Genomic DNA, 120,301 nt, shown 5'->3' with positions numbered 1-120,301 from the left:
TATATACTTAGAAAAATAAAAATAAAAGGCTGGGCACAGTGGCTCATGCCTGTAATCCCAGCACTTTGGGAGGCCAAGGTGGGCGGATCACGAGGTCAGAAGATTGAGACCATCCTGGCTAACACGGTGAAACCTCGTCTCTACTAAATATACAAAAAATTAGCCAGGCATGGTGGCACGCGCCTGTAGTCCCAGCTACTTGGGAGGCTGAGGCTAGGAGAATCTCTGGAACTTGGGAGGTGGAGGTTGCAGTGAGCCAATATCACACCACTGAACTCTAGCCTGGGCAATGGAGCGAGACTCAGTCTCAAAAATAAATAAATAGGCCGGGCGCGGTGGCTCAAGCCTGTAATCCCAGCACTTTGGGAGGCCGAGACGGGCGGATCACGAGGTCAGGAGATCGAGACCATCCTGGCTAACACGGTGAAACCCCGTCTCTACTAAAAAATGCAAAAAAACTAGCTGGGCGAGGTGGCGGGCGCCTGTAGTTCCAGCTACTCGGGAGGCTGAGGCAGGAGAACAGACATGTGCTACCTTGCCCGGCTAAATTTTGTATTTTTAGTAGAGATGGAGTTTCATTACGTTGACCAAGCTGGTCTCGAACTCCTGACCTCAAGTGATCCGCTCACCTAGACCTCCCAAAGTGCTGGGCGTGAGCCACCGCACCCGACCAAAAGATTGGTTTTAAAAATTAATATTTTGAAGTGATGAGAAAACGAGAGGGTTTCTGCCAGATGTCCTTTCTCCCAGTGAAACAGGATTAGAGATTCCCTTTAAGGACAGTAAAATTTGGTGATTGTGACATTCCCAAGTTCTGTTGATTGATTCATCGTCTTCCCTCCATCATACACGTCGAAGGGCAGAGTGAACTTCCATCCTGAAGGCTCCGCGCTTAGTTTTCCCAGATCAACAGCTCGTCCGGAATTTATCATCTTTTCTTTCCACTAACTCGAAACCAATCTAAATTCTTTCCAAACATCTTCTCAACGTAGTCTCCTTTGAGGAAGTTTACTGTTTCGGCTTCCAGACTTGGCTCTTAAAAACTTAACTTTCGGCCGGGCGCGGTGGCTCAAGCCTGTAATCCCAGCACTTTGGGAGGCCGAGACGGGCGGATCACGAGGTCAGGAGATCGAGACCATCCTGGCTAACACCGTGAAACCCCGTCTCTACTAAAAAATACAAAAAACTAGCCGGGCGAGGTGGCGGGCGCCTGTAGTCCCAGCTACTCAGGAGGCTGAGGCAGGAGAATGGCGTAAACCTGGGAGGCGGAGCTTGCAGTGAGCTGAGATCCGGTCACTGCACTCCAGCCTGGGCGGTAGAGCGAGACTCCGTCTCAAAAAACAAAAACAAAAAAAAAAAAACTTAACTTTCGGCCAATAGCTTAATAACTCTGATTCAGGTTTTGCATTTGTCAACTACCATTGAATGACAATTTTAATGAGTTCGTTCTTATGAGGATCAAATGAAATGACATCTGTGAAAACCTCTTACAAAGTTTAAGCAAATAGTGCTATGCAATCACAAAGAGTTAACTACTAATTTTCAGTGTTAGGTAATTTTTAAAAGCTTTCCAGAGAATTGGCGTCCTGCACAACAGTCTCGTTCCAAAATAATGCAGGCGGGGACTGGGGTGGGGCAGCTCCTCTCGGACCGAGGCTACGTCTTTCGCTCCTTTTGTCTTTTCGGGGCATTAGAACTGTCATGGCGCCTTCAAGAAGAGGGAGGAGGCTTTCCCTGCGTCCAGCAGAACCATCTGGGGCACCTGGACCGGGCGGTGGGGTGGACAGAGAGACGAGCACCAGCTGGGACCGAAAACACCAACCCCTCTCAGAGGTCTCGGCCGGACCGGCGCAAGGGGAGGAGAGCGGGTGGAAGCCTACTTCAGCGAGCTCCCGGCGGCCGGGCCCCGCCCATCGAGAACGTCGCCCAATGGAAGCCTGCCGGCGGTGCGGCATCGCCCATCTGTTGGTCGGCCGCCGCGAGGGCGGGGCCCGCAGTTCGGTTGCGCTGCGGAGCGCAGCTGTGAGGGAGTCGCTGTGATCCGGGGCCCCGGAACCCGAGCTGGAGCTGAAGCGCAGACTGCGGGGCGCGGAGTCGGGAGGTGAGCGCCCAGGGAAAAGAGGGCCCCGGGAGGAGGCGGTTCGCGAGAGGACGGAAGGATCGGCCTCCGAGGCCCAGGACGGTGGGACCCGCCAGGCGGGTGCTGAAGGCGGCCCTGCTCACTCAGTAGCCCAGGCCCGATCGGGCCCTGCCTGCTGGAGCCGAGGGGCCGCTTCGGCCCCGCAGTCCCTGCCTGTCCCTCCCCGGCCTCTCTGGCTTGGCGGCGGCGCCCCGGAATTCTGCGGGCGCGGGTCGGGAGGCCCTGGCGTTCGCTTGGAACTCCGGCTGCGAGAGGCGGGGCCCGGCGGGCGGGGGCGGGGGCGGGGGCGGCGGTCGAGGCCCGGCGGTCTGCGGAAGCGCGGCGGCCTGGCCAGGCCTGCTCGCGGGGCGGTGCGCCGACTGCGCGGGGGCGTGGCCTGCGCCCCTGACTACGCTGCCTGGCCGGCCTTTGATGAGGTGGCCGCCACTGGCTCCCTGGGCCCCAGCCTGGTGCCTGCGCGGGCCGTCGCTGCCTTCCAGGCGCAGGGCATGCGACCTGTTGGAGTGTGAAATTCTAGGGGCCAGGTTCCTCTCCCGAGCGGTTTTATTTCCCACTGGACAGTGCTGCGGGTCTCAGAGGCCCTCTGGTCCGCTCAGGGTGAGGACAGCTGAGAGGCCCGGGCCCGTGAGCTCTTGCAGAGGAGCTGACACGCAGAGGGTCTGCTGTCCAATAAACGAAAGTCTCGGGGAAAAACTTTGCAGGGCGATCTGCATTACTCCAAAGTGAACACTGCATGTCTCAGGGTGGCTGGAGGCGGCAAGGAGAATCCCCTTATGGGCGCTTATGAGCTTTCCCATGTGTGATCTCTTTTAAACCTCTCAGCGGCTCCGAGGCAAAACTCCCAGTGTCGCAGAGGTTTCTTCATCAATAAGAGGAGTGCTGGAGGATCTCGGGCACTGCCCTCATTTTGCCTGCGGAGGAAAAATTAGGAAGGGACAAAAAGTCACAAAAATTAGGAAGGTCGTGGGGTGGGCGGTAAGCAAATTCCAAGGGCATATCTCTGATGAAGGGTTGGTGCCTCCTGTGGTGCCCTACTGTGGATTAGTTGTTTGTGTCCTGGGTCCAGAAGTTTCTTTGGACTCCATTGGCTACAGCTTTCCTGTATTAGAATTCTACTGTTATTTCCTATTGTAATCTGGCTGGGAATTTTACTTAGTTCAGATTCTAGATGCATTCAGTGAATGTAGCTGCTCAAGGAAGTAACTGATAGTGTCTTACCATTTTCTTAGCTGCTTTTCGGATGAAGGAACATGATCTCTAACAGAAGTTTTCTGGTAGATTACTAAAACAGGCAGATAGTAGCTTTCCTGGCTGGCTAAGTTAAATCCCTCTCCAGCGATCCTCCCACTTCAGCCTCCTAAGTAGCTGGGATTACAGGCATGAGCCAGCGCGCCTGGCAAATCTCTCTAGAATAAGCCAGGATCTAGAAAATAACATACGGAAAGAATATCTTGCCAGATTTCCTTTGTACTGCCTATTGCTCTTTGGTATTCACTAGACTGTCTTCTAATAAAAATCTCCTTAGTTGAGTTAAATGTAGTGTAGATTGGGGGCAGAGATGGGCACAAATGGGCATCAGAGAGTTCTAAAAATACATGTGGACTTTTTAAAAGATTGGTGTGTTGACGGGAGACTTCTGAACTTACAGGAGCACATTTACTTTCCAGGGTATCACTTTCTTTGTCTTTTTTTTTTTTTTTTTTTGAGTCATAGTCTCACTCTCTCACCCAGGCTGTGGTGCAGTGGCACCATTTGGGCTCACTGCAACCTCTGCCTCCTGAGTTCAAGTGATTCTCATGCTTCAGCCTCTTGAATAAGCTGGGATTACAGACATGTGCCAACACACCCTGCTAATTGTTGTATATTTTTGTTGCCCAGGCTGGTCTTGAACTCTTGAGCTCAAGCAGTCCGCCTCCACCATCTCCCAAAGTGCTGGGATTACAGGCATGGGCCAGCTTGCCCGGCCCAGGGTGTCTCTTTCATACTGTAGCGCACTCTCTTGAGCCAAGCACACACAGGTTCCACCTCCTTCAGTCTTTGTTCTTAGAGATACAGAATAACATTAAGTGGTTGTCTTGTGACTTTTTGTACAAGTTAATGGCATTCAGCTCTTGAGAATTCTTTTTCTTCAAGTACCCATGACCCTGAAAAAAATGTTATGCTGTATAATACTTTTTCCTATAAAAGTTGTACATTGAGTTATTTGTATTTGTAAGAAATAACCTAGGCCAGTGCGGTGGCTCATGCCTGTAATCCCAGCACTTTGGGAGGCTGAGGCGGGCGGATCATGAGGTCAGGAGATTGAGACCATCCTGGTTAACACGGTGAAACCCCATCTCTACTAAAAATACAAAAAATTAGCTAGGTGTGGTGGCGCATGCCTGTAGTCTCAGCTATTCGGGAGGCTGAGGCAGGAGAATCCCTTGAACCTGGGAGGCGGAGGTTGCAGTGAACCCAGATCACACCACTGCACTTCAGCCTGGGCAACAGAGTGAGATTCCATCCCCTCCGCCAAAAAAGAAATAACCTATATCAGATCTAGTGCCCCAGAGAGTGGAAACCAGAGCCTTTGAGCAATGTGAATGAAATGAAAGCTGGAAGCTTAAAGTCTTAGCTCTGACTTGAATTTGTGGCTGCTTGAATGTGGGTATTTATTTTGTTTGTTATTGTATCCCAAGGACTTAGCCCAATGGTTGGCCCACAATAAGTGCTTAAAAAAAAATCTGTCAAATGAGTGAATGAAAAAAAAATGTTGTTAACCAATACCCATTTGTCACACTCACATCACAGGAAAGGTGAGGTCATCAGGGTTGAAGTCACTAACAACTGCCAGTCACCTGCCCCAAGGGTAGCCTCACCATGGACTGGCGGGCTTGTTCTGTGTAGAGAAGGGATGGATAGTGAATGCCAAGGTTAGTTCTAGCTGGATAAATTAGCCAAAAGTTTCAGCTGGATAAGTTGGCTGAGGATGCCACAGGTCCAGCCTTAAGGCTGTCTCAGTGCAACATTTTGGAGTCTGGAGTCATCTGTTCTGAATAGCGCCCATATAGCTTTTTGTTTTTAATTTTTTTTTTTTTTTTTTTTTTTTTTTTGAGACAGAGTCTCGCTCTCGCCCGGGCTGGAGTGCAGTGGCCGGATCTCAGCTCACTGCAAGCTCTGCCTCCTGGGTTTACGCCATTCTCCTGCCTCAGCCTCCCAAGTAGCTGGGACTACAGGCGCCGCCACCTCGCCCGGCTAGTTTTTTGTATTTTTAGTAGAGACGGGGTTTCACGGTGTTAGCCAGGATGGTCTCGATCTCCTGACCTCGTGATCCGCCCGTCTCGGCCTCCCAAAGTGCTGGGATTACAGGCTTGAGCCACCGCACCCGGCCTAATTTTTTGAGACAGAGTCTCACTCTGTTGCCCAAGCTGGAGTGCAGTGGCACAATCTCAGCTCACTGAAACCTCTGCCTCCTGGGTTCAAGTGATTCCCCTGCTTCAGCCTCCTGAGTAGCTGGGACTACAGGTGTGTGCCACCACACCTGGCTAATTTTTTTATTTTTAGTAGAGACAGGGTTTTGCCATGTTGGTCAGGCTGGTCTTGAACTCCTGACTTAAGGTAATCTACCTACCTCAGTCTCCCAAAGTGTTGGGATTACAGGCGTGAGCCACACATAGCTTAATTCTTGAGCACAGTACAAATAGGGTGTACTTGGGGATTCAAAGGGAAGCATGTTGGATGAATATTTGCCAAGAAGGAATGGAGCACCTGATTTTGCTGTTGATTTGAACCTGACTCTAAGTGAGGTTAGACTGCCGTAAATCTTGTGTTTGTCATTCCTGGGTGGGTCATCTTCAACTATGATAGCTCACCTTCTCTAGACTTGAGTTAGGAGAATAGTTAATGTTGCAGTATTTAGGACTGATTCTGATTTTGGATTTAAAGGAAACAAAGGTGGTGTGTATTTCCTATTTTTAATTTTAAAAATTTTGTGTAGAGACTGGGGTCTTGTTATATTGTCCAGGCTGGTCTCAAGTGCCTGGCCTGTTTTCTTTTGAATTCGCATATGAAGTTATTAGGATTATTAAATCTTTTTATTTATTTCTTTTTTTGAGACAGAGTCTCCCCCTGTTGCCCAGCCAGTGGCATGATCATAGCTCACTGCAGCCTCAAACTCCTAGGCAATCAAGTGATTCTCCCTTCAGCCTCCCGGGTAGCTGGGACTATAGCTGTGTACCACCTCACCCTGCTAATTTTTAATTTTTTTTTGTAAAGATGGGCTCTCACTTTGTTGCCCAGGCTGGGTCTCAAACTCCTGGCCTCAAGTGAACCTCTTGCCTTGGCTTCTCGAATTGCTAGGATTACAGGGGTGAGCCACTGTGCTCAGCTGGATTACTAAATTTTTCTTTTTCTTTTTTTGAGATGGGGTCTTGCTGTCACCCAGGCTGGAGTGCAGTGGCACGATCTCGGCTTACTGCAACATCCACCTCCCTGGTTCAAAAAATTCTTGACCGGGCGCGCCTGTAATCCCAGCACTTTGGGAGGTCGAGGCGGGCGGATCACAAGGTCAGGAGATCGAGACTATCCTGGCTAACATGGTGAAACCCCGTCTCTACTAAAAATACACAAAATTAGCTGGGCGTGTGGTGGGCACCTGTAATCCCAGCTGCTCGGGAGGCTGAGGCGGGAGAATGGTGTGATCCCAGGAGGCGAAGCTTGCAGTGAGCCGAGATTGTGCCGCTGCACTCCAGCCTGGGCAACAGAGTGAGACTCCGTCTCAATAGAAAAAAAAAAAAAGAAAAAATTCTCCTGCCTCAGTCACCTGAGTAGCTGGGGCTACAGGCACATGCCACCACACCCAGCTAATTTTGTATTTTTAGTAGAGATGGGGTTTCGCCATGTTGAACTCCTGACCTCAGGTGATCTGCCCACTTCGGCCTCCCAAAGGGATTACGGGCGTGAGCCACCGCGTCCAGCCTGGATTACTAAATCTTTACAGATGTATCCTGACCCTCTCTGCCTTCTCCCTCTGTACTTGCCCCAACCAATGCAGATCTGAGTGTTCCTTCCAGCATGTCGGAGGGGGAGTCCCAGACAGTACTCAGCAGTGGCTCAGACCCAAAGGTAGAATCCTCATCTTCAGCTCCTGGCCTGACATCAGTGTCACCTCCTGTGACCTCCACAACCTCAGCTGCTTCCCCAGAGGAAGAAGAAGAAAGTGAAGATGAGTCTGAGATTTTGGAAGAGTCGCCCTGTGGCGCTGGCAGAAGAGGCGAGAAGAGGTAAGGTGATGGTACAGTCACTCTTGGGGGAGTGAATTCTGGAAAGGTGAGAACTGGAAGAGCGAAGTCTTTTTTTTTTTTTTTTTTTTTTTTTTTTTGAGGCAGAGTCTCGCTCTGTCGCCCAGACTGGAGTGCAGTGGCGCAATCTCGGCTCACTGCAAGCTCCGCCTCCCGGGTTCACGCCATTCTCCTGCCTCAGCCTCCCGAGTAGCTGGGACTACAGGCGCCCGCCACCTCGCCCGGCTAGTTTTTTGTATTTTTAGTAGAGACGGGGTTTCACCATGTTAGCCAGGATGGTCTCGATCTCCTGACCTCGTGATCCGCCCGTCTCGGCCTCCCAAAGTGCTGGATTACAGGCTTGAGCCACCGCGCCCGGCCAGAGCGAAGTCTTAAAAGAGGCCGACCAAACTTCAGTAGGTTGGGGGCTAGGAGGAGATGATCATATGGAGTATTAAAATGGAGGATTTGCGAGATAACTTTAATTCTTTCATATGAATTTCTTCTCAGGTGAATCAACGGAATGTACCAGGTATTGACAGTGCATACCTGGCCATGGATACAGAGGAAGGTGTAGAGGTTGTGTGGAATGAGGTACAGTTCTCTGAGCGCAAGAACTACAAGCTGCAGGAGGTAGGTAATGCTGAAAAGGTGAAGCCTGAGGAATGTTGGAACAGTGATTTAGAGAGGAATTGGTGTTGGGAAGCTGCCCATGAGGAGAGTATGTTGGGGTCAGTTCATTTCTGGGGAGGGACAGGAAATGGCTTCTCAGGATTATTACAGTGATTTATGAACTCTGTTATTCCACTGTCTCGCTTGCTCTCAGGAAAAGGTTCGTGCTGTGTTTGATAATCTGATTCAATTGGAGCATCTTAACATTGTTAAGTTTCACAAATATTGGGCTGACATTAAAGAGAACAAGGCCAGGGTAAGAATTTTTCCCCATATTTCCTGAACTTACTGCAAAGAGACTAGCTGCATTTATTATTGTTCATTTTATACTCAGAGATTAAAACAAGGTAGTTTTGAAACAGAACTGGAATCAGCTGCAGTGGCGATAAGAGTAGGGCTTCAGTTGTCACCTATGCCTTTTGTATGGCTATAGATTGGGCAGAAAATGAGTGAACTTTTGCTTCCTTCTTCCCATAACTTTTATTGCTTAGTAGTTTTCATTGCCCTATTTAGTCTAAATAAGTAAAGCTAAGAACAAAAGGAGAGAAATTTTAACAAACTTTCAAATTTAAAATCTGTTACAATGGAAGGGATCATTTCTACCATAAGACCTTTTAGTAAATGCTTTGCCTCCCCAGGTCATTTTTATCACAGAATACATGTCATCTGGGAGTCTGAAGCAATTTCTGAAGAAGACCAAAAAGAACCACAAGACCATGAATGAAAAGGTATAGAAGGAGAGCAGACAAAGTTTTAGGCTCGGGGTGGGGCGGGGCGGGGGGCTTAAAAATTACTGTGTTAATAATGAAGCTGATCAGGAAGGGATGGAAGTTGCTGGTGGGAGAGAGTTAAGAGAGGGAACTACTGCTGACCCTTGGATCAAACTTTGTTCCAGGCATGGAAGCGCTGGTGCACACAAATCCTGTCTGCCCTAAGGTAAGTAGTACCTGGTTAGTTTCTTACCCATATTTCCTGATTTAGTTCCTCCAAACAGATTTCAGGGCACTACTCTTCTGTTCTCTTCTGCCTTTCCCCACTTTCTTTGAATCATATACTGTCAAGATTAGGCCCCCTACGGGTCTTTTAAAGGGTGCATCCTAATGCCCTAACCACAACACTTACCTCCTACCTCTTTCTCCTAGTGCTTATCCAGCTTTTTAAATCATCAGGCATAATGGAGATTCAGAGTGTGGGGATTATCTTTATGGTGACCAGCAGGAGACCTGGCCCTTGCTCCTCTTAACCCTTGGGTTCCCCTTGCCCTTAATTTCCCAGTGGCCCCTCTAACAGCCCAGTGCCCCCACAGCTACCTGCACTCCTGTGACCCCCCCATCATCCATGGGAACCTGACCTGTGACACCATCTTCATCCAGCACAACGGACTCATCAAGATTGGCTCTGGTGAGGGGAGGGAGAGGTTCTGGGCAGGGGAGCCTCGGGAATTTGGGAACCATGGGGGTAAGATGAAAGGAATGGGGGATAACAGAGCAAAATTCTGAAGTGTGGGCCGGTGAGAAGAGAAAGGACCTTGCTAGGAGTAATTCATAGGAGAGGCCAGTTAATTAGTGGAGATGGGGTAGGATATGTAATCTTACACCTTTTTGAAAGGAAATTAGGGTCAATACAGAGATACTGATAGGAGGTTGGGAAAGGGCAAGAGATACGGGTTTGAGGTTTGATTTGAGTCCTGGGGCCAGACCCTGCCAAGGAGGTTCCAGGCTGTGCCTGCTGTGAGTGCTTTCATTTGCTGTGTATTTGTGTGCAGTGTACAACATTTCTGTGTGCTGTGTCTGTGTGGTATTTGTGTGTCCATTTGTCTGGGGCTTGGCTGCTCCATGGCTCACAACTTTTCTCTGTTTTCCTCCCTCCCGCTTACGGGCTGCTCTGTTCCCAACAGTCTTTCATAGGATTTTTGCTAATGGTGAGAGCTCCCTCTGCCCCACTCGGGGCTCTGTTTGTGCTCCCTCTGCTCCCTTGGCGGCTGCCCAGTGCATGCAGTCGTGGGAGCAAACCCTCTTCTCCTATCTTCCCTGCCTAATTATGCCTGCTTAGCTTCTGCCCTGCCAGCCCTCCGCCTGCTTGCCCCTCCATAACCTGCTTGTTTCCTGTGGATTCTGCCTGGCTGGCCACTTACCTCCTGGATTCATGTTCCCCCTCATCATCAGGCTAGTTTCCCAGCTCATACTGTGCTCCCAGATCCTCTGTGACTTGTGGTCATTGTTGATGATCTGAGTGAGTCCAAATTGGGCCTGGTCCTGTTTCCTCATTCAGCTCTGTGGCAGGCAGTGTTGAGGAATAAGGGGGTAGAATAGGAGTCTAAAAAGTTTTGGTGGATTAAAAGTGGAACTGATTCAAGGGTATTAGCTCAATTCTGAGCTCTTTTTGAGTTTCACTCAGCAAAGGTGGGTAAGAAGGAGGCTACCTCCTGAGTTGTATGTTAATACTTCTTATCCTTATTTATCCAAGTTCCTGAGGTCTCCAATTGTCCCAGATTAGGAAGGGCTGCCTGTGTTTTTATGTTATTTGCAGGGTGGATGAAAAAACTAAAACCAAATATTTTCATGTGAGTAGGGATTAGATGTACCTGGGATTTAGGGAAGGTGAATGGGGCACAAGTGAAAGTTTTTCCTTAAACTGCATTGCTTCTAGACTAGCCCAAAGTCCCTGTGTATCTGTTAATTTAGTCTGGTGCTTTTGTTGCTCCTGATTTAGGGACATTAGATAAGAAGCAGCAGGACTAAGAAAGGGGAGGTAGGTGGTGTCCATGTGTGGTCTGTAGTTCAGGACGGGAAAGGGGATATGTTTGTGCCTGTTGAGGGTCATCAGAAAGGAGACTTTAGGAGAGAATTTGGCTTTTGGGGCCTTTCTCTGGAGTGAGACTATTCTTCGTTGATGGTGGTCAGATTGTGTGTGTCTCCCCTACTCCCAGTGGCTCCTGACACTATCAACAATCATGTGAAGACTTGTCGAGAAGAGCAGAAGAATCTACACTTCTTTGCACCAGAGTATGGAGGTGAGCCTTCCTGCTTTCTCTGCCCTGTCCTCATCCCCTGCTTTTGCACCTTATAACTTGAGGTACAGAGGCAATATAACTGAAACTTCTAGGCCTTCTCTACCAGCATACAAAATATTTTTTTCTTTTCTTTTTTTTTTCCTAAGGCATTCCTGCCAACCCTAGCCCCCAATCCTCTGATTAACCAAAGCCTTCTCGGTTTTCCCTAGAAGTCACTAATGTGACAACAGCAGTGGACATCTACTCCTTTGGCATGTGTGCACTGGAGGTGAGGAGACTGGAGGGGGGCGGCAAATGAGAAGATGGAAGGGGTAATGGAGGGAGGACAAGTAAGGCGCTGGCTTGGAAGGAGTGATTGTGGGAGCACTGACGTTCTTAGGTGTCTCCTTTATTTTTATTCCTCCTCACTGAAGATGGCAGTGCTGGAGATTCAGGGCAATGGAGAGTCCTCATATGTGCCACAGGAAGCCATCAGCAGTGCCATCCAGCTTCTAGAAGACCCATTACAGAGGGTAAGGATCTTCAGGATCACTCCCTCCTCAACTGACCTTCAGATTTCTTCTGGTTTTTCTTCCTTTGTATCCACTGGGCATATGCTCCTAAGAGCTAGGGAACATAAAACAGAAAGGACACGCAAAATCTGTAAACATTTTCTTAGGAGGTGCCTACCCTGTTTTTGCATATATACACATAGGTTAGGGGGTTAAGATGGATGATACTGGGATTCAAAGTTGTGTGTTGGCTGGGCGCAGTGGCTCACACCTGTAATCCCAGCACTTTGAGAGGCTGAGGCGGGCGGATCACTTGAGGTTAGGAGTTTGAGACCAGCCTGGCCAACGTGGTGAAACCCTGTCTCTGCTGAAAATACAAAAACTAGCTGGGCGTGGTGGTGTGTGCTTGTAGTCCCAAATACATGGGAGGCTGAGGAAAGAGAAATGCTTGAACCTGGGAGGCAGAGGTTGCAGTAAGCTGAGATTGGGCTACTGCACTCCAATCTGGGCAACAGAGTGAGACTGTCTCTAAAAATAAAAAAGAAAAAAAATGTATGTGAATTTAAATGTGCCTACATGGAGGTAAATTAATTTGATGGTTACCTCAGGCAATTGCTGTATACTCTCAGCCAGCCATTTTTATATTTTTATTTTTTTATTTTTATTTTATTTTATTTTATTTTTTTTTTTGAGACAGAGTCTCGCTCTTCCCCCAGGCTGGAGTGCAGTGGCCGGATCTCAGCTCACTGCAAGCTCCGCCTCCCGGGTTCACGCCGTTCTCCTGCCTCAGCCTCCCGAGTAGCTGGGACTACAGGCGCCCGCCACCTCGCCCAGCTAATTTTTTTGTATTTTTAGTAGAGACGGGGTTTCACCGTGTTAGCCAGGATGGTTTCGATCTCCTGACCTCGTGATTCGCCCGTCTCGGCCTCCCAAAGTGCTGGGATTACAGGCTTGAGCCACCGCGCCCGGCCCATTTTTATATTTTTAAGCACATCAGTCAATTTAAATTAAACCAGTTGTTTGGGATTTTATATTTATACAGTTTTAGTTAGGGATGGTGCCCTGAAATAATGAGCCAAGATTTAAAAGACATAAGGTTATGCATCAGTTGATAGACTATAGTAAGTAGAGCTTGGACAGGAAAGTCCAAACAAGAACAGTTTGTAACTCATTAGATAAGTATAATAGGGAACAGGAGAGAAAAGAAGACTAGTGGGAAGTCAGGAGGATAGTGTGGAGTAAGTTTCTACTTCAACATTGAGGTGGAGTATTCAAGTGAAAGATGAGGTATGTGGCCTTGTTAGCTTTCAAGGTTAAAAGCAGGAAAGCAGGTTGTCATGGGATGTGCAGGAGGTAGAAAAGGAGGCGGTGGAGTACGGTGGCTCATACTTTTAATCCCAGCACTTTTGGAGGCTGAGGTGGGAGGATCACTTGAGCTCAGGAGCTCGAGACTAGCCTGGGCAACGTAGCAAAACCCTATCTCTGTGAAAAAAATATAAAAATTAGCTGGGTGTGGTGGCACATGCCTGTGGTCCCAGCTACTCTGGAAGCTGAAGTGGGAGGACTGCTTGAGCCCAGGAGGTTGAAGCAGCAGTGAGCTGTGATTGTGCTACTATACTCCAGCCTGGGTGATACAGCAAGACCCTGTCTCAGGAAAAAGAGAGAGAGAGAGAGAGAGAGAGAGAAAGAGAAAGAAAGAAGGCAGAAATGGGTAGAGGAATCCTGGGAAATTGAGTGAATTCAGTGATTGTGGGCAAAGGAAATTGTGATACTAGGCTTGTGAAATAAAAAAGATGGTGAATATTGATCACATTGCGTAAGTTTGGGAAGAGAGAAGCTAAATTTGGCAAGATTTAGAATAGAAGATAGGCAGTGAGTTGGCTAATAAAGCAGAGGTAGAAACTAAGGAAAAGAAAGTGTGAACATTAAAGAAAAAAGAAAGCTTGTGGTTGGAGAGCAGAAAAATAATTAAACCCAGAAAGGCAGTGGCTGGTGTCTTTCATATAATATTTTATAGTTTTTGAAGCCCTTTCAGGTGCATTTATCAATATATTGTTTTCTCAGTAAGTGCTGAGCCCCTACTATGTACAAAGCCTTGTGCTAAGTATAATGAGAGTTATAAAGATGAACGCATTGAGGGGCTTGCCAGATGCCTGCTCCAGTTCCTTCTTTTCTTTTCTTTTTTTTTTTTGAGACGGAGTCTGGCTCTGTGGCCCAGGCTGGAGTGCGGTGGCCGGATCTCAGCTCACTGCAAGCTCCGCCTCCCGGGTTTACGCCATTCTCCTGCCTCCGCCTCCCAAGTAGCTGGGACTACAGGCGCCCGCCTCGTCGCCCAGCTAGTTTTTTGTATTCTTTAGTAGAGACGGAGTTTCACCGTATTAGCCAGGGTGGTCTCGATCTCCTGACCTTGTGATCCGCCCGTCTCGGCCTCCCAAAGTGCTGGGATTACAGGCTTGAGCCACCGCGCCCGGCTCCTTCTTTTCTTTTCTAGGAATTCATTCAAAAGTGCCTGCAGTCTGAACCTGCTCGCAGACCAACGGCCAGAGAACTTCTGTTCCACCCAGCATTGTTTGAAGTGCCGTCGCTCAAACTCCTTGCTGCCCACTGCATTGTGGGACACCAGCGTGAGTCCTCTTGGCCCGGTGGGGAATAGTCTTCCAATCTGGAACCCTGTAACTATCACTGGCATGCTTGCTTTCCTCTTCTATATCCAAAGGGATTTTTTTTTTTTTTTTTTGGGACAGAGTGTCACTCTGTCTCCCAGGCTGGAGTGCAATGGCTTGATCTCAGCTCATTGCAACTTCCAGCTCCCGGGCTCAAGCGATTCTTGTGCCTCAGCCTCCCGAATAGCTGGGATTACAGGCATGTGCCACCATGCCTGGCTAATTTCTGTACTTTTAGTAGAGATGGAGTTTCGCCATGTTGGCCAGGCTGGTCTTGAACTCCTGGCGTCAAGTGATCTGTCCACCTCGGCTTCCCAAAGTGCTGGGATTACAGGCATGAGTCACTGTGCCAGGCCTCCAAAGGGATTCTTTACCCCTTTGCCTGCATGCCTTCTATGACATTTAATCTGATTGTCCCTTCATAACATCCCACTCCATCCAGACATGATTCCAGAGAACGCTCTGGAGGAGATCACCAAAAACATGGATACCAGTGCTGTACTGGCTGAAATCCCTGCAGGACCAGGAAGAGAACCAGTTCAGACTTTGTGAGTAACTGAGAGGGTCTGAAAGAGGCAAATTGGTCACTACCACTCTTGAGGCTCTGTAAACTGTCCATTCTCTGGGAATGGTTGAATTTGCTATTTTGCTTGTTTCCTTCCTTCCATCTCCTTTCTCTTTTCTCCTCCAGGTACTCTCAGTCACCAGCTCTGGAATTAGATAAATTCCTTGAAGATGTCAGGTGAGAGCAGAGTGAGAAGACAGGCTTTCTTGAGAAAGCAAGCAGGGTTGGGTATCCTAAGGCATTCACAGAACCCATGTGACCTGTCTTCATCTTCTTCCAGGAATGGGATCTATCCTCTGACAGCCTTTGGGCTGCCTCGGCCCCAGCAGCCACAGCAGGAGGAGGTGACATCACCTGTTGTGCCTCCCTCTGTCAAGACTCCGACACCTGAACCAGCTGAGGTGGAGACTCGCAAGGTGGGGGCTGTGTGGGTGTGGATTGTCTCCATGGCTGTGGTGGAAGGGAGAGAGGACATCTCAAATAAGGCTCTATCCTTTAGAGAAAATGCTCCCTAGCAGCCATGCCCTATGGGCTGGAAAGACGTCTAGGTATTGGGTTTTTTACGGACAGGTCTCTAGAGTGACCCTCTCTTCCTTCCCTAGGTGGTGCTGATGCAGTGCAACATTGAGTCTGTGGAGGAGGGAGTCAAACACCACGTAAGGCTCAGGGCTAGGGTTGCGCAGGGCTGGTGGCCAGAGGGTAGGGAAGAAGAGTCTCATTTTCTGACTGTCCTATTCTCCAGCTGACGCTTCTGCTGAAGCTGGAGGACAAGCTGAACCGGCACCTGAGCTGTGACCTGATGCCAAGTGAGTCTCTCCTTTCCCTCAGAGGATGGAGAGTCTATGAGCCTTATCTTTTAGGGGCATATTCAGGGGTGGGAAAGGTGACAAGGCAGTAACACATTAACTCACATAGAATGACTATCTTAGCCCCTAAAGCAGTGGGTGGATCTGACAATTTAGCCCCAGTGGGGCTGTCTGAAGGGCCCCAGGTCCCTCAGTCCCATACTGTACTCACCCCCTCCTGTTTCTCTGTCAGATGAGAACATCCCCGAGTTGGCAGCTGAGCTGGTACAGCTGGGCTTCATTAGTGAGGTGAGGTTTCTGCCTTCATCTGCCCTGGCTGCCCCCATGCCTTCTCTTCCTCAGCCCCCATGTCACTGAGCACTTCTCCCCTAGGCTGACCAGAGCCGGCTGACTTCTCTGCTAGAAGAGACCTTGAACAAGTTCAATTTTGCCAGGAACAGTACCCTCAACTCAGCCGCTGTCACCGTCTCCTCTTAGAGCTCACCAGAGCCAGGCCCTGATCTGCGCTGTGGCTGTCCCTGGACGTGCTGCAGCCCTCCCATCCCTTCCCCCCAGTCAGTATTACCCTGTGAAGCCCCTCCCTTCCTTTATTATTCAGGAGGGCTGGGGGGCCTCCCTGGTTCTGAGCATCATCCTCCCCCTCCCCTTTCTTCCTCCCCTCTGCACTTTGTTTACTTGTTTTGCACAGACGTGGGCCTGGGCCTTCTCAGCAGCCGCCTTCTAGTTGGGGGCTAGTCGCTGATCTGCCGGCTCCCGCCCAGCCTGTGTGGAAAGGAGGCCCACGGGCACTAGGGGAGCCGAATTCTACAATCCCGCTGGGGCGGCCGGGGCGGGAGAGAAAGGTGGTGCTGCAGTGGTGGCCCTGGGGGGCCATTCGATTCGCCTCAGTTGCTGCTGTAATAAAAGTCTACTTTTTGCTAAAAGCGTCGTGTGTTCGCGCCTTTCCTGCCGGGGGAGCGGGCCCGGGGCGGAGGCGGGGCCCGGGTGGGAGGGGAACCCGGGACGGAGGCGGGGCCCAGGTTGGGGCGGGGCCGGGCCCAGGTAGAGCGGACCTGCGGCTGGCGCGGCGGACGGGATGAGGCGCTGCAGTCTCTGCGCTTTCGGTAACTTCCGGGACCTGGCGTCTCGTCTCCTAACCCTGGGGCCACCGTTGGCCCGTCCTACGGCGCGCGGTTAACCCGCCAGGAGCCGTCTTTCCCCACCCCGACCGACTCAACCCTGCCCTCACCCGTGCTTTGCAGACGCCGCCCGGGGGCCCCGGCGGCTGATGCGCGTGGGCCTTGCGCTGATCCTGGTGGGCCACGTGAACCTGCTGCTGGGGGCCGTGCTGCACGGCACTGTCCTGCGGCACGTGGCCAATCCCCGCGGCGCTGTCACGCCAGAGTACACCGTGGCCAATGTCATCTCCGTCGGCTCGGGGCTGCTGGTGAGTGCGGCAGGCGGCCCGGGGCGGGGGTCGGGCGCCCAGAGAGCCCATCAAGCCAAAGGCTTTGTATCTTCCACAGAGCGTTTCCGTGGGACTTGTGGCTCTCCTGGCGTCCAGGAACCTTCTTCACCCTCCACTGGTGAGAAGGGACTTCCTGGAGCTTTTAACGAGTAGGCTTGAGTCAGGGAAATGGGGGCTGAGATTGGTCTTTCAATAGATTGGAGGAGCCTCAAATAGAGAAACTGGGTGTCTAGTCACTGGGAGTTAGCCAGGCCCAGGCTGCTCACCCTGATCTGTCCCTGCCAGCACTGGGCCCTGCTGGTACTAGCTCTGGTGAACCTGCTCTTGTCTGCTGCCTGCTCTCTGGGCCTCCTTCTTGCCGTGTCACTCACTGTGGCCAACGGTGGCCGCCACCTTATTGCTGACTGCCACCCAGGACTGCTGGATCCTCTGGTACCACTGGATGAGGGGCCGGGACACACCGACTGCCCCTTTGACCCCACAAGAATCTATGTGAGCACATTCTCTTCCCTCTTGTGGTCTACAAAGCCTTGGTCCTGCCCTTTTGATTTCCCTTCTTTGTTGCACTTGCCCTACTCCCTCCTACTCCCCATCCTTCTTGCTTTTCAGGATACAGCCTTGGCTCTCTGGATCCCTTCTTTGCTCATGTCTGCAGGGGAGGCTGCTCTATCTGGTTACTGCTGTGTGGCTGCACTCGCTCTACGTGGAGTTGGGCCCTGCAGGAAGGAGGGACTTCAGGGGCAGGTAAGGAAGGTGAACAGGAAGGGTTCATTCCACAGAGACTGGCTGTGTTGAAAAGATGCTGACCGGCCAGGTGCAGTGGCTCACACCTGTAATCCCAGCACTTTGGGAGCCTGAGGCAGGCAGATCACTTGAGGTCAGGAGTTTGAGACCAGCCTGGCCAACGTGGTGAAACCTCATCTCTACTAGAAATACAAAAAATTAGTCAGGTGGGGTGGCGGGCACCTGTAATCCCAGCTACTTGGAAGGCTGAGGCAGGAGAATTGCTTGAACCGGGGAGGTGGAGGTTGCAGTGAGCCGAGATCGTGCCACTGCACTCCAGCCTGGGCAACAGTGCCAGGCTCCATCTCAAAAAAATAAAAAAAAAAGAAAAGAAAAAGATGCTGACCTATCATTCAGGGCAAGGGTGTCAAACTCCACCTTCTTCTGCAGCTAGAGGAAATGACAGAGCTTGAATCTCCTAAGCATAAAAGGCAGGAAAATGAGCAGCTACTGGATGGAAGTCAAGAAATCCAAGCATCACAGAGAAGTTGGGTTTAGGACAGGTAATGGGCCTTGAAGGTGGTGGCCTGGGTAAGAGTGGGGGCAGGGAAGTGCTCTTAGAACTGGGTCTAGGTCTTGCCATGCTGCTTTCCCCCTCTGACCCGGGTTGGTTCTCCCCTCTGTCCAGCAGGTGCTGTTCCAAGACTCAGTCCTAAAGGGTTTTTTTTCCCACTAAACAAGGGGCCCTGACCTCGGGATGAGATAATAAATTATAATAAAGTAACTTCTCTTTTCTTCACTTGATTATGATTCCTTTTGGGGAAAAGGCACTGTGTGATGTTGGGAGTGACTTTGATCAAAGAATACAGTGGTCTCAGTTATTTATAAAACTTTAATGAGGGAGAGGCCCTAACTCTTCCTCAGCTCTACCGACTACTGAAAGGAAAAGCTGGTGCTGGGGAGTCCTCCACACCACTGACTGATGAATTTCAGCACGTCCTGGCACACTGGGCTGTGGGAGGTCTGTAAGCAAATGGAAGAACATGAGAGGAACTTGTTAATGCTGGAAATAGAAAATCAGCTCCATCGCAGGCTTCAGGGTCTGCACCTGCTTTCCTGCAATCCCACCCACCTTTCTAGTGTGTATGTGGGTTTTTTGTTTGTTTTGAGATGGAATCTTGCTTTGTCATCCAGGCTGGAGTGCAGTGGCGTGATCTCAGCTCACTGCAACCTCCACCTCCTGGGTTTAAGCGATTCTCCTGCCTCAGCCTCCTGAGTAGCTGGGATTACAGGTGCGTGCCACTACACCCGGCTAATTTTTGTATTTTTAGTAGAGACGAGGTTTATAACCATGTTGGCCAGGGTGGTCTCAAACTCCTGACCTCAGGTGATCCACCTGCCTTGGCCTCCCAAAGTGCTGGGATTACAGGCGTGAGCCACTGCGCCCGGACTTGTTTTTTTTTCTTTTTTAGTGCTGCCCTCTCTGCCTTCATTCTTCAGGTCCCCCTCTCTAACCTTGATGGCCATAAGGAATTTATTCCAGTTGTCCTTGTTAGCAGCCTTCCCTGGCCGCTTAAATTCAATTTTGTTCCTCAGAATGGGGTATCCTGTGGAGGAAGAAAAAAATGGTGAACTGGGGTTTGAGAGAGAATGAGGAGGGAAAAATGAGGAGCAGCCTGGGGGTAGAAAGCATGGTCCTGTCTTTTGTACCCTTTACTGAATCCTAGTAAAATTAAGTTTATTGATCCTGCTGCTTCCCACCCACCACAGGATCTGGGGTGCTGTAGGCTTCTATACCTGTAATAAGGCAGGGCAGGGCTTGAATCCCAGTGCTTGCTGCCACTAGGGAGGCCTCGTAGGCACCACGCTCATCCCGAGGCAGAACCTGCTCCAGCCGCTGGTCCATGGAGACTGTAAGCACCCAGTCTCGAACCTCTTCTCTCTCAGCCTCCTGGAAAGGACAAGAGGGAGTGGTAGCTTCACACAGGGCAGGGCAAGTTGGGGTAGATGGGTGAAGAGGGGGTTTGCTAAGCCCTCCTCCTGTATACTAGCTTTCAGCCACAAATCCTCCTTGGATTGGGGGATACAGTCACAGCTTTTTTTCTACTTTGCTTCTACTTTCAGTGAAAGAGTAGTGAGGGCTGAGGTCCTTCCAAAGATGGCAACACAAAGATGTTCTCCCTCAAGGCACTTACACTGGTGAGGCCTTCCCATTTTCCAACCCTGTGCCCTTACCGGTACATGCTGCTTGGCTGGGAGTGGCACCTCAAAGGGAATGTCTGTATCCTGAAAATCAGAGTGGTCAAGGCCATCCAGAGTCCCCTCCTCGATTGCCTGCAGTAGAGTGGGCAACCATGAGCTAGGCACAGCTTGCGACCAGCAAAAACCCCCACCCTCGGGGCACAGCTTCCCTACGCACGTCGGTCAGGTCCAAAAAGCGATTGAGGAAGATCAATGCCATGTTCTCCCAGCCAACTGCCTGCAGCAGAGAAGAGGTGCAAATGGGAGTGAACAAGCTGGGTTTGAATGCTACTTCTCTGGGATCCAGATGCAAATGGGAGTGAGCAAGCTGGGCTTGAATACTACTTCTCTGGGATCCAGGGAGAAAAATCCAGGAAGATATAGGAGGACTACATCCTCTGTAACATCAGCCCTACACTCAGCTTTCCTCTACCAGAGCAGAAAGGATATTCTATTTTCCAACTTTTGACTTCCTCCCATCTGCCCCACCCTTCCTTGTCCCAGCTCACCTTGGCAGCAATGCCTGCTTCATAGAAGGCTTTGTCTACAGGTAGTAGCTGGGTGTGACGCAAGAGTGAAACAGAAAGTCTGGCAGCCACAGTTTCCTGGGATTAAAGTCAAAGCATTATGAATATGGCACTAAAGTGACTGAGCTACCAGACCAATGATCCTGTAAGGCAGCCACAGAACTAAAAAACAACTATTAACTATTATTATTAAACTGCTCTGGATCTCAAGCTGTTCTGGTCTTAGGTTTTTTTTTTTTTTTTTTCTTTCCTTTTTTCTTTGAACAGACCTGGGCCTAAGTTCTATTCTTTTTTTTTTTTTTTTTTTTGAGACAGTGTCTCACTCTGTCACCCAGGCTGGAGTGCAGTGGTGCCATCTCAGCTCATTGCAACCTCTGCCTCCCGGATTCAAGCAATTCTTGTGCCTCAGCCTCCTGAGTAGCTACGACTACAAGCGCACACTAGCACACCTGGCTAACTTTTATATTTGTAGTAGAGATGGAGTTTCACCACGTTGGCCGGACTGGTCTCGAACTCCTGGCCACAAGTGATCCACCTGCCTCGGCCTCCCAAAGTGCTGGGATTACAGGGGTGAGCCACCGTGCCCGGCCACCTAGATTATTTCTAAGGTTCTTTCCACTTGTAGAATTCTGTTGTCCAAATACATTAAATAAATATACAGTGAACAGTCACAAATAAGCCCCAAATATGTGTACATTATAAGAGGTGAATAAATAAATCATGGGATTTGGATGTTTAAACATAATGAGGCTGAGGCTGTGTGGGCACAGAGCCCTAAGAAGGTCAGAAGAAGAAAACCTCAGCAAGGACTAGAGATTTGTTTAGACAGAAGAGAAGCTGAAAGAGGTGGGGAGATTCCAGAGCCCAAGCTGAAGAATCCAGAATGTGAATCAATTCAGCTTTATACATCTGCGGATGAGCCCTTCTGACAGAGTGCTCCTCTGCCCTCCTACATCTCACCAGCTGTTTGACACTCTGGGCCGCAGAGCGCGTGGCATAGTAATGAGCAATCAGCAGCATCGTCTTGAACTCCTCATGGGCTGGAGAGTTTGCCTCACTGGACTTCACCAGATTTTCACACTAGAGGAGGGAGACAGCACAGCCTGGCTCAGGGGTCAGAGGACTGCCAGGGCCATAGAGTGGTCTCTGATGGCCACCTGGCAGAGGAAGGTAAAATACATCTGAGAATAAAGGTTTATGTGCATGAAAGAAGAGATGAGGACAAGGACAGACAGAGCAGCCCCTTCACTCCTGTCAACCCAACTTCCTCACCAGGTTGAAGAGGACATCTCGAAGATCAGCCCAGCTATGATAGGCCTCGGCACAGTTGGTTCCAGGAGAGCTCACCATGTCAGTGAAGATCCTTTTGTAGATATTGAAGTTCTAGAGGTAGAGGGGAGAAGGGCATCTGAGAAGGGCACAGCTAGAAGAGAAAGTCAGTGGGAGTGGGGCCAAAGGGAGGAGAAACAGGCTCTGTGTGTAGAAATGGGTATGTGTATGTGTGCAAGAGCTGGGAGACAGTGGCAGATGATTAAGTGCTGATTATTTTTAATGAAATGAATTATTTTTAAGTGCTGATTATTTTTGATGAAAAGAGGAAGAAATAACTTTCTTAGCTGGTGCTGTGTGAGTGTGGGCAAGTGTACAAATGTAAATGCAGAGTCACAACATTAATGGGCTGTGACTCTCGGATCAGGCAGCAGTGTTCATTCTCTGGAGGAAGTCAGTAAAGGCCCTAGAGGTATGTGCAGGATTGAGCTCTGAAAGACAGGTGCCTGTGTATTTGCTAACAGCATGGGGAGCTCCATGGGTGTTTCTTCAAACAGAAGTTGGAAGTTTCTGCAAACTTCTCCCCATGCTCTTAGCAAATACACAGCCTCCAGAGAGGCTGTACCTTTCTGGAGATGCGTTGGGGGCTCTGGGCATGATGTTCTCTAAGGATAGAATCCTCTGAGAAAATAGTTCCTGAGAAGATAGATGGTTCTAGAAGAGAAAGAGTTTCCTTGTGGAAACATTCAATCCAAGGAGAAGGCTGGTACCTGTGGGTTAGCAGGGGCTCCGTGCTGTACATATAGGACCAATGCCTGGGCAGAGTTACCCTCCCGGATCAAGTGAGTTGCATACAAAGCCACATACTTGTGCAGAATCTTGTAGTTCTGTATAGGGGTGGAGGAAAAGCATGTGTGAAGTTGGGATCAGCAAGACCAAGCAGTGAGGTGACTTGAGGCCATGTATTTGTTGAGGAGACAAAGGGCATATGCAAACCTCTGACCCCAGTTTAAGATTGAGCTTATCTGATGCCCATTAGAAATCTTTGGGCTTTGGGTTTTTGTGGAGGTAGGAGAGATGCAGCTTTGAAGCAGGTGGGGAATCAAGGGAAAATGTAAAGAAAAACTGGGAATGGGAAGACAGCAGTACCTGCTTGGTAGCTGTTTCAATACACTTGTCCCACTGGCCCTGCTCCACATACAGGTCCAAAGCAGCTATCACATCCACACCCACCAGCTGGGTCAACGGAAGACAGAGTTACAAGAGAAAAGAGATGACATGAGGGAAAGAAGAGGGAGAGAATCTTGTGAGTCTCTCCCTGCATTCTGCCTCCTGCTAACTCTGCAAGTCTCACCGAGTCCACTTTGCCCTGGTTCTTGAGGAACTCTTTATAATGCTGGTCCACATAGTCTTCGTACCTGTGAAGATATTCAGAGAGCTCCATCTTCATATTCCAGAATACCAACCCTCCCCATAAGACTTTCTCCCAGTCTTTACAAAAGGAAGTAAAAGAGAATTTCCTGGTAAGAAGGGGTTACAAGCTTACCTGGGATCTAACTCCTTAGCTACACGCTTAGCCTTGTTCCACTCCTCACCCTCGATGAAAGCATCGATTGCTTCCTTGACAAGGTCCAGATTCAGATACAGCTCTGCAGCCTGCACAACGGGAAATCAGCATGGAGACTTTCTCCTCGCTCCTAGTCTTCCCGCTGTGAGCTCTCCCATCTGTTTCCTCAGGACTGCAAGCCTTGCCCACCAGGAGGCCCACTTCATATACCTTCCTGGGTGTAGATGTCACCCTTGCACCCATCTCTGTGCAATCTGTTTCTGTTCCATCCCAGCACCCTGCTTACTGCACTGTGCTTTCCAATTCCAATCAGCTGGGGTCCTACAGCCAGAACGACCTCCATATTACGTTGGGGAGGCAGAAACTTGATGGAGAGTTCGGCTGCCTGAGTGGTTGAAGAGAAGATGGAAATGGGTAGGAGAGACAAATACCGCTGAGTCCTCAGCCTGATCCATTTCATACATTTTTCTCCTCCAGATGCCAACTTTTTCTCTTACTCTCTCCTTCAACCTTGTACCCTCCTGGGCAGAGCCTGGCCCACGGTCCATTAAATCCTTTAATTAGCCATCAGTGGACCTATCTTTCCTCTCAGTTCATTAACTCTTTCAGACACTTCCTGTGCTGCCTGAGGTCACTGCATTTGAACCTTCTACCTTTGACAAAATCATTTTCAAGGTCTTTGTCATAAGTAAAATCTTCGTAGCAGAGTACAGAGAAAGGACTCCTAAAATGAGGAGTCCAGGGCATTCTGTAACTATTTGTGTTGGGCTTTTATGAGCTTTGGTTTCTTCATTCGTACACACTGGATTCTGAAGACTTAGTATAAAAAAAGAATGGAAAACATCTAAATAATGTGTGTGAGTACATGTTGAAATGGTAGTATTTTATTTAATTTTTTTGAGACAGAGTCTTGCTATGTCGCCTAGGCTGGAGTGAAGTGGCACAATCTCAGCTCACTGCAACCTCTGCCTCCCAGGTTCAAGCAATTCTCTTGCCTCAGCCTCCTGAGTAGCTCGGATTACAGGCCCTCCCGCCCCCACCGCCACCATGCCCAGCTAAATTTTGTATTTTTGGTAGAGACGGGGTTTCACCATGTTGGCCAGGCTGGTCTCAAACTCCTGACCTCAAGTGATCTGCCTGCCTTGGCCTCCCAAAGTTCTCGGATTACAGGCATGAACCACTGTGCCCAGACGAAATGGTGATATTTTAGATATACTGTGTTAAACAAAATATATTACAATGATTTTCACGTTTCTTTTTACTCTTTTTAAACGTGGCTACTAGAAAATTTAAATGACATATGTATGGCTTACATTTGTGGACTGCATTATATTTCTAGTGCCAGTGCTGGTACAGATGATCTTCATGATACCTTTCAACACTTAAAACTCAGAAATTCCACAAAAGCAAGTGTTCTATGAGAGCACAGTTTCCATTAGGACGCTGACATCTTCACCAGATTTCAATTTCCACACAATCCAATTTAGCTGTAGTTTATGCTAATCCCCTCTGGTCTTTCCCTCACCTGTTCTTGCCTCCCTTTCTTACTGCCAAGCCCTTCAAAGCTTAATCTGCCCTGTCCGCATCAGGAAGCCATCTTCTGACTAATCTGAAGAAGGTACAGTCATGCCGTGCTCCCGAGTTACACATATCAGATACTCAATACTGCCAATTAAAATCTGCTAGAACCTCAAAACCAATCATCAGCCCCTCTTTCTACTTCTCTCCCTCTAACTTCTAGGGGTTATTCAATTATAAGACCTCAAAAGGCCGGGCCCAGTGGCTCACGCCTGTAATCCCAGCACTTCGGGAGGCCGAGGAGGGTGGATCACGAGGTCAGGAGATTGAGACCATCCTGGCTAACACAGTGAAACCCCGTCTCTACTAAAAGAAACACAACAAAATCAGCTGGGTGTGGTGGCGGCGCCTGTAGTCCCAGCTACTCAGGAGGCTGTGGCATGAGTATGGCGTGAACCCGGGAGGCGGAGCTTGCAGTGAGCTGAGATCACACCATTGCACTACAGCCTGGGTGACAGAGCAAGACTCCGTCTCAAAAAACAAGCAAACAAACAGAAACTCAAAACCTAAGGGAAATTTTGCAGGGCCATCACCATACGAACATGTCATTTAGACGGCCAATTTCACCCTCTTCATGACCCCCACCCACCAGATTTCACTGTATCTAAGGTGCACTTAAACTATATGTGCATCCACCAACATGGCACATGTATACATATGTAACAAACCTGCATGTTGTGCACATGTACCCTAGAACTTAAAGTATAAAAAACTATACGTGCATCCCAATTTTAAAGATATTAAAATGTAATTATATATATATGCCACTGTTAACTTTATGTATCAATTTGACTGGGCTACAGGGTATCCAGGTATTTGGTCAGACATTATTCTGGGTGTTTCTGTAAGTGTTTTTGGATGAGGTTAACATTTAAATTGGTAGACTGAGTAAAGCAAATTGCCCTCTCTACTGTAGATAGACCTCATCTAATCATTTCAAGGCATGAACAGAACATAAAGGCTGGCTCCTTCCCAAGTTAGAGAGAATTCTTCCTGTTTGACTGCCTTTAAACTGGGACACTGGCTTCTTCCTGCCTTCAGATTTGAACCGAAACATTCAGCTCTTCCTGGGACTCAAGCTTGCTGGCCTTCAAACAGGAACTACACCATCAGTTCTCCTGGGTTTTCAGTTTGCCAGTTCACCTGCAGATCTTGGGCCTTGTCTATCTCCATAACTGCATGAGCCACTTCCTTTTAATAAATCTCTTTATATACATGTACACACATATACCTATAGTCATGCATTGTCTAATGATGGGTATGTTCTGAGAAATGTGTCCTTAGGGGATTTCATCGTTATGTAAACATCACAGCACAAACCTAGATGGTATAGTCTACTATACACCAAGGTAGAGGTTGCATAGAACTTATTGCTCCTAGGCTACAAACCTGTACAGCACATTTCTGTACTGACTACTGTAGGCAACCATAACACAATGGTAAGTATTTGTATACTGAACCTATCTAAGGCCAGGCGTGGGATCATCTCAAGTGATCCACCCACCCCAGCTTCCAAAGTGCTACAATTATAGGGGTGAGCCACCACGCCCACCCATGTGGTCTACTGTTGACTAAAACGCTGTTATATGGCATATGACTGTATATATCCTGTTGGTTTCTCCAATACAGTATGTCTTATTATTTGTGACACATACTGGCCTGGCTTAATTTGCTGGAGGCTTCTTTTCAGGAAATGTTGGGTGGGGGAGACGGAGCCCAAGCTTTTTTCATGTTCCCTGTCTGGCCAGTTCCTGTGCATGGAGTTGCCCTTCCAGCTCCTATCCAAGTCCTCCCTCCTTCTTCACATAGGCTTCCTGACCCCTCTAGCCCACAGAGATCTCACTGTTCTCTGAATTCTACTTTAAATCATGCACTTTAGTCTTTACTCAGATATGATATTGAGCCATGTGTTGGTCTAACTCCCCTAACTTTTGGCTGTCAGGGTCTGTCTTATATCCGCTTTTACAGCCTTCAGAGGTTCTGGCTCTATCACCCAGCAGGCACTCCACAGATTCCTGCTACCTGATTGAAAAGAAAAAGACACAAGAGGAAAGAGCTGCAGATGTGAGAAGTGGAGCTGAGTGTGAATAGAGGCCTAGGGAGAAGGAACACCAGAAAGGGCCTGCTGCCCTCACCTTCATCCAGCACTTCTCCGCCAGTCCACTGTTCTCAGAGTCTCGCACTTTGAGGTAGCAGTCCACAGCATGGCCGTACTCTCCAGCCTGCTCCCAGTGTCGAGCTTGTTCCACGAGTCCCTCCACACCCCTGTGGAGATGAGAACGCTGGGACTTGGCATGGGGATGGAGAGCAGCGTGCTCTATCCTGTGCACGCCTCATGACCCTCCCAGCCCTGCCAATGCTGCCTGGACCTCTGGCCTCATACCTGGCCCCCTTCTTAGTAGCTTCCCGCTCATACTCTTCCTGCAGAGCCTCCAGCTGGCTGGGCACATAGTCCTTGCAGATCCGCAGAGCGTCACTCCATAATCCAGCCTCCTGCTCAGATTTCCAGGTATCAAGAGGGCAGAGGCAGGCATGACACTTCCCACTGCCACACAGGTGCTCTGGCCCACAGACTCCTGGGTCCTTGGACCTCTCTTCTCCTTCCTCTTTCCTGTCTTTCCCACTCCCCAATACTAACCTCCCTGATCTTTCTTCATACCAGGGGTCAGTGTGGCTCTCTGTGGGCTCTCAGAACCTCTTCCCCTCCCCTCATGGCCCTGCATCCAGTGCCCCACCTTATAATAATTGAGGGCCAGGCCTGGTCTCTGGGCCCGGAGCAGCAGCCCTTCTGCTTTCTGAAAGTCCTTCTCCTCCAAGGCCCCCCGGGCCTGTCCTACAAGCACCTCGGCGACACTGTCAGGGTCGTGGGCCTCAGCCACACGCTGAGCTGCCTCCCAGTCCTGGTTATGGACAAACCTGCCTCCAGATGGGGACAAAGGAGAGACTGAGTATAGGACTGAGGCCCCAGTAGTGGGAGACAAACAGCCATGTCACTGAGGGGTGTAACATTGATTTGTTCTAGGTTTGAGTGAAGGTCAAGATAAACATGAAAGATCCTAGCTAGGACTGTGACTGGGGAAACAGGATTAAGGAATGTATGGGGTAACTCACATGAGGACTGCTTCCTTGGGTTTACCAGCTCTGATGAATTCAGCTTCAGCCTCTTCGAATTTCCCCTACAGGGAGAGCAAGTCAGCTGTGCATGGTGAGAAGGAGACTGGCATCACAGGCAGGCATGAGCCTGGGGGTATGCACACCCAGGAGCAGTGCACTAGGGGATGGAGTAAGAGGGCTCTGCGGTCAGGGTCCAAGTCACACCCATACCTCATCCTCCAGGAACATAGCGTATTTGAGATGAACCTCAGGGGTTTTGTGCTTGAGGGCCAGCCGAGAGAGTTCAAACGCAAATTCAAAGGAGCTGAAACAGAAAGTGCAGATAAGGTTTTCTTACTTCATGCTTCCATTCAAAAAAGGAACAAGACAAGACAAAACAGAAAGGACAGAGTTGAGGGGAGAAAAAGTGACAGATTTAAGGATAACGGATATGAAGTGACAGAAAAGCATAGAGAGATAAAAAGGAAGACAGGCAGGCAGCCCTGTGAAGACCACGTCACTGTCAGTGTGGATCAAGAGATGTCTGGAAAAGCCTATGCCTTCCCTGAGGCCAGCTGCTCCTGAGGAAGGAGTTTGGGCCTGCAAAGGGGAAGGGAGGAGTGAGCCTCGCAGCCCTATGCTGACAGGGCTAGGAGGGCTCCTGGTGCTCACCACCTCCTCCTGAGCTCCAGCTACATTAGCAGATATATAGTCTCTCCAAAAAATGAACAAGACCACCCTCAGCATCAGACTCCATGATTGGCATTGATAACAGTAGCTTAAGAAAAGTTCACTTTGCTCTTTCAGCTACCTTTCCGTGCCGCCACAATGGTGTGCATGAATGTCCTGGCTGATGTGCTCAAGAGCATCAATAACTCCGGAGAGAGGCAAACGCCAGGTCTTATTAGGCTGTGCTCCAGAGTCATCGTCTGGTTTCTTTTTTTTTTTTTTTTTTTTTTTTTTTTTTGAGACGGAGTCTCGCTCTGTCGCCCAGGCTGGAGTGCTGTGGCCGGATCTCGGCTCACTGCAAGCTCCGCCTCCCGGGTTCACGCCATTCTCCTGCCTCAGCCTCCCGAGCAGCTGGGACTACAGGCGCCCACCACCTCGCCCGGCTAGTTTTTTGTATTTTTTAGTAGAGACGGGGTTTCACCGTGTTAGCCAGGATGGTCTCGATCTCCTGACCTCGTGATCCACCCGACTCGGCCTCCCAAAGTGCTGGGATTACAGGCTTGAGCCACCGCGCCCGGCCTCATCGTCTGGTTTCTAATTGTGATGCTGAAGTATGGTAAATTGGTGATTTTGAAATCATTAATGATCACAGTTAGGAAAACTGCTGTGAACCTCACAGGCAGGCTAAACAAGTGCAGAGTGATCAGCCCCAGATTTGACGTGCAACTCAGAGATCTACAAAAATGGCAGAATAATCTGCTCCCATCCTGCCAGTTTGGTTTTATTGTACTGACAACCTCAGCTGGCATCATGGACCATGAAGAAGCAAGACAACACATACGAGGGAAAACCCTGGGATTCTTTTTCTAGAGATGTAATACATATTTACAAATAAAATGCCTCATGGACTCTGGTGCTTCCAAAAAAAAAAGTTCGGCCGGGTGCAGTGGCTCACGCCTGTAATCCCAGCAATTTGGGAGGCCAAGGTGGGCGGATCACGAGGTCAAGAGATCAAGACCATCCTGGCAAACATGGTGAAACCCCATCCCTACTAAAAATACAAAAATTAGCTGAGCGTGGTGGCGCGTGCCTGTAGTCCCAGCTACTTGGGAGGCTGAGGCAGGAGAATCATTTGAACCAGGAGGTGGAGGTTGCAGTGAGTCAATATCGTGCCACTGCACTCCAGCCTGGCAGCAGAGCAAGACCCTGTCTCAAAAAAAAAAAAAGTTCACTCTGCATTTGACAGAATCACACTTCCATTACCCAGGAGTAAGCTATTGGTTTAGTGCAGTCTGCAGTCCTAGCTTTACAATGTTTCCTCTCCACCCTTCTTACAACAGCCAAAGGTTAAACACTGTTCTGAGTCCCTAGGGAATAGGAGCAGTTAATTTATTCATGCCACTCTATCATGTCCTTCCAAGGATCTTTCAATTATACATCATTTTCTTTCTCTAGATAGTGGCTCTGCCTGCGATGGGGCCCGTGGAGAGAAAGCTTGGGGCCTCACCGATTGTCCGCAGCGTGGTCAACAGCAGCTTCCAGGAGTCCCAGCTTGTTAAGCAGTCTAACTGCAGCCTCTCCTCCCAGGCTCTTTGCCCACAGATAGGCCACGTGTTTCTGGGCATTAGCCCCTCCTTGAGTCCTGGCCACCTGTAAAGCAAAGTCACTCAATAGTCCTTCAATACAGAGCCGCTCCCTTCTTATCTCTGACTTCGGCTTTGACAAGGATCCAATAACTGTTCTAAATTGAAGAGGAAGAGGCTGGGCACGATGGCTCATACCTATAAGCCCAGCATTTTGGGAGGCCGAGGCAGGAGGATCACTTGAGGTCAGGAGTTCGAGACCAGCCTGGCCAACATAGTGAAACCCTATCTCTACTAAAAATATAAAAATTAGCTGGGCGCGGTGGTGAGTGCCTGTAATCCCAGCTACTCGGGAGGCTGAGGCAGAAAAATTGCTTGAACCCAAGAGGTGGAGGTTCCAATAAGCCAAGACTGTGCCACCACACTTCAGCCTGGGTGACAGAGCAAGACTGTGTCTCAAAAAATAAAATAAAATAAAAAGTTAACAGGAAAAGGGCTAAATTTCAGGGTTTCTTAACTTAGGTTGAAGTACTTAGGGTCCAAGGATAGGCTTCACCTGGTCCACAGACCCTTAAAATTTTAAGTGAAATTTTCTGTATACAGATGTGGACATGGTTCTGGCAAGAGAGACACTGATCTTCACTACATTTTCAAAGATGCTCTGACCAGTTGTGAATTAGTCACTTAAAGTGGAAAAGAAGGGCTGGGCATGGTGGCTCATAGCTGTAATCCCAACACTTTGGGAGGCCAAGGCAGGTGGATAGCTTGAGCCCAGGAGTTCAAGACCAGCTTGGGCAACATGGTGAAAACCTGTCTCTACAAAAAAATTAAAAAATTAGCCAGCCGTGGTGGTGCACACCTGTAGTCCCAGCTACTCAGGAGGTTGAGGTGGGAGGATCGATTGCTTAAGCCCAGGAGGTCAAGGCTGCAGTGAGCCATAATTGCACCACTGCACTCCAGCCTGGGTGACAGAGTGAGACCCTTTCTGAAAACAAAGGAAAAAACGTGGGAAAGAAGGATGGATGTATCTCTCAGCGTGGCCTGAACTCCTTACCCGGTAGGCCTCTTCCCAAAGCCCACTGGCCCGGTACATGTTCACTGTTGCCTTCCATTCCTGGGCCTTGAGGTAGTGGTACTCGGCCTCCTGTAGACGGCCTTCAGCCTCCAGCTCCTGCAGGAAGGTGAGTCAGGATGGAGAGATGGGGAGATGGAGCCTGGTTGGGGAAGAGATAGGTAGAGCCAGGAGAAGGGCTCACCTTGCCCAGATGTAGGTGTGTGTCACTGAGGAGATCTGGATGGTGCTTCCCTACCAAACGGATCACGTCATCATACAACTTGTGCTTTTTGTACATGATGATGGCAAGATCAGGCTCTTCTACTGTCACATATAGCCTGGGGAAGGGAGATACATCTGGGGCCTCCTAGACCCGATTCCTGCTGTCACTGCCTTCTGGGCAGAAGGTACACATCCTTAGGCCCCATCCCTCCTCCCAGCCTTGAAATCTCATCTCCCACTACACCTCCTCTGAGGCCACGGCTCACCTTTCAGCTTCACGGTACTTGCCCTGCTTCTCCATTTCCTGGGCCTGAGTGATGTATAGCACTGACACATCTTCTGGTCTCATGCATTTCATCGCCAGCTGTGGAGGCACAGAGGCAGGGCAGCCTCAGGTCCAATTCCCCAGGGAAGCAGGGCTTCAAGGAAACCTGCTTGTTCAGAAGCTCTGAACTCTCCCAACAATCACAGGAGTTTGGTTATTGCCACTCTACTAGTGAGGTCGGGGAATTCCAAGTCCATAAGAAGCAGAGGAAGAACTATATTCTGCTAAGGTGGGAGGGTCTGCGATGCCTTGTGCTGGGGCATACACTCCCATTACTGCTGTAACCACTGGGCTCTGAAGTGTAGGGATGAGAACAAAGACATCAATGTGACCAGAGGCGTCAGGAGTGGTAGTTCAGACTCCCCAGCTCCCAAGCCCATCTGCTCCTTCAGAATGATAGATAGGTCTGGAAACAAGGGCCTCTCTCTTCATCCCTTCCTTTCCCTATGGCGAGGGATCAAAGTGGCTCAGACTGTTTTCTGGTACTTTGTCAGCTTTCAGGGAGTCAAGCAAAGAGGAGAAACAGAGACTGAGGAATGAGGCCACACTTCCACTAACGCAGAGTTCTCTTACCGTGAACTCCACTCATCCCTACCTTGTGGGCTTGTTCCCAACGGCCAGCCTGGGTATACATGTCTATAGCATCTTTTGTCCGGTCTCCCTTAGTATAGAGCTCCTCAGCAATCTGCAGTTGATGGGAGGTAGATACAAAAGGTCAGAGCAACAGACTTAAAGCACCTTGAACCCTCAAAGAACAAACCTCGGCTGGGATGGTGGAGAGCCTGCAATACAACCTTGTAATGACAGAGAAGAAACGATGAGTATGGGTGTCTCGTATATTCTACCATTTAAACAGAAAGACCAGCCCCAAGCAGTATGAGGACAATACAGTGGAATTCAAAAGGGCCTCACATTTCTGCAATGCAAAGCGATTTTATATTGTAACTATGTTAGCGTTATTCACGAAGAATCACTCATGCTGGCTGGGACAGAGCTAGAGACTCACTTTTTTTTTTTTTTTTTGAGACGGAGTCTCGCTCTGTCGCCCAGGCTGGAGTGCAGTGGCCGGATCTCAGCTCACTGCAAGCTCTGCCTCCCGGGTTTACGCCATTCTCCTGCCTCAGCCTCCCGAGTAGCTGGGACTACAGGCGCTCGCCACCTTGCCCGGCTAATTTTTTGTATTCTTTAGTAGAGACGGGGTTTCACCGGGTTAGCCAGGATGGTCTTGATCTCCTGACCTCGTGATCTGCCCGTCTCGGCCTCCCAAAGTGCTGGGATTACAGGCTTGAGCCACCGAGCCCGGCGAGACTCACTTTATGTATCTGGGGTGAAGGGAGGTATCAGTGTCACACTGGAATGAAATTGGGAAAGTAAACTGTTCTCTTCCCATTCAAGGTTGTGATGCTGTTTGGGGCCCAGAAAGAAGCATCTGGTGAGCTTGCCTCCACTTCCTGTTTTGGGTTCTCTCATTGTTATCCTCTACTGCATCGCCTCGTGCTGTGAAAAGGGACTCTTCCTCACCTCATACTCCTGCAGGGATGCATAGTGTTGGGCCACAAGAGGATAGTATTTGGACGCGGTGTTCCGGTCCTGTAGATCTAATATATAAATTGCCTTCTTCCACTGGCGGGCACCCAGGGCGGCCTCAATTGCCTTAATGGAGCACCTGGCAAAGTTGAGAAAGATATAAATATGTGGGATGAAAGATGAAGATGAATGGAGGTAAAAGGACCCCTTAAGCACACACCAACCTACATTTTGAGATACCTTCTTTTAAGCCTTGGTGTCCTTACTTGCTCCACTGCCCCTCACTTCACACCTAAATCTCCTTTACATTCCCATACTCCCATACCTGGCTTCGATGTAGTGATTAATGGCTGCATCAAGCTGCTTCTGCTGTACCAGGTGGTCCCCCCATGCCTCCTCTAGTTTCACCACCTCCACTGGGAAGGCCAATCGAGCCAGCTCTACCGCTGCCAGGGAGAGAAAAGGTGCTCAGCCCAGATTTCCAGGAATGGGCCTCAGGAAAAAGGTAGGACAGGGAGATGAAGCATGGAGAATGGGTAAGAAGGGGAGGAATGGAGAACTGGAGCCAGGCAACCTGAACACACACACCAAGGGGTGCCGGGGAATCAGAAGGGCAAGAGTCCACAACAGTAAAGGATGGCTCATAGGTGGCTAGTACCTTTCATGAATGCGTTGCCTTTACGGTAGCACTCCAGGGCCTTCTGTGGATTGTGAATCTTCTCAAAGAGATCACCTGCCTGTTAACACATAGCACATTACTATGATACCCCTACAACACAAAGAACTAAGTATTAGCTCCAAAAACAAGGGAACACCAGCAGTCAGGAAGTGCTCTGCACCCCAAGACTCCTCTGGGTGAGGGAAGGGTTCTGAGCTCTGGACATAAGGGCTAGGAAAAGGAAGCCAGCATACCCTTTCGTAGAGTTCCCCCTTGATAAGGGCCGCAGTGATGTCTTCTACCAGCTCTGTGTTGGCTAGCAGTTCCTCTCGGGTCAGCACCAGCCGAGCAGCTTTGGCAGGGAGCCCAGCTTTGAGGTAGAGGCTGATGGCTGCTAGCCCATCCCCTTGGCTCTCCTGTAGTTCACCTGCTCGCTCCTCCTGCTGTGTGTCCATAAGCCACTGGTAGTAACTACGGCGTAGCTTCTCTAGGGCTGGGTGCCCCTGGACACACACAGAGGAGAACTAGAAGTCACATCCCCCTTCCTACCCTTCTGCCTCCCATGCTTCTCCAATCCCTCTATAACAAGGAGAATGCTCCTGGGTCAGTAGTATCCTAACTCCTCACCACTTCAAGTCCAAGCCCCAACCCTGTTCTGGTTTCTACGGCCTCCTTGACAAAAGAAAGTTTTTGAAATTGGCAGAACCAAATTCTCAACAACCGTGGAGAAGACAAAACAGGTACCTTGGCTTCAGCCACAGCGATACACTCTTCCCAACGGTGTAGCTCCTGGTACATGCCCATGGCCTCCTCTACAGCGTTCTAGGGGAAACAGGCAGAGCGGAGAGGGATGCCAGAAAGACATGAGGATCAGAAAGCCACAAGCTCTCCTCAGCCTGGCTATGATGCCAGCACATGAGGACCAAAAGCCTTACCTTTTAACTACTATACCAGCAGAAATATTGGGAAACTAAAAGAAGCTTAAGCTTCAGGCCTCCTTATTTGCACAGGCCCTTTCTAAGGCAACTGTTCTTTTTTTTTTGAGACGGAGTCTCACTCTGTTGCTGAGGCTGAAGTGCAGTGGTGTGATCTCGGCTCACTGCAACCTCCGCTTCCTTGGCTTAAGCGATTCTCCCGCCTCAGCCTCCCAAGTAGCTGGGATTACAGGCATGCGCCACCATGCCTGGCTAATTTTTTGTATTTTTAGTAGAGATGGGGTTTCACTATGTTGGCCAGTCTGGTCTTGAACTCATGACCTCACGTGATCCACCTGCCTCAGCATCCCAAAGTGCTGGGATTACTGGCGTGAGCCACCACACCCGGCCTAAGGCAAATGTTCTTAAAGAGAGCTCCTCCAATTGTATAAGCTTCCGGCCCACAAAACCTGGATCTACCCCTATGCATAAGAACTGCAAAGACAGGCTCTGGATTAGAGGGGAGGTAGTAGACTGCATATGGAAGAAAGTAGTAATCAAAGTCCAAATAAGGAAGTTTGTCTAGAAAAGTAAGGACTAACACAAGAGGAGGAAATTAAGGAAGGGGTGAAACTAACTATATAAACCTCTTTGAAAGTTTTCACCAAACCTTTGGAAGCCTAGCTCACCAGCACGCTTTCCTCCCTTGAGTTTGCATCCCCTCTTCCATCCTGTCTCTCTTTTCCTATTACCTGTTCCAAAAAGATCATTTCGGCCAGTTTGTAGTTCTTTTCCAGCATGGCTAGACGTGCTCGGACCTGATAAAAGTCTGTTCCTTCTCCGCCCTGTGGGGGAAAAAGGAGGTTCTGGTTTTTCTGTAGGTGCTGCTGTTCTGTCTGTGAGGGCTGAATTTGGAAGGCCAGAAGGATGGAGAAAACAAAAGACTTGGGAAGGTAAAACATTTCATGGAGCTTAAAGGTTTGAGGTTTAGCAAAAGCAATTCTGAAATGGTCTGACTTGAGGGTAGAGGTAGGGTGGGCAGGGTAAAGGAAACTAGGGATGGCTGGAAAGCTAGAAATCATGAGGCTGAATACTAAATCAGCTTGGGAGACAGACAGAATGAATCAGGAGCATAATACTTGCATATTCCCGGGACACTCGATCTGCAATCTCATTGGTCTCATGCAGGAATCGAGCTTTTGCCACTTGGCCCAAAGCACAAAAGCACCTATGGCATGGAAGCAATGACACTGATAGTAATATTATTATAGAATCATCATTAATTCATTGGTTCAGCAAATACAAATTGATGTGCATCTATGATGTGCCAGGCAATGTGCTTGTCACTAGAGACATACAGAGACTGAGGAAGATGAGGCTTTGCTGAGAACTTCCATTCTGGTGGAGACAAATAATTAGTAAAATTGGAGATAATAAAAAATAAAATAATGTAATATTATAGATCAAGCTTGTTCAACCCATGGCCCAAGATGGCTTTGAATGTGGCCCAACACAAATTCATAAACTTTCTTAAAACATTATGAGATTTTTTTGTGATTCTTTTTTTTGTTTTTTTTTTTTAAGCTCATCAGCTATCATTAGTGTTAGTATATTTTATGTGTGGCCCAAGATAATAATTCTTCCGATGTGGCTCAGGGAAGCCAAAAGATTGGACACCCCTGTTATAGATAGTGACTGAAGGGCCACTTAACTTGGTAGCTGGAGAAGGTCTCTCTGATGAATTGACATTTGAGCTGAGACCTGAATACAAGAAAAAGCCAGTCATGGCAGGATGGGGAAAAGTCATTCCTGGAGAGGGAACAGCTAGTGTAAAGGCCTATAGCAGGTGTGAGCTTGGCACGCTCACAGAACCAGAAGGATGCCAGTGTGGTTGGAGACTAATGGCCAAGTAGGAGACTGGCATGAGAAAGAAGCAGAGGTCAGAAAAATAAAAATAAAAATAAAAAGAAGGAAGCAGAGGTCAAAAAACTTCAGGGGTAAGGCCATGCAAGGAGTTTGGGTTTTATGGTAAGTAAAACAGTAAGCTAATGGAAGGTTCCAGTCGTGAAAATGACACAATCTATGTTTAAAAAATGACCTCAGCTGCTTTGGGATGAATAGATGGTAGGGGTACAAGAAATAGTATCAGTGAGACTAACTAAGAGGCTGTGCAATACTGCAGGTGGGAGATGGCAGTGGTCTGCACGAGGATGGAGACATCAGGATATGTTTTGAAGACAGAGTCGTTAGGACTTGCTGATAATCTACATGTGGGAAGTGTGGACAAAATGGGATCAAGGATGATTTCTAGCCAAAATGGCAGCAGGTGACATTTATTGAGCATTTTGCACAGATTCTCTCATCACTCCTTCACTACCAATATCCTTACCATCTTCTTTATCATCATATGAGACAAATACCATTATTATCCCTAGTCTACATGGAGAAAATCAAGAAGCCAAGGTTTGGGAAGGTCAAACAACCTCTCTATGGTTATACAAGTTGGTAATTGGAACCAAGATTTGAACTAAAGGAGTCTGGAGTCCCAAGTTTGTCCTGTGAACTACACTCCTATACCAAACCTGGATTATACACATATGCATGGACTGAAGGATAAGAATAGTAAAAAAATGTTAAGGGGAACCTAGTTACAAGAAGGGGCAGTAAAAATAATAACAGACATACTCTTGTTTATTCACTTTTTTTTGTTTTTTCGAGATACGGTCTCGCTCGTCAGCCAGGCTGGAGTGCAGTTGCATGATCTGCAACTTTGCCTCCCAGGTTTGAGTGATTCCTGTGCCTCAGCCTCCTGAATAGCTGGGACCACAGGTGTGCACCACCATGCCCGGCTAATTTTTGTATTTTTAGTAGAGCTGGGGTTTTGCCATGTTGGCCAGGCTGCTCTCAAACTCCTGGCTTCAAGTGATCTGCCTGCCTCACCCTCCCAAAGTGCTAGGATTATAGGCATGAGCCACTGTGCCCAGCCAAGACACACTCTTTTTTTTTTTTTGAGACAGAGTCTTGCTCTGTCACCCAGGCTGGAGTGCAGTGGCGCCATCTCAGCTCACTGCAACCTCTGCCTCCTGGGTTCAAGCAGTTCTCCTGCCTCAGCTTCCTCAGTAGCTGGGATTACAGATGCCCGCCAATACGCCTGGCTAATTTTTGTATTTTTAGTAGAGATGGGGTTTCACCATGTTGGCCAGGCTGGTCTCAACTCCCGACCTTGTGATTTGCCTGCCTCGGCCTCCCAAAGTGCTGGGATTACAGGCGTGAGCCACCACACCCGGTCAAGGCATACTCTTATAATCTAGGATGGGAGAGTGTTTGGAATATTGTACTGCAGAACGGCTCTATGTTATCTGCTGGCAGTGAGAAGGTAGGGAGTACCTTAACACTGGATTGGAGCAGCCCACAGAGAAAATACTCATGTGGTCATCCCTCCTAGCTACCTGGCACCTCTGTTCTACACGTCTATCTCACCTCTCTGCAATGTGTAGTTGCCTTGCCTCTAGTGCCAGTTTACTCAAGGTTTTCCACATTGCCTCTGTTTCTGGGGTCATTTCCAGAGTCTCTAAGAAGTCTGTTGCCCTGGAAAGGGAAGGAAGCAACGCATAATGAATAAGGAACGGGCTAGGAAGATACAGCAGAAGACTGGTGATGGGGCAAGGGGAGGGGGAAGAGCCATCTTTGTCTCATCGCCTCCCAGGATCACTGGATCCTTATCAGTGCTGGCCAGTTTTACACCCCACCCCAGGTCCTCCCCTCTCAGAACCAGACTCTCCCACCACCTCCCACGTTATTGGCCAGCCTCTCACCGGATGTAGTTGCCATCATCAATGGCTGTTCCAAACTCGATGAGGCCCTCATCCAGTGTGTAGGCAACAGTAGTCACACCTTCCATCACCATCACTTCGGTCTTTCCCCTGCCCCGCTCCAGACCTATAATATCACCCTGTAAAAGTTCACCCCACCCCAATTTCAGATTAGTTTCCACTGAATCAATTGTAGAAAAGACCCACCCTCATCCAACCCAATCAGTGGTCAAGAGAGTCACAGCAGCCCTGATTTTCCTAATATTTTAGTTTCTCTCAAGCATAAAAAAAACATTTTTTTTTTTTTTTGAGACGGAGTCTCGCTCTGTCGCCCGGGCTGGAGTGCAGTGGCCGGATCTCAGCTCACTGCAAGCTCCGCCTCCCGGGTTTACGCCATTCTCCTGCCTCAGCCTCCCGAGTAACTGGGACTACAGGCGCCCGCCACCTTGCCCGGCTAGTTTTTTGTATTTTTTAGTAGAGACGGGGTTTCACCGTGTTAGCCAGGATGGTCTCAATCTCCTGACCTCGTGATCCGCCCGTCTCGGCCTCCCAAAGTGCTGGGATTACAGGCTTGAGCCACCGCGCCCGGCCAAAAAAATACTTCATTTATAGCAATATCCTTGGGTTAAAGTATACTCCTAACTATGACAGCGCCAACTCCTGGAAGTACAAAGTGTGGCATTCACTTCTGCTTCGAGCAGTACCATAAGAGTAGATATTCTTAAGGGTTCTCTCGTTAAAATATGACTTGAACCTGGAACATACTTTTTAATGCATTGCTTAGGCTTACTTGAAGAAATCACTTTTAATGCATTGCTTTACTTACTTGAAGAATTTCCTACCCATATCCTACCTTTCTCTCTCAAAAAAAGACAGAAAGAAAAAGGTCAATAAGCTAAAATCCTGAGCAAGAAAAGAAGGAAAGTGAGCAAACGGAAAAGGTACAGTTGTCCTGAAAGCAAATGCAGTGTCAGGAGAATAAACCTTAGGCCCTCCAGCAGGATGGGGAGGCTGAATTTGAAAATCCTTAAACCTGGAATCCACTCTTTAGTAAAGGGAACAAAATAAATGGTTACAGATCATTAATATGCCTGATTCCTGCAGAAACAAGACCGAATCATCACTGGAGGAAAACATATCCATTTTAGGCCCTCAGGATTCCAAAAGAATACATTCAAAGCAACATGAGCTCACAATAAAAAAAAAAAAAAAAAAAAAATAACAAGGAAACCAACCACTATGAAACAGTAAATAATAACTACAAACAACAGTTTTAGACTTTCAAGAATTTCAGACATTAAAATATCTGGGTGTGGTTGCATGTGCCTGTAGTCCCAGCTATTCAGGAGGCTAAGGTGAGAGGATCACTTGAGCCCGGGAGTTTGCGCACGCAGTGAGCCATGATCATGCCACTGCACAGCCTGGGTGACAAAGTGAGACCCTGTTTTTTGTTTTGTTTTGTTTTGTTTTTGTTTTTAAGCCCAGTTATGGAATATAAAATGATTATTTATGAAGCACCTAAATACCTTAAAAGATGAAATGAAAAATTAAGCAAGGAATAAGAAATTATCAATATGACCAGGCAGACTAGTGAAATAATCAAATAAAACTTAAAGAAATATTTAATGTTTGAAGTAAAAAACTCAATGTATAGTTTAAATAGCAGATTAGACAATGATTAGTAGCAGATTAGCAAACTAATGAATCGAAACAGATCTAAAGAAATTATCCAGAGGCCAGATGCAGTGGCTCATGCCTGTAATCTCAGCACTTTTGGAGGCTGAGGCGGAAGGATTGCTTGAGACCAGGAGTCTGAGACCAGCCTGGGAAACACAATGAGAACTTGTCTTTACAGAAAATTGAAAAAAAACAAAAACAAAAACAAAAACAAAAAACCTGGGCATGGAGCATGGATCAGGAAGAAAGAAACTATGAAAGATAAATTAAAAATGCAAAAGAAGAAATCTAACATTTGCCTAACTAGAGTTCTGATGAAGAGACTAGAGAATGGTTGAGAAGAAGCAATGTTCGAAGAGATAATAACTAAGAAACTTCCAAGAGTGATGAAAATATGTGTATTCATAAATACAAGAAACACGATCTATACTAAACAGGATAAATTTTAAAAATTTATGGCTGGGTACAGTGGCTCATGCTTATAATCCCAGCACTTTGTGGGGCTAAGGCAGGTGGATCACAAGGTCAGGAGACTGAGACCACCCTGGCCAACACGGTGAAACTCCATCTCTACTAAAAATACAAAAGATTAGCCAGGTGTGGTGGCACACGCCTATAGTCCCAGCTACTTAGGAGGCTGAGGCAGGAGAATCGCTTGAACCCGGGAGGTAGAGGTTGCAGTAAACCAAGATCGTGCCACTGCACTCCAGCCTGGGTGACAAAGACTCCGTCTCAAAAAAAAAAAAAAAAAAATCTAGACACATTGTAGTGAAACTTCAAAACACCTAAGAAAAAGAGAAGATTTTTTTTTTCTGAGACAGTCTCACTCTGTCGTTCAGGCTAGAGAGCAGTGGTACAATCTCGGTTCACTGCAACCTTTGCCTCCCAGGTTCAAGCGATTCTCACGCCTCGCCTCTCAAGTAGGCAGGATTACAGGAAAGCGCCACCATGCCCGGCTAATTTTTATTCTTTTTAGTAGAGATAGGGTTTCGTCACATTGGCCAGGTTGGTCTTGAACTCCTGGCCTCAAGTGATCTGCCTATCTCAGCCTCCCAAAGTGCTAGAATTACAGGCGTGAGCCACTGTGCCCAGCCCTAAAAAAGAAGACTTGAAAAGAAACCAAAGAGAGGCCAGGCACAGTGGATCATGCCTGTAATCCCAGAACTTTAGGAGGCCGAGGCGGGCAGATCACGAGGTCAGGAGATCGAGACCATCCTGGCTAACACGGTGAAACCCCATCTCTATTAAAAATACAAAAAATTAGTCAGGCATGGTGGCAGGCACCTGTAGTCCCAGCTACTCGGGAGGCTGAGGCAGGAGAATGGCATGAACCCGGGAGGCGGAGCTTGCAGTGAGCCAAGATCACGCCACTGCACACCAGCGTGGGCGACAGATCGCGCCACTGCACTCCAGCCTGGGCAACAGATCGCACCACTGCTGGGTGACAGATCGCGCCACTGCACTCCAGCCTGGGCGAATCAGCAAGACTCCGTCTCAAAAAAAAAAAAAAAAAAAGGAAAAAAAAAAAAGAAACCAAAGAGAAAAGACAGATCATCTGTACAGAAATGGCTGCTGATAAATTTTTCAGAACAGCAATGGAAGTCAATCAATGAGACAACATTTATAAATTAAGAAAAATTAACTGTCAATCTAGAACTGGGTACTGAGTCCAAGCATCTTTTCAGAACAAAGGCTAAATAGAAACATGTTCAGATAATGAAAAACTGAAAAACTGAAAATTTATCATCTTTCACTAAAGAAATTTCTAAATAAGGCTGGGCACAGTGGTTCATGTCTGTAATCCCAGCACTTTGGGAGCCTGATGGAGGCAGATCACTTGAGGTCAGGAGTTTGAGACCAGCCTGGCCAACATGGTGAAACCCATCTCTACTAAAAGTACAAAAATTAGCTGGGTGAGGTGGCACATGCCTGTAATCCCAGCTACTCGGGAGGCTGAGGTGGGAGAATCACTTGAACCTGGGAGGTGGAGGTTGCAATGAGCCAAGATCATGCCACTGCACTCCAGCCTGGGCAACAGAGTGAGACCCTGTCTCAAAAAACAAAGAAACAGAAACAAAAAACTTCTAAATAATATTCTTCAGGAAGAAGAAAAGTCATTCCAGAGAGAAGACTGGCATTGTAAGAAAAGGTAAACAAAGGAACTGGTACTTTGATGGTAAATCTAAATGAATCCTGTCTGATAAAATAATCAGGCAGGGTGTGGTGGCTCATACCTGTAATCCCAGCACTTTGGGAGGCCGAGGCGGGTGGATCACCTAAGGTCAGGAGTTCGAGACCAGCCTGGCCAACATGGCAAAACCTCATCTCTACTAAAAGTACAAAAATCAGCTGGGCGTGATGATGGGTACCTGTAATCCCAGCTACTTGGGAGGCTGAGGCAGGAGACTCTCTTGAACCCAGGAGACGGAGGTTGCAGTGAGCCAAGATCGTGCCACTGCACCCCAGCCTGGGTGACAGAGAGACTCTGTCTCAAATAAAATAAAATAACCATGCCTATCTTTGGGGACAAAATAAGATTAGAACTAAAATACTGGACAAAAATGACAAAGGGGAGGAGATGAAAGTTAATGTCTTTTAAAGTCCTTGTATTGTTTGTAGGGGAGGGGGTGGTTAGATGCTTATTAACTTTAGACTTTGTTCATTTAAGTACACGTTAAAACTTTCAAGGTAGCCTCTATAGAAATAGGATATATAACTTTCAAACCCAAAATGTAAAAAAAAAAAAAAAAAGGTGTTTAAAGAAAGGACAAAATTAGCCAGACATGGTGGCATGCACCTGTAGTCCTAGCTAACCAGGAGGCTGAGGCAGGAGGATTGGTTGAGCCCAGGAGGTTGAGGTTGCAATGAGCTATGATTGTATCACTGCACTCCAGCCTGGGAGATAGTGTGAGACCCTGTCTCAGAAAGAAAGAATAGAGAGAGAGAGAAAAAAAAAAAAACAGAGAAGAGAGAGTAAAAGAGAGAAGGAGAGAAAGAGAGATAAAGTGGCCGGGCGCAGTGGCTCAAGCCTGTAATCCCAGCACTTTGGGAGGCCGAGACGGGCGGATCACGAGGTCAGGAGATCGAGACCATCCTGGCTAACACGGTGAAACCCCATCTCTACTAAAAATACAAAAAACTAGCCGGGCGAGGTGGCGGGCGCCTGTAGTCCCAGCTACTCGGGAGGCTGAGGCAGGAGAATGGCGGGAACCCGGGAGGCGGAGCTTGCAGTGAGCTGAGATCTGGCCACTGCACTCCAGCCCCGGCGACAGAGTGAGACTCCGTCTCAAAAAAAAAAAAAAAAAAAAAAAGAAAGAGAGATAAAGAAAAAGAAAGAACTAAACAAATAAATTTTAGACCCTAATCAGTTTAAAATGAGGCAAAAAGGAGATTAAAAAAACGTATGGAAAAGGACAGAAAGAAGCATCAAGCGCTCTACCCGTACACACACCAGTCATGCTAGCCTAGCACAGGAGCCTGCCTCTCTTGTTTTCTCTGGCTCCCCCCAGATTTTGGAAGACTACCGGCTATGTGTGATGTTGTGGTAGGATAGGAGAGAAGATCTGATCTGTAATTTAAGAAAAAAAGGCACTTTGAATGGCTTATAATGGAGAATCAGCACAGGAGATGACATTAGAACTGCCTCTCCTATCAGGGATTTCCAGCCTAGAGGGATCTCCATATTATGACCTGGTGACTTCCCAGGGCCACTGTAATGAACCCATACTCCAAGGGTCTAATATAATGTCAGGAATCTGAAAAAGCATGGTTCTGGGTGTTGGTCCATAAGTCTAGGCTTCATTTGCCAATTCTATCACAGAGATTAAGGGTGGTGGACACAGAAAACCAAGTAGCCTTCAGAGTCTCCTCATGGCTCTAATTAATCAGCTCAATACCACATCTGAGGGCCCCTAGTGTCCAACATACCCTAATAGTGAACATGGTGACTGTCTCAGGTGCCTCAATGTTGTACCACACACACAGGCTGTTTCGGTTCTGAGCTACCAGCACATCACTTCCTGGGACCCACTGCACGTAGGAGCAGAAGTTGAGGATCATCGTCTTAGAGCAGCTTTCAATATCATATAGATGCAACTGAAGAAAGAAGAGACAGATAACACAATTAGAAGGGGATGTGGGGTTGTCTCCTGCTTTTGACCATTTCCCTAATGGTGAGATGTGGTGAGCTAACCCACCACTCAGGTTCATGCTGCATTTCAAAGCTTACTAATCTGCTTTCTGCTGAGCTGGTATATCCTAACTCTGGTCAAGTAAGAGATGGCCCACAGAACAAAGATCTACATCCCAGGAATTTTAAGTTAGGTGAAGGTCAGACTTTCCTTCTTGAAATAACTCTGGGCCAGAGTTACCAGCTTGGATTACAAATGGCAGGCCACTAGAAAAATTAAATTATCTGGAAAGTTGTGATGTGGCTGTCACTGAAATTAAAATCATCAGGTTGTCTCTTTGATCTGAGGTTGAACACTCTGGTGCTACCATATTGGGATGAGAATCAATGAGGGACGAAGAGGCTGTCCTCCAGCCAGTTCATGCCATCAGATAAGTGTGGCTGAAAAGCACTGGACAGCAGGTCTAGGTGAAGGTCAGCTAGGCATGAGCAGGAGGAATGCAGGGTTAAGGAAGTTTCCTGAGGGCACAGACTGTCAACAGTAAGAGACACCAACTTCCAAGCTCCCTTCTTGACTTTGTTGCCATAATACAATCACCTCTGAGGTAATATAGGATTGCTGGGCGTGGTGGCTCACACCTGTAATCCCAGCACTTTGGGAGGCTGAGGCGGGCAGATCACCTGAGGTCAGGTGGTCAGGAGTTTGAGACCAGCCTGACCAACATGGTGAAAACCCATCTCTACTAAAAATACAAAAATTATCTAGGTGTGGTGGCACGTGCCTGTAGTCCCTGCTACATCATCTGAGGCAGATGGGAGGCTGAGGCAGGAGAATTGCTTGAACCTGGGAGGCAGGGGTTGCAGTGAGCCTAGATCGTACCACTGCACTCCAGCCTGGGTGACAGAGTGAGACTCCGTCTCAAAAAAAAAAAAAAAAAAAAAAAAAAGAAGAGGTAATAAAGGATGGACTTCGGTATCAGCTACAGAGAATGTTGATTCTTCTGTGCCTTCTGCTATGCTGATGATACAGCAAAGACAACAGGCTCCATCCTGCCTCCCTCAGTCCCTGGTGGCAGCTTGTCTCACACCCTCTGCGGTCCAGCCAATGCCTAAGGCCTTAGTAGCTCTTCTCACACGAAGTTTCCGGTCCCTGAAGAGGAGCCTGTGACCAGTCTCATTAAGTTCCAGCCAATCCACGTGGCTCTCATGGCTCACGGTGCCAATGTTGTAGCCACCAATCAGATCCACTGTAGAATAAAGGAGACAGGGTTAAGAAGAGAGATTCCACACATGTACCTAGTGTGGCCAACACACATAATTTTGCTAGGAAGTCTAGGAAGCTGGGTCTCTTTTAGAATTGTAGAGGTTTTGTTTAACTACGTTGTTAACTCAAAAGGTCCAGACCCACAGAAATGTCACTCTCTGGGACTTACGGAGTTACCTCAGAGCAGACTAGAACTATTGAGCAAGTGGCTTCTCCTACTCACCGAATCCCCTTGAAGGCAGCACTGAGCACATTAAAGATAAGCCTGATACAACACAGCAGTGAGACAAGGCTGATGAATAAATGACCTTGATGGTCATGTGCTCTAAGAAGTTACCTGCAAATTTGAATGCCTACTGTGTAAGAGCACTGCAAGGGTAGATGGTGGGGAAGGCACGCAGACAAACCTCTGACTAAAGTTAGGCTGGTCACTGCAGAGGATGAATATTTTAGTTTGGTTTGAATCTTGTAGACAATGCCAGAAACTATCACATTTAGAGCAGACCAATTAGGGTTGGCTGGGATGCTTTCAGGGAGTCTCTTGGTCAAAGCCTACTTATAAGTTTTAGTGATATCCATTATTAATGAACAACGTGCCTCACTTTGTTATATATGCTTAAGCTAAGGACCAAATGTCTGCTGGTGTCTATAATTGTGAAGACCAATTTAGAAAACAATCTTCCTTTAATTAAAAAGTAAAATTGGCTGGGCATGGTGGCTCATGCCTGCAGTCTCAGCACTTTGGGAGGCCGAGGTGGGCAGATCACCTGAGGTTAGGAGTTGGAGACTAGCCTGGCCAACGTGGTGAAACCCTGTCTCTACTAAAAATACAAAAAAAATTAGCTGGGTGTGGTGGTGGGCGCCTGTAGTCCCAGCTACTTGGGAGGCTGAGGCAACAGAATCGCTTGAACCCAGGAGGCAGAGGCTGCAGTGAGTCAATATCATGCCACTGCACTCCAGCCTGGACGATAGAGCAAGACTGTCTCAAAAAAAAAAAAAAAAGGAAAATGATAAAGCCATATTTTAATGCCCCAATTATAAGTAGAATCAGAGTTCTAGAGTGGCAAGGACCCTAACTCCTGAGAACCCTGAAATTATACATAAAATTATGTGTGTATAGTATATATTTTTCTCGGAGAAGGTCTACGATTTTAGGTACTCCAAAGGGTTGATAGCCCAAAAAAGTTAAGAGAGGAACTCTTTTTTTTTTTCCCCCCAAGACAGAGTTTCACTCTTCTCACCCAGGCGGGAATGCAGTGGCACCATCTTGGCTCACTGTAACCTCTGCCTCCCTGATCCAGGCAATTCTCCTGCCTCGGCCTCCTGAGTAGCTGGGATTATAGGTACCCGCCACCATGCCCAGCTAATTTTTGTATTTTTAGTAGCGATGGGGTTTCACCACGTTGGTCAGGCTGGTCTCGAACTCCTGACCTCAGGTGATCCACCCACCTCAGCCTCTCAAAGTACTGGGATTACAGGCATGAGCCACCATACCTGGCCATGAACTCTTGTCATTTTACATACATTGAAAATGAGACCTACATAGTGAAATTGCTTGTCCAAGTTCTCACAACTCATTTTTGTTGCTGGAGTCTTAGGCCTCTTGGTCTACATTATTGTTTCCATTATAGATACCTACATTTCTGAGTGCAGAAACCTGATGTGAAATATCATATTCATGAAATGTGCAACTACTTTAAGAATAGACTCATGTATATGGAAACTTGATTTATAACAGATTGCATTACAAATTAGAGGGTGAAGAACGGACTTTCAACAAATGGTTAAACATATGGAAAAATAAAATAAAATTAGATCCCTACCCACATTATACATAAAACAAATTCCAGGTGAAAAGCAAAATTTAAAAATGTTAAAATATATGAGGAATAGGAAAGGATTTCTTAAATAAGACCTAAAGCATCACAAACTATATATATATTTTTTTTTTTGGAGACAGAATTTCACTCTTATTGCCCAGGCTGGAGTGCAGTGGCGCAATCTCAGCTCACTGTAACCTCTGCTTCCCCGGTTCAAGCGATTCTCCTGCCTTAGCCTCCCGAGTAGCTGGGATTACAGGTGCCCTCCACCATGCCCGGCTAATTTTTGTATTTTTAGGAGAGATGGGGTTTCACCATGTTGGCCAGGCTGTTCTCGAACTCCTGACCTCAAGTGATCCGCCTGCGTTGGCCTCCCAAAGTGCTGGGATTACAGGCGTAAGCCACCGTGTCCGGCCTCAAACTAATTTTTTTTAAGTGAAAAAAATGGACTATTTTAAAGTGAAAATGTCTGAACAGTGAAAGACTCCCAAAAGGAGAGAAAAGACAAGCCACAGGCTAAGGCAAAAATATCTGCAATGCAAATAACCACCAAAGTCTATACAAGCATATGCAAAGACTTCAAATCAATGAGGAAGAGACACTGATTTTAAAAATGGGTAAGAGATAGGAACTAGCAATTCACAGAAGAAGAAATATAAATGGTCAATAATTATTATATATGAAATTAATATAGAGATATAATTTTATATATATCATGTTTAAGCCAAATTATGAAGTCAGGCAATTTCAAGTATTACAGAAGATGTCGGACAATAGAAACTCTAACTGCTGGTGGAAATAGAAATTGGTATAACTTTTTAGAGAATAATTTGGAAATATTTAGTGAAGTTGAAGACACAGGTCCTCTGTGATTTAGCAGGTCCATTCTAGGCATGGAACTCAGAGAACCAAATCACTGTAATAGTGAAAAATCAGCAACTTAAATGCCCATCAACAAGAGGGAGGATATAAAATGATTCAACGTAAACATAACAAAATGTCAGGATTTGACAGAACTGGGTATGAATAAACAAGTGATAATATCTTCTTTTAAAAAAATTGGTTTAAAGTGGAAAGCTTTATAAATTTGTGTCATCTTTGCATGGGGCCATGCTAATCTTCTCTTCATCATTCCAATTTTAATATATGTACTGCCAAAGCAAGAAAAGTATCATTATTATTAATAGCTAACATTTATTACTATGTACCGGGGATAAGTGTATTTCATATAAAGTAGGTACTATTTTTATCCCTATTTTGTAGGAAACTGAGATATTAGAAAGATGAAGTAACTTCCTAAGATCACACAGGTAGAGAAGTGAGACGGTTTGACTCCAGAGCCCCATTCTTTTTTTTTTTAATTTAATTAATTTCTTTTTTCATAGAGACAGAGTCTCACCACGTTGCCTAGGCTAGTCTCAAACTCCTGAGCTCAAGTAACCCGCCCGCCTCAGCCTCCCAAAGCGGTGGGATTACAGGTGTGAGCCACTGTGCCTGGCCCAGAGCCCCATTTTTAACAGCTACATTGTATAGGTAATGCTGTTCTCTATACTATTTTTTATGCTTGAAACAGTTCATGATAATTGTGAAACGCAAATAAAGTTTCTGTCATTATTAGTTACCAATGATAAACTATACAAAAAATAAGACCTCTTCCAGTTCTCACAGTCTATGATTCTATGAAGTCTAAACAGGAAAATTCATAAATTTAATGGGTCTTCTCTACCACTCACAATTTGCCAACCCTAAGATATATGTCTAGAGAACATGAATAATTATATAGACCTTTGGGATTTGTTTTTGTTTGTGTTTTAAGAGATGGGGTCTTACTCCATCATCTAGGCTAGAGTGCAGTGGCACAATCATGGCTCACTGCAGCCTTGAACTACTGGGCTCAAATGATCCTCCTGCCTTGCCCTTCCAAAGTGCTGGGATTACAAGCATGAGTAACTGTGCCTGACCTGCACCTTTGTTTTTATATCTAGATATCCAGGTACAGATGCACACATATTGACTTAAACATTTCATATATATCCATTGTACATGTGGGGTTACTATTACCTGGTGCTTCTCAGATTCCTGCATTCCCCACTGAACACAATCCTGTGGTATGGAAGTGTGATATAAACATCTATTTTGTTATTAAAATTATGAGAGAGTCTTACTCACCTATAGCAATAGTCTTAAAATCAATAAGATAAGCCAATTTCTTATTATCTTCTGTTCCTCGCTGACACCTCTCATTAATACGAACACTGAAACATGAAGGGCGAGGTAAGGCAAAATGGGCTGAGGTAGTTGGGATGTTTATTAAAGGCTCTGAAGTACCATATGGGATGAAGCTTTTATTTATTTATTTATTTAGAGACAGGGTCTCACTCTGGTTGCCAAAGCTGTAGTGCAGTGGTGTGATCACGGCTCACTACAACTTTGACTTCCTAAGCTCCAGGTGATTCTCCCACCTCAGCCTCCCGAGTAACTGGGACTACAGGGGTGTGCCACCATGCCTGGATAATTTTTTGTATTTTTAGTAGAGAGGGGGTTTCACCATGTTGCCCAGGCTGGTCTTGAACTCCTTAACTCAAGTAATCTGCTTGCCTCCGCCTCCCAAAGTGCTGGGATTATGGGCGTGAGCCATCATGCCTGGCTGAAGCTGTTAGATTAACTGGAGGACACAGAATTTAGGAGTCCAAAAGGAATTATTTTGGGTTTCAGGGATTTAGAGAATCTTGTGAGGTTACCTGATGAGGTGGGGGTTCATGAATTCAGTGCGTACGGAACCCAAGGTGTCATTATTCCCATATTCCACCAGGGTTAGCTCTCCGGCATTGAAGATCATGCATACCTGGGAAAAATGGAGTTGTTATACGGTGGAAAGGCTACATGAAGAAAAACAGTAGTGGGAGGTGAACTGTCAGTTCAAGGTGACTACCACTTTTCTCCTTGCTCTCTTACCCTGCCAATTTCATCTTCCCGTTTATCTGCTGTTTCCCTATCCCTTGCAACTTGCCATCTTTATGACACAGAAGCTAGAAGGAGGCTTATCGAGATGGTGATAGTGAATCAAGTTCTACTCACATTCTCATTTTCAAAGAAATACTTCTCATTGCCACCAGATCCTTGCCAGGCTATCTGCAATGGGAGAAGACTTAAGAAGCAATGTGGATAAATACCCAAGATAACGCCGAAAGAATGACAGGTTGGGAAGCAGAAAGATCATATTTACATAGGCTTTGGCACTACACAAAAGAGGTGCTATATCAGAATTTGCTCTGGTCCCTGAGAGAAACCAGAGAGATGTTTCTGAGAGATGGCATAAAAACAGTCCAAATATGGTGATTCATACTCTGGGATTATAACCTCCTTGGTCTCCTTCCCCGAAACCAGGTCCCCTACACCAGAATGTTAGAACTTCTCACAGAGAGAAGGGATTTTGGGTGCCCACAAGTATTAAGCCAAGATGCCCCATTCCCCACCCTACCATCAATTTTGGTTCCTACCTCACTAAGCCGATTAGTGTTCAGGTCCCCCAGCAGCAGTGTGTCTGATGTGTGGGCCACCAAGTAACGTTCCTTCCCTAGGATTTTCACCTCTTCCACCTCATAGCCATAGTGTGACTTGAGCACCACTCGGGTTCCTGATGACAGGTTCTTCACAATTACCTTGGTAAAGGACAAGTCTGAGCCCCTTAGGCTTCCCCAGCCCAAAAGAAGGGTGAACAACCATTCCCTTTGCCTACCTCCACAGTGCTAAACAAAGCTAATACCTTCTTTCCTCCCTGGGTCTAGGATATTGTTGATAGTAATGATATCTTACATTTATATGGGGATTTACTATTTATGAAATGCTTTCCTATGTTATCTCTTTTGATGCTCACAATTTATATAATTCTGAAAGTTCCACTGGGTAAAACCAATCATTCTATGTTCTCATAGTCTTTGTACAAAAATTATATATCACTGATCACAGTGTACGTATTGATCGGTTGACTGACTGACTGACAGGGTCTCAGTATGTTGCTTAGGCTGGCCTTGAACTCCTGGGTTCAAGCAATCCTCCTGTCTCGGCCTCCTGAGTAGCTGAGACTACAGGCATGTGCCACCGCATTTGGCTAATATTATTTTTTGATATGTCTGTGTTCTCTGTTATAATGATCTCCTTGATCAAGGGACAATGTCTTACAGATAATTATCTGTGTATTCCCAATGCCTAACACTGCTGACACAAAGTAGAGAATGAATAAATGTTTCTGGAAAGAATAAAAGAATGAAGAAACCAATGTATAATAAATGGAAGGACAGAGGTAGAAAAAAGAGAAAAGTGGGCCCAGGAACTGAGAAATTTTTAGCTTGCAACATCATACACAGTGAGCTTAGAGGCCTTAAAACAACAGAGTTCACATTTATAATCCTATTTATCCAATTGCCCAACTGCCAGTGTGTAGACAGTAAAGTTTCAAGCCAGGAAGGCTTAAGTGGCAATCTGCACACCTTACGCCTGGTGCTTAAAACTTTTCGTTTTCTTTTTTTGAGACGGAATCCTGCTCTGTCACCCAGGCTGGAGTGCAGTGGCACGATCTCGGCTCACTGCAACCTTCACCTCCCAGGTTCACGCCATTCTCCTGCCTCAGCCTTCCAAGTAGCTGGGACGACAGGCACCCGCCACCACGCCTGGCTAATTTCTTTGTATTTTTAGTAGAGACGGGGTTTCACCATGTTAGCCAGGATGGTCTCGATCTCCTGACCTCGTGATCTGCCCACCTTGGCCCCTCAAAGTGCTGGGATTACAGGCATGAGCCACCGCACCCGGCCAAAACTTCTCTTATAATAAGCTGCAAGAACTACAGCAGGAAAGTTACCAAGGTGTTGCCCTGGCATATTCTGTTGCCCAGAACAGCTCTTCCAGAGGGATGAAGATTAAATTTGAACTATGGCTGTGCCAGAAGGCAGGGAAATGTTATAAGGATGAATGAGCCACGCAAGGTCTCAGTGCAGTAGGCTACCATCCTGCTTACCTGGCTAGGTCCCACATACGTCAACTCAAACTTGTTCTTGTAAATAATCCTTCGGAGATAGCAGTCAAACAGTTCCACCCCACCACATAGTGTGCCCTAGAAGGGAAAGTGACAGCATAAAAGGTCACACACATAGTACAATGGCATGGGGAGAGTACCTAGAGACATCCTCAAAACCTAGGCTCCAGAGTCTAGAGAAGAGTTGGCAGTGAAAGACCTGGCAGTTTTGGGAATTACCAAAAGGAAAGAGGCTACAATCATTGGACTCAAGGGCACAACATATTAATGGGATAAAAGGGAGAAACTAGCCCTGCCTACACACAATTTTTTGTCCCTTTTGTGACCTCCAATAAAGTATGAATTTCTCTTTCCTGCCTTTAACGCCAGAATTTTAGGTTAGGTTCAAAAGGAAAGAGGAGATTCTCTAGTGTTAGGGAAGAGTGCTTTAGGATAAGGCAGGATTTTTTTCTAGTTTGGTGAAAGTCACCAATCCAGAAAGGGATTACTAGTAACACACCACACAGAGCCGTGAGCCATCCCGCTTCCAGGCCAAGGCAGTGATGGTGTATAAATTGGCAATCTCCTTGGGCTCTGCCTCTTCCCAGATGCTTCTGTGAGGTCTCCAGTTGAACACCCGAAGCCTGAAATAAAGTATGTGGCTTTTAGAAGAGATTAAGACTGAGCTAAAGAGTGCAAATGGGCTTATAAGCAAAGGAAATTCGTCTTGCTATATCAGAAAAGAAAGGAAATAAAAAGAACAGACAAGCTAGGCAGTCGAGCAGGAGAGGATATAAAGGTGCACAGGAGATAAGCTGGGAAAATCAAGGCAAAACTAAAATAGAGTAAGTGTGAGGGGAGCAGAGAAAACAAAAAGACCAGGGCAGGTGAGAAAAATAAGCTACTAGGAGCAAAAGAAATATGCAACAAGGAGATAAATGGTAGGAGTCAGTGAAGAAAGAAGAGAACACAAGGAGACATAAGATTGAAGGGGGTGGCCAGGCGCGGTGGCTCAAGCCTGTAATCCCAGCACTTTGGGAGGCCGAGGCGGGCGGATCACGAGGTCAGGAGATCGAGACCATCCTGGCGAACACTGTGAAACCCCGTCTCTACTAAAAATTACAAAAAACTAGCCGGGCGAGGTGGCGGGCGTCTGTAGTCCCAGCTACTCGGGAGGCTGAGGCAGGAGAATGGCGTGAACCCGGGAGGCGGAGCTTGCAGTGAGCTGAGATCCGGCCACTGCACTCCAGCCCGGGCGACAGAGCAAGACTCCGTCTCAAAAAAAAAAAAAAAAAAAAAAAAAGATTGAAGAGGGTAGAAAGACAGGACTGACAAAGCTGGGGTTAAACACATGCCAGAGAAATGATGAGACCTGGAACATGGCTGTTTATCTGCTGTTCCATCATTCATTCATTCATTCGCCAAACATCTGAGCATATCTTAGATTTATAGCATGTAGATGCTAATCTAGGCACTGGAGATAAAAAGATGAATAATAAGCCCTCTTCTCAAGGACTCTGATTTAGCCATCTATCTGGCTACACAACAACAGTTTGCAAACAACAAACTGTAATATAATGTGAGAAACTCTTAAGCGGTCTCAAAGGGGGCAATGGACACAGAAAATAGAGATGAATTTTGCTATGGAAGTGCAGGGAGAGGCATAGAGACAAAACAAGAGCCCAGGACATTTTGGAACTGCCAGCACACCAATGGATGGAGGGAGCAGGAAGAGGAAAACGCATGAATTACATACATACATTTGATTCTGCTCCAGTCTCCCACTCTGGCTCAGAATAATTTGGCTAAAGCACAGAGTGTTCACAGAGAAAGCAGGCAGAAGATAAAACTGGAAAGGGGACTCACCTGTCATAACTTCCTAGCACAACAGATGGCCCCCAGGACTTGCTACAGCTGTGGTGAACTCGTGCTCCTGAGGGTCACGGCTGTAATCAAAAGTTTGTAGCACGTGGCCTTCTTTTCCATAGGCTACAATCTTCCGATCACAGCCTGCAGCCACAATGCTATTGGTTGCCCATGCCAAGGCATAGGGTGGACACGGGTGGTTAACCAACTTCCCCTAAGACAGAAGTAGAGGGTTTCGATCACTCTCCGAAGACTCCACCCGAGAAATTCCTCACTCTCAACACCTGGTACCTTCACTCTGACCATCATACCTTGCAGAAGTCTCTTCCAACATTTTCCTATCCCAACACATCCTAATCCTGAACTGTTCACAAATTGTCACATACACACACACACACACCCCTATACAAACACTTGTTGACCTTGTGCTCTAGAAAAACCTCAAAATGCTTGTATATTGGAATTTTCTTTTCTTTTTTTTTTTGAGACAGAGTCTCACTCTGTTGCCCAGGCTGGAGTGCAGTGGCGCGATCTCGGCTTGCTGCAACCTCTGCCTCCCGGGTTCAAGCGATTCTCCTGCCTCAGCCTCCTGAGTAGCTGAGATTACAGGTGTGTGCTACCACACCAGGCTAATTTTTGTATTTTTAGTAGAGATGGGGTTTCACCATGTTGGTCAGGCTGGTCTCGAACTCCTGACCTTGTGATTCTTGGCCTCTCAAAGTGCTGGGATTACAGGCATGAGCCACCGTGCCCGACACGTATTGGAATTTTTAATTTATACCTGGTAAAGCTCCTCCAAAAAGGAGATGTCCTACACATTAACCAACAGCATCTAGGCCCACAAAGAGCATAGGAGGGTTAAATTTAATTATACAAGTAATTCTCTCTCTTTTTTTTTTTTTGAGATGGAGTCTCACTCTGTCACCTGGGCTGGAGTGCAGTGGCGCATTCCACCTCACTGCAACCTTCGCCTCCTGGGTTCAAGCGATTCTTCTGTCTCAGTCTCCTGAGTAGCTGGGATTCCAGGCACATGCCACCACACCTGGCTAATTTTTATATTTTTAGTAGAGACAGGGTTTCACCATGTTGGTCAGGCTGGTCTCGAACTCCTGACCTCAGGTGATCCACCCGCCGCAGCCTCCCAAAGTGCTGGGATTACAGGAGTGAGCCACTGTGCCCGGCTTATACAAGTAATTCTTTTTTTTTTTTTAGACGGTGTTTCCCTCTTGTTGTCCAGTCTGGAGTACAATGGCATGCGATCTTGGCTCACTGCAACCTCTGCCTCCCAGGTTCAAGCGATTCTCCTGCCTCAGCCTCCCAAATAGGTGGGATTATAAGCATGTGCCACCAGGCCCAGCTAATTTTTTTGTATCTATTACAGACAGGGTTTCACCTTGTTCGTCAGGCTGGTCTTGAACTCCTGGCCTCAGGTGATCCACCCGCCTTGGCCTCCCAAAGTGCTGGGATTACAGGCGTGCACAACTGTGCACGGCCCACAAGTAATTCTTAATGTAAATGATTCAAACAATACAGAATTATATAGAGTAACATGAAAGTTTCCTTTTTATTCCCCATCTTTTTCCTTTCCCCTCTCCAGAGTAAACTGTTAACTCTTGTTTCTATGAATCTACATACATAAATAGATATTATATATATTTTACACAAATAGGAATAATTTTCACTTTTCATTACCCTGAGAGTTTTTATTTCCCTTTGTCTCAAAGTCCCTTCCACCTGAGTCATCCCTTCTTATAAGTAGTAAGCTCCAGGCTCCTAAACACAAATCCTTTCAGTGGCCACATCCAACTTCTTCTCTGTCCCTGAGGTCTCACTCCTCTAGCTTCCTCCCTTAGTACCTCAATCCAAGTGCCTTAGAAGTCCAACCTCCTCTAGGAGGGTTCCTGGAATTTCCTTATCCCCTATCCCACAGCATCCTTTTTTTTTTTTTATTTCTGAGACAGGGTCTTGTTCTGTCACCCAGGCTGTACTGCAGTGGTGCTATTTCAGCTCACTGCAGCCTCAGCCTCCTGGGCTCAAGTGATCCTCCCACTTCAGCTCCTGAGTAGCTGGGATTACAGGCCCACGCCACTATGCCCGACTAATTTTTGTATTTTTTTTTTTTTGGGTAGAGATAGGGTTTCACTATGTTGCCCAGGCTGGTTTCAAACTCCTAGACTCAAGCAATCCACCCACGTCAGCCTCCCACAACATTCTTTATTCATACCTGTGACTCTCCAGAGCCTTCATCATCAAAGAAATACCTAACAATGGTACCATCTGCATGACCAGAGAGAATTCCTTTCCCAGAGCAACTAAAAAAGGAGAAAGGAGAGAAACATAGGAAGAGATTATTTTATCTCACCAAGAAAGCCCCTTTCTGTGTCAAACACAACCCTGTCTGTGGTTCCTGCTACCAGTTCTCCTGCCTTTCATACTATGGTCTGGCAGTCCATATTTCCCCACAGTGTTTTCCTAACACTTTCAGACTCTCGTGATACTACTCCTCTTTACTCACTTTGTTGTCAGGGACACCACGTAAGACTCTGGCCCATAGATGGTAGATGATTTATTAGTTTTGGTGTTTGCTAAACGAACCTGAAAATGGAAAAATGACAGAAGTATGGTTAGGCTATTTTTTTTTTTTTTTGAGATGGAGTCTGGCTCTGTCGCCCAGGCTGGAGTGCAGTGGCCAGATCTCAGCTCACTGCAAGCTTCGCCTCCCAGGTTCACGCCATTCTCCTGCCTCAGCCTCCTGAGTAGCTGGGACTACAGGCCCGCCACCTCGGCCGGCTAGTTTTTTGTATTTTTTAGTAGAGACGGGGTTTCACCGTGTTAGCCAGGATGGTCTCGATCTCCTGACCTCGTGATCCACCCGTCTCGGCCTCCCAAAGTGCTGGGATTACAGGCTTGAGCCACCGCGCCCGGCCTGGTTAGGCTATTTTAAATTTAACTAGGCCTTAAGAAAAAAAGGAAAAACTATCCCATAAAACTGGTCCCTGTGCATTCTCTCCAGCATACAAATTGATCCTAAGGAAGAGGGTGAACCATATTCCTCTCTCCAGAACCATTATCCCTACTACCCCCTCTCTTGTGTTTCCCTTCCCTCTTTTACCTTCCCTTCAGCCAGCCCAAAGACAATGATGTACTCTGCGGGCCACTGCAGACAAGTGACAGCACTCTGTGTGAAAGGAAATGATAAAAAGGGTAACCCCATCTGTGTGGGCCAACACATTTATAACAACTTCAACACCCCACCACACACCACCACGTCAATCTCCTATAGGGAAGGGACACAACAGGGCTCTGAGGAAGACAGCAGATGACTGTGAACAGCCACAAAGCATCATCCTTGCAGTAGGAAAAGTCACATTCAGATGTTAGAAATGCAACTCCTGGCTGTATTTATAAGTAGATATATTGATATATGTTTGTTCATCCTAAGCTTTCAGTGACTGGTCTGAACTTTACCGTCTGGATGAACTTGTTGCAGATGACTTTCTTGTCACCCCTGCCAAACAAAAGGAGGGGAAATATATTAAAAACCACTTCCATAAACAAATTGCCAAAAATGATGCTGAGGGAAGAGAAGAAAGAGCAGATTTCTTCCCTGGCCCACTAGTGTTTCTGACTACACTGTAGGAGCCCTGAAGGGAGGCATATAAGGGAGCCTAAGAAGTTTCAGAACAATAACAAAGATGTGACATCACTCTGGGCTTCCAGGATCTCACAGGGCCTCCTATTGATCTTGGACTGTTTCCTCCAGGGATGGGATTGCAGAACATGTGGGACAGGCGAAGGCAGAAAAGCAACAACAGACTCCAGAAAGTCTCTGCCTTCAACGGCCAAGCTTGGCTTCTCATCCTCTTTATTTCCCCTCCCCAGTGAGGCATTTCTCTTGCCTTCCCCTTCTTTCCCGGGCAATCGCATCTCCCAATCTCTATCCTCACCAATCTTCTCCAATCTTGTAGACATAGATGATGTTGTCAGTCTGTCCTATGGCAATTTTAGTGGAATCAGGAGAAAAAGCCATGCCCTTCACTATATAGCTCTTCCTGCCATACTGAGTTTAAAAAAAAAAAAAAGAAAGAAAGAAAAAGAAAAGAAGTAATGAGTACACTTGAAAGAGAAAAGAGAAAAAAAAGGTATATGTGTGCTCTTAAGGGAGCTTAAGGATTCATACTGAGAAAAAGGTGGGGTGCACCATGTCCTATGCCCATGGCTAGGAGGCAGACTAGGTCTTCCAGGGTTGTGAGACCCCATCAACAGGTTAAGGTACACATGAATACACTGTTTACCTTCATGTCAATTGGTTTGGTGGAGAATTTATCTCTCCGTTCTCCATGTTCATCATACAGCAAGACCACTCGGTCCACTGTGCAGATAGCAAATTTGGCATTGTTCTGGGACCAAGCCATGCAGGTCACCTTTGCAGCTCCATCCTGCAGAGGCAAAGGGGTAAAAACAAACCCATGTGCTGGTCTAGAATACCAAAAGCATTTCTAGCTCTATTAATTCTAGTCAATTTTCTTTCTGTCACGATTCTATCCTCAAAACAAAGAGATGCCTGTGGCCCATCCTGGTCTCCAAGGCCTTCAGATCCTGGACTGTAAGAACAATGTGCTTCCAGAGACTCATATGCAAATGCACTAAGAGGCAGTGTGCTAAATCAACTGTATGAATGAATCTCTGCAATGGCCTCCTTGTTCCCAGGTCTACTACTGAAATCAATTAGTCTGGTAAGTTTTGGTCGTTAGCCATTCATTCAGTTAATATTTTTTGAGCACCTTATTGATCAAAGCACTTGGCCAGGGGCTGAGAGACAAAAAACAAACCATAGATCCTGCCTCCAGGTCTAATAAGATGGTGCAAAATAGGAAAAGTCCTATTAAAGTATGTATAAAATACTGCAATAGTTTGGAGGAGCCTGAGAGAATTTTATGCTTAAATTATCAAAATTAAGCTTTGAAGAATGAATGCAGTTGAGTAGGAAGTTATCTGAGATGGAAGGAATGGCAATGAGCAAAGGCAAGTTCTGGACAAGAAACAGTAATTTAGTTTATTTGAAACTATTATATCTTATAAATAGTAGAATAGAAGGGGTAAGGCAGGAAAAACGGCCAGCTCAGGAAGTCTTTGAAGCCAGGCAAAGGAAAGGACTTTGGGCTTATGTGGCAGGAAAGGGAGAGACAGTGAGAGTTCAAGATAGGGGGAGTAGGAGTTGAGACTCAGGATGAACAATCCCACTTTCTTTTCTTCTTAACTACCGACTTCACAGAAACTCAAGTTAGAAGTTATCCAGGTGAATTATTCCGACCGGATCTGACCCTTCCAACACTAGCTCTGGTCCTAAGGGATTAGTTCTGTTACGAAGGGTTTCCTTCCTTGAAAACAAAACATTTATTCTGCTTTTCTTCTGCCCCAATTGTTTGATTAATTATTTGGACACGAGTTCTGGCTTAAAACATTGACACTTTTCACTCCAAACTCACCTATCTCCAAAGTCAGAAGTAAAAAGGCTCTTTTCCTCCAAATCCTCAAGCCAGAAAATAGCCACACCACCATCACTACGATCCTCTAACTCTTCATTATATTAGGTTAGAAAGGCTGAGGGCTCCTCATCAACTGTTGCTGATCCTCCTGCTTTATCGCTTTGCCCAATCCTGGGCATGCAGCCCTACCTGCATCATGACATCATCTTATTTTGAGAGACTGAAGGAGGATTTCATTTCCAATTTTTCCATTAGGGCAAAGAAATGTTTAAATTACAGATTCAAGAGACAGCTTGCTGAACAATGAGCACAAATCTCTGTCTTTCTGTCTTTTTTTTTTTTTTTTTTGTCTTCTCCAACTGCAAAGAGAGCACAACTATTTTCTGTTCTAATTTCCTTCTTTTTTTTTTTTTTTTGACGGAGTCTCACTCTGTCCCCCAGGCGGGAGTGCAGTATCACAATCTCAGCTCACTGCAACCTCTGTTTCTTGGGCTCAAGGATTCTCCTGCCTCAGCCTCCCAAGTAGCTGAGGCCATAGGTGTGAGCTATCGTGCCCGGCTAATTTTTTTGTATTTTTTGGTAGAGACAGGGTTTCACCGTATTGCCCAGGCTGGTCTTGAACTCCTGACCTCAAGTGATCCACCTGCCTTGGCCTCCCGAAGTGCTGGGATTACAGATGTGAGCCATCATGCCCGGCCTGTGTTCTAATTTCCTTCTATTGTCCAAATGCCACACCCTCTGTGAAGCCTTCCTGATTTCCATAATCAATTCTCCTTTCTCTATAATATGTACCTCACTAGATTGTTTTATTAAGTGAGGTAGGGCATAAAATAAGAGCTTGCCTTTAACAAGTACTTACCACAGAATAGGCATTTTGATAAGTGCTGGCAAGCATAATCTCATTTTACCTCATAACACTGAGGTAGATGCTATTATCCCCCTTTTACAGATGGAGGAATGGAAGCCCAAAAAGATTAAGTAATTTGCCCAAGTTCACATACACCGTTTGTAAGTGGTAGGACCATGATTCATTTAATTAATTAATTTACTTTTTGAGGCAGAGTCTCGCTCTGTCACCCAGGCTGGAGTGTAGTGGTGTGATCTCGGCTCACTGCAATCTCTGCCTCCTGAGTTCAAGTGATTCTCCTGTCTCAGCCTCCCAAGTAGCTAGGATTACAGGCATGCACCACCACACCTAGCTAATTTTTGTATTTTTAGTAGAGGTGGGGTTTCACCATGTTGGCCAGGCTGGTCTCCAACCCCTGACCTCCGGTGATCCACCTGCCTCGGCCTCCCAAAGTGCTTGGTTTACAGGCATGAACCACTGCACCTGGCCTAGAACCATGATTTAAATCCATAAACCACAATCCCAATTTCTTTATTAAGATGCCCTAGTACATATTACACATTCAGTTAAGGAACATCTTATTTATTTTTGAGACAGAGTCTTGCTCTGTCACCCAGGCTGGAGTGCAGTGGTGTGATCACGTCTCACTGCTGCCTTGACCTCCTGGGCTCAGGAGATCCTCCCACCTCATTGACCCCAGCAGCTGGGCCTACAGGTGCTTGCCACCACATGTGGCTATTTTTTTTTTTTTTTGACATAGTGTCACTCCTGTCCCCCAGGCTGGAGTGCAGTGGCACGATCTCGGCTCACTGCAACCTCTGCCTCCCAGGTTCAAGCGATTCTCCTTCCTCAGCCTCCTGAGCAGCTGGGATTACAGGCAGCTGCCACCACACCCGGCTAATTTTTGTATTTTTAGTAGAGATAGGGTTTCACCATGTTGACCAGGCTGGACTCGAACTCCTGACCTCAGGTGATCCGCCCGCCTTGGCCTCCCAAAGTGCTGGGATTACAGGCCTGAGCCACTGCATCTGGTCAAAATTTTTTTGTAGAGGTCCTGGACTCCTGGGCCCAAGTGATCCTCCCACCTTGGCCTCCCAAATTGCTGGGATTACAGGTGTGAGCCACTGTGCCTGGCCAGACATCTTATTCTTATTAGCTTTGTATTATTCTATCGTTTGAATTTTGAATGTCCTTTCCTTTTGTCTATCAATTTTTCACACTGCTTTTCAGTTTACAATGCTCTTTTGTGTATATTACTCTATATAGCTCTTCCCCCAGTCCCCCAAAGTTGCCATTAGTACTCATGTTTCTCAAATGAAGAAGTTTGTGAGTGCTCCGAGACACTGTATGATAAAGGCTAAAGTTAGAGATATCAGGTCATTTGTTTAAAGTAGTGGTGGCCAGCCTGGTCAACATGGGGAAACCTCGTCTCTACAAAAAACAAAAATAAAAGCAAGCAAACAAACAAACAAAAATTACCCGGGCGTGCTACTTGGGAGGCTATGGCAGGAAAATCGCTTGAACCCGGGAGGTGGAGGTTGTAGTCAGATCACACCACTGCACTCCAGCCTGGGCGACAGAGCAAGACTCTGACTCAAATAATTAAATAAATAAAGTGGTGGTGGATCTGAAACAAGGACAAGGTAAGAAATTTTAAAAAGAAAATAAGAAGGAAGTGGTGGAGCTAGGACTTAAATTCTGCTGTGCTAACTCCAAAGCCCACCCTTTCTTCACCGTGTTTCAGGGCTTCTCACCTGGTGCCCAGCCTCTCCTGAATCAGAATACACGGTTCGGTCTTTGCACTCCCTCTTCAGGGCTTGCACCTAAGGCGTTTATTTAATTATGGGCAGATTCATACTCGCTGCTTACACGTGCACCTCTCCCTGTAATACGAGCCTCCTGAAGGAAGGAGAATAAGTCGGGTGGTTTGGGATTCCTTCGAGTCTCAGCACGGGGCCTGGACACAACTGATGTGAATGAAATATAAGGAAAGCTACAAGTCCTTAGCGCTGCGTCTCGTCTCCTGAACACTGTATCGACAGGACAGGGTCCAGATCATCGCTATATCCTTTACAGCCTTCTGCACACAGTAGGAGCTCAACATCATTAAACTTCAGTTACCCCACTTTTCTTGGAACACAAAGCGGAAGGGTGAGGGACTGGCACGCAACTCCTCACCTGAGGGCTCAGCAGGGTCCTCAGGTACTTCAACTTCATGACGCACACTTGTCTCTCGGATGCTACCAGACAGCGACAACTCCCATGGTTACCTGGACAAACCGCCACGCAGTCGCAGCGACAGCCGTTGACGCTTATGCGACCGGAGCACAACACGCGTCGCAAGGTCACACGTAGCTTTGCGGCGAAGCAAACAGAACGTGCGCAAGCGCGGTGAGACCTAGGGCGGGCCCTTGAGAGGCCTTGATGAATGCTCCCCTTGACCAATCCCGTCGCCGCATGCAAACTCAAGACCAAGCCCCGCCCACAAGCCTTCGGCCAGCCCTAGGTACTACGTCATAGCGGTCCGTCTCGCTCTTTGATGTACCTCAGCTGTACCTTGCTGAGTGCACTCTCTTTTAATCCTCACAACCCTGGAGGGAAGCAGGGCGGTTGCCATGATAGGCCTTTTGCAGTTGACAGAATTGTACCCAAATAGGTTACATGACTTGCACGGAATCGCCAGGCTAATAACGCTAGCTAACGATGAATACTCAGTATGTGTCTGCCAGATACTGTGTAAAGTATTGTACGTGCATTTATGTCATTTAATCCCAAAACCGCCTTTTGAAGGGGATAGCGTTATTATTAGTCTCATTTTACATAACAGAAGACTCAGGGCACTTGCTCAAACTAACACAGCCAGCGAAGGACTTGGAACTGGGATTCAACCCAGAGTTAGTAGCTTTAAACAGCTTTTATGTTCCTTCTCAACTCCAAGCTCGCTCTCTGCATGCCACGATACTATAACCTGTGACACTCCCATCCCAATAAATGACATTTCTTCTCAGAATCTGAGAGATGAGTGTTTTGGAACCAGCTGCCAAAGAAACGTAAGGTACCCTACTTCCAAATTGGGTAATGGTGGGTTAAAGACTGCTGTTTATATGGGAATGCTTTTATGGTTCAGTTTTTTTTTTGTTGTTGTTGTTGTTTTGAGAGGGAGTTTCGCTCCTGTTGCCCAGGCTGGAGTGCAATAGCGCGATCTTGGCTCACTGCCTCCCAGGTTCAAGCGATTTTCCTGCCTCAGCCTCCCAAGTAGCTGGGATTACAGGCATGCGCCACTATGCCCGACTAATTTTGTATTTTAGTAGAGACAGAGTTTCTCCATGTTGGTCAGGCTGGTCTCTAGCTCCCAACCTCACATGATTCGCCCGCCTCAGCCTCCCAAAATGCTGGGATTACAGGCGTAAACCACCATTCCCGGCCTATGGTTCAGTTTTGAGGGCAGACCTGATTTGGCTCACCAGACAGGTTGTCTTGTGATACCTGGGGTGAGTGGTTGGTTAAGTAGAAAAGGGACTGACCTGTTGATCTTTGTTTGGATTGGAGTCCCTTTCAGACTTTTTGGCCTATCTTCTAACATACCAGAGAGATTGAAAGGCAGAAAGGAGTTATTCATAAGCCTGCTCTGAAATGATCCAAAGTTGGGAAGATCTGTAACTCTCCAGAAAGTGTAGCATATGCTCTCCAGACAGACTGTGGGTCCAGAAGCCTTTCCCAACAGTGGTTGCAAATGTCAACAGGTGTTTGTCTCATGGCTACCAACCAACCCTTAGAAAATAGGAAAGAGCAGAGGACAGCCCCTATTTTCACAGGAAACAAGTAGGCCTCAGAGCTCAAATAATAATTCTTTTGACAGGGGAGTCCCAACCCCTCAGTTTTATTTTCAGGATCCTCCTCTGGATATGGTGGCAGAGCATGAATATAAACTCATTTATGATTTACAGTTATTATTGACTTTGACTAAACAGAGACAGAGATGAAAGGGAACACAAAGGAGGGAAGAGCAGACACAGGAACACATAGGATAGGAGCATGTGGTGCCAAGGAATCCATGAGTGTAGCTGTCCTTTCATTAGTCCCCAAGACACTGCTTAGTCCTTTTCTGACCATTAGCCCAGGGTTGATGGAGGAGTCAGGAGGTTAAGTGCTGAGGAGCTGTGCTGTCAATGCAAGCAGTGAAGATAAAAAGGCTACTGCTCTCTCATATGATATGCCTTAGTTTTCAGTGGTACAGGAACTTATATCTTTCTCTTCTCTTTTTTCCCCTTCTCACCCAACAAAGCAAAATAATCTGGGGTTCTAGTTTTCTACACCTCTTCTTCCTGGCCCTTTTCTAGGATGGGGTATTATCACACCTTGCAATGCTCCTGTCAAGTAGGTGGTGGTGTAAGGGGCCCTTGGAGGGTCGGGAGAGAGACAAGGTGAAGAAATGTCTTCAGCATACTGTACAGTCAGCTCCAGTTTGTCCAAGAACCTTTATTGGAAAAATGTCCAAGGAGTGAGATCACTAGCAGCTGAAGGGGCTGCTAGGTGAGAGGGGGAGCACCTGAGGCTCCATGGAAGACATTGGAGTAGTGCAGTGCAGCATCTGCCTCTAGGCTCAGACAATTCCTTTTATTTGTTGGGGTAAGAGGAATACCCACAGAAAATGCGACCAGTCCCTCTCTGAGGCCCAGAGGCAAGATGTGGGGGCAGCTGGGGATGCTGAGAGTCCTGATACAGGTGAAATGGGGCCCCCATTTGGGACCTAATGGAGTAGGGTACAACAAGTGACTCTCCCCTGGACCGGGGGATGGAAGGAGATATCCCATCTGATATCCACTCCCCAGGTCCAGGGGCACAGACTCTTAACAGACCTACCTTCTGGCTCTGCTCACAGTGGAAAGAGGATGGGTACCAGGCCTGAGATTGTGGGAGTGTCATTACCCTCTGGGAGTCTCAGGCAGATCACCATCTTGGGCTCTCCCTGACCCCATCCCCATCCCCAGTTGTTAGTGCATCTCTCTTCTGGGTGTGTTTCTTCACTCAAACGTCGATGGTGTTGATAGATGGTGACTTTTTCTGTGAAAGAAAATGGCCTGTGTCTCAATTTCAGGAAGGTAATAGGTGCCACCCTTTCTCTCCAGCCTCCCCCATCCCAGGTCTTCCATTTTCCATCTTTTTTTTGCCCCTCTTTGGCCTTCCTTTCCCTGGCTGCCCCTCAGGGGCAGAATCACCCTTTCCACCCTCACTGGCCCCCACATCACCTGTCTTGTCCCCACTGGCCTTCCCTGAGGACTCTGTTCTGGCCCCTTTCCCTTCTCCTTGGGATTGTTGTTGGAGTCATTGTCCTTGATGATGTCATACTGACGGCAGAACAGCCCAATTACAGCTGAAACACAATACAGTCTGAGCCTTCATCTCCACCTCCCGCCTCACAAGGAGATACCCACATAGCTTCTAGAAAATCCATGAAGAACATCCTGAATCCTGGTGCCCATGCAGTCCTCCTCTCCGGGCTCTCAACAGCCTCCTCTCCCTCTCTTCAAAGTTCAAATCATCCCTCCTTAACTAATTATCTCCCCACTCCATTTCTCATTTCTCTCGCTTCTTTTTTTTTTTTTTTTGAGACAGAGTCTCGCTCTGTCGCCCAGGCTGGAGTGCAGTGGCGCAATTTCGGCTCACTCACTGCAACTTCACCTCCTGAGTTCAAGCAATTCTTCTGCCTCAGCCTCCCAAGTAGCTGGGATTACAGGCGCCCTCCACCACACTCCGCTAATTTTTGTATTTTTAGTAGAGACAGGTTTCACTATGTTGGCCAGGCTGGTCTTGAACTCCTGGCCTCAGGTGATCTGCCTGCCTTGGCCTCCCAAAGTGCTGGGATTATAGGCATGAGCCACTGCGACTGGCCCATCTCTCACTTCTTTTTCTCCTGACAACCTTTGCCACCTCACACCTTTAGTGAGTCCCTAGTCCCCTGTCTAGCTGCTTACTCACCAGCCCACATGAGCAACACCACCACAATGATGACCACTTCCCCAGTCTGCAGTGGCCGCTCTCCATCCAGACCCTCCACTGTGATGTCACCTGAGAAGGAAGAAGGCAGACTCTGGGTTACTGGGGAATAGCTATCTATGCAGACATATGCAGGATGGAGATGCTGGGGATTAGAGAGGGTAGACTCATCATAATATTGCCCTTGGAGTGTAGGGTAGCCCCTCCCTGGGAGGAAGCCATTGGTGGACAGGTGGTTAGCGACCAAAAAGCAGGATGGCTGCAGGTTTATTACGCACTCATGCAGGCTGCAGATGATGTGAAGTTGGGTAACAGGAAGCTTAAAAGCCCTTCCCCCGAAAAACTCAATAACAGCCTGTCTATACCCAGTCCCCTTCCCACCTGCTTTTCCTTCCTTTCCTGGCAGTGCAATGAATTAAATCATCCTATTCAACTCAGCTAGTCTGTTGCTTGTCTTGGGGAAATAAGTAAGAGGCTGCAAGCCAGGTGAGCAGCCAGATAATCCAATAGCACAGACCCTCACCTGGGCTTGAGCTGTTTGAAGGTAGCCGGTCAGAACCCTTGAGAGTTCGGAAGTGCACCCGGGGCCCTGGGGGGCTCTCTCCCCGAAGGCCGATGCTCCTGACCTGCACTGTGTAGTCACTGTCTTCAGCCAGGCCCCAGAGGGCACAGGCCCGGGTGGTGGTGTTCACCTCCCGAATCACACGCTGCCCGGGGCCATTCTGCCGCTGCAGGGAGATGAGGGGAGAGGAGGACAGCCTCACCCCAGTGCCAGGCTACAAGGCTCAACCAGAGACTCTTCAACATCCAAGCACTCCGGGGGAGTAGCGTGAAAAGGGCAGCCTGAGCCAGGATATGGCAGCTTCCAGATCCCCCCACCTAAGTGAAGAAATGTGCAGAAATCTAAGGACACAGGTTGGGGGAGCAGAAGGGTGATTCATACTTGCTGGGAAATGGAGTAGCCAATGACGATGTTGCCTTCTGGGACGTCCCAGGACACAGTGGCCGAGTTGGCTCTGAGGTGAGTGACCGTCACATTCACAGGAGAGGGAGGCCGGTCTGTGGGAGCCCGGGTGTTAACAGGTTTCACCCACTGACTAGCTCTGGTTGACCCTCAGCCCCCTTCCCCTTTACTTACCTGCTCGCACGAAGCCCAGGTCACAGCTGACCAGCAGGAGGACCGTGGGGCTTAGATATGGGGAAAGGGGCATCAGCGAAGCCATGTCCCCACTGAGTCCGCTGGGGGGGGCACTGTGGCATCCGCTTGACATCCAGGCGGGGCTCCTGGAGGTGGCAGGAGTTGTGGGGGGTCAAGGGCTGCCCACAACGCACGGGGCGGGGGGGGGGGACGCAGCAGCTCTCCTAGGCTCCTCACAGCTCACAACAGCCCTATTTTCTCTGCGCCCTCCCACCCCCGCATTGCCCGGGCGCCCCCAGAGCGCGGTCAGCCCTGCCCACACCCACCTCCGCCGGTCCTCGCGGTTGGTCAGGCCTCCGGGGGCTGCTCGGTGCCCAGAGGGCGGCCCATCGCCCGACTCGGTGGCGCTGCCCCTACCCCATCTCGGCGCGGGCCCGGCGAGGCGGGTAGCGCGGGGCCGAGCTGCGGGCCGAGCGGGCGCGGGTCTGCGGAACCCCCAGGGCTCGGGCGGGCAGCGGAGTCTGTCCGGGAGCAGGGGGCGTTGCCCGGACGCTGGCCTGGGTCCGCGGTGCGGGAGGCAGTGCGGCGGCCTCCGCCCGCCCCTGCAGCGGGATGTGACCGTCCCGGAGAGCCAGCCGCCGCCTTCTGCAGCGCTGGCCCCGCTCGCTCCGCCGCAGCCCGGCCGGGACGCGCGGGCCCGCCCCGCCCAGCCGGGGTTCTCGCCGCCGTCATTCCCCTCCCGCCTCCTCACACCTCGTCCTCTCGGGGCTCCTCCCATGACCCTCCCAATGGCGCCTTTGGGGCCCCCGTCCCTTTTCCCTTCTCTCTCCCAGCTCAAGTGGACGAGCCGGCGGGGGCGTGGGGGGAGGCGCAGGTGCTAGGGTCTCCAGCACCTGGGAGATTCCCTTCCTCCCCGCGTGGAAGAGCCAAGTTGAGAGGAGGAATTCCACCTCCAGTGCCCGAGGGGCTAAGAGGAGAGGGGAGAGAGGGAGGGAGATAATAATTGCTTTAACGATCCCTTACTTGTAGACTGCGTCAGCATTTAAGTCTCTTTCCCATTCATAATCTGATTTAATTCCGTTCACTTTCTCATTCATTCTTTCATTTATTCAGCAAATATTTATTGAACATCTCCCATGTGTCTGGCATTATGTTAAAACCTGGAGATACAACGATTGTTAAGAGTGTTGGGCTTCTAGGGAGAATCAAAGCGCAAAGACCTATGGCTTTTTAAAAAAATTATTATTCCTTTCTTTTCTTTTTTTGTTTTTCTAAAGCTCTGCCACTTACGGTGTGATTTTGGAGAAACTGGTTTATTTGTGCCTCAGGTTTCCCACCTGTAAAGCAAAGCGTGTGAAATCTCACAGGGTTGTTGTGAGGCTCCAATGAGACAATGTTGGGGAAGGATCTTTATAAATCTCACAACACTGTGTGACTGGATGATGATGATTAATTTGCTCCAATCTGTTAGTTACTTCTTTGTTCAATAACGTGTAAGCGCTTACATTATTTCATGCTTTGGTTGAATCTGAAATCTGAATTGAGAACCTGGGTATGAGTCCCAATTTGTCCAGTTGTGTGATCTTAAGCAACCAACTCAACTACTGTGAGCCTGTTTCATCACCTGAAAAATGAGGGTGTCAGTATTGACCAACATCTTAGTGTTGGTGTATCCACTGAAATACTGTCTGTGAAAAGTGTGTTGTTCAGTGTAAATAAATGTTGGCTAACATTGTATTTAGGGCAGATCCTTTGGTTTCTAATTCTCAATGCAGTATTTCTGTTTCTGTGAGATTTTTTCCCGCTGTAATATCCAGTACAGTGTGTGCACACTTGGGGCTCAGAAGCTTCTGCTGCGTTCCTTTCTGAGAGGAGAGGATAAAATGGGATCAGCGGGACTGTGCGTGCTAAGCATGTGATCAAGCCATGGGCCGGGTCCTCTGACTTCTGCTGACCTGGAGACCCTGATCTCTGGCCTCGGAGGACACTTGCCCAGGGATTCTCACTGCCATGGGTGTTGTCCTGCACTCCCAGGCTCCAGGTCCTCCGGAGAAGAGGGCATTGTCCCTGTAGGGCAAAAGTCCCGAGCCTCAGGTCTTCATCTTTAAGGGCCAAAGCAGAGACTTGGCCAGTCGGGGTGCATGCAAAGAGGAACCCCAGGAGTTTCCCTGGGTTTACCAGAGGGCTAGGGGCCTAGTGACCAGGAAAGGGTGGTGCAGGCAGTGGTACAGGGGGTGGTGCTCTGAGAGCCTAGGGTGCTTGGGTTAATCATCACTGTGGCTCAGATAAGGCCCTGCCAACTAGAAGCAGAGTCATTGTGACCAGAGGGGTTTGTGTGGCTGAAGAGGCAGGTGGAACAGTATATCCACAGCACGGGACCATGCCAGGCACAAAACGGTTTCAACATGTTATTGAGACCCCAGAGCCTGGCAAGTGGGAGGTGAGACCCCTTCTTCATGTTGGCTTTCTGTGCTGATTCCTAGAATTATTTTTCATCCAGTCTTCCCTCCACCCTGGTTTCTGCTCACCTCTTCTTCCTTCCTGATGTTCTTTCCCTAATATGCCCAGAGTACTAAGTGCAAGCTGAGTTTCTAGTGTGGTGTGTGTGTCCGTGTGTGTGAGTCCCAACTCTGTGCCTGCTGCCACTCCCACCTCCAGCTTACAGGTGTGAGTGAAGCTTTGGCTTCCTGCTCCATCCTTGTCCCCTCTTCCTTCTAGTTGTCTGGGTACGAGGCAGCTGTGCCAATCACAGAGAAGTCAAACCCACTGACCCAGGACCTAGACAAAGCAGATGCTGAGGGAATTGTTGGACTACTGGGACAATGTGATGCTGAGATCTTCCAGGAGGAGGGGCAAGCCCTGCCCACATACCAGGTAACCAAGACCCAAGACCTGGGCCCTGCACATAAACATGCCAACCCCAACCCCACCTCTGCTCTCCCTGACCATGGCTCCTAATATCAGAAACCCTGAGACTCCCTCCACCATCCATCGTCCTCCTTTTTTTGGCTTCTCATTCCTGCCTGTTCCCTACAGAGACTCTACAGCGAATCCATTCTGACCACCATGGTACAGGTGGCTGGGAAAGTTCAGGAGGTGCTGAAGGTACATTAACCTTCCTTGTGTTCCCTACCTAAACTTTCCTGTTTCCATCTTTCTCTTTTTATTGTCTCTATTTCTCACTTTGATAGATCTCATTCTCCTTTCTCCCTTTTGGAAATCCTCCCTTTTGGATGCTTATTTTCATCTTATGAATAAATAATAATAACTCATCTGCTTAATACTTTATAATTGACAATCTACTTTCACACCTATTACCCTCACAAAAGCCTGTGAAGTTGATATGACTTCTGTTTGTTTTTGTCAGATGAAAAAACAAAGATGGCTGGACGCGGTGGCTCAAGCCTGTAATCCCAGCACTTTGGGAGGCCGAGACGGCAGATCACGAGGTCAGGAGATCGAGACCATCCTGGCTAACCCGGTGAAACCCCGTCTCTACTAAAAAATACAAAAAACCTAGCCGGGCGAGGTGGCGGGCGCTTGTAGTCCCAGCTACTGGGGAGGCTGAGGCAGGAGAATGGCGTGAACCCGAAAGGCGGAGCTTGCAGTGAGCTGAGATCCGGCCACTGCACTCCACTCCAGATTGGGCGACAGAGCGAGACTCCGTCTCAAAAAAAAAAAAAAAAAAAAAGAAAGAAAAAACAAAGATTTAGAAAGGATGATCACTGTAGCTTGCTCAAATACACTCAGCTAATAATTGCTGGATAATGCTGCTTTTATTATTTACTTTTATTTAGATGACAAAGCTGCTTTCAGTTCTTTCTGGAATAAGTAAGGATTTGAACAACTAGTGGAGCAAGACGTGGGAGTGAAACTGGTTTCTCTAATCCAGTGTTCTTTTTGCTACATTACGCTGCATGTATTTGTTCAGTTTTGTGATGAGAGGAGGGATAAGGAGTCTTTCCAATTCCTCTTGCATTACTGACAAAAAAAAAGAATATTCTTCCTTCAACCTGAGCCAGGCCCTGGTGATATATGCCTCTTTCCTTCTTCAGGAGCCGGATGGGGGGCTGATTGTGCTGAGTGGTGAGGGTACCTCTGGCCGGATGGCATTCCTCATGTCGGTGAGCACCCTGGTCCCCAGTTTTCTTCCCCCTCCACTTCTGGAGGTGACCCTCAGAAGCACAAAGATCATCATAACTAAGCTCCCAGGTGGCCCCTCACTAGACTTGGACTCCAAGCCTGGCTTGCTCTCTCTTCCAAAAGCTAGATGGCACCATGAAGTCCCATTTCTTCTGGGCCCATCTGAGTCCCGCCAGTATGTTGTCAATGTCTCTACATCCCATGTACCACCAAGTAATCATCTCCAAGTAGCAGCTTTAAGTGCCAGATTCCATGTAGGACTGGGTTAAGCACTGGTCTAAGAGAATCATTATGTAGTCTCTGCCCTCTAGCAGTTGAAAATCCAAGATAACTGTTTCTTCTCTGTCATTACCTCTTTACATCCTCACCCCCTTACAGGTGTCCTTTAATCAGCTGATGAAAGGTCTGGGACAGAAATCTCTTTACACCTACCTCATTGCAGGGGGTGACAGGTAAGCCAAGTTAGCCTATGAATATTTTGTTTGACCTAAATAGTATTTCTTAGAAACTGAGTTTGAATGCCTTTACACAGAGATTGTGTCCAGCTTGCCTTAGTCCCTTCCATTCCTTATTCCCTTACACTTGGCCCACTTCACGTACTTATGTTGCCTGACTGGCTGTTGTAGGTATTTGAGTTTTTCAACTCTACAGAGTGTCTATCATGGTGCCCAACAAACTGTGGGTGCTCATTCAACGACAGTTTTCCCTTTATTCCCATCTCTTAATGTAGCCTGCCCTAATAAACCATAGGCTTCTGCTTCCCAACCAGTGCCACTGACCTTGAGTCTGTCCTCTTAGGTCTGTGGTGGCCTCTAGGGAGGGGACAGAAGATAGTGCCTTACACGGGATTGAGGAACTGAAGAAGGTCTGTGCTTTTCACTGATATTGACCAGAGACCTCTATCTTCTCATGGGGACATAAAAGCCCCAGCATTCAGCCAAAGCCTATTTCCTCCCTCCCCTGTTCCTGGCCCTGATATCCTCACACTGTAGGTTTGTGCCCTGGAATCCTCCCAGTTACACTGCCTTGTCCATCCTCGTCTCCTAGGTGGCTGCTGGGAAGAAGAGGGTGATTGTTATTGGCATTTCTGTGGGACTCTCTGTGAGTAGAAAGATGGGTTGAGAGGATCAATTTTAGAGAGAGGAAGTGAGTGGGAATGGAATAGCATGGAAGATAGATCAATGAGATGGGTGCTAGAAAGCAGGAAGTTTGCTCAAAGAATTTTGGTTTTAGTTTCACTAACTTGGATCGAGTCATGTGAATGTGGGAAGATGGGGAAGGGATTCTATTTCAGAATAACTGTGTATCAATCAATCAGCAACCAAGATAGGTGGACTAGTCCAGGGCTAAGCAAACTATACTGGCTGGCCAATGCAGCCAGCTGCCTGTTTTTAAAGTTTGTTTGTTTGTTTGTTTGTTTTTGAGATGGAGTCTCGCTCTGTCACCCAGGCTGGAGTGCAATGGCATGATTTCGGCTCACTGTAACCTCCGTCTCCAGGATTCAAGCAATTCTCCTGCCTCAGCCTCCCAAAAAGCTGGGATTACAAGTGCCCACCACCATGTCCGGCTAATTTTTGCATTTGTAGTAGAGACAGGGTTTCACCATGTTGGCCAGGCTGGTCTTGAACTCCTAACACCAGGTGATCCATCTGCCTCACTCGGCCTCTCAAAGTGCTGGGATTACAGGCATGAGCCACCACACTGGGCCCTAAAATAAAGGTTAGTTTTGTTTTGTTGTTGTTGTTGTTGTTTTTTGAGGCGGAGTCTCCCTCTGTCTCCCAGGCTGGAGTGCGGTGGCATAATCTCTGCTCACTGCAGCCTCCTCTTCCCAGGTTCAAGCGATTCTCCTGCCTCAGTCTCCCCAGGAACTGGCACATGCCATCATGCCTGGCTAGTTTTGTATTTTTAGTAGAGACAGGGTTTCACCATGTTGGCCAGGCTAGTCTTGAACTCCTGACCTCAAGTGATCTGCCCACCTTGGCTTCCCAAAGTGCTAGGATTACAGGCATGAGTCACCATGTCTAGCCCCTAAAATAAAGTTTTATTGGAACACAGCCATTTTTGTTTACATATGGCCTAGGGCCTCTTTCATGCTCTAACTATAGGGTTGAGTAATTGGACAGAGACCATAGGGCCCACAAACCCTAAAGTATTTACTATCTGGCATTTTACAGAAAAATATGGCCCCTGGACTAATCCCTTGCTACTTAAAATATGGTGCCTGCACCAGCAACATCAATGTCACCTGGGACTTGTTAGAAACACAAAATCTCAGGCCCCACTCCAGACCTACTGAGCATTTTAACAAGATTTCCAGGTAGTTTGAGAAGCACTGAGCCAGATGACTCCAAGTTTCCTCTCAATTCTGCAGCTCTCTGGCTCTAAGAATTCACTGAGCAGAAACTAGATCCCACCAGTGTTATATATGGAAGGAAGCACACAAAGAGAAGAGGATATTGACTTCAAAGAGCTTATGATTTAGTTCAATAGTATTCCAACTTTACCATGCAGACGATTTCCTTGGGGAACTTGTTAAAAATGTAGTGCCCTTGAGGTACTTGTTAAAAATGTGCTGCCCCTTCAAATGTGGATCCAGTAGATTGTAACTATACCTAGGAATCTGCATTTTGAACAAGCATTCTGAAGGATTCTGATGCACTTGAGCCTCGGGCATCAGTCAGAGTAATGACCCCCTCATCATGCCCTTCTCTCTCTTCACCATCAGGCTCCCTTTGTGGCAGGCCAGATGGACTACTGCATGAACAACACAGCTGTCTTCTTGCCAGTCTTGGTTGGCTTCAATCCAGTGAGCATGGCCAGGTGAGCCTTCTGGAATGACTGGGCAGTCCTGGGGCAGGCTGGAAGGGAACATGTCAAAGTCTATAGTACAACCACAAGCGAGACAACAGATAGTCTTGTTCACCAAATCTCAGAATATGAAAGTAAATATGGGGTACCCCTAAGCTTATAAGATTTTTTTGTTTGTTGGTTGGTTGAATTATTCTCTCCTTGTTTCACAAAGCATTAAAGGCGGCTTATAAAGGATGCATAAAATACAAGATAGCATACAGTCGAAACAGGGATTGAAGAGGCAAGAAAAACAAGGGATAAAATGGAGGATAAATGGGGTCAGGAAGATGCATACCACAAATATCTTTGCTTTCATAGAGGGATGAGCCCCAAGCACCTTTTCAAAGTAGTAGCAGTGGGTGCCAGATGGCCTGCTACTCCTCTTTGTCCAGTTCCTTTATTTAGTGCCCATTCTCTCTCATCATTCCAGGCACCCCTTTCCTCCCCTGAGGCTCCTCAGATCTCTCACCCTCTTCCCTTTCCTGAGAGCCCCTCATTACCAAATCACCTCCCTCTTATTCTCTATGTCAGTGGTCACTTTGATCTCAGAATAAGTCAACATATTAAACCAGTAGTGCTCAGATGTGGTTCTGTGTATGATCTGCCTGGGGAATGTTACAAAGAAATAAAGAAGATTCTTAGTTCCTTGTGTAAGAGGTCTGATTTTGTAGGTTTGGAGTAAGGCCCTGGAATATCTATTTTTTGAAAGCAACCCTGGAGATTCTGATGCACAGCCAGGTTTGGGGAACTCTGCTAAATAAACCATTGGAGTGGGCCACCTGACAAAGCTGAGGGCTTCCTGACACCAGAGGGATGCAGCAAAGGCTTGTTGATTATTTTAGAGCAGCTTTTTGTATTTAGCGGTGGTCTTGGGAAGGGGGACAAATGGGTTTTTCCAAGGTGCTTTTTCACCTCCCAGATTCTAGGCTGTAGTATAATTTATGCGAAGGTGTAGATGAATCTGAAATACTCCTAACCCTGATCCTTTTCATGGAGGGCTCTCCTTCACCAAAAATGTATCTGCTGCAGTGGATGCTAATTTCAGGGCCTATGACTAAGTGAAATGAAGAATTTCAAACAACGTAGGCGTGGAGATCTTCCAGTTGTTCCTTAAATCAGTGGCTCCCAAACTTGGCTGATTTTCAGAGTCATCTGGGAAGCTTTTTTAAAATACAGATTTTTGGGCTCCACTCCCGAACTACCGAATCTGAATCTTAAGGTGGATGTGGTACCAGAAATGAGTAGTTATCAAAAAATAAAACTCCCCAGATGATTTGGATGCCCAGTTGTGTTTAGGAATCTCGATGTTAAACCATACAGTATGAACCCTCTCTGCTTTAGTCTCCTCTTTCTTAGGACTCTAGAAGTTTCAGAAATAGTTTGAGGAAAAATGACAGGAGACATTTTATACAACGGGCATGAAATATGTGAAACTTGTCTGCCCTAGAAGTAATACAGAAGAAAAAAATACAAAAATAGTTCAAGAAGGGAGGGAACCTTTGCATGATGGGATGATAAGGCGAAATTAGGGGTGCCATGTACAGAAGTAACTGTCTCTTTGAGGTCCTGCCACAATGGGTGATTCATAAATTATCCCCTAGCAAAGCCATTAGAAATCAACTAAAGAAGATCGTCATTCTTTGAGATTCCATGATTTGTAACTAAGCAGATAACAAGTCTATAGCCCTCTTATCTCATGAACACATTGATTTGTTCCCAATTAATTTACTCAAGGAATGTTCGACAACTGTGAGGTGCTACCTGGCAGCTTGGTTCCCTCACTGTTATCCCTCTCTCTGGTACTGAGAGTTCACTCCTTGGAGGGATTTCCAGAATGTATTCCCACGAATGGGAAGGGCTTCTGATGGACCCTAAGATGGAACATGAGGTGGCAATTTTGACATTTGAATGACAGGCATTCCCTAAAGGAGCTGCAGAGGGTGAGATGAGTATAGCCATGGCATTGGGGCTTATGCAAGGAGCAGGACACAAGACGGTTTTCGTCTCAGGCTGGGACTTTAAACTTGAGTGTTGACTTTGCTCTGGGCTTGAGGTGCTGAATATTTTATGAACCCCCGTCCTCGGGGTTCAGGGACACAGTGCCTCTAAAAGCTCCAAAGCATATGTCTGTATGAAGTTGTTGACCTCTGACCTCAATCCCGATGCAGTCTTTGATCATGACTCCCAGCTGAGACCCTTCTTTGAGATCCTCATAGACAATCTCCCCACCTTGTGTCTCTCTGGATCTCAGAAATGACCCCATTGAAGACTGGAGTTCAACATTCCGACAAGTAGCAGAGCGGATGCAGAAAATGCAGGAGAAACAGAAAGCTTTTGTGCTCAATCTTGCCATCGGGGTAGGGCCTCTCCTTTTTCTATGTTCTCCACCACCCCCCAACACCTGGGAACTGCTTGCCACTTCCTTGGGGCCTCTGATTTTAGGTTCTGTTACATCTTGTTTAAATTCCTGAGGCATTGTGAGTCAGCTAAAATGTTATAAACCAAATCCTATTTTCCCATTTACGTTTTCACCTTAAGATATTTCATCTTCATTCCAACCCTGTCTCTCAAATTGGTAAGCCTTAAACACTTCAGTGGTCTGGGACAGTTTCTGTTTAAAGAAGCTCTTTGCCATCTATGTATAGACAGCGTTGAATAGCCATTGTTATGTCTCAGTCTGTCTCTCTCACATATTTACATTTTAAATATGGGCTTTAAAAAATGGGGTGCAGTTTTGTTTCATTCTTCTGCCTTTTTAAATCCTCTCCAAAATTTGGTGGCCCTTCTTAGCTTGAAAGCTGTTTTTTCCTGTTCTTTTTTTCTCATCTGGATTGCGGATACATTTCACTAGCACCATTTCTCCTTACTTGGGCCTTAGCCAGATTCCAGCCAGTGCCTCCCTCTACCAGTGATGGGCACACCATCTGCGACATTCTCCTCCATCTTCCTTTTGTGAGATAGGAAGGTAGAATTCCATATGACATAAGAATTCCACAGCTTTCACCCCCCAAATCCTCATCTGTCTTTCCTCCTCTATGCAAATGTTGACTTTCAATCTTCTTTTCTCAGTCACTTCTGTTTTTGTTTTTGTTTTTGTTTTGAGACGAATTCTTGCTCTTGTCACCCAGGCTGGAGTGCAATGGTGCGATCTTGGCTCACTGCAACCTCTGCTTCCCTAGTTCAAGCAATTCTCCTGCCTCAGCCTGTGGAGTAGCTGGGATTACAGGCACCTGCCACCATGTCTGGCTACTTTTTGTATTTTTAATAGACAGCCTGTTGGCCAGGCTGGTCTCAAACTCCTGACCTCAGGTGATGTGCCTGCCTCGGCCTCCCAAAGTGCTGGGATTATAGGTGTGAGCCACTGCACCCAGCCTCAGCCACTACTGTTATCATTCTGTTTGCTGTAGCCTCTTTGTCTGTCTGGTGTGCTGTGTTCCACATCTGGACCGCTGCAATCACTGCTTCATTGGTCTCTGAAAAGGATATGACATGTGATGTTTGGACTGATAAACTACCATAGACAATGGTGGAGGTGGGGGAAGTTGGGGAGAAATTTCTTGGAAATAAAAGTGCTCTCTGGTCTGGGTGTGGTGGCTCATGCTTGTAATCTCAGCACTTTGGGAGGCCAAGGTGGGCAGATCACTTGAGGTCAGGAGTTCAAGACCGGCTTGGCTAACATGGTGAAATCACGTCTCCACTAAAAATACAAAAATTAGGCCAGGCGCAGTGGCTCACGCCTGTAATCCCAGCACTTTGGGAGGCCGAGGCAGGCGGATCACAAGATCAGGAGATCGAGACCATCCTGGCAAACATGGTGAAACCCTGTCTCTATTAAAAATGCAAAAAATTAGCCAGGCGTAGTGGTGGGTGCCTGTAGTCCCAGCTACTCAGGAGGCTGAGGCAGGAGAATGGCGTGAACCCGGGAGGCAGGGCTTGCAGTGAGCCAAGATCACACCACTGCACTCTAGCCTGGGCAACAGAGTGAGACTCCATCTCAAAAAAAAAAAACAAAAATTAGCTGGGCATGGTGGCAGGTGCCTGTAATCCCAGCTACTTGGGAGGCTGAGGCAGGTGAATCACTTGAATTTGGGAGGTAGAAGTTGCAGTGATCCAAGATTGCACCACTGCACTCCAGCCTGGGTGGCAGAGCGAGACTCCATCTCAAAAATAAATAAATAAATAAATAAATAAAAGCACTTTGGGAGGTCCAGGCTTGCGAATCACGAGGTCAGGAGATGGAGACCATCCTGGCTACCAGAGTGAAACCCCGTCTCTACTAAAAATACAAAAACTTAGCCGGGCGTGGTGGCAGGTGCCTGTAGTCTCAGGTATTGAGGAGGCTGAGGCAGGAGAATGGTGTGAACCCAGGAGGCAGAGCTTGCAGTGAGCTGAGATCCTGCCAATGCACTCCAGCCTGGGTGATAGGGTAACAGAGTGAGACTCCATCTCAAAAAAAAGAAAGGAAAGAAAGAAAGAAAAGAAAAGCACTCTATGAAAAACCCTTGACCCAGCTGACAAGAGACCCAATCACTGTGACTTCCTCTCCAGAAAGTCCTGAATATACCTAGGAGTGACCAGAGGAGGCCCTTCCCCTCTTTCTAATCTTCCTGTCAGTCAAGCCCACCCCAGCACCCTTCCTCACAAGCACACTGGGGGCCACCGGTGCTATCACATGCATGCCCGGGGGTTACTAACAAATGGTCTCTGGGGTCTTCATCCTCTCCCAATTCCTCTTGGGTGTCTTCACCCCCTCAGCCCGAGGGTCTCAGCGGCTCCTCCCGGATGAAAGGTGGAAGTGCCACCAAGATCCTGCTGGAAACCCTGTTATTAGCAGCCCATAAGACTGTGGACCAGGGCGTTGCAGCATCTCAAAGGTAGGGAGGATCTGGACGAGAGAGGTCAGAGTCAGGCAAGCGTGAGATGGTATGGATGGGGATTGGCAGGTCTAGATCCCAAGACTGGTCTAGTGGCAATAAGACTGCAGCCCACCACGCCTCCCCTGGGAAGGGAGCTGGCTGGAACATGCTGTTGCTCCCACCACATAGTCGCAGAGTCCGAATTGTTTCCAGTGGATCCTGGATTCCTCAGGTCCAGACCTAATCCCTGAGCCAGCCTGGGGCCTCCAAAGCTAGCCTGGCTCCCTAGGGTCCTTTGATTTGGGGGTGGTCCAGGTCATGCAGGTAGAGCTCATCCTACTCGGGGCCTGCCTCCCTCTCCAGGGTCTCTAGCCTCACTCCCAGGCTGCTCATTCCCCTTCCCAGTGGCTCGCAGAGCCTGCTCCTCCAGGTGCTTTCCTGATGCACTCCTCCCTCTTTCTGCTCTTTTGTTTTCTGCCCATTGAAGCCCTTGCTGCCCCTCCTGAACGCAGTCTGGGCCTACTCTCTGCACCTCTCTAGGGGCCAGCAGAACTTAGTTCTAAGGGAGCTGTGCCTTCACCTCCCCGCTCAGGGAGGTACCTAAGCTTTCTGAGGGGGCATTGGGCCCCTCTTGGGAGCTGGTGGCTTTTCTCCCAGATGCCTCCTGGAAATCTTGCGGACATTTGAGCGAGCTCATCAGGTGACCTACAGCCAAAGCCCCAAGATTGCCACCCTGATGAAAAGCGTCAGCACCAGGTGTGTGGATATGTGTTTAGAGGCGGGGATGTGGCCCGGATGGAGAATACCGAGAGCAGGGAGACTCTATGAGACTTGTTAACATGATATGGGTGATGGGATTGCATCTTGAAGGGTCGTGGTTTGTTGACTCCTGTGTTCTTCTGTGGACATCTCTGGCCTCTTTTCACTGTGATCTCTCATGTCCTGACCTCTGACCCATTCTCAGTCTGCAGAAGAAAGGCCACATGTACCTGGTTGGCTGGCAGACCCTGGGCATCATTGCCATCATGGATGGAGTAGAGTGCATCCACACCTTTGGTGCTGGTGGGACCCCAGTCCAGATGTTCTTCCTGCTTCCTCCTGATCCCAACCAATTGGGCTGCTCTCCAAACACTGTCCTACTCCCAACCCATGGGAGTGTCCCTCCTTCCCTATCTAAATAGGCACTTCAGTCAAATTCTTCTTCCTTCGAACCCCAGCTCAGCCCTTGATTCCTTCTCAGCTCCCACCCCTGTGCTTAACTATTGCCTCCCACATGGGCTACCTCTCACTCCACGCCCCACTTGCTACTTTTCCTCCCAGTCCCATTTTCTCACCCTGAAGCCTAGAACCTTCCTTTTCTATATAGCCAATCACTCATCTCTTCTTGTCCTTAAACTTCCCAGATTTCCGAGATGTCCGTGGCTTTCTCATTGGTGATCACAGTGACATGTTTAATCAGAAGGCTGAGCTCACCAACCAGGTCGGAGAAGAACAGGACTTGGGGAAGTTGGGGAGATCACTGGTGTGCTGAGGGTGGAAGAAAAGGGGAAGGTGAAGCTAGGTGAGAAGTTCATTGGAATAGGTGGTCCAGAGAAGAGAATATGAGTCAGAAGTCATGAGGCTTTGGCGTAGCATGGGCAGTGTGGAAAACTCTAGATCCAGTCCCCAAACCTGGCGCTAGTCCACTGACTTGTTACATCGTCTTGGGCAAAACACTGTACCTTTTTGAACCTCAGCTCTTTCACCTGTAGACAAAAGTGTTAGATCTCCTCCACGGCCCCCTTTAGTCCTCACGTCTGTGCTTTAGAATGTTTGCATGGGAGGGACCCTCCCATCTTCTTCTGCCCCAGGGTCCCCAGTTCACCTTCTCCCAGGAGGACTTCTTGACTTCCATCCTGCCCTCCCTCACGGAAATTGACACTGTGGTCTATTTTCACGCTGGATGGTGAGAGGGAAGATGGGAGCGGTGAGGGCTGGGGAGTGGGGAAGTAGAATGACTCAGAGGAGCTGTCATTTTTCTCAGTCTTAGGGTACCTGCTTAGAGGGAGGGAATGGGTGAATATTCTGACCCAGCCAGGGGAGCAGGAGGAACAGCTGCATAGCCAGCCTTTCGACTCTAATGCCCTCCCCTTCTCCTAGACAACCTCACGGAGGTGCAGACTATAGTGGAGCAGGTGAAAGAGAAAACCAGCCACATCCAGGCCCTGGCCCACAGCACCGTGGGGCAGACCTTGCCGGTGAGAGTCCAGCCGTGACGAGGGGACCCAGGTGGCAGTTGTGGCCAGGCCTTCCTGGAGATGGCTCTCCTGCTCCTCTTTCTCTCTCTCCAGATCCCTCTGAAGAAGCTTTTTCCCTCCATCATCGGCATCACATGGCCACCGCTTTTCTTTGAATATGAAGGAAACTTCGTCCAGGTATGGGGAATGAGAAGGTCCTATCTGCAGTAAGGGGCTCAGAGGGAGAGGGATTCCAGGAATCAAAAAACCCGAGGCTGGAGGGTAGAAAGCTTGGAGACCTCTCTGACCTTCACAAAGCCAGCTGGGCAAGGTCATGGGTTACCAGGTCACTAGTCAGAATTCCCAAGGCAATGATTTACTGGGCTCAGCTGTCTCTAGGAATATGCAAAAAGTGCAGGATAGGCCACCAGTCACCTGACAGATGTTCATTTGTCCTTTGGGACAGGTTAATTCTTTTTAATTTGAGACAGAGTCTCACTCTGTCGCCCAGGTTGGAGTGCAGCGGCGCGATCTTGGCTCACTGCAACTTCTGCCTCTTGGGTTCAAGTGATTCTCGTGCCTCAAGTAGCTGGCACTACAGGTGCGCGCCACCATGCCCAGCTAACTTTTGTATTTTTAGTAGAGATAGTGTTTCCTCATGTTGGCCAGGCTGGTCTCAAACTCCTGACCTCAAGTGATCTGCCTGCCTCGACTTCCCAAAGTGCTGGGATTACAGCCATTGTGCCTGGCTGGGACATGTTAATTTTTGATACCAAAGTCATCATCATTATTCAAAAGCTTTTACAGCACCTTTTATTTTTTATTTTTTGCAAGTTTGCTATGCTGAATTCATTGCAGATAACTTTACGTGCATATAGTCCCTGCTTGCCAATGAATTATAATCCAGCACAAGTACTGATAATAATTACAGAAATAATAATCAGTGTGTGTACTCTTTGCAATTTAGAGCTTTGTGTGGGCTTTGGGAACTCTGGATGCCAGTCTAGCTCTGCTGTGTGGCCCAAGAAAGCAAGCAATTTTGCATCTCTGGTTCTCCGTTTTCTCATACACCACCTGCCCACCGTCCATGGGCAGAATCAGGGCCCTGAAGGGTTGCTCTGGAGAGATGTGGTCTCTTATTCGTTATTCAAACCACGTCTGTCAGGAAGTTTCCTGGTTTGACCAGACACAGCTGAAACACTGACTTACTTGGACTTAGAGCTCTTATAATAAGAAGAGGAAGTTTCTCTGCCCCTGAACAGGGAATCCACTCTCCTTCCAGTTTCGTTTCATTTCGTTTTCTTTTCTTTTCTTTCTCTCTCTCTTTCTCTCTCCTTCCTTCCTTCCTTCCTTCCTTTCTTTTTCTTTTCCTTTTTTTTTTTTTTGACAAGGTTTCACTCTTTGGCCCAGGCTAGAGTGCAGTGGTGCCATCTCAGTTCACTGCAACCTCCGCCTCCCCTACTCAACTGATCCTCCCACCTCAGCTTCTGAAGTAGGTAGGACCACAGGCACACACCACCATGACTGGCTAATTTTTGTATTTTTTGTAGAGACAGGGTTTCTCCACGTTGCCCAGGCTGGTTGCCAACTCCTAGACTCAAGTGATCCACCCGCCTTGGCCTCCCAAAGTGCTGGGATTACAGGCATGAGCACCACGCCTAGCCAAAACACTGTATTTTTAAAGAAAAATGTTCATTTTAATAGCAATACTTTTTTGTAGTAAAAACATTACAAATTACAGAAATGCAAAAAGGAAAAATTCACTCCAAATCCACCATCTTAAAAAAAAAAAAAAGACTCTGACAGATTTTGGAGAATGTCCTTCTAAATTTCTATTATATGCATATATAAATATATTGTACAAAAGTAAGACCATACTTGATATGCTGTTTTAAAGTTGCTTTTTTTCATTTAAAATTACGAACATCTTTCTGTACTAACAGATCACTATCATTGTCAAAAATTATTATTATTATTATGTTTTTTATCATGCCAGGACATGGTCTCATCTGATAGATCACTGCTATCATTTTTAATGTCAGTGTAATATTCCACTGTATGGATGTACCATAAATTGTTCACTCTAACTCCAATTATTAGACACAGAGACAGCTTCAATATTATGGTTTTTATTAAAGTGCTGCACTGAACATCCTTATACACACATTTTTTGGGAATTTGACTATTTCACCAGGATAAACCTCAAAAGCGAAATCATTGGGTCAAAGGGGATGTAAATTTTTGGCGCTTTTTGATACATATAGTCAAATTGCCCTCCAAAGAGGTTTATAAGTAAAGCATGAAGTTGCTTGTTCCCTTACACCCTTATAAATACTGGGTAGCATCCTTATAAAAAATCTTTGCGGTGGGCGCCATGGTTCACGCCTGTAATCCCAGCACTTTGGGAGGCTGAGGCCGGCGGATCAGAGGTCGGGAGATCGAGGCCATCCTGGCTAACACGGTGAAACCCCGTCTCTATTAAACAAAATACAAAAAATTAGCCGGGCGTGGTGGTGGGCGCCTGCAGTCCCGGTACTGGGGAGGCTGAGGCAGGAGAATGGCGTGAACCAGGGAGGTGGAGCTTGCAGTGAGCTGAGATCGCGCCACTGCACTCCAGCCTGGGCGACAGAGTGAGACTCCGTCTCAAAAAAAAAAAAAAAAAAAAAACTTTGCTAATTAGCAAAGCAACAAAAGGGCATTTCAGTGTTGTTTTAATTTATATTTCTTTCTTTTTTTTTTGAGATGGAGTCTTGCTCTGTCGCCCAGGCTGGAGTGCAGTGGCCGATCTTAGCTCACTGCAAGCTCCGCCTCCCAGGTCCACGCCATTCTCCTGCCTCAGCCTCCTATGTAGCTGGGATACAGGCGCCCGCCACCACGCCTGGCTACTTTTTTGTATTTTTAGTAGAGATGGGGTTTCACCGTGTTAGCCAGGATGGTCTCAATCTCCTGACTTCGTGATCCACCCACCTCGGCCTCCCAAAGTGCTGGGATTACAGGCGTGAGCCACTGTGCCCAGCCCATATTTCTTTAATCATTGTGTAGGTGGACTACTTAAAAATATATATTGGTCATTTGATACATTTTTTTTTTTGTCTTTCATGTGCTGCTTTTGTCTTTTGGGTCTATTTACCCATTCTTTCTTTGGGGGGTATTTTTTTTTCTTATTATTTGTAAGAAGGGGTGTGTATAGCAAAAACAGTAGTCCTTTTTTTCTGTTCTATATTTTCCCCAGCTTATTATTTTCTTTTATTTTTGTGTTTTTTATGTAGAGACATTTTATTTAAAATTTTACATAGTCAAATCTATCAATCTTTTCCTTTGTGTTTTTTGGCTTTTGGTTGATGTTGGTTTTATTTATTTGTTTATTTATTTTTGAGACAGAATCTTGCTCTGTGGCCCAGGCTGGAGTGCAGTGGTGTGATCTTGGCTCACCGCAACCTCTGCCTCCCAGGTTCAAGTGATTCTCCTGCCTCAGCCTCCTGAGTAGCTGGGATTACAGGCACACGCCTCTACGCCCTGCTAATTTTTGTATTTTTTGTAGAGACAGGGTTTCACCGTGTTGGCTGGGCTGGTCTCGAACTTCTGACCTCATGTAATACGACTGCCTTGGCCTCCCAAAGTGCTGGGATTATAGGAGTGAGCCACTGCACTCAGCCTGGTTTTATCTTTCTAAACGAATTGGAATTGTTTGAAATAAAGAGGCTTTATTTGGGCTGGTCAATCTTTAGCTATAGAAATATTTTTTACCAGACACCATGGCTCACACCTGTAATCCCAGCACTTTGGGATGCCAAGGCGGGCGGATCACCTGAGGTCAAGAGTTCGAGAACAGCCCGGCCAACATGGTGAAACCCTGTCTCTACTAAAAATACAAAAAAATTACCTGATTATGGTGGTGGGTGCCTGTAATCCCAGCTAGTTGGGAGGCTGAGGCAGGAGAAGTGGAGGTTGCAGTGAGCTGAGAACGCACCATTACACCCCAGCCTGGGCAACAAGAGTGAAACTCTGTCTCAAAAAATAAATAAATAAATAAAATAAAATTTAAAAAAAGAAGTATTTTTGATGTAAACTGTTCCTACGCTTTTATTTTGTTTTGTTTTCTTTTTTGCCTTCCAAAGTGACAGTGGATACAGTTTTATTTTTGATAAAAATCAAACCTACAGAAAAATACAAAAATGGTACAACAAACACCCATATACTTTTCCCTAGATTCATCAATTATTAACATTTTGCCATATTTGCTTCATCTCTTTCTTTTCCCCTGAACTATATGAAGGATAATTGAAGCCGGGTATGGTGGCTCACGCCTGTAATCCCAGCACTTTGGGAGGCCGAGGTGGGTGGATCACGAGGTCAAGAGTTTAAGATCAGCCTGGCCAACATGGTGAAACCCATCTCTACTAAAAATACAAAAATTAGCCGGGCATGGTGTCACATGCTTATAGTCCCAGACACTCGGGAGGCTAAGGCAGGAGGATCGCTTGAACCTGGGAGGTGGAGGTTGCAGTGAGCTGAGATCGTGCCACTGCACTCCAGCCTGGGTGACAGAGTGAGACTCCATCTCAAAAAAAAAAAGAAGATAATTGGAGATACCACGATGTGTCATACTAATTACTCTGACATATGTCCTCTAAGAACAAGGGCATTCAACTACATAATTACAATATAATTTTCCACTCAGGAAAATGATAATTAATATAATACTATTATCTATTATCTAGACCATATTCAAATTTCCCCAGATATTCCTGTATTGTTTTTATTTCCCAGATCTAGGATCCAATCAAAGATAATGCACTGCATTCCGTTATTACGTCTTTTTGGTTTTCCTTTATTCCATTATTTCCTTTATTCCTTTATTCTCAGTTGTCTTTTTCCTCTTTGATGACATTGATATCTTAGAAGTCCAGATCAATTATTTTCCAGAATATGCCTCACTTTGGATTTGCCTGATTGTTCCTTCATTATATTCAGGTTAAATTTTTGGTAGGAGTACTGCATAGGGGAAGTTGCATCCTTATCAGTTATCACATCAGGAGGCAACTGATGTCAGTTTGCTCCTTTATTGGTGATGCTATAGTCAATTGTTTAGCTAGGATGGTGTCTGTTAGATTTCTCTGTATCCTATTCCTAGCAATCTTTCACCCAATAGTTTTAGCATCCACTGATGATTCTTGGTTGAATTAATTATTACTATGGTAAGTTTTTAAATGGTGATTTTCTTTTTTTTTCTTTTCTTTTTTTTTTTTTTTGGAGACAGAGTCTCACTGTGTCGCCCAGGCTGGAGTGCAGTGGCCGGATCTCAGCTCACTGCAAGCTCCGCCTCCTGGGTTCCCGCCATTCTCCTGCCTCAGCCTCCCGAGTAGCTGGGACTACAGGCGCCCGCCACCGCGCCCGGCTAGTTTTCTGTATTTTTTTAGTAGAGACGGGGTTTCACCATATTAGCCAGGATGGTCTCAATCTCCTGACCTCATGATCCGCCCGTCTCGGCCTCCCAAAGTGCTGGGATTACAGGCTTGAGCCACCGCGCCCGGCCGTAAATGGTGATTTTCTATTTCTATCCCTTCCATCTATATTTAGTAGTTGGCATTCTTCTGTAAAGAAAATCTCTCTCATCCAGGTGTGGTGGCTCACATCTGTAATCCCAGCACTTTGGGAGGCCAAGGCAGGCAGATCACTTGAGGCCAGGAGTTTGAGACCAGCCTGGCCAACATAGCAAAACCTCGTCTCTCCCAAAATACAAAAATTAGCCGGGTGTGGTGGTGTGCACCTGTAGTCCCAGATACTCGGGACACTGGGTCAGGAGAATTGCTTGAACCAGGAGGCGGAGGTTGCAGCGAGCCAAGATTGTGCCATCGCACTCCAGCCTGGGTGACAGAGTGAGACTCCATCTCAAAAAAAAGAAAGAAAATCTTTTTCTTCTCTCCCCATCCTATCTACCCTATCTATCTTTGTTTTTTCAGTGTCAATATGGACTCACAAATTTGTTGTTGTTGTTAAATGTGTTTTAATCCATTCTTATTGTTATTCATTATTTATTTTAATGCTCAAAATGAGAGCTCACTCAAGCTGGTTCCTGTGTCCTTGTGACATATCCACATCAGTATTTGAACACTCTTTGTTGTGTTTCTTTTTGCAAAATAATAATAATAACCTTCTTATGCAAAAGGTAGCATCTTTTTTACATCTTGCATTTCTTGCTTAAGATATTTTGAAAATCACTGCAGTGCAGTTTATAGATCTCTTCATCATTATTACTTATTTGCATTTGTGTGTGTGTGTGTGTGTGTGTGTGTGTAACAATAGTTTGCCCTGTCAATCTCCTAAGCAGGAACACAAAGCCGCCGATCCAGGTTCACCTATACTTTCCCTGGTCCAGCTGTGGAGTCAGTCATTTTTCTGAGGAGCCCTGGTTCTTGTTAGTGGGTTCTAGTATTTAGAAACCCAAATGCTAGGTATGTTCACTGCTACTGGTGTGTCTTTGCCTCTAAGCCGTATCAGTAGAAAGAATAAGGGTGTGTATGTGTGTGTGTTTATGTATATATGCATGCATACATATACACATATGCATATGTAGATTTGTTTACATACAGATGAATGTGTATGCATATATATACACACACATACATCTATATATACTATATATATACTGTATATATATATATATCCCATTCTTCTTCCTCTTTCCCTTAGTGATCATGTTGATTTCCAACATCATCAATATATCTGCTGTCTCATTCCATTTCCATTCATGCTGTAGGGAATTAGTTAATTAGTTACTGGCTTATCCTCCTATGTTTCTTTTTGGAAAAAAAGTCTGTGTACATATATATATAGTTTGCACTTCCTATACAAAAGGTGGTATACTATACTCTTTTGTGCTTTAAGAAGATATTCTGAAAATCACTCCATATTGGCTCATAGAGCTCTTCCTCATTAATTTTTACCTTTGTGTGTTTCCACATATGCAATAGTTTACTCAGGCAATCTCCTATGTAGGACATTTAGGTTTCCCATATTTTGCTATTATCAATCACGATATAATGAATGTACATGTATTTTTGTATTGTCAGAAGTGTGTCTTTGGCGTAAATTCCTAGAAGTATTAGAGCTGGGTCAAAGGTTGCATACATATGCCGTTTTGTTAGATATTGCAAAATTTCCTTCTACAGGGCTTACTATTTTGCTTTCCATACCAGCAAAATACAAGAGTGCTGCTCTCCTACTGCCTCTTGGAGAGTTTCGAGAAGCTTTGGGATTTTATCAATCTGATAGATTAGAAATGCCACTTCTGTGTAGTTTTCATTTATTTATTATTATTTTAGTACTATTATTATTATTATTTGAGATGGAGTTTTGCTCTGTCACCCAGGCTGGAGTGCAGTGGTATGATCTCAGCTCACTGCAACCTCTGCCTCCTAGGTTCAAGCAATTCTCCTTCTTCAGCCTCCAGAGTAGCTGGGAGCACCATGCCCAGTTAATTTTTGCATTTATAGTGGAGACACGGTTTCACCATGTTGGCCAGGCTGACCTCAGGTGATCTGCCCGTGTTGGCCTCCCAAAGTGCTGAGATTACAAGCGTAAGCTACTATGCCCAGCCTTATTTTATTATTTTTTTGGGACAGGGTCTCATTCTGTTAACCAGGCTGGACTGCCATGGTATGATCATAGCTCACTGCAGCCTCGATTTCCTGGGCTCTGGGGTGATCTTCCTGCCTCAGCCTCTGGAGTAGCTGGACTACAGGCGCTTGCCACCACGCCCAGCTAATTTTGTTTCACCATGTTGGCCAGGGGCTTCACCATGTTGGCCAGGCTGGTCTTGAACTCCTGACCTCAAGTGATCTACCCACCTCTGCCTCCCAAAGCGCTGGGATTATAGGCATGGTCCAGAAAGCTTTTTCTAACACCTATTTTAGTAAAGGAATTTCATCCATGTTTTCTGCTAGTAAAGATGGTTTCTTTTTTTCTTTTTAAAACACTTAGATCTTTAATTTATTAGGAGTTTATTCTTGTGTATGGGGTAAGACATGAATCCATTATATATTTTTCTAAGTGATTATTGAATTGTCCATATATATGTATATATTTTTTATTTTTTTGAGACAGAATCTCACTCTGCCACCCAGGCTGGAGTGCAGTGATGTGATCAGATTTCACAGCAACCTCAAACTCCTGGGCTGAAGCAATCATGTCACCTCAGCCTCCCAAGTAGCTGGGACTACACACACACCACCATGCCTGGCTGATTAAATACATTTTTTTTGTAGAGACAGGATTTTGCTGTGTTGTACAGGCTGGTCTCAAATCCCTGGCCTCAAGCAATCATCCTGCCCTGGCCTCCCAAAGAGCTGGGATTACAGGGGTGAGCCACCATGCCTGGCTCCAATATAATTTTTTTAAGTTCATCTTTCCCTGAGTGATTTAGGATGCTACCTGTGTCACACACTCAATTTCTATGTGCATTGGTCTATTTATGGACTTTCTATTCTGTTTCACTGGTTTGTCTATTGATGTGCTGGTACCATATGTTTTAATTATAGAGGTGTTATGGTATGTTTAGTGCCAATAGGGTTTGTTCTTCATTCTTCTTCTTCTTCTTTTTTTTTTTTTTTTTGAGATGGAGTCTCATTCTGTTGCCCAAGTTGTTGTTCAGTGGCATGATCTTGGCTCACTGCAACCTCCACTTCCCAGATTCAAGTGATTATCTTGCCTCAGTCTCCCAAGTAGCTGGGATTACAGGCAGATGCCAGCACCCCAGGCAAATTTTCTTTTGTGTATTTTGTAGAGATCAGGTTTCATCCTGTTGGCCAGGCTGGTCTTGAACTCCTGACCTCAAGTGATCTGCTCACCTCAGCCTCCCAAAGTGCTGGGATTATAGGTGTGAGCCACTGTGCCCAGCCTATTTTTCTTTTTAAGGATTTTCCTGGCTATAACCAGGCCGATTTTTCCAGGCTAACCCAGTGAAACCCCGTCTCTACTAAAAAAAATACAAAAAACTAGCCGGGCGAGGTGGCGGGCGCCTGTAGTCCCAGCTACTCGGGAGGCTGAGGCAGGAGAATGGCGTAAACCCGGGAGGCGGAGCTTGCAGTGAGCTGAGATCCGGCCACTGCACTCCAGCCTGGGCGACAGAGAGAGACTCCAACTCAAAAAAAAAAAAAAAAAAAAAAAAAGAACTGCCTGAGAGTGGGTGATTTATAAAGGAAAGAGGTTTAATTGATCGACATTTCAGTATGGCTGGGGAGGCCTCAGGAAACTTACAATCGTGGTGGAAGGTAAAGGGGAAGCAAGGCATCTTCTTCCCAAGGTGGCAGAAAGAAGTGCTAAATGAAAGGGGAAGAGCCCCTTATAAAACCATCAGATCTCATGAGAACTCACTATCCCAAGAATAGCATGGGGGAACCCCCCGCCACCATGATTCAGTTACCTCCCCCTGGTCTCTCCCTTGACACATGGGGACTGTGGGGATTACAATTCAAGATGAGATTTGGGTGAGGACACAAAGTCGCCTAACCATATCACCAATGAATTAATCCCCTCAACACATTTACTGGGCCCCAGTTTCCCTGCTAATGTGTCGATAGGTGTTATGGTGCCCCAAAGTGGACAGAATATAAGGGCCAAAAACAAGTGGCAGTTTTATACTTGCGATACCACATGTTTGTACAACTTTTTAGTTTTCGACCTGCCTTCACATAGGTTCTCTCATTCATCCAGGAGATATTTGCGACAAAGTAGGAAATGCCCTCATCATTGAATCAGAAGACCTGGATTTAGGTCGTCATTCTGCATCTCGTTATCATACGAGCTTCTCCAAGTTAATTCACTTCTGACCTCTAGTTGCCCCACATATAAAAATGAGGATAGATAAACTTATTGTGTAGGGTTGTTAAAAAAATTAAATAGAATTCATTTTTCAACAAACATTTTTTTTTCCCCTGAGACACAGTCTCACTCTGTTGCTCAGACTGGAGTGCAGTGGCACAATCTAAGCTCACTGCAACCTCCACCTCCCGGATTCAAGTGATTCTTGTGCCTCAGCCCCCTGACTAGCTGGTATTACAGGTGTATGCCACCACTCCCAGCTAATTTTTATGTTTTTAGTAGAGACAGCGTTTCATCGTGTTGGCTAGGTTTGTCAAGAACTCCTGACTTCAGGTGATCTGCCCACCTTGGCCTCCCAAAGTGGTGGGATTACAGGAGTGAGCCACTGTGCCTGGCCTTAACAAACATATTGATCAGCAAACATGTCAGTCATGGTCTAAAAAACTGGGGCCTTGGAGCAGAGTAAGTCACCATCTCTGCCCTCTCAAGAAGCCTGTGGTTTAGTGGAATGAATCCCACTCCTGCTGTCTGATACCCAGGGAGAAAAAGGAACAATTCAGCAGGATCAAAATCCTAATGTGGAAGGACTCAGAGAACATGTCTGTCTACCTAGGGGTCAAAAACACAAATGGGTGAAGCTACCAGGTTTGCCTGAGACAGTCCTGGTTTACATCTACTGCCCTGACATTTAAACCCTGGGCTGCTCAAACAAACCACGTCTGCATTTTGGTCCCTGGTTCTTGACAGTTGGTTTCCCATCTGATAACAGGGCTTGTTCACTCTGCTGCTCTTCTGTCCTCTAATTTTTGACACCCCCGTGTGTCTACCCTTTTCAGAAGTTCCAGCGTGAGCTAAGCACCAAATGGGTGCTGAATACAGTGAGTACAGGTGCTCATGTGCTTCTTGGGAAGATCCTACAAAACCACATGTTGGACCTTCGAATTAGCAACTCCAAGCTCTTCTGGCGGGCACTGGCCATGCTGCAGGTAGGGATATGATGGGGCAGGGCTGGGTGGGGCCTGGCCTCAATGCTTAGGCTGTCAGAGGAGGGCATTTTGCAGAGGTATGGAAATGTGTAAGAGTACAGGCTGCCTTTTCTATGTGCTTCTGCTCCTCCAATTAGGTGCATCTTCCCCTTAAGGAGTGTGTGAGCACACTTGGGTGTGTTTGTGAAATTGTAATTATTAGGCAAGACTGTTTCAGTTACAAATGTGATGGAAAATGAGTTTATACTGGTTTAAGCTAAACAAAGAAAATGACAACTGATATAACTGAACAATCTTAGGGCAGCTAAATCTAATGTGTTCCAGAACTTTCCACCCTTAACTCGGCTTCTTTCCTCTGTGTTACTCTCATTCTTTTTTTTTTTTTTTTTTTTTTTGAGATGGGGTCTTACGCTATCGCCCAGGCTGGAGTACAGCAGTGCTATTTCAGCTCAGCACAACCTCCGCCTCTGAGGTTCCAGTGATTCTCCTGCCTCAGTCTCCTGAGTGTCTGGGATTATAGGCACCCACCACCATGCCCAGCTAATTTTGTATTTTTTGGCAGAGACAGGGTTTTGCCATGTTGGCCACGCTGGTCTGGAACTCCTGACCTCAGGTGATCCACCCGCCTCAGCCTCCCTAAGTGCTGGGATTACAGGCGTAAGTCACTGCGCCCAGTAGTTGTTCTCATTCTTAGGCAAGTTTTCTCCATTAGGTGGCAAACTGGCCAGCAGTAGTGCCAGCCTGACAACTTACTTGGCAATACTAGTGGGCAAAGAACTTGCCTGTCCTGTGGTTCTTGCAAATGCCTGGTCGGAAGCTCTTGCTTGGGACACATGCATGTCCCTGAAGCAATCACTGTTTTCCAGGGCAAGGGGTGCTCTGCCCAGTCTGGTTCATGTGCTCTCCCTTCAGGATGGTGGTGGAAAAAGGGCTGGGAGGTGAGCCTCGATCCAGCCTCATTACCTGAGCATGGGGGAGTGATAGATCCTCAGAGGAAAACCAAGGTGCTGATACCAGAAGGAGGAGTGGATGCTGAGCAGACAGCACAACAGATGGTCATGAAAATGGGGTCGCCAGATTCAGCAAATAAAAATACAGGACACCCAGTTAAATTTGAATTTCAGATAAATATGGAATAATTTTTTCATTAAGTATGCTCTATGCAATATTTGAGTTTTTAAATTTTTTTCATTATATATTTGGATGTCCTGTATTTTTGTTCACAAAATCTGGCAACCCTATGTGAAAGGAATCAATCGATGAACATTTAGTGAGCACCCACCAGGTCCCCAAAATAAACTGTGGTCCTTACTGAAGTCCAGTGGAGGTACAAAGAAGGTGGGGGTCAGTATGCATTATAGCAAAAAGAAGGCCTCATGGAGGAGATGGTATTTGAGCTAGGCCTGGTGGTTATGGCTTGGACAGATGGACAGAAGGGCATTCCTGTTAGGTCATTCACCAAGTCCCAGAAAGGGGACTGGGCATGATATGTGAGGGACACAGGTCTGACCAGAGTGGCAAGTCACTTTAGAGCACAGTGAGGGATTGTGAAGAAGTAGGAAGGGGAGGGATATGGAAGGTTAAAGTCAGGCAGGAATTTGGACTTGCCAAATGCAGCTAGACCTGTGCTGTCCAAAACACTGGCCATTAGTCACATGTGGCTACTGAGCACTTGAAATGTGGCTAGTGTGACTAAGGAACTGAATTTTTAATTTTATGTAAAAACCAAAGCTGTATAATTTTTAAATTAAATGTAACTTTAATGTTTTGGTAGGACTACATTTCGCTTTTTAGCATTGCAAATCTAGCACCCAAATTGAGGTGGGCTGGCTGGGCATGGTGGCTTATGCTGTAATCCCAGCATTCTGGAAGGCCGAAGCGGGCAGATCACTTGAGGTCAGGAGTTTGAGACCAGCCTGGCCAACATGGTGAAACGCTGTCTCTACTAAAAAAAAAAAAAAAAAAAAAAAAAAAGCCGGGCATGTTGGCACAGGCCTATAGTCCTATCTATTAGGGAGGCTGAGGCAGGAGAGTTGCTTGAATCTGGGAGGTGGAGGTTTCAGTGAGCCAAGATAGTGCCACTCCACTCCAGCCTAGGTGACAGAGTGAGACTCTCTCTCAAAAAAAAAAAAAAAAGACAAAAAGAGTCACAGAAAACCAAATTGAGGTGTGCTCTAATTGTAAAATACACACTGGATTTCAAAATACAAAATATGAATATAGAAAAATATTGCCAAATATCTCACTAATAATGTTTAATGTTGTTTACATTGGGTTATATACTGGGTTAAATGAAATATATTATTAAAATTGATTTCAGGCCAGGCGTCGTGGCTCATTCCTATAATCCCAGCACTTTGGGAGGACAAGGTAGGCAGATCACAAAGTCAGGAGAAATAGGTGAAATCAATTTTTTTGTTTTTTTTTTGAGATGTATTCTCGCTCTGTCACCCAGGCTGGAGTGCAGTGGCACGATCTTGGCTCACTGTAACCTCCGCCTCCTGGGTTCAGTTGATTCTCCTGCCTCAGCCTCCTGAGTAGCTGGGATTACAGGCATGCACCACCATGCGCAGCTAATTTTTTTTTTTTTTGTATTTTTAGTAGAGATGGGGTTTCACCATATTGGCCAGGCTGGTCTCCAACTCCTGACCTTGTGATCCGCCTGCCTTGGCCTCTTGAAGTGCTGGGATTACAGGTGTGAGCTGCCGTGCCTGGCCAATTTCACCTATTTCTTTTTTTAATACATCTACTAAAAACACACGTGTGGTTTGCATTTTTTTTTCTTTATTTTTAGTTTTTTAGAGACAGGGTCTCACGCTGTTACCCAAGCTGGAGTGCAGTGGCACCACCATGGCTCACTATAGCTCAAACTCCTGAGCTCAGGCAATCCTCCCACCTCAGTCTCCTGAGTAGCTGGGACGATAGGCAGGTGCCACCACACTCCGCTAATTTATTTTATTTTTTGTAGAGATGGGGTCTTGCTATGTTTCCTAGGCTGGTCTCGAACTCCTGGGCTCAAGTGATCCTCCTGTTTTGACCTCCCAAAATGCTGGGATTACAGGTGTGAGCCACCATGCCCAGCCTTGCATTATATTTCTACTGGACAATGCTGAGCTAGACAGAGAGGAAGGTAGTGACAAAATGGAAGCAGTGTTTGTAGATGAACAGTCTCACATTAGTGTGCAAGATGGATGTGGTTATAGAGGAAACTAGAGAGAGGGAGTCCAGATTACCAACCTATGGGATTGGTGTGACATGCATGCAAATTTGACCAATTTGCCATTAATTCTCCAGTTTAACCCAGCCAATCAAGCCCACCACCAACCCCCTTAACCTAGTTTTTCTTTACACCTGGGAATTACGAGTTTAGGATTGCCAACATGGACAAATCATCTCCAGCCTCTCCAGCCAGGCTTCGGGATCCCAGCCTCCCACTCTCAGAGTTCCTTCTTCTCCCTTGACTCCGTTCTTAGTTCCTCTGGCCGTTAGCCTGACACTGATCCTACCACTTTTTCCTTAGCGGTTCTCTGGACAGTCCAAGGCTCCATGCATCGAGAGCCTCCCCCGAGTGATCCACTTTCCCCAGCCACTGTCAGATGATATTCGGGCTGCTCCCATCTCCTGCCATGTCCAGGTTGCACATGAGAAGGAACAGGTATCCTGCCCACTGCTGGTCATTCAACAAAAAGTTCTTGAGTACTTTCAATGTGCCAAGAAGTTTGTTTGGCACTGGATTTACAAAGCTCAGTGGCATTCTGCTCACAAGGATCTCCACGTTCATGGGGGAGACATGACTGTGACAAGTGGTCCTGGAGCTGTGAAAAAGGTACTACAGGGGCACAGAAAAGGAGTCTTCTATTCTGCCTAGGAAGGGAGTCAGGAAAAAGAGGCAGAAAAGGTATTTGGACTGGGTTTTGAAGGACGAATACGAGTTTCCCTGGTCAAAATGAAGGTTTCTGTCTGCTCTTAATCCACCTTGTTACCACCTTCTAGTCTTCATAACATCCAATTTCCATCTAACCTGGTGGCTCCTGATTCCTATATCAAATGCTTTAACTGCTGCAGGGTTCTGGTTTTTTTTTTTTTTTGAGAGGGAGTCTTGCTCTGTCACCCGGGCTGCTGGAGTGCAGTGGCGCGATCTCGGCTTACTGCAACCTCTGCGCTCCCAGGTTCAAGAGATTCTCTTGCTTCATCCTCCCAAATAGCTGGGATTACAGGTGCCAGCCACCAATGCCTGGCTAATTTTTGTATTTTTAGTAGAGACGGGGTATCGCCATATTGGCCAGGCTTGTCTCAAACTCCTGAACTTAAGTGATCTGCCTGCCTCGGCCTCCCAAAGTGCTGGGATTACAGACGTGAGCCACTGTGCCCGACCTTCCCCCGGGGCTCTTTCTCTAATGACCTAATTCCCTCAGGCTTCAGTGCCCGCTGCCTCTTCCACACAGGTGATCCCCATCGCCTTGCTGAGCCTCCTATTCCGGTGCTCAATTACTGAGGCTCAGGCACACCTGGCTGCAGCTCCTTCTGTCTGTGAGGCTGTCAGGAGTGCTCTTGCTGGGCCAGGTCAGAAGCGCACCGCGGACCCCCTGGAGATCCTAGAGCCTGACGGTCAGTGAACCCGTGTTTCTGGGTGGGTGAAAGGGGCCCCACCCTGCCCACTTCAGCCCAGATGGCCCAAGGGGACTTGTGCTAGCAGCATATGTGGGAGGAAGAAGTCCCGTTTCCAGGGGCACCAGCAGCCCAGGGTAGGGAGAAAGATTCTCTCCATTTTGGGGGAGAGTTCTTTCTCTTGACCTAGTGGTTTCTACTCTCACCGACTTATTCTGATTTGAGAAATAAAATGAAATGTCTTATTTTGGAAAGTTAACCTTTCAAAGTCAGTAAATCAAATAGTAGATCAGAGGTGGGACAGGATGGGTGGCATGGGTTGGTCTTAACAGCAGATTTGTTCCTTTAATTCTGCCCCCAACTCAATTTCATTGGTCCCTAACACAAGCCTTATACTAACATCCCTGTATTTTCATTACCAACATGCAGCCAGGTGTACATACGTGCACACACACTCCAATCCCACACAGACACACAATGAGAGGTGGGAACTTTTAGATAATTCCAGGGGAAGAGCGAAGAAGTTGAGTACCTAACATAGGAAATCCAGAAAAAGGGCAGTCTTAATCAGACATCACAAGATCTAGAATGAATGCTACATCCATGCATTAGACCATGAAATGAGGGTCACATCCCCTGCCCTGTGTTTGTAAGAGGAACATAAGGAACTCTGGGGGTGCTGAAAGCCCTTGGTGGTGGGACCCAACAAACACTAGAAACCCCAGGCTGTACATTTTAGACATCAGCTGCCCCATGTTTTGACAAATTAAAGGACCCTCATTCATCCTAGATTCATGACAGCTCTTTAGGGCCTGTGATATATGGCCCTGACAGTAGAGAGCTGGTTCCTCCTTGTGCCTGAGAAATATCCAGGTAATAGACACTCAGGAACATTCCTCTAGGGATGAAACTTGCTGGAAAGGTCGCTGGCAGGAGGGTGACTGCAAAGGAGCCAGATTTTGGTTTTATGGGGATAGGGTAATCAACCTTTTTAAGGTGGCCATGGGCCCCTCTGTGCATCTGTGGGCCTGCAGCCTGTATCTGAGCTCTGTTTTCCTGTTCCATATCTTCACACTGATGCCTTGAATCGTCAGTAATCCCCCTTTCCCCAGCCACTACTCTCACGGTACTTTCTGAGTACCACCCCTTTCATCCTCCACAAACACCTCTCCCAAATTCAAGATAGCGAAAGTTAGGAAAGGCTCCTGGAAAGGCCGTCTGCTTCTCTTTACCCACAACTCTCTACCACGTTCTTTCATGGGGTCAGTTCATCTCTGAGCATGGTGTCATGAACAGTGTCAAGTCTGAGAAGATACCTAGCATTCTGAGACCCCAAAGGTCAGAGCACCCCTTGATCCTGTTGATAATGCCAACCTGTACAGTAGCTCCCCTCCCACATTTGGAGGGGCTAGGGCACAGGGTTAGATTTCTTCAAGGCTGGATGCAGAAGAACTCTAGAAGCCCTGAGTTCTTTTAGTTGCCAAGTATGTGGATGGCATGAAGACATCAAGTGAATTCAATTCTTACATAGTTGGACACAATATTCAGGTATTATGGACAAGGTGGAGTACTGTTCAGCCTTGGGGGACATTAGAAGCTAGACACACTCTGGCAGAGACAAAGATGACTAAGATCTGATCCCTACCCCTTAGAAACTCACAAGCATGTAGCAATTGGAATACAAGACAGAGTTGACATGGATTAAACAGCAGGGTAAGTACAGAGAGCTGTTGAAATTACAGGGTAGGCCAAGAGTCAAGGAAAGTTTTGGAAGAAAGGAGGCTGGGGTGGGGTAAAGGAACAGCCAAAGAAAACCCAAGAAGGTTTGAAGACTCACAGTGGGATATGGATCTGATAGCAGAGAATCCGGTCATTGTCAATGGGATTTGTGCTCTAGGCAGAGCTAAACAAGTTCAAAGATTTTTTTAGAACTATTCAGAGACAAATGATAGGGTGACAACTTTTGTGGTTATTTGGAGAAAGTAAACATCTGAGGGCAAAAACAGCAAGAGAGTAATCCATTATTCATACAAGGCAGTAATTATGTAAAAAGTACTAAAGGGCCTGGGCTGAAGACTGGATTAGATTGTGGAAGATGAAGAAAACAATTTCCCAGCACATGTATTTGCTGGATCAAAAGCAAAAGGGGGCCAGGTGTGCCATCCTAGCTACTTGAGAGGCTGAGATGGGAGGATCACTTGAGTCCAGGAGTTCAAGGCCAGGCTGGGCAACATAACAAGACCCTGGCTCTAAAAAAGAAAAAAAAAACAAGAGGGGATGGGGCAAAAGATATTTGGATATCACACATACTCTAAGCCTGATATTTTTTATGTATATAATGGAACTCATGAACTCGCCTCCAAAATCAGCTAGCTATTCTTTTCATAATTCAGACTGTCTCTCTCTCCTTTTTTTTTTTTAGGGAAAGAGTCTCACTATGTTGTCCAGATTGCAGTGCAGTGGTGCGGTCATAGCTCACTGCAGCCTTGAACTCCCTTGACTCAAGCAATCTTCCTGCCTCAGCCTCCCGAGTAGCTAGGACTGCAAATGTGTACCACCACACCCAGCTCAAATTTTTTTTTTTTGTAAAGATGGGGCCTTGTTACATTGCTCAGGCTGGTCTTGATTCCTGGCCTCCAGTGATCTTACTGCCTTAGCCACCCAAAGTGCTGGGATCATATGTGTGAATCACCACACCTGGCCAACATTCATCTGGTCTAACATTCAGATTGTTTTGAATGTTACACAGCCTGGAGCCAGCTCTTGGATATCAGATAGGCTGTAACATTGAAAGAGGATGTTGGGACCAGGTAGGAGACAGAGGGGTCTCCATTTGGTTTCAGGGATGGGCTCTACAAATACAGCAAAAATCCCTAAGATCCAGTGGAAACTTAGGGTTGGACCCAATTGGACAGGTGGGTCAAATCCTAGGGTTGAGAGGACAGGTACTGTATCTAGGTGATACAAAATGCTCCCATCCTGGGAGAGAGAAGTGGGTCATTTTTAAGCTAGTGACTGGGGTGCTATGAAAAAGATAAGGAAAAAGACAAGAAGAGGATCCCTGGAGCATCTTGTAGTCACAGAAAGTAAAGAATTGCTCAAAACCTCCACATGGATGAGAATATGTCAAAGGGATACAGTAGCCATTGTGAAAGAGCTGCTAGTGTCTAAAGTGGGAACAATTTGAGCAACAAAATAAATACACAAGCTGGGCATGGTGGTAGGTGACAGTAGTCCCAGCTACTTGGGAAGTGAGGTGGGAGGATCGATTGCGTAAGCCCAGGAGGTCGAGTCTGCAATGAGCTGTGATTATGCCACTGCACTCCAGCCTGGGCGACAGAGTGAGACCCTGTCTCAAATAAATACATAAAATAAAATAACACTTGGTTTAAAAAATACATAAATACACGTGAATTCATACCATTATAAGCAAATGATTGAATAAATAAAGTGTGGGAAAGTACCAATTTTTCCTAAAGAATTCTAAATAATAAACACATACACACACACACACACACACACTCCTTTAGGAAATGGAGCTTAATCACCCCACACCACCGCTCCTCCAATGTGGGTTAGATTTAGGGGCTCCCTTACCAAAAAAACAGAGTATGGGAAAGGGAATGGATTTTACAGTGGAAAAACCAGGCAAGCACTACCCTAATCAAGTAATCAAAATGAGCATCACCAGCTGGTATCACGTACCTCCTGATATGATATATGAGAAGAGCATGTCACCTCTGTGGTATTCTTCCCCCAAACACATAACCTCAGTCTAAGCATAAAGAAAACATCACAGTAACCCAACTTTAGGGACATATTACAAAATACCTGTTCATATTACAAAATACCTGAAAATTTTCAGTCGTGGAAAACAAGGAAAGACTGAGAAACTGTCATAGACCAGAAGAGGCTTAGGAGGCATGACTCATGTACAGGGTGCTACCCTCGGTTGGATCCTGGAAAGATAAATGACTTTAGTGGCAAAACTGGTGAAATCACATGAAATCTGGAGTTTAGTTAATAGTAAATATACCAACGTTAATCTCATAGTTTTGACAAATGTACCAAAGTTATATAAGATGTTAATGTTAGGTGAAACTAGGTGAAGAATATATGGGAATTTGCTGTACTATCATTGTAACTTTTCTGTAAACCTGAAATTTTTTGAAAACAAAAAAGTTTATTCAAAAAATAAACTGAAAGGCTTTCCTCTTAGATCTGGAACATGACAAAGATCCCCACTTTCACTACTGTTATTCAACATAGTACTGGAAGTCCTAGCTAGAGCAATGAGACAAGAGAAAGAAATAAAGGGTATCCAAATTGGAAAGGAAGAAGTCAAGTTATCCTTATTTGAAGATGATGTGATTTTTTATTTATTTATTTTATTATTATTATTATTGTTTTTGAGACACAGTCTCGCTCTGTCGCCCAGGCTGAGGTGCAGTGGCACAATCTCGGCTCACTGCAACCTCCGCCTCCCGGGTCCAATTGATTCTCCTGCCTCAGCCTCCTGAGTAGCTGGGATTATAGGTGCATGCCACCATGCCTGGCTAATTTTTTAATTTTTTTTTAGTAGAGACGGGGTTTCACCATGTTGGCCAGGCTGGTGTCGAACTCCTGACCTTGTGATCCACCTGCCTCAGCCTCCCAAAGTGTTGGGATTACAGGTGTGAGCCACTGCACCCGGCAAAATCTCTACAATGAAAACTATAAAACACTGATGAGAGAAATTGAAGATGGCACAGAAAAATGGAAAGATATTCCATAATCATGGATTGGAAGAATCAGTGTTAAAATGTCCATAGTACCCAAAGCAATCTATAGCTTCAGTGCAATCCCTATCAAAATATCAATGACATTCTTCACAGAATAGAAAAAACATCCTAAAATTTATATGGAACCACAAAAGACCTAGAATAACCACAGCTATCCTGAGCAAAAAGAACAAAACTAGAGGAATCCATTACCTAACTTCAAATTACATTACAGAGTTATAGTAACCAAAACAGCATGGTACTGGCATAAAAACAGATACATAGACCAATGTAACAGAATAGATAACTCAAAAACAAATTCATACACCTACAGAGAACTCATTTTTGACAAAGGTGCCAAGAACGTACATTGGGGAAAAGACAGTTTCTTTAATAAGTGATTCTGGGAAAAGTGGATCTCTCATATGGTTTGGTTCTGTGTTGCCACCCAAATCTCATGTTGAATTATAATTCCCAATGTTGCAAGAGGGACCTGCTGGGAGGCGATTGTATAATGGGAGTGGAGTTCCCCCATTCTATTTTCATGATAGTGAGTGAGTTATCACAAGATCTTATGGTTTAAAAGTGTGTGGCACTCTCCTCTTCGTGCTCTCTCTCTTTCCTGCTGCTATGTGAAGAAGGTGTTGGCTTCTGCTTCACCTTCCACCATGATTGTAAGTTTCCTAAGGCCTCCCAGTCATATTTCCTGTTAAGCCTGTGAAACTGTGAGTCAATTAAACTTCCTTTCTTCCTAAATTACCCAGTCTCAGGTAGTGTATCCATATGCAGAAGAATGAAACTAGACCCGTATCTCTTGCCACATACAAAAATCAAATCAAAATGGATTAGAGACTTAAATCTCAAATTATGAAACTACTATCAGAAAACATTGGGGGAAACTCTCTAGGACATTACCCTGGGCAAAAGTTTCTTGAGTAATTTTCTACAAGCACAGGAAACCAAAGCAAAAATGGACAAATGGGATCACATTAAGTTAAAAAGCTTTTGCACAGCAAAGGAAATAATCAACAAAGTGAAGAGACAATCCACAGAATGGGAGAAAATGTGTAGAAACTACCCATATGACAAGGGATTAATAACTATATATATGTATATATGGAGCTCAACTCTATAGGAAGAAACCTAATAATCCAATTTAAAAATTGGCAAAAGATTCGAATAGACGGCCGGGTGTGGTGGCTCATGCCTGTAATCCCAGTACTTTGGGAGGCTGAGGTGGGCGAATCATGAGGTCAGGAGTTCAAGAACAGCCTGGCCAACATGGTGAAACCCCTTCTCTACTAAAAATACAAAAATTAGCTGGGCATGGTGGCACGTGCCTGTAATCCCAGCTACTAGGGAGGTTAAGGCAGGAGAATTGCTTGAACCGGGACCCAGGAGGTGGAGGTTGTAGTGAGCCGAGATTGCAGCATTGCTCTCCAGCCTGGGCTATAGAGCAAGACTCCGTCTCAAAAAAAAAAAAAAAAAAAAATTTGAATAGACATTTCTCAAAAGAAGACATACAAATGGCAAACAATTATATGAAAAAGTGCTCAACATCACTGATCATCAGAGAAATGCAAATCAAAACTACAATGAGATATTATCTCACTCCAATTAAAAGACAGGCAATAACAAGTGCTAGAGACAGGTAGTAACAAATGCTGGAGAGAATGTGTAGAAAAGGGAACCCTTGTATACTGTTGGGAATGTAAATTTGTATAGCCACTATGGAGAGCAATACCACTGCTGGATATAAAGACAAAAGAAAGGAAATCAGTATATTGAAGAGATGTCTGCACTCCCATGTTTGTTGCAGCACTGTTCACAATAGCCAAAATTTGGAAGCAACCTAAGTGTCCATCAGCAGATGAACAGGTAAAGAAAATGTGGTACATATACACAATGGAGTACTATTCATCCATAAAAAAATAAGGTTCTGTCATTTGCAACAACAGGGATAGAACTTATTTCACTTATTATGTTAGGTGAAATAAGCCAGGTACAGAAAAACAAATGTTGCATGTTCTCACTTGTGGGATCTAAAAATCAAAACAGGCTGGGCGTGGTGGCTCGCCTGTAATCCCAGCACTTTGGGAGGCCAAGGCAGGTGGATCACCTGAGGTTAGAAGTTCAAGACCGGCCTGGTCAATATGGCAAAACCCCTTCTCTACTAAAAATACAAAAATTAGCTAGGTGTGGTGGTGGGCGCCTGTAATACCAGCTACTTGGGAGGCTGAGGCAATAGAATGGCTTGAACTCGGGAGGCAAAGGTTGCAGTGAGCTGAGATTGTGCCACTGCACTCCAGCCTGGAGACAGAGTGAGACTCCAGCTCAAAAAAAAAAAAAAAATTACTTGACCTTATATTCTAGTTTGTGGTTTGGGACATTTAACACCATACCTGGACTTCCAGGGAGTGACTGGTTCCAGAGAAAATGCTTGTAGGGGCCCGGCGCAGTGGCTCAAGCCTGTAATCTCAGCACTTTGGGAGGCTGAGACGGGTGGATCACGAGGTCAGGAGATCGAGACCATCCTGGCTAACACGGTGAAACCCCGTCTCTACTAAAAAATACAAAAAACTAGCCGGGCGAGGTGGTGGGCGCCTGTAGTCCCAGCTACTCGGGAGGCTGAGGCAGGAGAATGGCGTAAACCGGGAGGCGGAGCTTGCAGTGAGCTGAGATCTGGCCACTGCACTCCCGCCTGGGCGACAGAGCGAGACTCTGTCTCAAAAAAAAAAAAAAAAAAAAAAAAAGAAAATGCTTGTAGGGCAGAACGGGCCACTTGGGAGGCCTGCTTCTTTAAAACCTTGCCTCCATACTCCCTACTTAATGACAAGCTGTCTAGCCCAATCCTAGAAGAGTCATAAAGGAGTTCTTCCCTGAGCTTTGGCTGTCAGAGCAGAGCCTGTGGACAACTGCAGGAAGGGGCGGCAGATGGTACTCTGGGTATGGCTCAGAGAAGAGACCTAAGTAGCCATCAGATTTACCTTGGGATGCCCATTGTGATGTCATATGGAGTCACAGCCTTGAGGCAGAAAACTCTTTGGCTGAGAAGAGCATGGGGTTGAGAAATGGCACCAATTTCGGGGATGGACATCCCACTGCTATCATATGTCAGCCTTCTATTACTATTTGTTTTTTTTATTTGGGGGCTTTGGATGCTGCTTTCTGGGAATCAGAGCCGGAAGCAGGTGGCAGCCAAGATAAACTCAGAGGTATATGATGTAGCCCTCCCTTGAAACGAACTGGTCCCACTCCTGAGGCCATAGAAACTGCCATACTTTGGGCCATGGGAGGAACCGGATGCAGGGAGAGGGGAGCTGAGACAGTGTCCATGGATGTCTTCCTATAGGTCACTATAAATCCTTTTTCCTTCAGTTCATTTCAACAGACCTTGAGCATCTGTTATATATGGCAGTGTAGCAGACATTGAGGAAGAATGAAAGACTATCCCCACTCTCTAGGAGCTCGAGGTGAAGTGGGGGAGATGGATATACACATAACTGGAAAGAGAATGTGATAAGAGTTAATAGAGGTATAAATGTTGCTAAAGACATGGGAGGTAGACATTATTTTGAACTAGGGGGTCTATAAAATGCCACCTGGGAGAGCTCAGGTTTGAGTGTGCTTCAGAGGAAGAGTGGGATTTTCAAGGTGATTGGAGTGAATAGAGGAAGAAACCTTTCAGAAAAGAGGGAATACATTGGAAAAAAGGTGTGGGAATGGGAAGAGTATTGGATGTGTTTGAGGAGAGATGTCACCAATCTAGATGGAGCATAGGACTGTAGGGACTCAGAGAGAGAAATGGTTGACAAGTTGACAGAGGTCACATTGTAGAGCTTTGAATGCCAGGCTGAATACTTTGCATAAATATGGCTCTGTGCAGTTTGAAAGACATCAAAGATTTTAAAGCCAGATAAAAATGTGCTTGGATCTGTGCTTTGAGGAGTGCTTCTCAAACTTTAACATGCGTATGAATCACCTGGGAGGTCTTGTTAAAAAGCAGATTCTGATGTAGTAAGTCTGGGGTCAGGACTGAGTTTCTACAGTTCTAACAAGCTCCCAGATGATGATGCTGCCCTTGGACTGAGGACCACACACTAAGAGTGAGGTTTTAAATACTTCCAGTAAGCTTATATGATAGTTCTCTGGCATAGCTAGGCCATTTTCATGGTTTAGTGGAAAGAAGGGAGGAAACAAAAAAATCAGAGTGGTACGATTAAAAAGAGAACATAGCTGGGTGCGATGGCTCATGTCTGTAATCCCAGCACTTTGGGAGGCAGAGGTGGGCAGATCACTTGAGGTCAGGAGTTCGAGACCAGCCTGGCCAGCATGGTGGAACCCCGTGTCTACTAAAAATACTAAATTAGCTGGGCGTGGTGGCATGTACCTGTAGTCTTAGCTACCGGGGAAGCTGAGGCAGGAGAAACACTTGAACCTGGGAGGTGGAGGTGACAGTGAGCTGAGACCTCGCCATTGCACTCCAGCCTGGGTGACAGAGCAATACTCTGTCTCAAAAAAAAAAAAAAAAAAGGAAAAGAGAACATAAATTAATTCCGCAAGTATTTATCACCCTCCTACCCCCATTTCAACTCCTCTGTGCACTATTGATACAGCAGTAAGTGGAAGAGACAAAAATATCTGCTATCAGGGATGTGAAAGTGGAGGAGGTATTGGGGTGAATGTTTGGATGTGGAAGGTGTTGCAAGACTCCCTTGCAAAGGAGGGAGAAGAGACTGAGTCTTTTTTTCCTGATGCAGAGAGTTAATTATAAACATTATCATCATTTTCTGTGAGGACTATATTCATCATGGTATTTCCATTGCCTTGTATACTGGCTGGCATATAGTATGTACTCCGTAGTTATTTGTGAAATGAACGAACGACTTCTCAGTTTTAACCCTGAATGACTCACAAGATGATGGTGTTTTAAACGACATAGGCAACATTAGACAGGAAATGCTGTGAATGTAGTGGGAGGCAGAATATGAACTATTGTGTTGGAAGTGCTTATAAAATTTATGTGGAGATATTCATCAAGCAACTCAAATTAATGGCCGAGACTTGTGATGTTCAATATGGTATCCGCTAGTCATATGTGACCATTTAAATTATTTATTTTTGAGACAGGGTCTCACTCTGTCACCCAGGCTGGAGTGCAACTGATGGCTCACTGCAACCTCAACCTCCCAAGCTCAGGTGATTCTCCTACCACAGTCTCCCGATTAGCTGAGACTACCAGCCCATGCCACCATGCCTAGCTAATTTTTGTATTTTTTGGTAGAGAGAGGGTATCGCCATGGTGCCCAGCTGGTCTCAAACTCCTGGGCTCAAGCGATCCACACACCTCAGCCTTCCAAAGTGCTGGGACTACAGGCATGAGTCACCATACCCGACCTTAAGTTAATTAAAATTAAATAAAATTTAAAATTCAGTTTCTGGCTGGGCGTGGTGGCTCACGCCTATAATCCTGGCCCTTTGGGAGGCCGAGGCAGGTGGATCACTTGAGGTCAGGAGTTTGAGACCAGCCTGGCAAACATGGTGAAACCCCATCTCTACTAAAAATACAAAAATTAGCCAGGCGTGGTGGCGCATGCCTGTAGTCCCAGCTACTCAGGAGGCTGAGGCAGGAGAACAGCTTGAACCTGGGAGGCAGAAGTTGCTGTGAGCCGATGTTGCACCACTGCACTCCAGCCTGGGCAACAAAGCAAGACTCTGTCTCAAAAAAATAAAAATATAAATAAATAAAATTCAGTTCCTCTATTGCAATAGCTACATTTCAAGTGCTCACATGTAACTAGAGGCTCTCATATTGGATAGGACAGATGTAGATATTTCCATCATCATAGAAAATTCTACTGGGTAGTGCCAGCCTAGACCTAGATCTTGAAGACAGATGTGGCTATAGTTATGTGGGGGTCACAAGGTTCTTTCCATTTATTTTATCAGAAACATCTCTCAAATTCAGCAATCTAGATCTAGATCGTCTTAACTGAAACTTCATCTCTTGAACTATTTACAGTCTTATAACTGGTCTCCTACTTTTCCAGCCTGGAGCACAGACCTTGCCTCTACAAAACAAAAAGACAACTCACAGGTTGGGCATGGTGGCTCGTGCCTGTAATCCCAGCACTTTGGGAGCCTGAGGCAGGTGGATCACCTGAGGTCAGGAGTTCGAGACCACCCTGTCTCTACTGAAAATACAGCTGGGTATGGTGGCGTGCACCTGTAGTCCCAGCTACTAGGGAGTCCCAGCTACTCCAGAGGCTCCCAGGTTCAATGGCTTGAACCTGGGAGGCAGAGATTGCAGTGAGCCAAGATTGTCCCACTGCACTGCACTCCAGCCTGGATGACAGAGCAAGACACTGTCTCAAAACAAACAAACAAACAAACAAAAAAAGACCACACACACAAAACCCCCAAAGCTAATTGTGTCACTCTGCTAAAGGTAACTAAGCACACAAAATTTCTGTGTACTCTATTGCCTACAGCAGCATTTCCGAAACTTTTTCGACTCTCAAACTTCTTTCATTCTCATAATTTTGTCAACCTCCTTAGGAACTTAAAAAGCATTTTGTCCGTTTTTCATGAGTTATTTAAATACATTTTATTTTAAAACAATATCTTTTTATACTTGCAAAGTTATTTTAACATCATCTTTAAGAGTAAAAGATATATGTCTACTTTTTCTTCTGTAACAAATGATGCATGATATTTAATTGATATTATATTAGGTATGAGAATTTTCACAACAATTGGGTATGAGAAATGGAGGCCGGGCGCGGTGGCTCAAGCCTGTAATCCCAGCACTTTGGGAGGCCGAGACGGGCGGATCACGAAGTCAGGAGATCGAGACCATCCTGGCTAACATGCTGAAACCCCGTCTCTACTAAAAAATACAAAAAACTAGCCGGGCGAGGCAGCGGGCGCCTGTAGTCCCAGCTACTCGGGAGGCTGAGGCAGGAGAATGGCTTCAACCCAGGAGGCGGAGCTTGCAGTGAGCTGAGATCCGGCCACTGCACTCCAGCGCGGGCGACAGAGCGAGACTCTGTCTCAAAAAAAAAAAAAAAAAAAAAAAAGAGAAATGGAAAGGGCTTTTTTCTTTTCTTTTTTTTTTTCTATATCAAATATAATCTGGCTTAAGCCTCCCTTTAACTAGGTTGGCAAAAAAAAAAAAAAGTCCAGTATCATTTTTCCTCCCCAACCTTTGTGTTGTATAAGAACTCCAGAGTTTCTGCAGTTTATCCAGAGTAGAAGTGAGTCAGGCCCTTCAGCCACAGGGATAGCTCTTGCTTTTCTTCTTAGCCATCTGAAGGCAAAAAACTGTCTCAACCCCTCTCTGCCAGTCTCAGGGGTCTTTGTTAAGGTCCCTAAACTGCTGCACCTGGGCTCTTAACACCAGAAGGGCTCCGGGACCCCCTACTGAGGGTCCTCCTATCCACTGCACCTGCAGCTTCAGCATTGTTTCCATTTCAAGGAGCCAGCTTTCCTCCTGTCTCAACCCTCTGGCACATTTCAGTTTAAAATTTTCGCCGATCTAGACTTATTTGACGGTTGTGTTTTAGGTTCCTGACAATTTTTTAAGTCCTGAAAAACTAAGTCCCTGCTGTGCATTAGGAGTTCTAAGACCCTATGAACAAAGGCCTGGCTACCTTCTTTGGTATGGGAAAACATGAATCTACTTCCTTTCTCAGAAAGACGCAGCAATAAAAATACAGTGTAAATGACTCAGGAAGTCACTCTGCTTCATAAAACAACCAATACAATTTCTTACTACATATTTATGTAATAAAGAGCTTTTTTGTTAACAGATACATTTTTATTAAGGTACAATTGAATACCATAAAATGCTCAGATATCAAGTGTATAGGGTGATGAGTTTGGTAAATTTATATACCTATGTAACTAAAGCCCTAATAAAGATAAGGCATAGCCATAAACCCTGAATAGTTCCCTCATGTTAGTTTCTATTCTCTGCCCTCCTCTCTGCTCAGACACAACCTCTATTCTGATTTCTATTGTCATGGAATAGTTTTGCCTATTCTTGAACCTTGCAAAAAATAGAATCATACAGTATATATTCTTGTGTATCTGATTTCTTTTGCTAAGCATAATGTGTTTGAGATTCATGTTGTTGGCAACAATTTTTTTTTTTTTTCTGAGACAGAGTCTTGCTCTGTCACCCAGGCTGGAGTAAGGTGGTGCAATCCTGGTTCATTGCAGCCTCTGCTTCCCAGATTCAAGCGATTCTCCTGGCTCAGCCTACCAAGTAGCTGGGATTACAGGTGTGCGCCACCATGCCCGGCTAACTTTTGTATTTTTTTTTTTTTTTTGAGACGGAGTCTCGCTCTGTCTCTCAGGCCGGAGTGCAGTGGCGCGATCTCGGCTCACTGCAAGCTCCGTCGCCTCCCGGGTTCAGGCCATTCTCCGTCCTCAGCCTCCGGAGTAGCTGGGACTACAGGCGCCCGCCACCACGCCCGGCTAATTTTTTTGTATTTTTAGTGGAGACGGAGTTTCACCGTGTTCACCAGGATGGTCTCGATTTCCTGACCTCGTGATCCACCCACCTCGGCCTCCCAAAGTGCTGGGATTACAGGCGTTAGCCGTCTTGTCTGGTCAACAACAACAGATTTCAATGTGACATTATACCATATCATGCTTGTTAATTTGGGGACCCAGGGTATATTGAAATGTAGAATGAAATTTAACTACCTATTATGGCATTAAGAATAGCCAAAAAAGGCCGGGCGCGGTGGCTCAAGCCTGTAATCCCAGCACTTTGGGAGGCCGAGATGGGCGGATCACAAGGTCAGGAGATCGAGACCATCCTGGCTAACATGGTGAAACCCCGTCTCTACTAAAAAATACAAAAAAAAAAAAAAAAAAAACTAGCCGGCGAGGTGGCGGGCGTCTGTAGTCCCAGCTACTCGGGAGGCTGAGGCAGGAGAATGGCGTGAACCCGGGAGGCGGAGCTTGCAGTGAGCCGCGATCGTGCCACTGCACTCCAGCCTGGGCGACAGAGCGAGACTCCGTCTCTAAAAAAAAAAAAAGAATAGCCAAAAAAAGGCTCTGTGATCCTATATTTGGAATTCTTGCACATTGCATTTCAAAGTCAATTTTTTTTTGAGACGGAATCTTACTCTGTTGCCCAGGTTGGAGTGCAGTAGCTCGATCTCGGCTCACTGCACCCTCCATCTCCTGGGTTCAAGTGATTCTGCGGTCTCAGCCTCCCAAGTAGCTGGGACTACAGGCATGCACCACCATGCCTGGTTAATTTTTGTAGTTTTAGTAGAGATTGGATTTTGCCATGTTGGCCAGACTGGTTTCGAACTCCTGACCTCAGGTGATCTGCCTGCCTTGGCCTCCCAAAATGCTGGAATTACAGGCGTGAGCCACTGCACCTGGCCTGTTTATTTTTTGTAGTTAAAAAAAGTTATATCTATATGATTAAAAAAAGGTTTCAGGATTTTAATTACACATAACGCATTGTTGGTGGGTTTCTTATCTTCAATAGGAGAGGAATTGCTTGGTCATGTGGTATATATGTTTAATTTTAGTAGATGATACCAGTTTTCTAAAGTGATTATACCAAGAATAGCATCTGAGAATTCTGGTTGCTCCACCTTCTTGCCAACACTTGGCATTGTCCATCTTTTTCTTTTTTCTTTCTTTTTCTCTTTCTTTCTTTTTCTCTTTCTTTCTTTTTTTTTTTTTTGAGACAGAGTCTTGCTCTGTCGCCCAGCCTGAATGCAGTGGTGCTGTCTTGGTTCACTGCAACCTCTGCCTCCTGAGATCAAGTGATTCTCCTGCCTCAGCCTCCCGAGTAGCTGGGACCACAGGTGTGCGCCACCATGCCTGGCTGATTTTTTAGATGGTGTTTCACCGTGTTGGCCAGGCTGGTTTTGAACTCCTGACCTCAGGTGATCTGACCCCCTTAGCCTCCCAAAGTACTCAGACTACAGGTGTGAGCCATTGCACCCAGCCCATCTTTTTCATTTTAGTCACTCTGGTGAGTCTGTGTGGTATTGTATTGTGGTTTTAATGTGCACTTCCCTAATGACTAAAGATAATGTACAACTTCTCATGTTTATTGGCCATTTGGAAATTCTCTTTTGGGAACTGGCTGTTTGAATCTTTTGCATGTTTTTAATAATTGGGTTACCAGTGTTTCTTTTACTTAACTGATTTGTAGGAATTCTTTGAATACTATGAACATGAGTCCTTTGTCACACAGAGGTATTTAAAATAAATTCTACCACTCTGTGACTCACTTTTTCATTTACAATGTTGTCTTAATGACCAAAAGTTCTAAATTTTAATGAAATCCAATTTATGAAGTTATGTTCTTAAGATTAGTATTCCCCTCCCTACCCCTACCCCCAGTGCAAGAAACCTTTGTTTACCACTAGGCCATGAAGATACCCTTCTATATTTCTTCTAGAAGCCTTATTTTTTTTTCTTTCACATTTAGCTCTATGATCCATCTCAAATTACTTTTTGCATATGGTGTGAGATAGGGGTCAACACTCCCCTCCTCCCCATATAGATATCTAATTCTTCCAGTAGGGCAGGAACTAGGGTAAAAATGAGTGAGGTACTCATCTTGAACACAAAATGTAAGGAGCACCAAAAAACTTAATAGTCGAGATATTTAATGAAACATTCTTATTCTTTTTCTTACTGAGACAAGGTTTTGTTCTGTTGCCCGGGCTGAAGTGCAGTAGTGTGATTACATCTTACTGCAGCCTCAACCTCTTGGGCTCAAGTGATACTCCCACCTCAACCTCCCCAGTAGCTGGGACCAGAGACTTGCTTCACCAAACCTGGCTAATTTTTGTGTTTTTTTCTGGAGATGGGGTTTTGCCATGTTGCCCAGTCTGGTCTCGAACTCCTGAGTTCAAGTAATCTGCCACCTTGGCCTCCCAATGTGTAGGATTACAGGCATAAGCCACCATGTCTGGCCTAATGCAATGTTATTAAAAATAAAAATTAATGCAAAAAATCCATGATGAACAAAATATCAGAATTTAAAATCTGATCCTACACTTTCACGACTCTTTCTCACCACTTCACTGTAATCCCTGTCCTTTCCTCCAGCACTATTTATTGAAAAGACCATCCTATTCTCAATGAATTTTATTGGTGACCCTGTCATAAATCAGGTAAATGTATACGTGTGGGTCTATTTCAGGACTCTCTGTTTTGTTACATTGGTCTGCCTATCCTTACACCAATATCTTGCTATCTTCAATAACGTAGCTTTGTAGTGTCGTAAAATTTGGTAGTGTAAGTCTTCCAACTTTGATTTTTTTTTTTTTTTTGAGACAGAGTCTCACTCTGTCACCCAGGCTAGAGGGCACTGAGGTGATCTCGGCTCACTGCAACCTCTGCCTCCCAGGTTCAAGTGATTCTCCTGCCTCAGCCTCCTGAGTAGCTGGGATTACAGGTGCACACCACCATGCCCAGCTAATTTTTGTATTTTTTAATAGAGATAGGGTTTCACCACGTTGGCTAGACTGATCTTGAACTCTTGACCTCAGATGATCTGCTCACCTTGGCCTCCCAATGTGCTGGGATTGCAGGTGTGAGCCACCAGGCCTGGTCCCAACTTTGACCTTTGAAGTTGTCTTAACTATTCTAGGTCATTGACATTTCCATATATATCTGTGAATCATCCTGTTAATTGTCACACAAAACATGCAGGTTTTGATTGAGAAAGTATTGGATTTATAGTTTAGATTGGAGATAACTGACATCCCCAAAATAATAAGTCTTCTGATCCATGAATGTGTTCCTGTCTTGTTTATTTAGACCTTCTTAATTTATCTCAATAATATTTAGTTTTCAATATAGAGGGGTTTTTTGAAGCGATAGTAATACTTTTTCGTTTTTATTAATGAAATTTTAAACAAATTGAAAATATATAGAAGTGTGTCATGAATCTTCATGGATCCATCACCCAGCTTCAACTCTCTTACCTCGTTATTTTGAAGCAAATCTCAGATGATAGAATTTCATTTGTAAATATTTTAGTATAGATATCCAAAACATAAGAACTCTTTTTTTTTTTTTTTTTTTGAGATGGAGTCTCACTCTGTCGCCCAGGCTGGAGTGCAGTGGCTGGATCTGAGCTCACTGCAAGCTCCGCCTCCCGGGTTTACGCCATTCTCCTGCCTCAGCCTCCCGAGTAGCTGGGACCACAGGCGCCCGCCACCTCGCCCGGCTAGTTTTTTTTTTTTGTATTTTTTTAGTAGAGATGGGGTTTCACCGGGTTAGCCAGGATGGTCTCCATCTCCTAACCTTGTGATCCACCCGTCTCGGCCTCCCAAAGTGCTGGGATTACAGGCTTGAGCCACCGCGCCCGGCCAAGAACCTTTTAAAAATAGTTAAACACAATACCATTATCATGCCAAAAAATTTGACAATAATTTCTTAATACCATCAAATACCCTTCAGCATTCAAATTCCAATTATGGGCTGGGTGCAGTGGCTCACGTCTGTAATCCCAGCACTTTGGGAGACTGAGGCAGGAGGATTGCTTGAGCTCAGGAGTTGGAGATCAGCCTGGGCAACATGGTGAAACCCTGTCTCTACTAACAATATAAAAATCAGCTGGTGTGGTGGTGTGCGCCTGTGGTCCCAGCTACTCAGGAGGCTGAGGTGGGAGGATCACTTGAGCCTGGGGGGAAGAGGTTGCAGTGAGCCAAGATTTCTCCACAGTACTCCACCTTGGGTGATGGAGCCAGGCTCTGCTTAAAAAAAAAAAAAAAAATTGAAGGAAACAAAACAAAATTCCAATTGTCTCCTAAGTGATATAAATTATCATTTATAGTCTGTTTATTTGATTCAAGTTCACCGATTGAAATGGATTTGTGTGTCTCTTAAGTGTCTTCTAATCTGTAAATTCTCTATCTTCATTTCTTTCTTTTATTCTATCCATTTATGTTTTGAAGAAATGCGGCCAGGTGCGGTGGCTCACGCATGTAATTCCAGCACTTTGGGAGGCCGAGGCAGGTGGATCACTTGAGGTCAGGAGTTCAAGACCAGCCTGGCCAACGTGGGGAAACTCCATCTCTACTAAAAATACAAAAAATTCACCAGGCATGGTGGCGCGTGCCTGTAATCCTAGCTACTGGGAAGGCTGAGGCAGGAGAATTGCTTGAACCCGGGAGGCAGAGGTTGCAGTGAGCTGAGATCGTGCCACTGCACTCCAGCCTGAGCGACAGAGTGAGACTCGGTCTCAAAAAAAAAAAAAGAAAAGTAATAAAAAAGAAAAGAAAAGAGTTATTTGTCCTCTAGATTTTGCAGTTAACATTTTGCTGATTAAATGTCCATATTTTCATTTAACATGTTCCCTTATCTCCTGTATGTTTTGTAAATGGGGAAGTTGGATCTAAGACTTATCAGAATTAATATTTTTTGAGGAGGGGAAGAAGATATTTCATAGATGATGATAATCATCAAGAGGCACATAATGTCTGGTTTGGTGTGGTATTTTAAATGTGATTTTCTTTTATTTACTTTTTTTTTTTTTTAAGAGATAGGATCTCTTTGTGTTGCCCAGGCTGAAGTGCAGTGGCACAATCATAGTCACTGCAGCCTTGAACTTTTGGGCTCAAGTGATCCTACCACCTCAGCCTCCTGAGTAGTTACGACTACAGGAACATGTCACCACACCTGGCTAATTTTTAAAATTTCCTCTGTTGAGGCCAGGTGCGGTGGCTCACACCTGTAATCCCAGCACTTTGGGAAACTTAGCTGGGTGGGATCACCTGAGGTCAGGAGTTTAAGACCAGCCTAGCCAACATGGTGAAACCCCATCTCTACTAAAAGTATAAAAATTAGTCTGGCATGATGGTGTGCCTGTAGTCTCAGCTACTTGGGAGACTGAGGTAGGAGAATCACTTGAGCCTGGGAGGCGGAGGTTGCAGTGAGCTAAGATCGCGCCACTGCACTCCAACCTGGGTGACAGAGCAAGACTCCACCTCAAAAAATAAAAATAAAAATAAATAAAATTTATTTTGTGGAGATGGGGTCTCACTATATTGCCCAGGCTGGTCTTTAATTCCTGGCTTCAAGCAATCCTCTCACCTTGGCCTCCCAAAGTGCTGGGATTACAGGCATGAGCAACCATACCCAACCTTAAATATCATTTTCTAAATGATCCTGATACTTGAAAACACAATAGATTTTTATATATTGACTTTCTACCTAGAGACTTTGCTAAATTTGCTTATCAATTCTCATTATTTATCTATAGATGTTTTGGATATTCTACACAGCTATATTGTCTGCAAATAATAGTTTTATTTATTTCTTTCTGATTTTTATACCTTTTCTTTTTCTTGTTTTATTGCATTGATCAGGACTTCCTCTACAATGTTCAGTGGAGATGGTATAGTGGGGATTCTTTTTTTTTATGTAGAGGATAGTTTGCGATAATTCATCATTTATGTATAATGTTTGCTATATGGTTTTTGCAAATACTCTAACAAATTTAGCAAGTTCCCTTTTATTTCCCGTCTGCAAATAGTTTTAGTATGAATGGGTGTTTATTTATTTATTTATTTTTTGAGACAGAGTCTCACTCTGTTGCCCCGGCTGGAGTGCAGTGGTGCGATCTCGGCTCACTGCAACCTCCACCTCCCAGGTTCAAGCGATTCTTGTGCCTCAGCCTCCTGAGTAGCTGGGATTACAGGCAAGAGCCACCATGCCTGGCTAATTTTTGTATTTTTAGTAAAGATGGGGTTTCACCATTTTGTTTAGGCTGGTCTGAAACTCCTGACCTCAGGTGATCTGCCCGCCTTGACATCCCAAAGTGCTGAGATTTACAAGCATGAGTCACTGCGCCTGGCCGGGTGATAAATTTTATCAAGTGATTTTCATGTCTCTATGTGAGATGGTTATATGGTTTTCTTGTTTATCCTATTAATGTGCTGAATTACACTGAGTTTTGAAAATAAAACAACTGTGAATTCTTGGAATAAATATAATATGTTCTTGATGCTTTTCTTTCTTTTTTTTCTTTTTTTGAGATGGAGTCTCGCTTTGTCACCCAGGTTGGAGTGCAGTGGTATGATCTCAGCTCACTGCAACCTCTGCCTCCCGGGTTCAAGTGATTCTTCTGCCTCAGCCTTCCTAGTAGCTGGGACTAAGGAACCTGCTACTGTACTCAGCTAATTTGTTGTATTTTTAGTAGAGACGGGGTTTCATCATATTGGATATGCTGGTCTTGAACTCCTGACCTCAAGTGATCCACCTGCCTTGGCCTGCCAAAGTGCTGGGATTACAGGTGTAAGCCACTGTGCCTGGTGGATGCTTTTCATATATTATTGGATTAACTTTGCTGATATTTTGTTTAGGACTTTTGCATCTATGTTCATGAAAGAGATTGGCTTATGAGTTTTCTTTCTAATATTGTCCTTATTAGATTTTAGAATCAAGGTTATCCCTGCCTCCTAACATAGAAGGAGAAATTATTTCTCTTTTTCACCTCATTATGTCAGAGACACCCCTAACACAAAATTCTAAAGGTTTCTGTTGTTTTATGCTAGGCACCTGGGACAAAACCAGATTATTGTTTATTATAACAAACACACATATATAAAAAAGAGACAGGGAGAGAGAGATTTTAAGAAATCGGCTCACAAAATTGTCAGGGCTTAACAAATCGGAAATCCACAGGGCATACCAGAAACTCAAGAGTTGATGTTGTAGTGTTGAGTCCAAAATCAGCATAGGCCAGGCTAGAAACTCAGGCAAGGATTTCCCATTGCAGTCTTGAGGCAGAATACCTTCCTCTTCAGGAAAGCTCAGTCTCTGCTCTCAAGGCCTTCAACTGACTGGGTGATGCCCACCCACATCATGGACATTAATCAGCTTTAAGGTGTACTAATTCTAAATGTTAAGCACATCTGAAAACTACTTTCACAGCAACAAGCAACATCTAGACTAGCTTTTTTTACATTTTTAATTTTTTAATTTTTATTTTTAGATGGAGTCTCCCTCTGGAGTGCAGTGGTGCCATCTCAGCTCACTGCAACCTCCGCCTCCTGGGTTCAAGCAATTCTCTTTCCTCAGCCTCCCGAGTAGCTGGGACTACAGGCGTGTGCCACCACGCCCAGCTAAGTTTTGTATTTTTAGGAGAGATGAGGTTTCACCACGTTGGCCAGGATGGTATTGATCTCTTGACCTCATGATCCGCCCGCCTTGGCCTCCCAAAGTGCTGGGATTACAGGTGTGAGCCACCGTGCCCAGTCCTAGACTAGCTTTTGAACAAACAACTGGGGACATAGCTTAGCCAAGTTGACATGAAATTAACCATCACAGTCCTATGTTTTCTTCTGAGAGTTTTATAGTTTTACAGCTCTTACATTTAGGTCCTTGTGTCATTTTGAATTAATTTTTGTAGATGGTGTGCATTAAGAGTCCAACTTCATTCTTTTGCATGTGGCTATCTAGTTGTCCCAGCACCATTTGTTAAAGAGACTATTCTTTTCCTATCGAATGGTCTTGTTACCCTTATAGAAAATCAATTGATTTGTAGATATATGGATTTATTTCTAGACTCAATTTGATTTAATAGATCTATATGTTTATCCTTATGCCAGTACCACACTGTTTTGATTACTACAGCTTTGTAAGTTTTAAAATCAGGAAGTATGAGTCCTCCAACTTTGTTCTTTTTCAAGATTGTTTTGCCTATTCAGGGACCTTTGTAATTCCATATGAATTTTGGGACCAGTGTTTTCATTTCTGTAAAAAAGGCTATTGGGATTTTGAGAGGGATTATACTGAATCTGTAGATTGCTTTGGGGAATATTGCCATTTTAACGATATTAAATATTCCAATCCATGAACAAGGGATGTCTTTCCATTTATTTAGGTCTTCTTTAGTTTTTCAACAATGCTTTGAACTTATCAGTGTACAATCTTGCACCTCCTTGATTAAATTTATTCCTGAGTATTTTATTATTTTGGATGCTAAGAATGGAGTTGCTTTTATTAGCTCTAATAGGTTTCTTCTGGTTTCTTTCTGATATTCTGTATGTAAGATATGTCATCTGTGAATACAGTTTTACTTGTTCATTTCTTATTTGCATGGCTTTTCTTTTCCTTGCCTAATTGCTCTGGTTAGAATTTCTGTACAATTTTAAACAGATGAGGTGTCATTGGGGCAATAGTACTGACTTCTAGACCCTCCGGGGTGAAGGACCTGCTCCAGTGGCTCTACCTGGCAGGAGTTGCACCCCCAGGGCTTTGCCAGGTGGCCCTGCCCACACAGCTTTGGGCAGAGGTTGTCTAACCTGTTGAAAGTGAGGCAATGGTCCCCCTTTTTGAAACTGAGGTGGCAGCCCCGATGATCTCTGAATCACCTTCCAGGTTATACTTTCCTTGTCTTCCAGAATAGTGTATGTTTGTGGCTGAAGAGCTCTGTGGTCCCAAATTATAAAATTCAAGAAGACCAACAGCCTTCCCTCATTCCCTCCCATCTCCTGCTCCTTCAATTCAACCTGGCAGTTTTCCTGCTGTGGTGGCTGATTAAGTCCATGTTTCACACATATACTGATCTCCTTATCAAAGGGTCACTTGGTCACACCTTTAGTATTCTCTTTGAATAGACTTTCTCATTTTTTGCAATAGGGATAGGCTGAGAACTTTTCATATCCTTAAATTCTAGTTCCTTTTTGCTCAATAATTCCATCTTCAAGTCAATTCTCTCTTCTCTCATTTTACTATAAACAGTCAAGAGAGGCCGGGCGCGGTGGCTCAAGCCTGTAATCCCAGCACTTTGGGAGGCCGAGACGGGCGGATCACAAGGTCAGGAGATCGAGACCATCCTGGCTAACATGGTGAAACCCCGTCTCTACTAAAAAATACAAAAAACTAGCCGTGCGAGGTGGCGGGCGCCTGTAGTCCCAGCTACTCGGGAGGCTGAGGCAGGAGAATGGCATAAACCCGGGAAGCAGAGCTTGCAGTGAGCTGAGATCCGGCCACTGCACTCC

At 46.2% G+C, this 120,301-nt stretch overlaps 5 protein-coding genes, 1 long non-coding RNA gene and 1 other non-coding gene across 9 annotated transcripts; 3 read left to right on the top strand and 4 right to left on the bottom strand.

The window, feature by feature from the left end:
* The first annotated feature begins 1,971 nt into the window (after nucleotides 1-1,971).
* NRBP1 (nuclear receptor binding protein 1) lies at nucleotides 1,972-16,531 on the top strand. Its single transcript, XM_033176213.1, is given in 19 exon segments — nucleotides 1,972-2,101; nucleotides 7,173-7,376; nucleotides 7,379-7,401; nucleotides 7,909-8,031; nucleotides 8,225-8,326; nucleotides 8,709-8,798; nucleotides 8,966-9,006; nucleotides 9,377-9,471; nucleotides 11,000-11,083; nucleotides 11,293-11,351; nucleotides 11,497-11,595; nucleotides 14,066-14,198; nucleotides 14,680-14,785; nucleotides 14,929-14,979; nucleotides 15,083-15,218; nucleotides 15,405-15,458; nucleotides 15,545-15,608; nucleotides 15,841-15,896; nucleotides 15,981-16,531. Coding segments are annotated over 18 exon segments (1,605 nt in total). The 5' UTR covers nucleotides 1,972-2,101; nucleotides 7,173-7,192; the 3' UTR covers nucleotides 16,086-16,531.
* Nucleotides 14,314-15,982, bottom strand: LOC117062557. The gene is made up of 2 exons (XR_004428432.1): nucleotides 15,820-15,982; nucleotides 14,314-15,252 (listed from the first exon to the last, which is right to left on the bottom strand). It is a non-coding gene; the product is annotated as an uncharacterized LOC117062557 (long non-coding RNA).
* Nucleotides 16,532-16,603: 72 nt separating the features above from the next.
* Nucleotides 16,604-18,577, top strand: KRTCAP3 (keratinocyte associated protein 3). Of its 3 annotated transcripts, none has more exons than XM_033176214.1 (7): nucleotides 16,604-16,711; nucleotides 16,850-17,034; nucleotides 17,114-17,173; nucleotides 17,341-17,547; nucleotides 17,665-17,799; nucleotides 18,229-18,341; nucleotides 18,467-18,577. In XM_033176214.1, the coding sequence occupies exons 1-6, from the start codon at nucleotides 16,684-16,686 to the stop codon at nucleotides 18,334-18,336; spliced, it is 723 nt and encodes a 240-aa protein (XP_033032105.1). In that variant the 5' UTR covers nucleotides 16,604-16,683; the 3' UTR covers nucleotides 18,337-18,341; nucleotides 18,467-18,577. The 3 variants fall into 3 exon arrangements, with proteins under 3 accessions (XP_033032105.1, XP_033032107.1, XP_033032108.1); XM_033176216.1 differs by having other exon boundaries at nucleotides 18,470-18,576; XM_033176217.1 differs by lacking the exon at nucleotides 17,114-17,173.
* Nucleotides 18,578-18,652: 75 nt separating this feature from the next.
* IFT172 (intraflagellar transport 172) lies at nucleotides 18,653-63,293 on the bottom strand. The gene is given in 49 exon segments (XM_033176212.1): nucleotides 18,653-18,801; nucleotides 19,294-19,385; nucleotides 19,576-19,729; nucleotides 20,014-20,112; nucleotides 20,198-20,257; nucleotides 20,529-20,624; nucleotides 21,507-21,626; nucleotides 21,819-21,929; nucleotides 22,586-22,702; nucleotides 22,965-23,051; nucleotides 23,170-23,233; nucleotides 23,362-23,471; nucleotides 23,669-23,767; nucleotides 27,096-27,225; nucleotides 27,344-27,453; nucleotides 27,696-27,876; nucleotides 28,072-28,136; nucleotides 28,285-28,378; nucleotides 30,230-30,372; nucleotides 31,360-31,476; nucleotides 31,562-31,697; nucleotides 31,848-31,945; nucleotides 32,502-32,591; nucleotides 33,428-33,572; nucleotides 33,759-33,879; nucleotides 34,092-34,170; nucleotides 34,346-34,594; nucleotides 34,836-34,913; nucleotides 35,758-35,850; nucleotides 36,149-36,233; nucleotides 38,486-38,593; nucleotides 38,821-38,957; nucleotides 44,422-44,589; nucleotides 45,758-45,870; nucleotides 49,877-49,962; nucleotides 50,449-50,552; nucleotides 50,786-50,839; nucleotides 51,208-51,369; nucleotides 52,722-52,817; nucleotides 53,239-53,362; nucleotides 54,585-54,612; nucleotides 54,615-54,798; nucleotides 56,809-56,896; nucleotides 57,100-57,179; nucleotides 57,697-57,762; nucleotides 58,053-58,092; nucleotides 58,532-58,644; nucleotides 58,880-59,023; nucleotides 63,099-63,293. Coding segments are annotated over 49 exon segments (5,247 nt in total). The 5' UTR covers nucleotides 63,138-63,293; the 3' UTR covers nucleotides 18,653-18,711.
* Nucleotides 48,761-48,870, bottom strand: LOC117063113. The gene has a single exon (XR_004428736.1). It is a non-coding gene; the product is annotated as a U6 spliceosomal RNA (small nuclear RNA).
* A 2,086-nt stretch (nucleotides 63,294-65,379) lies between the features above and the next one.
* FNDC4 (fibronectin type III domain containing 4) lies at nucleotides 65,380-68,758 on the bottom strand. The gene is made up of 7 exons (XM_033176210.1): nucleotides 68,382-68,758; nucleotides 68,056-68,201; nucleotides 67,861-67,976; nucleotides 67,441-67,645; nucleotides 66,900-66,989; nucleotides 66,170-66,294; nucleotides 65,380-65,984 (listed from the first exon to the last, which is right to left on the bottom strand). Exons 2-7 carry the CDS (start codon nucleotides 68,186-68,188, stop codon nucleotides 65,949-65,951), a joined length of 705 nt encoding a protein of 234 aa, XP_033032101.1. The 5' UTR covers nucleotides 68,189-68,201; nucleotides 68,382-68,758; the 3' UTR covers nucleotides 65,380-65,948.
* A 1,266-nt stretch (nucleotides 68,759-70,024) lies between these two features.
* Nucleotides 70,025-97,787, top strand: GCKR (glucokinase regulator). Its single transcript, XM_033176209.1, is given in 20 exon segments — nucleotides 70,025-70,495; nucleotides 70,774-70,929; nucleotides 71,092-71,160; nucleotides 72,111-72,179; nucleotides 72,577-72,650; nucleotides 72,997-73,063; nucleotides 73,246-73,299; nucleotides 74,924-75,018; nucleotides 77,300-77,405; nucleotides 79,804-79,922; nucleotides 80,562-80,660; nucleotides 80,869-80,966; nucleotides 81,308-81,384; nucleotides 81,755-81,831; nucleotides 81,833-81,849; nucleotides 82,044-82,141; nucleotides 82,235-82,318; nucleotides 92,779-92,928; nucleotides 96,449-96,583; nucleotides 97,374-97,787. Coding segments are annotated over 20 exon segments (1,875 nt in total). The 5' UTR covers nucleotides 70,025-70,435; the 3' UTR covers nucleotides 97,545-97,787.
* Nucleotides 97,788-120,301: the final 22,514 nt, after the last annotated feature.

The sequence above is a fragment of the Trachypithecus francoisi genome, unplaced genomic scaffold (genome assembly GCF_009764315.1).
Source record: "Trachypithecus francoisi isolate TF-2019V2 unplaced genomic scaffold, Tfra_2.0 Lachesis_group17, whole genome shotgun sequence".
Lineage (NCBI taxonomy): Eukaryota > Metazoa > Chordata > Mammalia > Primates > Cercopithecidae > Trachypithecus > Trachypithecus francoisi.
The sequence above is the reverse complement of the archived record's forward strand: the minus strand, read 5'-3'. Positions and strand labels throughout refer to the sequence as shown.

Bases quoted from the DNA above. Each gene is read 5' to 3' on its own strand.
- KRTCAP3 (XM_033176214.1), top strand. From the start codon at position 16,684: ATGAGGCGCTGCAGTCTCTGCGCTTTCG. The intron at 16,712-16,849 runs GTAACTTCCGGG...CGTGCTTTGCAG, and splicing joins CTGCAGTCTCTGCGCTTTCG to ACGCCGCCCGGGGGCCCCGG. The intron at 17,800-18,228 runs GTAAGGAAGGTG...CTTCTTCTGCAG, and splicing joins AGGAGGGACTTCAGGGGCAG to CTAGAGGAAATGACAGAGCT.
- FNDC4 (XM_033176210.1), bottom strand. From the start codon at position 68,188: ATGTCAAGCGGATGCCACAGTGCCCCCCCCAGCGGACTCAGTGGGGAC. The intron at 67,977-68,055 runs GTAAGTAAAGGG...GGGCTCCCACAG, and splicing joins CCTGGGCTTCGTGCGAGCAG to ACCGGCCTCCCTCTCCTGTG. The intron at 66,295-66,899 runs GTGAGTAAGCAG...ATTGTGTTTCAG, and splicing joins GGTGTTGCTCATGTGGGCTG to CTGTAATTGGGCTGTTCTGC.